Source organism: Saimiri boliviensis, chromosome 1 (genome assembly GCF_048565385.1).
Source record: "Saimiri boliviensis isolate mSaiBol1 chromosome 1, mSaiBol1.pri, whole genome shotgun sequence".
Lineage (NCBI taxonomy): Eukaryota > Metazoa > Chordata > Mammalia > Primates > Cebidae > Saimiri > Saimiri boliviensis.
The window spans coordinates 169,001,192-169,136,498 of NC_133449.1; the positions used below are offsets into that span (position 1 = coordinate 169,001,192).

Sequence of the window (135,307 nt, forward strand, 5' to 3'; positions counted from 1 at the left end):
TCTTAACCCAGATATTCCTTTACATTGATCTCAGGTCTTTGGAGAAACTCAACCAATCGTTAACCAGAAAATTTTAAAATCTACCTATAAACTAGAAGCCCCCCCACTGCCCCACTTTCAGTTGTCCCGCCTTTCGGTTGTCCCACAAACCAATTTCCCTCCTTCCCTCTCTCCCTCCCTCCCTCCCTCCCTCCAACGCTCTCTCCTTCCCTCCCTCTCTTCTTTTTTTTTAAGACGGAGTTTCACTCCTGTCGCCCAGGTTGGAGTGCAATGGCGCAATCTCGGCTCACTGAAACCTCCGCTTCGCTGGTTCAAGCGATTCTATTGCCTCAGGCTCCCGAGTAACTGGGATTACAGACACCCATCACCACGTCCGACTGATTTTTGGATTTTTAGTAGAGATGGAGTTTAATAGAGATGGCTGGCCAGGCTGGTCTCGAGCTCCTGACCTCAGTTGATCCACCCGCCTCGGCCTCCCAAAGCGCTGGAATTACAGACTTGATCCACCGTGCCCGGCCCATCCAATGTATTTCTTGAATTTGATTGAAGTCTCATGTCTCCCGAAAATACATAAAACAAAACTGTACCCCAACCACCTTGGGCACATGTTCTCAGGACCTCCCGAGAGCTGTGTCACGGGACATGGTCACTCATATTTGGATCGGAATAAGTCTCTTCAAATATTTTACAGAGTTTGACTCTTTTCGTTGACAATTCAATGACACTTCAAGCGTTTTTGGCAGCGCTCATCAATGGGATCCGCATTAATGATGAAATGGCACCGTGGCTCTTCCCGGAGCTAGGAGTTGTTTTGAACGTTCATCTAGTGCGTATTGTGGGTGGGGAAGTTGTGTTTGCTGAGTAGATTGTGACACTGCTGGCTTGGGGCGGTAGAGGTCAGGGATGAGTAACCTGTTTTCCTAAAATTGGTAAAACGAGAAATGAATCCGAGGCGGAGCGACGCCTCTAGCCCTCGCCCCGCCCACCGTCCCCACGCGGCGTCCGCTCGCCGAGCCCCGCCCTCACCAAGCGCCCACCCGGCTCCTCGCGCCCTCCCCTCGTGCTGCGGCTGCGCAGTCAGTGCCATCGTCTACGCTCCGCGGGGCGTAGTGCCTGCTGTTTCTTTGCGGCTTTCCTCCTCCGGCTCCACCATGTGGGGCCGACGGCAGGGCCGCCTTAGGCCCGTGGTCTGCGGGGTGGAGGAGCTAAGGCGCCGCCGGCGGGAGCGGGAGGCAGGTGTGGGCAGGCGAGGGAGCGCGGGGGATATGGCGGTCGGAGATAGGCTTGGAGCCGCGGGTTCTGGATCCTGGTAGTCCTTCCCAATCTCATCTGGCTTCTCCGCCCACAGTACTGCGGAAGGCGCGGAGGGAGCAGCAGCTGGTCAGCAAGAGGCTGCTGAGAGAAGACGCCCCGGAGGAAGCTGGAGAGGGATGTGTGTCTGCGATCCTCGGGGAAACCGAGGTGAGGGGGGCAAAGCGGGGTGCGCTGGAGTCCACGCCCGCTGGCGCTAGACTCCCGGGTCTACTTGAGGTCGGCCCCAAACCTGAACGCAATGCACTCTACACTTCTATTCCCCAGTGGGTCAAGCCAGAAACGGGAATCATCCTGTACAACTCTTTGACCCTAAACCCATCAATCCTAGTTGTTTACCTCCTGAAGAGTTTTGGAGTCTTTACATGCCTCACCGTTGCAGCTGCCACCATCACCTCTTCTCTGGATACTACTGCAGCCTCCTGAAAGGTTACCCGCGTCTATGCTTGTCAAGGACAATACGTCCTTTAAAAACGCCTTTAGAGACGAAAATCCTTCCTGTACCCTGCAGCCTCTTCCTACCTCCAGTTTTATCAGTTTTCTCATCCCAGCCACTGTCCCCTTTTCCGTTCCTGCAACGATTTCAGTTCCTGCAACAGTTCCTTGAGACTTTTTCGTGTCTTAAGGCCTTGGCATTTGCTATGTCTAACGTGGGTTTCTTTTGATATTCTATCTTAACAGCCTACTTGTTTCTTGTAGAATATTAATCATTATCTAATTGCTTGTTTATTGTTATTTCTCTAAACTTTAAATGCAGAAAAGCCTAGATTCTATGTTATTTGTTATCATTGAAAACCCAGTTGCCTGCACATTATCTGGCATATAGTTAAGTGCTCAGTATTGATTGAATGAGTGAATGAAAGGATTTATTCAAGCATTGGGTATCCCCCATATTTGATGTATTATGTTTACATACATAGTTTACCATACACGCTAAGTTGACATATATAGTTATCAACTTATTCCTAGGTCATACTATTCCATTGTGTGCTTACTTTATGCCAAGACACTGTGCTGGTCACTGAGGTACACAAGGATGAAAAGATAAGAGTCCCAGCTGGGCGTGGTGGCTCACGCCTGTAATCCCAGCAATTTGGGAGGCAGAGGTGGGCAGATCATCTGAGGTCGGGAGTTTCACACCAGCCTGACCACCATGGAAAAACCCTGCCTCTACTAAAAATACAAAATTAGCTGGGTGTGGTGTCGTATGCCTGTAATCCCAGCTACTCAGGAGGCTGAGGCAGGAGAATCGTTTAAACCCGGGGAGTGGAGGTTGCAGTGAGCCTGGATCATGCCACTGCACTCCAGCCTGGGCAGTAAGAGCGAAATTCTGTCTCAAAAAAAAAAGATAGAGTCCCTTTCTTTGAGGTGCTCACAGCCAGTGAAGAAGACAGATATCATAAGGAAAAGAAACATGGGGAACAAGAGAAACTTCCAAGTATCTCTCAAAAAGAGCTAACTTCTCAGAGGGAATGAGGAGCAGAAATCTGAAGAGTGGGAAGCTGGAGAGGGTATCCAGGCAGAAGGAATATCATGTGCAAAAGCTCAGAAGTGTTTTAAAAAATAAAAAAAAAGGCCGGGCGCGGTGGCTCACGCCTATAATCCCAGCACTTTGGGAGGCCGAGGCGGGTGGATCACAAGGTCAAGAGATCGAGACCATCCTGGTCAACATGGTGAAACCCCGTCTCTACTAAAAAATACAAAAAATTAGCTGGGCATGGTGGTGCGTGCCTGTAATCCCAGCTACTCAGGAGGCTGAGGCAGGAGAATTGCCTGAACCCAGGAGGCGGAGGTTGCGGTGAGCCGAGATCGCGCCATTGCACTCCAGCCTGGGTAACAAGAGTGAAACTCCGTCTCAAAAAAAATAAAAATAAAAATAAAAATAAAACAAACCCAGTTCGCGTTGTGTTAGTTGTTAAGAGTGTAGGCTGCAAGGAGAGAATGGCTGGAGGAGTAGTTTTCGCCAGGCTGAGAGGTTTAAATATCCTTAGATACTGTTATTCTCATTTTCAGGTGAGGAAACTTAGGTTCGGGTCCCATGTGGAGTAAGTGGCAGGGCTGGTATTCGAAGTCAGTTCTGATTCTCTGTCCACTCCACTGCAAGGTTGGTGCTTATTAGTCTCATTAGTGTGAATGACAAGTTCTGGAGGTGGTGTGATATTGTGAGGCTCACAGGTGAAGTGGACATTGAGAGACTTAAGACTTGCTTCCTGGCAACTGTGTGTTCTCCTTTCCCTGCTATGAGCTCCAGGTCCAGCAGCTCCTGCGGCAAGCCCAGCGGGGGACAGAGGAAAAGAGAGAGAGGGCTCTGGTCAGCCTTCGTCGAGGCTTGCAGCACCCTGAAACGCAGCAAACCTTCATCCGGTTAGTGTGGGTGGTGTGGGAGAGGTGGGAGCTGGGTCTCTGAGGGATGGACCACAAGCTAAACAGGGCTCTGGTACTCATTTGTGTAGGCTGGAGGGCAGCATGCGGACCCTGATTGGGCTCCTTACCAGCAACCAGGCCCTGCTGCAGCTGGAGGCGGCTCGGTGCTTGCATGAGCTCTCTCACTCAGAGCAGTCTACTGTTGCTGAGGCCTGCCTGCCAGCCACTTCCTACCTCCTCACCTACCTCTCCAGTCACAGCCCAGACTTCATAGTAAGCTCTGTGCCTTCCTATCTTGTTTTGGCTTAGATTTTAAAATTTGTGCTTTTGGGATCAGTTTGAGCTGGCAGGTGGGAGGAAGAAAACATGTTCACCCTGATGTCTACAGCCATGTCTATACCCATCATCTCCCCACCCTCTTGTGAGCCTCAAGGATAGCTGCTCCAGTGTCCCCATCACCTCCCCTCCCTCAGCCTGGCATGAAACAGGCCAAGCCCAGTGCTTTTGTTGCCTGTTCTCAGGAGCTGTGTCTGTATACACTGGGTAACCTGATTGTGGAGAGTGAGGCTGTGAGAAGGCAGCTCCTGCCACAAGGCATTGTTCCGGCCTTGGCTGCCTGCATCCAGGTGACTCCCTTCTTCCTCCCTGGGCAACCCTACCTTTGCTCCTCCCCATATGCTCCATCTCCTTTGGTTAGGTAGCTCTAGCCTCTGCCCTGTGCCTAGGGGCTGAGTCTCTGGAGACCTTATGACTCAGCTTTCAGTCAGATCCCTGTCTACTTCCAGTCCCCCCATGTGGCTGTGCTGGAAGCTCTCGGATTCGCCTTGTCCCAGCTTCTACAGGCTAAGGAAGCTCCAGAGAAGATCATCCCGTGAGTAAAACTGTCTTTAGATGTGCAGCCAGAGGTGACCCACTCATTACTATAGCTCCCGGATGCCTCAATGATTTCCAAAGCTGTTGCACTTATAAATTCATGTGTCTGGCTAGGAATGGTTGTAGGTTTGGACATTTTCCCACCTGGGAAGGGCTTTGGGTTTGGACACTTTCCCATCTGCTGTAAGGGTTTGGTAAAAGCCACTGGCATCTTCGTGGTTCCTACTCACAGCCCGGTTTCTGCCAGCAGCTCCATCTTGGCCTCCACCCTCCCTCAGCACATGCTACAGTTGTTGCAACCTGGCCCAAAGCTGAACCCTGGGGTCGCTGTGGAGTTTGCATGGTGCCTTCATTACATCATCTGCAGGTAACATAGGCCAGTTGGGAAGGTATCACGGATCTTTCCTGAGGCTGCTTCCATGACACTCAACTCTTTGAACTTGTATCTGGAATTGCTGTAGTGAGTTTTCATTCCTCCACTGTCCTCTCTCTTTTTGGAGCCTGGGAGACCCACAGACATCAGCTGTTTCTCTTTATTTTTTTTTTTGAGACAGAGTCTTGCTCAGTCTCTAGGCTGGAGTGCAGTGGCGCGATCTCGGCTTACTGCAACCTCCACCTCCTGAGTTCCAGCGATTCTTCCGCCTCAGCCTCCTGAGGAGCTGGGGCCACAGGCGCGTGCTACCACGCCTGGGTAATTTTTTTGTTGTTGTATTTTTAGTAGAGATGGGGTTTCACCGTGTTGGCCAGGATGGTCTCGATCTCTTGACTGTGATCTGCCCACCTCAGCCTCCCAGAGTGCTGGGGTTACAGGTGTGAGCCACCACACCCAGCCTGTTTCTCTTGTTAAAGATGGAATTGACTACATACATAATGACTGCTTGCTTCCTGTTGCCCAGCCAGGTTAGCAATTCCCTGCTTATTGCCCATGGGGCTCTGTCTACTCTGGGGTTGCTGCTGTTGGATTTGGCTGAGGCTGTCCAGAGAACTGAGGATGCAGGACTGGAGCTGGTAGGTGAGGAGAACAGGTGAAATTCTGGGAGATGTTTCCTCATACTCTGGAATGCAGGTACCTCTTCCTCCTTTCACCTGAGCCCCAATTTGTCTTTGCAGCTGGCATGCCCTGTGCTTCGATGTGTAAGCAACCTGCTAACTGAGACTGTCGGAGGGCAAATGCAGCTCAGAGATGAGCGTGTTGTGGCAGCCTTATTTATCCTTCTGCAGTTCTTTTTCCAGAAACAGCACAGTCTGCTTCCTGAGGGCCTCTGGCTCCTCAACAACCTCACTGGTACGCACCATCTCCCCAAGCCTGGACATTTGGATAATGGGGATATTTCCTCATGGCCTAGGATGAGGTGGGTAGGATTGGCAGGGGTGGTGGGTGAAAGCAGTTTTTTCACCCTGGTACTTCTCTTCCAGCAAACAGTCCTAGTTTCTGTACCTCCTTGCTCTCCCTGGATCTGATTGAGCCCCTCTTGCAGCTGTTGCCAGTATCTAATGTGGTGAGCGTAATGGTATGTAGTGGGGCCACTTGAATCCAAGATCTGGTAGTCAGATTGTATGGGAGAGCAGTCCTGAGCCCTCGGAAGTACCCTTAATTGAGAGCCAGCAGGTGGTGTGGTGTAGCCTCGGGGCCCAACCAGTCTAGGTGTGTGTCCCTTAAACTGGATTATTTATCCTTGGACAAATCAACTAACCACCTTAAACTTCAGTCTCCTCACTTATAATTAGGGACAAATTCTCATACTCCTACAACTGCCTCATAGTAGTTGAGAACATGCATGTAGAAGAGCTTGGTATGGTCCCTGGGCATGTGGTCAGCATGCCATACATTTCAGCTCTTACGATCTTTGCATTTCATTCTTTGTAGACTATATACATGTCTGTCTGCAGGTGCTCACAGTTCTGTGCAATGTTGCAGAGAAGGGTCCTGCTTACTGCCAGAGGCTGTGGCCAGGGCGCCTGCTTCCCGCCTTACTGCAGACACTATTCTTTTCTGACACTGAAGTAGTGGGCCAGAGTTTGGAGCTGCTGCATTTGCTGTTCCTGTATCAGCCAGAGGTATAGGTTTCTGACCCACATCCCCAATCACCCTGTTCTGAAGCCACACAGTGGCTCCCTTCCTGTCTAGTCCTAACTATGGTGGTTTCTCTGGGTCTGGCTGACCTAGATAGGTTCCACGTCAGAACCTTCATCCTCTTGTGGGGAATGCACCCTCTGACCCACATCCCCAATCACCCTGTTCTGAAGCCACACAGTGCCTCCCTTCCTGTCTAGTCCTAACTATGGTGGTTTCTCTGGGTCTGGCTGACCTAGATAGGTTCCACGTCAGAACCTTCATCCTCTTGTGGGGAATGCACCCTCTAAAATGGGCTGACCCATGAGGCTGTGGGAATTGAGTCTTAGGACACAGAGACCAAGGTGTGTTGAATTTTTTTTCTTCCTTGCTCCTAGGCTGTTCAGGTTTTCCTGCAGCAATCAGGGCTGCAGGCCCTGGAAAGGCATCAGGAGGAGGCCCAGCTCCAGGAACGTGTGTATGCTCTCCAGCAGACAGCTCTTCAAGGGTGATCTTCCTTCTCAGTGTTACTCATTCGCCTCTCTTAACCTCAAGCTTCTTTGTCCAGTAGAGCCTTTGGAGATTTAGGACCATATGAGGTCTCATGCACTCTACTCCAACACCTAAGCCAAGACCTTTGGGTCCCAGCTTCTCCTCTTTTGCTCAGCACTATCTAGGCAGGAGGACCAAAGGGGACTCTGTAGTCTACTTATTCTGGGGCCCCAGAATCCCTACCTCCCCCCTTTTATTTTTGCTCCAGCAGCTGGTAGCCTTTGATGAGACAGAATAAAGTTTTATTTTTATATTAAACTACTTTGCCTCAGTGGTTGCATAGTAAGGGATAGAGGGCAGATGAAGACAAGAACACCCTGAAAAAATACTTACAGCACAAGCTTTATATGGAATAGGAGAACACTTTTTTTTCACATTACACTAAGTCCATCAGAGCCCAGGCTCTGGAGCTGTTGCTCTTAATCCTCAGTGGAGGTTTCAGGCTTTACCACTTAGCACATTCTCCAGGGCTCTGGTTACCTCATCAGCACTCAAGTTGTTCAAAGAGATATTCTTCTCTTGGCCAAATGCTGAGGAGAGAGAGGGAGGTGTCTAAGTATCTATTCTGCACAGTGGAGGAGGCTACCAAAGTAAAATAAAAGGTCTTTATCTTACAATCTTGTTAAGATGGGAAGAGTACATTTGGTATGCCTAGAATTAATACAATGGGTCTCAAACACATCTAGAAGCCCAAGTAAATAGGATTTTGGCTGATTCTGGATAGCCACAATGGGTTGTTTCAGGGAAGCTTTAGGGGGCACTGTAGGCATTTATAGTTAACTACTGTGAGCAGTGTATTGCATGGGTCTAGCCTTGGCTGGGTGCCCATATGCTAGCTCACCTAATACCCAGCACAATATACTGAAGTTACTCGTGTCTATCTCCTCTTGTAGTCTACTGTCTTTTGGGAGGAGCTTTTTTTCCTCCTCCAGTTATTAATGCATGCCATACTACAAATGTCTACTGTGGGAACCAATCTGCTTAAGGTGGTCACTCTCCTCCACCTTCCCCCTGACGTTTCCAGGGCACCATATAGTTAAAAGCTGTGATTAAAATCCTGTTATTCAGTATGTATAAATATTTATTGCATACCTACAATGTGTTAGGCAACATGATAGGAAAATTTCATTCTGCAATATATTGGAATAGGGTAATATAAAAAGGAGCTAGAAGCAGTCAGGGAATGCCTTTTGGAAGCAGTAACATAAATGACCAGAATAATAACCGGAATAAGGAGCCAGCCATGCCAGTCTTAGAGAGGTAAGTGCATTCTAGAAAAGGGGAATAAATGGCTGGGCACGTTGGCTCATGCCTGTAATCCCAGCACTTTGGGAGGCTGAGGCGGGCGAATCACCTGAGGTTAGGAGTTTGAGACCAGCCTGACCAATGTGGTGAAACCCTGTCTTAAAAAATAAATGTAAAAATAAATAAGAAAAGAAAAGGGGAATAAATGTAAAGGCTCAATCCTGTTATATCCTAGCTGCACTACTTTAGACAGGTTCCACAAGGTTTTGATTCCATTTTTTTCCTAATTTCTACAATGAGAAAAGAAGAAGACGCTTCCTCACGACAAATGAAGATTAAATGAGGCTGAGCCTGGTGGCTCACACCTGTAATCCCAGCATTTTGGGAGGCGGAGGCAGGGGGATCACGAGGTCAGGAGACCATCCTGGCCAACATGGTGAAACCTCGTCTCTACTAAAAATACAAAAATTAACGGGGCCTGGTGGCCCGTGCCTGTAATCCCAGCTACTCGGGAGGCTAAGGCAGGAGAACAGCTTGAATCAGGGAGTTGGAGGTTGCAGTGAGTCGAGATCGTGCCACTGCATTCCAGCCTGACGACGGAGCGAGACTACGTCTCAAAAAAAAAAAAAAAAAAGAAAGATTAATGAGTTAGGCAGGGAAGCACTCAGCCCAGGGCCCAGTTCTAAGTGCTAAAAATTACTGAGATTCTCACACTATCTAGACTGACAATGGCTACACGTTATTTGAACGAAACTGTATTGACTAGCTTCTCTCCTATCAGAAACCCATTCTCAGCTACAAAAACGTCAGTTCTTGGTCCCTACGCAAGACTCGGTCAGCCTACATACTTACGTTGCCTGGGATACAAGGCATCATATAATCCTGATAATATAAATTTCTTCATGGCAACAAGATCAACAGCAAGGCTAAGTCGGAGTTCTAGTTTCTCCACGGGGTTCCGCACGACCTTGGGCGGTCCCTTCTCTTCTCAAACCCTTGTTCCCCTACTGTAGCCCCAGACCCCTGGTGTCTCGCACTCACCGTAGCGGGCCCAGAGTTTGGGCTGCACATCCGAGCACTCGCGGATTAGAATGGGTAGGTCGGGATTCGCCTTCTTCAGCTCCACATAGCGTTTCTCAATGAAGTCCCTGCAGGGCCGAAGAGCGCCGCGCGTGCTGTGGGAGCGCGCGGGCTTCCCCAATTTCAGGGAGGTCGAGGTCGTGACCCCGGCGTCCCCAAGCCCGCCCGCCTCACCACGCCGCGCCTCACCTGACGCCCTGGCTGCCGGGCGAGCGCTGACATAAGTGGATGCGAATCTCTCGCAGGGCCAGCTTTGCCCAGAGTCCTCGACTCGCTGCGGCCGCCGCCATCTTGGGCAATGCCGAAGTCCCCACTGCCAGGTCTTCCGGCCAAGTTCTCCGGTTGGACCAATCGTGGACTCTCCAGCCTAGGCCGAAGGCTGGATGACGTAGGGGCGGGGTAAAGCTTAGCCAATGATATACAAGTATTGTAGGACCGCTGGGAGACCAATTTCTTTGCGCGCAGGGTTGGTCGGAGGCAAAAACAGGAAGCGGAAAGGCTGAGAACGCAAAGCAGTATGGGTTGGTTCTCAAGTGCAGTGTGGGAAAGGGCTTGGCACTGCGGTGTTGCTGTTGGAGGCTCGATCGTTGGTGTCGTCGGAAGACCGCGAACAAAATGCCGGAGCGAGATAGTAAGGCTCACGCCATCCGCTATTTCTCATGGCACTCGGGGCACTTGGTGCATTATTGTAGCTTCTGAGCTTGAGCCGGCTGTGTTTGTATGTGTGACGTTTGAGCCTCACGAAGCCGTAGGGCCCCAAGTGAGGCCGGACAGCTCCAAACTCCGTAACCAAGCCTCGCTCCTACTCCAAGTGATGATGGGCGGCTTTTGTCTGTATTTCGCTTTCGCCAAATCCTGTGCCCGTACTTAATCCTGGGTTGCGCGTATAATTTCTTACGTAGTATTTTAGACGTGATCTTCAGGAAGTCTCTGATCGTGCAGCTTATGTTTAGGGTCCTCTGCTTTGTGCTCCCACACTTGTAGTTTCCCGTTTCAGCACTTACTACCTTGTGTTGTCACTGCCGCTGTTCTTTCTCTTGTTCTGTATATTGTTCACCACTATATCCCAGATTTTTGCACAGGATCTGGCACATGAGAGACTGATTAAATTAACCTCAATTATTTTTGTCAGGTGAGCCGTTCTCCAACCCTTTGGCCCCAGATGGCCACGATGTGGATGATCCTCACTCTTTCCACCAGTGAGTATTTTGTCGTAGGACCATGGAAATGAGCTGGGCAATGTATAGAGGAATGGTGGTGATGGTGAAAGAATTCTGAATGTCTTGTCATCATGGATGGTCAAAAATTATGCCTGCTGGCCCTTTATCTCTGTGAACCTTACCTGGATCAGGCCAAGTGCATAAGGGTATTAGAGAGGAAATTCTGGCAAGAATGGTGGTAAGTTTTTGTTTTGTTTTTAATATGTGTTATGTAATTACACGTTATATAGGAATTCTTTCTTCCAATAGAAAATAAAAACATAGGAAATAAGGGTAAAATCATCGTTGATAACATTATCAATTCCAGTTCATTTTTTTTCCTTTTTGGAGATAGAGTGTCACTCTGTCACCCAGGCTGGAGTGCAATGGCGCGATCTCAGCTCACTGCAACCTCCGCCTCCTGGGTTCAAGCGATTCTCCTGCCTCAGCCTCCCAAATAGCTGGGATTACAGGTGCATGTCACCGCGCCCGGCTAATTTTTGTAATTTTAGTAGAGACAGGGTTTCACCATCTTAGCCAGCTGGTCTCAAACTCCTGAGCTTGTGATCCACCCGCCTCGGCCTCTCAAAGTGCTGGGATTACAGGTGTGAGCCACCACGCTCAGCTTTCAGTTCATTTCTTAGAAGTAACCACAGTTTTTTTTTTTTTTTTTTTTTTTTTTTGAGACAGAGTTTCACTCTTGTTGCCCAGGCTGGAGTGGAGTGGTGTGATCTCAGCTCACTGCAACCTCTGCTTCCAAGCTTCAAGCAATTCTGTCTCAGCCTCCCAAGGAGCTGGGACTACAGGCGCTGGACACCACACCTGGCTAATTTTTTGTATTTTTAGTAGACACGGGGTTTCACCATGTTGGCCAGGTTGGTCTGGAACTCCTGACCTCCCAACTCAGCCTCCATAAAGTGGTGATCCACCCGACTTGGCCTCCCAAAGTGCTGGGATTATAGGTATGAGCTACTGCACCCAGCCTCTTTTTTGTTTTTTGATACAGTCTTGCTCTTTCGTGCCCAGGTTGGACTGCAATGTGCCATCTCGACTCACTGCAACCTCCACCTCCCAGTTTAAGCGATTCTCCTGCCTCAGCCTCCCAAGTAGCTGGGATTACAGGCACCTGCACCATGCCTGGCTTATTTTTTGTATTTTTAGTAGAGTTGGGGTTTCACCATATTGGTCAGGCTGGTCTCAAAATCCTGACCTCAGATGATCTACCCGCCTTCACCTCCCAGAGTGCTAGGATTACAGGCATGAGCCAATGTTCCTGGACCACAGTTGTCATTTTATGTGTATCTTTTCCTCCTGTTGTCCATGCTGGAATGCAATGGCACAATTTCTGTTCACTGCAACATGCACCTCCTGCGCTCAAGCAATTCTTCTGCCTCAGTTTCCTGAGTAGCTGGTATTCTACCAGGCGTCTACCACCACCCTTGGCTAATTTTTGGATTTTTAGTAGAGACGGGGTTTCACCATGTTGGCCAGCCCAGTCTCGAACTCCTGACCTCAAATGATCTGCCCTCCTTGGCTGCCCAAAGTGCTGGGATTGCAGGCGTGAGCCACCATTCCCGGCCCTCCTCCTTTTTTCAAAATGCATTTATACATATGCATGCATATCTAAGGAAAACACAACATTGCCTTGTGATTTAAAATATTTAAGTTAAATGATATTATGCTGTATATGTCATTTTTTCAACTTGCTGCTTTTTTTTTTCTGCCCGCCTTGGCCTCCCAAAGTGCTGGGATTACAGATGTGAGCCACTGTGCCCAGCTACAACTTGCTTCTTTTTAAACCCTGCTCAGTGTTTCTGAGATTGACAAGCATTCCCTCCTTTGGTAAACTTTAGTCAGTTTCCTCAGAGTCCTGTTTTTCAGCAGGACTTACCTTTGGCCTGCTGAGCACAGTTTTAGCAAACAAATCAACCCCTGCTGCACCTTCAAACCTAACCAAATTGTTCTTAGCAATTTTCTATAAATTCTCACTTGTCCCTGTTGTATTTGGAATTGAATTCAATCTCTCTACCCTATTACAACGGTCTTGATTCCTGTTTCAATAGTCTTTGATAAAGCTTTTCTTGGAAAGAAGAGGAACTTGATTAGACATTAAAGGTGGGAGAAGAGGAGCTGGATTGGATATCAAGAGTGGGAAAACTTTCTGTGAACTGACTTAGGATTTCTTTTTTTTTTTTTTTTGAGTTCTGGGGTACGCATGCAGAATATGCAGGTTCGTTACGTAGGTATATCTATCTGTGCCACGGTGGTCTGCTGCATCCATCACCCCATCATCTGTATTAGGTATTTCTTCCAAGGCTCCCCCACCCCTCAACCCTGACAGGCTCCCATGTGTGATGTTTCCCTCCCTGTGTCCATGTGTTCTCATTGTTCAACTCCCACTTATGAGTGAGAACATGAGGTGTTTGGTTTTCTGTTCTTGTGTTAATTTGCTGAGAATGATGGTTTCCAGCTTCATCCATGTTCCTGCAGAGGACATGAACTCATCCTTTTTTGTGGCTACATAGTATTCCATGTGCCACATTTTCTTTATCCAGTCTATCATTGATGGGCATTTGGGTTGGTTCCAAGTCTTTGCTATTGTGAACAGTGCCACAGTAAACATTTGTGTGAATAAAGACACAGTCGTTATTACCTGAGGTTAAGACCTCAATACCAGCTTGGCCAACATGGTGAAACCTCATCTCTACTGAAAATACAAAAATTAGCCGGGCATGGTGGCAAGCACCTGTAATCCCAGCTACTCGGGAGGCTGAGTCAGGAGAATCACTTGAACTTAGGAGGCAGAGGTTGCAGTGAGCCGAGATCATGCCACTCCAGCCTGGGTGACCGAACAACTCAGTCTCAGAAAAACAAAAACCAAAACCTGACGTCAGCAGGCCAAGGAAGAGCCCTAGTCAGTCTTTGTCAGTGTACCAATTAAAATAATCTCTTATACCATTAGTTCTGTCTTTCCCTCTTTGGAAAACACCGTTACAGTTTAGTTCATCTCCAGCTAATAAACACTTAGTTCTGTTTCAGGCTGATTAATTTCCTTTTTTTTTTTTTTTTTTTTTTTTTTGAGACGGAGTTTTGCTCTTGTTACCCAGGCTGGAGTGCAATGGTGCGATCTCGGCTCACCGCAACCTCCGCCTCCTGGGTTCAGGCAATTCTCCTGCCTCAGCCTCCTGAGTAGCTGGGATTACAGGCACGCACCACCATGCCCAGCTAATTTTTTGTATTTTTAGTAGAGACGGGGTTTCACCGTGTTGACCAGGATGGTCTCGATCTCCTGACCTCGTGATCCACCTGCCTCGGCCTCCCAAAGTGCTGGGATTACAGGCTTGAGCCACCGCGCCCAGCGATTAATTTCTTTTTTGAGACACAGTCTTGTTCTTTTTGCCTAGGCTGGAGTGCAATACCTCAACAGAGGGGGATTCTGTCTCAAAAAAAAAAAAAGTGGCATATTTTTGTTTTAATTTGTATTTCCCTGATTTCTGTTTAATTATGATTTTTACGTGTTTCTTTTTCATCTTTTTTTTGTTGTTGAAGGTTACAAATGTACTTTATTTCTTCAATAATGCCATATCTTAATGGGTACACAGTGCTTTAACTTGGCATTGACTATGAGACTTTTTTTTTTTTTTTTTTTTTTTTGAGACGGAGTTTCACTCTTGTTACCCAGGCTGGAGTGCAATGGCGCAATCTCGGCTCACCGCAACCTCCGCCTCCTGGGTTCAGGCAATTCTCCTGCCTCAGCCTCCTGAGTAGCTGGGATTACAGGCACGCGCCACCATGCCCAGCTAATTTTTTGTATTTTTAGTAGAGACGGGGTTTCACCATGTTGACCAGGCTGGTCTTGATCTCTTGACCTTGTGATCCACCCGCCTCGGCCTCCCAAAGTGCTGGGATTACAGGCTTGAGCCACCGCGCCCGGCCCTTGAGACGTTTTTTTTTTTTTTTTTTTTTTTTTGAGACAGAGTTTCGCTCTTGTTACCCAGGCTGGAGTGCAATGGCGCGATCTCGGCTCACCGCAACCTCTGCCTCCTGGGTTCAGGCAATTCTCCTGCCTCAGCCTCCTGAGTAGCTGGGATTACAGGCACACGCCACCATGCCCAGCTAATTTTTTGTATTTTTAGTAGAGACGGGGTTTCACCATGTTGACCAGGATGGTCTTGATCTCTCGACCTCGTGATTCACCCGCCTCGGCCTCCCAAAGTGCTGGGATTACAGGCTTGAGCCACCGCGCCCGGCCTCCTTGAGACGTTTTTTAAACAATGTATTATTATACCAGTTGGGATTATTACTGATCTCTCCATTCCTTTGGAATGACTCTGCCAACAGGAGAAAGGTTTCATTCTGTTCCGATTTGTGTTGCTACGTATGTCCATACAGCAATACAGAAAGTGGTTCTGCTAGCTAATACAGCATTACCATATTTGTCATGAAAATCAGGTGTATGTTTCTGGTGGCCCAGCCTTGCCACTGTTTGCTGAATGCTTCAGACTTGGAGATGACTTAGTGCTTGACCAAGGGAAACATCATGAAGGTGAAGATAGAATTGCAGCAATACAGCTGCTGTTTTGGTGTAAATTCACTTATCCTTTTTCATTTCTTATTGAGCCCTAATATTTAAAATCCTTGCTTTTTCTTCTAGATCAAAACTCACCAATGAAGACTTCAGGAAACTTCTCATGACCCCAAGGGCTGCACCTACCTCTGCACCACCTTCTAAGTCACGTCACCATGAGTAAGTCTTTGGATGATCCCACCTGTCTCCCGGCTTTTTTCTTGCTTCTTCCTTTTTCTTTCTACGAAAGTAGAATGACTTTTAATAGTCCCTCAGATATTTATGATGCTCTCTAAAGTTTGAGAACTGCTCACCTACAAATATTGGTGTGGCTGTCTACCTGATTGAAACTGTTATTTTGGTCAGTATTCTAGGTCTTTCTAAAAGCCATCAAGGACATTTCTTGGGGTGTCTGAGGCTGTGGTAATATTTTGCTATCAGTGAATTTCTTGTCTCTTTTAGGATGCCAAGGGAGTACAATGAGGATGAAGACCCAGCTGCACGAAGGAGGAAAAAGAAAAGGTGAAGGAAGGGTGAAGGGTTTTAGATTTTCAAGTGGGTAGTGTTTAGGGGAAAGAAGTAGGGGTTAATTATGAGGCTAGAAACTAAGGTTTTGTCTTGATGCTCTCTACGCTCTAGTCTCTTAATGGAGCAGAGTGATACTTAGACTGGCAATAAAGGGCTTTAGAATTGGCCTGTCTATATTTTAATCTCATCTTCTGTAGTTTCCTGGTGGATAACCTAGGCATTTAATTAGTCTCTCTAATTCATGGAAAGAATAGAGATAGGAGTAGTAACAGTAACTTTTACTAGGATGTCATGAGGATTGGCTGTGAAAGCACATGTAAGCATTTAGCACCAATCCCTGCATATGATAACCACCCAATAAATCTTGTCTGCTATCATCATTATTATCTCATCATCATTATTTATATGATACGAAAGATACTGGACCTGATACTTGGCTTTTCCTTTATTCTGAGGGTAGACCAGCAAAGAATATGTTCTTTTCAACTGAAATTTAGAAGGTGGTAAAAATTCAGATTTTCTGATTTTTGTGTGGAAACATAACTATAGAATTATATAGAGTTGGATGATATTTAAAAGTTCTGAAGTGACAGATGGAGTGGCCCAAGTTGGCATTGGAAAAGTATATCTATGAGCTGGAAGAAGTTGTAGTTCTGATTTTGAGTAACTATGAAGAAGTGGCCAGCAGTTCTATCAGGACAGACATGAGTTTTTCCCCATAGAGAGCAGGATGGAGATGTGGGGAAGCAAGCAGGAACAGTTCTGTTGACCTTGAGGTGGCAGCTGGTGAGCCTTACACATTCGCCTTTCTCTGGTCAGTTATTATGCCAAGCTACGCCAACAAGAAATTGAGAGAGAGAGAGAGCTAGCAGAGAAGTACCGGGATCGTGCCAAGGAACGGAGAGATGGAGTGAACAAAGATTATGAAGAAACTGAGCTTATCAGCACCACAGCTAACTACAGGGCTGTTGGCCCCACTGCTGAGGCGTGAGTACTGGGGGACCAGGACATGGTTCCCTCAGCATCCCAGAGTCATGCAAATACAATGTGAACTCTTCCTCTTCCTCTCCTGCTCTGGAGCCTACAATAAATTATTTCAGAGGTACTTGCCACCTACAGAGGACTGTTCTAATGTGGCCTGTTTCATTATACAGGGACAAATCGGCTGCAGAGAAGAGAAGACAGTTGATCCAGGAGTCCAAATTCTTGGGTGGTGACATGGAACACACCCATTTGGTGAAAGGCTTGGATTTTGCTCTGCTTCAAAAGGTGAGTCCTGGTGGTCAGTGGGGAGTAATACTATGGTGCTGAACGTTCTTGTATGGGTCCAGCAAGATGAAGAGGGGGGCTCTTCATCTTGACTCAGTAGAAGAAGGGCTAATGGTGGCCCCTCTATAAAGCTGATTGCTACTCATCTTTCAAGTAACAGGCCAAATTTTATTTCCTCGGAGAAGCCTTCCCTGATCACCTAGGTGTGGTTAAGTGCCTCCCTTCATCTCCCACTTTCTGTACCCTTGCATAGCCCTTCTGTTTCACTTTATACCACAGCAGTTATTGTACTTTGTTGAAATTGTTTAATTTGTCTATCTCATTTGCTATAAACTCCATTAGAGTAAGAATAATATCTGTCATGTTTCATGTTATATTCTTAGTTCATGGTACAGTATGGTGTAGTGGATGTTCAATAACTATATAAAGTGAATGAATGTCCTAACCCTGTTTGCTTTCGTATTAGGTACGAGCTGAGATTGCCAGCAAAGAGAAAGAGGAAGAGGAACTGATGGAAAAGCCCCAAAAAGAAACCAAGTAAGTAAATATTAGGGAAGGCTTAAGAGTTTAGAAAGGTGGGACCTAAAGTTGGAGCACATTTAGCAAAAACAAAACTTTTTTGTCTTTTCAGGAAAGATGAGGATCCTGAAAATAAAATTGAATTTAAAACACGTCTGGGTGAGTATAGTTTCTGTACTAGTGACTATGCATTCTAGGTGAATTGTAGGGAATTTAATGCTCTGGGAAGGGTATGCATTTCCTTTCCCCCAACCTCCTTTCCTCTTTCTTTCTTTCTTTTTCTTCTTCTTCTTCTTTTTTTTTTTTTGAGATAGTGCCTCACTTTATTGCCCAGGTTGGAATGCAGTGCTGTGATCATGGCTCACTGCAGCCTTGACCTCCTGGGCTCAGCCCCTTGTGTGGCTGACACCACAGGTGTGTGCTACCACACTCAGCTAGTTTTTAAAATTTTTGCAGAGATGGAGGTCTCTCTATGTTGCCCAGGCCAGTCTCAAACTCTTGGGCTCTAGTGATCCTCCTTTTTGTCTCCCAAAGAGCTGGGGTTCTTTCTTGCCCCCAAAACAACTAACTCCCATAAAATAATAAGACTCAGACAAGGACTTAATTATTTCATATGTCATTTATGTCTCCTCAGGTAGATTGAAAGCTTTTTCAGTTTGTGGCTTATGAAGTAAAATAAGTAACATGGTTAGTGATTAAAAGCTCAACATTTGGAGTCAGAGGGACCTGAGTTTAAACTCTGATGATGAAACCACACTAAGTGTGTGATTTTAGGCAACCGACTTTGCTTTCTGTTTGTTCATCTGTAAAAATTGGGTTAATGTTTACTTTATGAGTTTATTATAGGGATGAAGAAAAATGAAATATATAATATACCTGTCATATTGAGCAGGTAGTATAGCTCTTTTTTCCATCATGTTCAATATTACCTTAAACCTCATCTTTCTTCCTCACAGGACTTAATACAGGTGCACAGTGCCCTTAAAGAGGCAATGTAGAAGAGAGGACGGGAGCCCAGGCTTTGGAGTTACACTGCCTGGTTCCATTCTTTGCTCCATTACTTTAGTAGATACACGACTTTAGATAAATTACTTAAATCTCAGCTATTGTATTCTTGTATTCTTTTCAGTAAAAAGGATAATCGCACTTCACAGGGCTGTTGTAAATTTTTTTTTTTTTTTTGGAGACAGTCTTGCTCTGTCATCCAGGCTGGAATGCAATGGCCCAATCTTGGCTCACTGCAACCTCTGCTTACCCAGGCTCAAGCGATTCTCTTGTCTTAGCCTCCTGACTAGCTGGGATTACAGGCGCATACCACCATGCCTAAATAATTTTTGTGTTTTTAGTAGAGACGGGGTTTCACCATGTTGATCAGGCTGGTCCTGACCTCGTGATCTGCCCACCTCAGCTTCGCACAGTGCAGGATTACAGGCGTGAGCCACCATGCCTGGCCTGTTGTAAAGATTAAATGAAGCAAAGCATGCATAGCACTTGGCATGGTGGTTAGCACAGAGTAAGCACATCAGTGACAGTTGTTCTTACAGATCTTGACTACTTGCTGCTCTTCTCCTTATTGTAGGCCGCAATGTTTACCGAATGCTTTTCAAGAGCAAAGCATATGAGCGGAACGAGTTGTTCCTGCCGGGCCGCATGGCCTATGTGGTAGACTTGGATGATGAGTATGCTGACACGGATATCCCCACCACTCTTATCCGAAGCAAGGCTGATTGCCCTACCATGGAGGTGAGTGAATGGAGTCCTGAGAGCCCACCACGTGAGCCTCAAGCCTGGGAATCAGCCTGGCCTCTGCCCCATGTCCCTCATCCACCATGTCACTAAGTTCTATTCACTTTTACCTCCTAAATCTCAACTGAATCCATTCACTTTTCCACTTCACCAATAACATTCCAGTCTAAGCTATAATCTTTTGCTGGAACTATTAACTTACCATTTTTTTTGAGACAGAGTATCACTCTGTCACCCAGGATGGAGTGCAGTGGTGCTATCTCGGCTCACTACAACCTCCACCTCCTAGGTTCAAGTGATTCTCCTGCCTCAGCCTTCTAAGTAGCTGGGACTACAGGCATTCATCACCACACCTGGCTAATTTTTGTATTTTTAGTAGAGATTGGGTTTTACTGTGTTGACCAGGCTGTTCTTGAACTCCTGACCTCAAGTGATCCATCCGCCTCGACTTCCCATAGTGTTAGGATTACAGGCATGAGCCATATTCCAGGCCTCTGGGACTATTAAAAAGGCTTCTCATTGGTTTCTGCACTTTCACTCAGATTTGTTAGTGTCTTTTTATTGAGGTATTATTCACATGGCATATAATACATCCTTTAAAAAGAATTTTAAAATTTTTGTGAGTATACAGTAAGTATATATGTTTATGAAATACATGAGATGTTTTGATATAGGCATGTAATGCATCATAATCACATCAGGGAAAATGGGGTATCCATCCCTTTAAACATTTATCTTTTGTGTTACAAACAATCCATTTATACTCTTTCAGTTGTTTTAGGGTGTACAATTAAATTATTACTGCCTTGCTGGGTGCAGTAGCTCATGCCTGTAATCCAAGCACTTGGGGAGGCTGAGGCATGAAAATCACTTGAGGTTAGGAGTTCAAGACCAGCCACGGCAACATATTGAGACCCCATCTCAAAAAAAGAAAATTAGCCAGGTATGGTGGTATGTGCCTGTAGTCTCATGAATGAATGAATGAACGTGTACAATTCATTGCTCTTTAGTATATTCAGAGTAATGAAACCATCATCACAATCAATTTCAGAACATTTTTATCACCTCCGAAAGAAACCCCATAGTCTTTTATTTATTTATTTTTTTTTTGAGACGGAGTTTCGCTCTTGCTACCCAGGCTGGAGTGCAATGGCGCGATCTCGGCTCACCGCAACCTCCGCCTCCTGGGTTCAGGCAATTCTCCTGCCTCAGCCTCCTGAGTAGCTGGGATTACAGGCATGCACCACCATGCCCAGCTAATTTTTTGTATTTTTAGTAGAGACGGGGTTTCACCGTGTTGACCAGGATGGTCTCAATCTCCTGACCTCGTGATCCACCCGCCTCAGCCTCCCAAAGTGCTGGGATTACAGGCTTGAGCCACCGCGCCTGGCTAAAACCCCATAGTCCTTTTTTTTTTTTTTTTTTTTTTTTGAGACGGAGTTTCGCTGTTGTTACCCAGGCTGGAGTGCAATGGCGCGATCTCGGCTCACCGCAACCTCCGCCTCCTGAGTAGCTTGGATTACAGGCATATGCCACCATGCCCAGCTACTTTTTTTGTATTTTTAGTAGAGACGGGGTTTCACCATGTTGACCAGGATGGGCTCGATCTCTTGACCTTGTGATCCACCCGCCTCGGCCTCCCAGAGTGCTGGGATTACAGGCTTGAGCCACCGCGCCCGGCCAAACCCCATAGTCTTTAGCCATCACCATCCCATCTCATCTCTCCACCCCAACCGCCATTATAGTTTTTACATATAGCCAAGGTGATCTTTTTAAAATGTAAATTTTGCCTAGGTATGGTGGCTTATGCCTCTAATCCCAGCACTTTGGGAGGTTGAGGCGGATGGATCACTTGAGGTCAGGAGTTCAAGAACAGCCTGGCCAACATGGTAAAACCCAGTCTCTACTGAAAATACAAAAATTAGCCAGGTGTGATGATGAATGCCTGTAGTCCCAGCTACTTAGAAGGCTGAGGCTTGAAAATTGCTTGAACCCAGAAGGTGGAGGTTGCAGTGAGCTAAGATTATGTCACTGCATTCCAGCCTGGGTAACAGAATGAGACTCTGTCTCCAAATAAATAAATAAAATGTAAATTTTTGTCTCACTACAGTATTGGAGCTTAGTGGTATCTCATTCTTAGGATAAAGAGCAAAATCTTTACCATGGCCTTTGAGCCTCTGCAACAACTGGCCTTTTTAGAATGTTCTAGACTCCTGACTTGAATGTTCTTGATTCCCTTTTGACACAGACTTTTGTGCAGGCTGTTTTACCTCTGTGGAATATCCTTTCACAGCACTTTCTTTCCCTCCCTTTACCTACTGTATTGTAATTCAGTCTTTAGTTTGTTACATGAATGAATGAATAAATGAAGAGATTCCCGCTCAGTGATTTAACATTCTTGTTTCTTGGTATTTTCAGGCCCAGACTACACTGACCACAAATGACATTGTCATTAGCAAGCTCACCCAGATCCTTTCATACCTGAGGCAGGGAACCCGTAACAAGAAGCTTAAGAAGAAGGATAAAGGTATCTGGAGGGTTAGAGAAAGAAACCGTATGTATGGAGGGCATTTGGGGATAGCACCAAGGTCTCCTGGAACTTGTCTCCAGAATACTGAGAGGCTCCTGGGAAGCAGAGAAAAATGGGCGTACTGGAGCTTTGGCATGGATTCTGCTTGGTTCAGCAGTTACAGCCAGGTTCTGTCTCTTTAACCTACCTAAGAAGCAGTGTTCAGTTCTGAAGCATGAGGGACGGAAAGTGGGTAACTTACGTCTCATTTATTTCTTTATTTTTTAAGAGAGTTTCTGGTGAAAACCAGAAACCTAGACAAATTCTAAAAAAGCTCTAACGCTTGACCCACATTTTATTTTGTTTTATTTTATTTATTTTGAGACAAGTCTTGTTCTGTCGCCCAGGCTGGAGTGCATTGACATGGTCTTGGCACACTGCAACCTCTACCTCCTGGGTGTAAGCAATTCTCATGCCTCAGCCTCTCTAGTAGCTGGGATTACAGGCGCATGCCACCACACCTGTCTACTTTTGTACTTCTAGTAGAGACAGTGTTTCACCATGTTAGCCAGGCTGGTCTTGAACTCCTGACCTCAACTAATCGCCCACCTCAGCCTCCTGAAGTGCTGGGATTACAGGCATGAGCCACCACACCTGGCTTTGACCCACATTTTAAACAGAAGATGTTTAAAATGGCATTAAGAGCTGGAGAGGATAGTGAAGTTCAGTGGAAATTAACTGAGGATTATGTTTCTGACTCCTCTCTTGAAATTTCAGGGAAGCTGGAAGAGAAGAAACCTCCTGAGGCTGACATGAAGTATGTATCCTAGCCCTTGGTATCTGATCAGAGGGAGGGGTCTGTGCATTTCTTGTCTCTGGCATTTTGGGGAGGCCTTGAAATGAGATTCTGGAGAAATGGTCAGAGGAAAGTGAAGGTGTGTGAATGAATTTGGCTAGCTCGAGATCTCTTGTTTTCCAAGTATTTTTGAAGACATTGGGGATTATGTACCCTCCACAACCAAGACACCTCGGGACAAGGAGCGGGAGAGGTATCGGGAACGGGAGCGTGATCGGGAGAGAGACAGAGACCGTGACCGAGAGCGAGAGCGAGAACGAGATCGGGAACGAGAGCGAGAGCGGGACCGAGAGAGAGAAGAGGAAAAGAAGAGACACAGCTACTTTGAGAAGCCAAAAGTAGATGATGAGGTGAGACGTGGGCCCTTAGTACCAGGTGGTGGAGTTGCCCTCTCTGGAAATGAGGGCAAGGTTGGGTAAGGAATTGATTCAGACTTGTGGGAGGGATGAGTAGGAATCTCTCATGGTAACTCTAACCTCACTTTTTGTTTTCTTTCCAGCCCATGGATGTTGACAAAGGTGAGTTGTATCCACAGCATCTCACAGTTGCTTTAGCGGTCCTGCTTTCCCCTGGGCTGAGAGTCTGACTTAGAGCTCAGAGGTGGCAAAGGTGTGGGATTGGGGGACTTCCTGGTTCTGGGTTCTCAAAAGAAACATGTCTTGCTTTATGGAATAGATGGGATGAATCTGGAGTTCCCTACACCTTCCTGGGTCATGGAGGGCATATTTGCCCTTAGATGTAATTCCTGTGGCTCTGGGGTTCTGAGGTGGTAAGGTAGAGGTTGAGTGTACAATGTTCTGGATACCCTACCCTCATCTCAACCAGAGTAATGCATTATTAATTGGAGTTTGTTTAAAACTGTTAGACAAAAGGGTTCTATTGCCTTAAAAAATATTTTTATGGGGCGCTGTGGCTCACACCTGTAATCCCAGCACTTTGTAAGGCCAAGGCGGGCAGATCATCTGAGGTCAGGAGTTTGGACCAGCCTGACCAACATGGTGAAACCCCATCTGTACTAAAAACACAAAAAAATAAGTGGGAGTGGTGGCAAATGCCTGTACCCCAGCTCTTCAGGAGGCTGGGGCAGAAGAATCGCTTGAACCTGGGAGGGGAAGGTTGCAGTGAGCCGAGATTGTGCTACTGGACTTCAGCTTGGGCAACAAGAGCGAAATTCATCTCAAATAATAATCATAATAAAAACCTCACTTAAAAAAATATATGTATTTTAATGAAAGCCATAGGTTGGAAGTTTGTGGTGGGGAGGAGATTATGAGAGCCTCAGTTCAAGGTCTGAGCAGAGTTTTCTTTTCTCCTAGGACCTGGGTCTGCGAAGGAGTTGATCAAGTCCATCAACGAAAAGTTTGCTGGGTCTACTGGCTGGGAAGGCACAGAATCATATCCTTTATTTTAATATATTCCTGGGTTCCAGAGAACTGGTCCTTTTATTCCAACCTCATCTGCCTCTCCGCCCTCACCTACCTCCCCCACCACTCCTTCCCTTTTGTGCTGAATTTCGGGAGATGAAATCATCCCTTGTTCCTTCTCCAGAGCACCTGTCACAGCTCACAGCCCTCTCAAAATTTTCATGTTGGGACTTCTAGCCCTTGGCTTCTCATGGCCGAAGCTTTACAGCAATAGGTGGAATTATGTGTACTGTTTTCTTTAACATAGCATATGCTGAAGAAGCCAGAAGACAAAAAGCAGCTGGGAGATTTCTTTGGCATGTCCAACAGTTATGCAGAGTGCTACCCAGCCACGTATGTGAAACCTGGTTAAGGAAGGGAGGCTGGGATGATTGGGGAATAAATTGGGAGTGAAATGGAAATTTGATTTGCTGGGTCCCAGGGCTACTTTTTTGTTGTTGTTGAGACAGAGTGTCACTCTGTTGCCCAGGCTGGAGTGCAATGGCACAATCTTGGCTCACTGCAACCTCTATCTCCCAGGTTCAAGTGATTGTCCTGGCTTAGCCTCCTGAGTAGCTGAGATTAACAAGTGTGCACCACCACGCCAGGCTGATTTTTGTATTTTTAGTAGAGATGGGGTTTCACCATGTTGGTCAGGTTGGTCTCTATCTCTTGACCATGTGATCCGCCCACCTCGGCTCCCAAAGTGCTGGGATTACAGGCGTGAGCCACCCCGCCTGGCCTGGATGAACTATTTTAATAGGCTCTGAGTGGGAGGTCTGATGGGTGGTCACTCCTATGCAGATAGCCTCTTAGTTGGGTAGGTTTCCAGATGAAGCATAGGGTCAAGGTATGCAGCAGCTGTTTAACTCTTGCTTCTCTTTAGGATGGATGACATGGCTGTGGATAGTGATGAGGAAGTGGATTATAGCAAAATGGACCAGGTTTGTAGTTAGAATGATAGTGGGGGCCTTTGGGCAGTTATTATTATTATTATTATTATTTTACATATATCTCCTTCTCCATTCCTAAAAAATCTGTCTCATTTGCTAGGCCCCAACCTCCTTTAGCGGCAGCAGTAGAGACAGCAGTGTTAACCGTCATGAGCAGCTTAACTATTTCAGAGTCTCTGCACAAGATCAAATGACATAGGATCAAAAATCTATTTTTCATTTCCTACAGCAAAGTGCCAGGCTTTAATTCCCATGGCAGGCAGTAAGCAAACATCAATGCATAAGTAGAAGGGACAGAAAAAATTGCAGTCTTTGAAAAATAACTAAATATTATTCTAGCCAGGATTGAATTTTCCTCTTAAGTCTTAAACAAAATTAAAAAGAAAAAAAACCACTAATGCCACTAATAATGAAGAAATCTCTGTTCTTCCCCTGAGTTCATTGAAGTAGCATGGTTTAATCTTGGAGACTTGTTTAATCCTGCCTCTACCATTTAGTAGTTTTGTGAACTTGCCAAGTTCTTTTACTGTTTATGCCTCAGTTTCCTCATCAGGAAAATGTAGAAAACTATAGTTCCCTTTTCATAGATTTTTTAAAGTGAGAATTAAATGAGAGATGAATTTAGTTTACAGAATAATGCATGTCACATAGTAAGTATGTAATAAGCATTTATTATTATCAGGGTATGATATATGAATTGTGAAACCTGGAATTATGGGAGAGTCTGGCTTCAATCAAGGGCTGAAATTCCATTTCCACTGACATCTCTTCCTTCCCCATCCCCCCATTCTGTCCTGCAACAGGGTAACAAGAAGGGGCCCTTAGGCCGTTGGGACTTTGATACCCAGGAGGAATACAGCGAGTATATGAACAACAAGGAGGCTTTGCCCAAGTGAGTTGGTACTGATCATGGGCAGGGCATGAGGAGGGGTGTAGGGATTTAGTGGAATAGTGCACATAAGGTTAGAGGGTGTGGTCTGGCTGAGATATTCCCAACTAAGTTCTTTGCCCACAGGACTCTGGGAAAACCTTGCCACTGCTATGCAATCTCTGATGCATTCTTTCCCCAACTGTGCTTTTCTCAGGGCTGCATTCCAGTATGGTATCAAAATGTCTGAAGGGCGGAAAACCAGGCGCTTCAAGGAAACCAATGACAAAGCAGAGCTTGATCGTCAGTGGAAGAAGATTAGTGCAGTAAGTAGGATGGCCCCTTGGATGGGAGGGTTTCAGCTGGGAGAAGACATTGGCCTACAGATTGAGGAACAGGCAAGGGGCTGGAGTGCCATGGAAGTGAGAGGTCAGCCTTGGGCCTCAGGTGAGCTTAGATGGGCAGCTTGGTGCTAGACCATCCTGTTCTTTTTGCAGATCATTGAGAAGAGGAAGAAGATGGAAGCCGATGGGTGAGTGGCATTATTCTTCCTCTGTGGGACTGGTGGGAATTGCTTAGTGTATTGATCTTTTTTTTTTTTTTTTTTGAGACGGAGTTTCGCTCTTGTTACCCAGGCTGGAGTGCAATGGCGCGATCTCGGCTCACCGCAACCTCCGCCTCCTGGGTTCAGGCAATTCTCCTGCCTCAGCCTCCTGAGTAGCTGGGATTATAGGCACGCACCACCATGCCCAGCTAATTTTTTGTATTTTTAGTAGAGACGGGGTTTCACCATGTTGACCAGGTTGGTCTCGATCTCTTGACCTCGTGATCCACCCGCCTCGGCCTCCCAAAGTGCTGGGATTACAGGCTTGAGCCACCGCGCCCGGCTTTTTTTTTTTTTGAGATGGAATTTCACTCTTGTTACCCAGGCTGGAGTGCAGTGGTGTGATCTCAGCGCACTGCAACCTCTGCCTCCTGGGTTCAAGCAATTCTCGTACCTCAGCCTCCCAAGTAGCTGGGATTACAGGCATGCACCACCACATCTGGCTAATTTTATAATTTTAGCAAAGATGGGGTTTCTCCAAGTGGGTCAGGCTGGTCTCGAGCTTCTGACCCCAGGTGATGCACCTGCCTCAGCTTCTCAAAGTGCTGGGATTACAGGTGTGAGCCACCACACCCAGCCTAGTGTATTGATCTTATGCTGACCCATTTTTCCTTCCATTGCAGGGTTGAAGTCAAAAGACCAAAATACTAATCTCCAGTTACAACTAGAGACTTTCCACAAGGATATGCTCCCCACTGTTTTCTTTCTACAATTTCCAAAGGTTGCAAGATGTTTTTTTGTGGATGAATATAAAATTTTATTGTGTAATTACTTGGTTCCATTAAAATTGGTTAACCTGCTGTCTTCTCTATTCATCTCCCCTCCAGTGCCCCAAGCACCAAGAAAACTAATTCCACTGGTTGTGTAAAATCACATGCAGAAAGTTATCAGTCCTTTCCTCAACTGTGGTTCTAGACTCCTAGACAGTAAGAATGTGTTCTAGCCAGTGTGCCCAGTATAGAACAGAATAATTATCCTCACTGATGGGCAAGAGGTGGTAGAGGAATATAAGGATGATTGGTTTGAAATGCCAGACTCATTCAGGCTCATCTTGAGGCCCAGTCCCTGGACAGAGATTTCCTGGGGATTGCAGTCAGCCTGATGGGCTGCTAATCTGATCCCCAGGCTATGAAGGACTGCACTCTGGATGAAGGCATCTAATGAAAATCACTTATGGGTGGGAACCAAAACCTTTTATGAGTTTATGGCCTCCTATGAACTTTATTAATGCTGAGTACAAATAACTGCCTCCTTGGCTGAAGGTGTAACCTTAGGGAAGTGCTTTGGGTTTACAGCTGGTATAGTGTGGCCCTGCAGGTGTAGGAATTCCTATCCTAGACCCTTCATCAGCCTGAAACATTTGCCAAGGCCCAGGATAGGCCTGCCAGTCTTTGAATTCCCTGCCCTTTTCTTCCTTTCTGCTCATTACCAGCACTTTGGTCTGGTGCTCATCATTAGGGGTCACTACTGCTTACTGGCTGGATGCCAGGCTGCCACTGTCTACTCTGAGCCAAAGATTTGTGGCCTCACCAAATCAAGAAAGCTATAAAGTCACCTTAGCCGTTGCCTTGTCTTTGATTATATTCACCTTGGTACGACAGAGTTTTGTGAGGAAGCCAGCATTGTGCATGGCACTTAAGAGGCTGAAATTGGGCCTTGCTGCAATAGCACCTAGAATGGCTAATTTCAGACAAATGACGCCATGATTCCATGGATGTAGGCGGCAGTCCCAGTTAGTAAAAAAGGTCACAGAGACATGGCACAGATTAAGACATCTGAAGGCCGGGTGCGGTGGCTCACACCTGTAATCCCAGCACTTTGGGAGGCCGAGGTGGGTGGATCACGAGGTCAAGAGATTGAGACCATCCTGGTTAACATGGTGAAACCCCGTCTCTACTAAAAATACAAAAAATTTAGCTGGGCATGGTGGCGCATGCCTGCTAATCCCAGCTACTCAGGAGGCTGAGGCAGGAGAATTGCCTGAACCCAGGAGGTTGCGGTGAGCCGAGATCACGTCATTGCACTCCAGCCTGGGTAACAATAGCGAAACTCCATCTCAAGAAAAAAAAAAAAAAGGCCGGGCGCAGTGGCTCAAGCCTGTAATCCCAGCACTTTGGGAGGCCGAGGCGGGTGGATCACGAGGTCAAGAGATCGAGACCATCCTGGTCAACATGTGAAACCCCGTCTCTACTAAAAATACAAAAAAACTAGCTGGGCGTGGTGGCGCGTGCCTGTAATCCCAGCTACTTAGGAGGCTGAGGCAGGAGAATTGCCTGAGCCCAGGAGGCGGAGGTTGCGGTGAGCCGAGATCGCGCTATTGCACTCCAGCCTGGGTAACAAGAGCGAAACTCCGTCTCAAAAAAAAAAAAAAAAAAAAAAAAAAAAGATCTGGAGAGTCACTAAAAGCAAGACGTGGGAGACGTGGGGGTTGACTGTTGGTTTGAAATTCAGTTTCCGAGGCTAGGCTCAATGGTTCATGCCCACAGTCTCAGTGCTTTGAGGCCAAGGCAGGAGGGTCTCTTGAGGCCAGGAGTTTGTGAGCCTGTAGTTCCAGCTATGGATGAGGAATAAGCTGAAGAGTTAAAGGCTGTAGTGGGCTATGATCACACCGCCAAACTCCCCGCCTGGCTGACAGAGCGAGATGTTGATTTAAAAAGAGAAATTCAGGGGCTGGGCACGGTGGCTTATGTCTGTAATTCCAGCACTTTGGGAAGCCAAGGTGGATGGATCACCTGAGGTCAGGAGTTCCAGACCAGCTTGGCCAACATGGTGAAACCCCATGTCTACTAAAAATATAAAAAAACAAAACAAAACAACAAACCAGGTGTGGTGGCAGGCACCTGTAATCCCAGCTACTCAGGAGGCTGAGGTAGGACAATAGCTTGCACCTGGGAGGGGAAGGTTGTGGTGAGCCGAGATTGCACCATTGCACTCCAGCCTGGGCAACAAGAGCAAAACTCCATCCAAAAAAAAAAAAAAAAAGTTTCTTCAAGTACCACTAAACCTCATGAAAGTGACCACAAGGACCCTCCAGTTGACCACATAGTGAATAACAAAGACTCAACACCCACCACACAGCAACATTTCCAGTCACTCAGCGAATGTGGGCCATAGAGTCTCTCTGAGGTTTCAATCTCACTTCGACCTCTCTGTAAGGGTGTTGGCATCAGCATATAGGATGTCTTAGAAGGCTTAGTACCACAAAGATGTGAACAAGTTCTCTCTTCAGCTGTAGGAGCACCTGCTCTTAATCTACCTACCATCCCTACAATGGAGAAAGCTCCCATCTTTGCAGAGCCTTTGGTAACAGGGATGTCCAGATCGTCAGCCTGTCATGCCCATTTTCCTTTTTAGAAATTCCTGCCTGGCACAGTGGCCCACGCCTATAATCCTAGCATTTTGGGAGGCTGAGGCAGGAAGATTGAGCTCAGGAGTTAAAGGCTAGCCTGGGCAACATAGTGAGACTTCGTTTCTACAAAATATACTAAAATTAGCTGGGCGCGGTGCTGTGTGCTTGTAATCCCATCCACTTGGGAGGATTGCTTGAGCTGAGCAAGTCGAGGTTGCACTTAGAAGTGATCAGGCCACTGCACTCCAGCCTGGGCAACAGAGCAAGATCCTGTCTCAAAACAAGACAAAACAAAAAAGAAAAAAATTTCTTGGTAACTGAGCATTGTTTGTCCAGCCCACTGAGTTTCCGTAGACAAATTGTAGGAACTGGCACAGGAAACTGGACACAAAGATGTTAGGGGCGTGGACGGCAGCTGCTTGAGCTGCCTGCTGCCCGAGACTCCTGTTGTCACCGCGCAGCGTGGGCTTTTGCGGCTTCCTGACAGCCCTGGCTGTCGCTTCACTTGATCTTGGGTTTCACCAAGCCACGAAGGACTAGCATCCCTGTCTCCTATCCCAAGGGCATTAAGCTTGTCTGGATGGAGTAGGAGAGGAAAGAATTTACACGCCGTTCCCAACTTTACGTAACGTGACTAGGGAGGGAATTGACGGTCACGCAGTCTACCTAGCACAAACGGGGCCACAGCAGGACAGGGAAGTAGCAGATCTCGTGGGCGCGGTCTCTTCGCTCCGGCCCACCCACACCAGCTGTGGCACGTACCTCCCCAGTAAGAGAATTTCCCGACGATACTTCCGGCCCCGCCCACCAAGGCGGAAGTGGAGTCCCAGGCTACTCCTCCCGCGGTGTGGGTGTTTCCGGGGCTGACTGCCCTGCGGCGGCGTGGCTCGCTGTCTTTCCCAGCATGGACCTTACTTGTGAGGAGAGGCCCGCTGAGGAAGAGAGTGACGAGGAGGACCCCAACTCCATGGAAGCCCCGGCCCAGATCCGAGACACTCCGGAAGACATCGTGCTGGAAGCTCCTGCCAGCGGGCTGGCCTTCCATCCGGCCCGCGACCTCCTGGCCGCAGGGGACGTGGACGGGGACGTGTTCGTGTGAGTCGGGGCAGGGCCGGGGGCACTGGGTCTGCAAGCTCCCCGGGGATGGAGCTGGGAACAGGAGGGATGAGAGAAAGTTGCAGGGAGACAAATTTTATAAGATTCAGTGGGCCCAATTCATTCAGTAACATTCGGCTTTTATACCATACCAATCTGTTGAAAGAACTGGAATGTCTTGGCGGAGCCCAGAGACCATAGTAGGACAAAAAGCGCTTTAACACTTGTTATTTCCCACCAGGTTATTATTACTTTATTATTATTATTTTTTTTTCATATGGAGTCTCGCTCTGTCCCCCAGGCTGGAGTGCAGTGACACGATCTCGGCTCACTGCAGCCTCCGCCTCCCAGGTCCAAGCAGTTCTCTACCTCAGCCTCCGGAGTAGCTGGGAATACAGGCGCCCGCCACCACGCCTGGCTATTTTTTTTTTATTTTTAGTAGAGACGGGTTTTCACCATTTTGGCCGGGCTGGTCTTGAACTCCTGACCTCGTGGTCCACCCGCCTCGGCGTCCCACTGGATTATTATATTGAGCTCGAGACAGGCTCAGCAGGCCCCTTTAATTGATCTTTCAAACCACAAATCTTGGCTCACGCCTGTAATCGCAGCATTTTGGGAGGCTGAGGAGGGGCGGATCACCTGAGGTCGGAGCTGGAGACCAGCCAACGTGGTGAAACCCCGTCTCTACTAAAAATACGAAAATTAGCCGGATGTGGTATCCCAGATACATAGGAGCCTTAGGCAGGAGAATCTCTTCAACTTGGCGGGTGGAGTTTGCAGTGAGCCAATATCGCAGCCCTGCCCTCCAGTTTGGATGACAGAGTGAGACTCAAAAAGAACAGAACAACACAAATCCCAGCAGACACTCCCTTGATTAAAACCCTTCAATGGGCCGGGCGTGGTGGCTCAAACCTGTAATCCCAGCACTTTGGGAGGCCGAGGCGGGTGGATCACGAGGTCGAGAGATCGAGACCATCCTGGTCAACATGGTGAAACCCCGTCTCTACTAAAAATACAAAAAACTAGCTGGGCGTGTTGGCGCGTGCCTGTAATCCCAGCTACTTAGGAGGCTGAGGCAGGAGAATTGCCTGAGCCCAGGAGGCGGAGGTTGCGTGCGGTGAGCTGAGATCGTGCCATTGCACTCCAGCCTGGGTAACAAGAGCGAAACTCCGTCTCAAAACAAAACAAAACAAAACAAAAACCCTTCAATGGTCTGCTCTTAGGATTTAGTACACACTTCTAAATTTGGCTTTCAACACCTTGACCATCTGTGCTCATTCATCCATACCTTTTAAAAATACATCTTGAAACCTCATCTCCTTTGCATGTGCTATTCTGCCTGGAAAACTCCTTTCCCCTCACTCTTAACCTACTGTCTCTGAGTTCTCAGGATCGCTTCCCTCTTCCTCTATGCCCAGACTAAAATTGGTTACCTGTTAGATGCTGCCATGGCACCAGGTGCCATGGTACCTTTCTCTTACTAATGAATGGTTGGTGACCATACATCCATTTATGTAATTATTTGAATGCTGTCTCCTTCACTAACGTTTTTCAAATGTCTTTGACCTTGCCCCACAAATATCTTTTACATTATATATGATGCTTTCTGATACAATTTCTGATTTTATTCTATTATTGTGTGCATGTACACAAAATGCTGATTGTAGCTTACTAGTCAGTTATATGACTAGAATGTGAAAAACACTGTTGAGGATGTAATCTGTCATCGGTTTTGTTCTCTATTTTATCTCTCACCTCTAGTCTAGGGTAGGTGTTCAATACATGTTAGACTTTGAACAGAAGATACAGGTTAGCAGCAGTGGAAAAATGAAGATTTTGTGCTTATCAGATTTACTTAATGAATTTAAACCTCAACCTCTCATTAGCTGTCCTTGAGCATGTAAACTTCTCTGTTTTCATCTTTGAAAGGGGGAATTATACCTGCCTTGCAGCAGGTACAAGTTTTCAGTACAGCGCCTAAGCAGCTGTTGAACAAATGTAGGTTCCCTTCTACTACTATCCATATTTATGGTGCCAGGCACTTGGGCGTTGCACTAGACATCCACCATTCTTCACATTCCACACATCTTTGTTGCTTACCTTGTCTTAAAAAAGGTTCTGGAGGAAACTCTTGGTTCTCCCCTTCCTCATCCTCAGCCATGACCATTGTTAAGAGGGTCCTTTTCCCAGAGGATTAAATTCAAACTTCCTCTTGGCTCATACGGTCTCATGTCCACCCAGCCCATCTTTCCAGATTCAGTCATGCTACTCTTCTGCTACAAGGAACCCTCCTCCTTCCTTATCTCTGCTGCCTCCAGTGTCTGCTCCTTGCTCTTGGCCAGGTAAACTGCACTGTTACTCTTCTTGTATGATCCAATCCACATGTCACCACTTTAGCTTTCCAGGGCTCTCTTCTCCCTTCCCAAGTACTCAATCTGCGAATGTGTATTAAGCTACTTTTCATGTTAGGCACTGAGAAAATGAGCAGGCTCAGTTCTGGCCACCTGGAACTCACTGGCATTTTATCATGTATTCATTCTGCCCTTTTTAAGGGATCTGCTCTGAAGCAGGCACTGGGGGTATTCTGTAAACAGTATTTACCTCAAAGTTGCTTATAGGCTGGTGCCTCCCCCACACTCCATTTTGATCCAGCCTGGGTGTTTTTCAGCATGTACTCTCAACGTACTGTAATTAATTGTGTCTTTCTCTAGCACCTGCAGACCTGAAGTGCAAGAGCCTGCTCTACCTTACTAATTTTTACATTTCTAACTTCTGGGGCTGGTCTTGTCATTGATGTAACAAATATTTCCTCCACAGTGATCCAGATGCAATCTTTCTCCAGGCTGGGGCTTTCAAAGCCGATAAAGAGGGGTTGGGTGAGATCACAAAGACATCTTGAGCAAATATACCTTGAATTACTGTATATTGAAAAAAAAACAAGACCTAACATTTGAAACTCACTGAAAGTGGAAAAATGAGATGGTAAACTTTTGGGCTTGGAGGTGTAGAAGCAGGAACTCCTAGGTAGGTGGGAAGGCTGCTCTGTCTAGTTGGTCTCTGCACTCAGTGCAACCCAGGCTGGGTCTGGAGTCATTTACCCTCCTTCCCCTCTCCCCAGCTTTTCCTACTCTTGCCAAGAGGGAGAAACCAAGGAGCTCTGGTCATCAGGTCACCATCTGAAGGCCTGCCGAGCTGTGGCCTTCTCTCAAGATGGGCAGAGTGAGTACTGGGGAAGGCAACTAACAATGTGGAAGGGAGCAGTGAGCAGCACCATGACCTGGGCACCTTTTCCCCAGAGCTCGTTACTGTCTCCAAGGACAAAGCCATCCATGTTCTAGATGTGGAGCAGGGCCGACTGGAAAGGCGTGTTTCCAAGGCTCATGGGTAAGTAGAGCAGCCAGTTGTGTGTGTGTGCATGGAGGTGAAGGGAAAGGACCAGGAGGTCCCTATTGGGACAAAGATGCTCCAAGAAGTTCTGCATCTGTGTCTCTAGCGCCCCCATCAACAGTCTTCTGCTGGTGGATGAGAATGTTCTGGCCACTGGGGATGACATGGGTGTTATCCGTCTCTGGGACCAGCGGAAGGAGGGCCCCTTCATGGATATGAGGCAACATGAAGAGTACATCGCAGACATGGCTCTGGATCCAGCCAAGAAGCTGCTGCTGACAGCCAGGTACTACCTCAAAGCTGCCTCACCTCCCCTTCCTATGTGAAATGTCTTCCTCAAATGGACCTTTTGTCTAAGCCTATTGCTCTCTCTCTACAGTGGAGATGGCTGCCTTGGTGTCTTCAACATTAAGAGGCGTCGATTCGAGCTGCTCTCAGAGCCTCAGTCTGGGGATCTGACCTCTGTCACTCTCATGAAAGTACAGGCTGGGTATGGTGGGATGAAGGGGTATGTGCTGGGGGCTTAGTCTAAGGCAGCTTCCACATCATTTTCCCTATTTCCTTGCAGTGTGGGAAGAAGGTAGCTTGTGGCTCCAGTGAAGGTACCGTCTACCTCTTCAACTGGAATGGCTTTGGGGCCACAAGTGACCGCTTTGCCCTGAGAGCCGAATCCATTGACTGCATGGTTCCAGTCACCGAGAGTCTGCTGTGTACTGGCTCCACTGATGGAGTCATCAGGTTAGGGAGGCCTGGGACAGCCCTTAGGTCTCAGGAAGGGCAGACCCAGCTAGCCAGTACTTAACACTGTTCTTTCCTGCCCAGGGCTGTGAACATCCTACCAAACCGAGTGGTAGGCAGTGTGGGCCAGCATGCTGGGGAGCCTGTGGAGGAGCTGGCCCTTTCCCACTGTGGCTGCTTCCTGGCCAGTAGTGGCCATGACCAGCGCCTCAAGTTTTGGGACATGGCCCAGCTGCGAGCTGTGGTGGTGGATGACTACCGTCGGCGCAAGAAAAAGGGAGGACCACTGCGGGCCCTGAGCAGCAAGGCTTGGAGCACAGATGACTTCTTCGCAGGACTGAGGGAAGAGGCAGAAGACTTCATGGCTCAGGAAGAGAAGGAGGAGACTGGGGATGACAGTGACTGAGGGAATGAACCGATTCCTCACCAGGCAAGAGTCTTGCTTATTGGGCTGCATCCCCAGAGGATATAAATTATTTTTTAAAAATACAGGGTTTTGCTGTCATCCAGACTGGAGTGCACTGGCTCGATCATGGCTTACCATACAGCCTCAACATCCCCAAGCTCAGGTTGTCCTTCCACCTCAGCCTCTGGAGTAGCTGGTACTACAGGTGTATACCACCACACCAGGCTAATTTTTGTATTTGTTTTGGTAGAAACAGGAGTCTGTGTTGCCCAGGCTGGTCTTCAACTCCTGGACTCAAATGATCCACCTGCCTCTGCTTTCCAAAGTGCTGGGATTACAGGCATGAGTGCCACCACACCTGACCAAAAAAAAAAAATTTTTTTTTTTTTTTTGGAGACAACGTTTTGCTCTTGTTGCCTAGGCTGGAGTGCAATGGTGTGATCTCTGCTCACTGCAACCTCCGCCTCCTAGGTTCAAGCGATTTTCCTGCCTAAGCCTCCTTGAGTAGCTGGGATTACAGGCGCTTGCCACCATGGCCAGCTAATTATTGTATTTTTAGTAGAGACAGGGTTTTTCCATGCTGACCAGGCTGGTCTTGAACTCTTGACCCAGGTGATCTGCCTGCTTCCATCTCCCAAAGTGCTGGGATTACAGGTGTGAGCCACCGCACCTGGCTTGAATATGAGTTTATAATATCCTACGGTGCAACACAAGAAAGATGCATGCAAAGCACTGATGTGAGGAAGTACTTACCCTGTACCAGCTATTCACTCTGCCAGTATAAGACAAACTCTACACTGGGGCAAGACAGCACAGACACAAGCATATACTAACCAGGGGTTTAATATAAATACAACCAGCACAGAAAAACCCAAAACTACAAAAACCAAAACCAGAATGCCATGTGGTGGAGGCAAAGGGCAGAATTTCTGACCCTTTGGCTCAGCTGCCCCTACCCCCAAATAAAAACCAAGAAGAGGACAAATCAGGACAATATAGATTCATGCTAAACTGTGGGAGAGGGAAAAGGTATATGATAGGGTGGGTGTGGACAAGGAATGGCCATGTTAGATCACAGGGTCAGTTTGGACTTTGGACTGAGAGGAGAAAGGCAAGGTCCCTTGTCCCCAGGTGCCCTGTCCCAGCAGGGAGGCTAAAGGGCCTGCGCCTATGTCCCTCCCCACCTTTGGGGTCAGATAGTGGCCACCCAGGCCTGCTGGGTTGGGGCCTGACACAGGCTCTGCCTGCCCATTCAGGCTGCTTCTGGAGAGAGAAGGGAGTCACTGTCTAACCGTGGTACCTGCCTCAGCCCCAGCAGACCACAGGAGGCTGGCCCCGGACTCACTGAGTGCCCGCAGCAGCTGTGCAGACACAGCATCCTTGGCCACCTCATGCCCATTCTGCCCATCTAGGGTCAGCACAACCCAGATTAGGCCGCTGAAGGGTACTGGATGCCCAGGGATCACGACCTGGTACCAGAAGCGGTGCCAGCCAGCAGGCCCGGTGCCCAAACACTTGGTGAGGAACACAGGGCTCCCCAGCTTCATTCGTTGGCACAGCAACTGCAGGGTAGCTCGAGCCCCTTGGGACCCTAACTTGTCCCTTGCCAAGGCCAACTGGCTGCCCTCTGGCTGTGGGGACCGCAAGGAGGGACCCATAAGCTGCTGGCGGAGTCGCTGCTTCAGGTCTGGCTTGAGCCACTCCACAGCTACCGGCTCTCCGCAGAGGTGTGATTGCCCTGCAGGAAAAAAAGCCAAGGGCAGATCTAAACCCTGGGTCCAAGCCTCCAGGCTGTAAACCCTTTGGAGCAGCAACACAGGCCTGTAATTTGTAGCCTTCCCATTTCCTGGTAGTGTAACCAAGGGTAAGAAAAGAAGCCTTCAGGTTCCATTACTTGCAAAGGGAGTGTAACAACTGCTATATTAGCAGTTTCCTTGGAGGAGTACTAATTAATGCAGGATTTGTCTGACTCATAACCATCATAATGGCTAATCTTTATTGTGAAAACTTGCTGTAAGTCAGTGTGCTAAGTACCATATACCCATTAAGTTATTTAATTCTCACAAGTCTGAGAAAACAGGTTCTATAGTAGTAAAAGGCTCAGTTGGATTCCCTTGAGCAAATGGATTTAACAGTTTCCTCATAGCTGGAGGGTCCGGTGAATATTTTGCGGGGTGGGGGTGGGGGAATGTTGAAGATTAAGTCAGGAGATAATGCTCGGGAAGTCTTACAAACTTAAGTGGTGGTGGTAGCACCATTTTAAGTTTTATAAATCTAAGATCAAATAGTAAAAGGTTGCAAATTCTGGCATGCTTGACTCTAACTAACGTATTGTAACTAACAGCTATGCTCAGTATAAAGTGCCTGGCAGAACCGGTTTGGCCCCAACCAGCCTCCCCCCACCAGCAGCCTACCTTCCACCAGGGCCTTTTTGGCCATGGCAGCGGCCCGGTGTGAGCTGAATTTGAGCAAAGCGATCTGCCCGGGCGTCGGTCCAGGGCTGGGCAGCAGCCGCGCCTCCTGGAGGCCGGGCCCCAGCGGCTGCAGCGCGAGTAACAGCGCGCGGCGGGTCAGATTCGGCGGCAGGCCGTCCACGCTCAGCTCACACTTCTCGGTGCTGCGGCACACGAGCAGCGTGCAGGACGGCCGCAGCGGGTGGTTGTGCAGCGTGGCGATGGCGGCCTGAGCGCCGCGCCGCGAGCTGTAGCGGGCATAGGCGAAGCCGCGGTTCAGGCCGCTGAAGGTCATCATCAGGCGGAACTCGTAGAGGCGGCCCACGCGCTGGAACAGCGGGATAAGCTGGTGCTCGTACACGTCCTGGGGCAGCCGCCCGATGAATACCTCTGATCCGGCTGGCGGCGGGCTGCCCACCCAGCCTGTGGGAAGGGGGTATGCGAGGCCACCATCATGAGACACTCGAATTCTGAGCCGACGGACCCAGCGCGCGGGGGTGGAGGCAATGTGAACAAAGGTCTGTGAAATGGGTTTACACCCGTACACTGGGTGGTTGACATAATTACGTGACTCGGCTAAAGAGGGGGCCGGCACAGAGTAGGTACACGTTGAGACTGGCCCCCTCCCTCGACGGGGCGGGTGGACGTGGAGGCATAGTTCCTCCTTTGCTGGGGACATAAATCCGGGTAGTTCGCAGTTTCTGACAGTGAAGACTCGGCGCAACCCCTCCCCCAAAGGGGGCTGGTAGGGACAGTACAGGCTGGCCGGCTGGGACTATCGTACCTGGGGGTGGCCCGCCATACTTCCTCTGCCCGTTCACCTGCACCAGGCGGATGCCCGTCTCCCTGACCCACGCCTCCAGCGCCGCCTTGTTCTCTGGATTCACCCTCTCACACCACAGCTGAGAAGGAAAGGCAGGTTGGAATGGCGGATCGCCAAGCCCCCCCCCCCCACCTCTCCTGTGATACTGGGGTCCCTAAAGCCGACCCCTGCTCTGGCGGAGTTCGCCGACTCCCAAGTCACCAGCCGCTTACCTCACAATCCCGCTTGGACTGCATGGCTCTCCCGCAAGTCCCCTTGTACCCTCTTTAAAACTTCCTTCCCACCGGCCTCTGGAAGCTTCCCTACCCCTCCACCCCGCAAGCGCTCATTGGCTCTGGGCGCGACCCCGCCCAAGGTGGGTGGAGGTATTCACTGCACGTGCGCCGCGGGGCTTCGCTCAGACCCTCAGGTGAAAACTGCAAACACTAGCCGGAGAATACGTATGGGGGCTGCCTCCCGAAGAGGAGCTCCCAAGCGGAGTCGCAGGGTGGGCGCTGGAGGCAAGAACCTCAGGGTCGCACGTTTACTGTCTTTCTCCCTTTTCCACCCCTACTGTGGTCTGCCCCGAAAGGCGGAGCTAGGCATCAGTGACACAAGCAGGCTCCATGGTTGAGGCATGAGGCATTTTATTTGACCTTTGGCGACTGGTTGTAGGGAGGTATCTGTTTCATCTGGTGTGGGGCTCTGCAGATGAGACCATCTCAGGCTGGGTTCTTGTAGCCCAGGAACACAGACTGGATTAAGCTCCCAGGGCTTTGTAAGAAAAAGGTGTAGTACCTGGCCATTTTTGCCAGTAATCAATAAAATAACCATCATAAAAATTAAAGTCTCTGTTCTGACCCACTTCAGGTCTTGCTGAAATGGAAAAGTGCAAAGCAGCTGAAGTACATATGCAGTTTGTCTTAGCCTCAAATAGTGCCAGTCCCACTTCCTTTCCTCTGATAGTTTGCTCAGTTCAGCAGATGCAGAGGGGCTGGCCTGTTCTCCTTTTGATTTCCTCCACAAGGTCTTCTCTTCGGATGTCCACCTAGCCAGGATGGGAAAAGAAGGTGGTATAAGCAATTTCCATTCCTCTGCTCCCTAAGAACCAACAGTTTCCTCTAACCCTCTAGGCATCAGGGTTGTCTCAGCCCAGAGCAGGAACCTAATTAACCTCAGGCTAGAGGGTACTTCCTGGGGGCGCCAAGAACACATAGGGTGTACCCAGGGATGGAGATCTCACCCTACTAAGACTACAGTAACAGGTTAAAATCTCAAGTCCTTTATGAGTTGGTACTAATGTGAATGCCAGGCTTTGCTCAGGTCTTGAATGGGCATGGGCCTGCCAAAATGGCATACATTCTGTCCCTTAGCTTTCCTGTCTGCCTCTCTCACCTCTTCCCTGCTAGTCACTGAACGGAGCTTGATGACGCCATCTTTGAGTTCCTGCTCGCCGATTATAGCCACCAGTGGGATGCCTGCCTCCTCACAGTACTGTAACTGGTTCAGTAGTTTTGGGTTCTTCTTGTACAGCAGCTCAGCCTGCAGGGAACAAAAGCAGAAGAGGAAGACTGGCTTCTGCTGTCCTCAGGGACGCCCTCCTGGGTGTCCAAGCTGGCACCTTGTTCTTAGCTCCACCTCAAGAAGTTATGGCAGGATCCATTATGGGTGCGCTTTTATTCAATTTGTGCCCGGCACACTCAAGTTTGCTGCCACCCTGGGGCTTGCCTCCCATACCTTGATCCCAGCATCCCACAGTTCTGAGACAAGCTTTAGTCTCTCTTCTAGCAGCTTCTTCTGTGCAGATGCCACAAGCACCTGTGTCTCCGTGGTCCGCACCTTCTCCTCCAAAGCCTGGGGAAGGGGCAGATAAGAGTCAGAGCTGGGGCCGGGCGCGGTGGCTCAAGCCTGTAATCCCAGCACTTTGGGAGGCCGAGGCGGGTGGATCACGAGGTCAAGAGATCGAGACCATTCTGGTCAATATGGTGAAACCCCGTTTCTACTAAAAATACAAAAAAGTAGCTGGGCGTGGTGGCACATGCCTGTAATCCGAGCTACTCAGGAGGCTGAGGCAGGAGAATTGCCTGAACCCAGGAGGCAGAGGTTGCGGTGAGCCGAGATTGTGCCACTGCACTCCAGCCTGGGTAACAAGAGAGAAACTCTGTCTCAAAAAAAAAAAAAAAAAAAGAGTCAGAGCTGGGCTAACCCCTTCAAGGAGCAAAACAAAGCAGGCTCTAGTCAGGATTTTGAGACCAGGCCCAACTCAGCTCTACCAGGACAGGGGCCCTGTCTTCTAATCTAGCATTTGGGCATAAGGTAGCTTTTAGAAGATATAAGGACTGAATTGACTGACTTGTACATAGGACGTATCAGAACAAATAACCTAGGGCAAGGGTAAAGGTAACTTCTTTCTTTCTTTCTTTTTTGAGACAGAGTTTCACTCTTGTTACCCAGGCTGGAGTGCAATGTGGCCATCTCGGCTCACCGCAACCTCCGCCTCCTGGGTTCAGGCAATTCTCCTGCCTCAGCCTCCTGAGTAGCTGGGATTATAGGCACGCGCCACCATGCCCAGCTAATTTTTTTGTATTTTTAGTAGAGACGGGGTTTCACGATGTTGACTAGGATGGTCTCGATCTCTTGACCTTGTGATCCACCCGCCTCGGCCTCCCAAAGTGCTGGGATTACAGGCTTGAGCCACCGCACCCGGCCTAACTTCTTTCTTTTTTTTGAGACGAAGTTTCGCTCTGTCACCAGGCTGAAGTGCAATGCTGCAATCCTGGCTCACTGCAATCTCAGCCTCCTGGGTTCAAGAGATTCTCCTGCCTCAGCCTCCCGAGTAGCTGGGACTACAAGTGCTCGCCATCACGCCCAGCTAAGTATTGTATTTTTAGTAGAGATGGGGTTTCACCAGGTTGGCCAGAGAGGTCTCGATCTGTTGACCTTGTGATCCACCTACCTCAGCCTCCCAAAGTGCTGGGATTACAGGTGTCAGCCACAGCATGAAGCCCCACGCAACCCCCAACTCTTTTTTTTTTTTTTTCGAGACAGGGTCTCTGACGCCCAGGCAGGAATACAGTGGCATGATCACTGAAGCTCCGACCTCCCGAGCTCAAGTGATCCTCCCACCTCAGCCTCCCAAATACAGGCACACACCACCATGCTCAGCGAATTAAAAAAAAAAATTTTTTTTTTCTTTTTTTAATCTGTAGAGACAGGGTCTCCATGTTGCCCCGCTGGTCCCATGTAGTACCTTAAGGTTCCACCAAAGCATTCACACAGAAGTACTACTATGAGCCTACCCCAGGTAATTAGATCACCCTGGGCAGTTCTAGTCCCTACTTACTATCTACCCATTTATGACACTATGCCTCTCACATTTCAGTTACAGGACACAGGTGGGGGTGTGTATGGGTGAGGGGAAAGGAGAATGCTGCTGCTGCTGCTGCCCCTTGTCTTTTTCGGGACAACTATTTTCATAGTTTATAAAACATAAGATGCCTAAAGGAAGAATGATCTCAATTAGGAAACAGGGGTAGTTTCCACCCTAGAGAAAAGGCAAAGGACTGTGGGGAGGTTGCCAGAGCATTTCCCAGAGGATGAAATGCAACCAGCCACTTAAGATCAGCAGCAACCAAGTGGGGCTTGGGGCCGCAAGAGGCTTCCTTGGTGTTATTCTACGTGCTAGACAGTCAAGGTAGCCATCTGAGGGGTACCAGGGCCTCAGGCACATGCTTCCCATTTAGAGACAATGTTATAGTGTAGTTAGTGGCAAGACTTTGGAGTCAGGCTGCCTGGATTCAAATTCTGACTATCACTTACAAGTTTCAGGCCTTAAGCAAATTGATTGATCTATAATGCTTCAGTTTTCTCATCTGGAAAATGCAATTAATAAGAGTAGCTACTCTCAGAGGGCTGTGGTAAGAACTGTATTTTGATAATGCATGAAAAGCACCAAGCACAGTGCCTGGCATGAGGCAGTAAAATGTTAAGTATTCTGTATCATGAGGACAATCTAGGTCTTGGATACACCAGCCCAAATTTGTGACAGCCCTGAAGGAAGTAGGGACCTAGGGCAGAAGATTTAGTGGAGAAATATTGTGGATTAAAGATCCATAAAACTGGCCTATAATGGGGTGGGAATCTGTGAAAAAGAGCAATAATCTTTTCTCCATTTCTGTGAGATGCTCCCTACCCAAAGCAGCACCACTTGCTCCCTTGGAGATCAGATAGCTTGGGTGCCACCACTGCTCAGACTGTCTTCTACCCACCCACAAGGACCTACCTCCAGTCTCTGTTCCACGATGGAGAAAATCCGCTCCACCCCAATGCTGAGTCCCACACATGGCACCTTGCGTCCTTTGGGGTCAAACATGCCCACTAGCCCATCATAGCGCCCTCCAGCAGCCACACTGCCCACACCCAGGGGCTCTTCCCCTGCCTGGACTGGGGTCTGTAGCAGCACTGCCTCATAGATCACTCCAGTGTAGTAATCCAGCCCTCGAGCAAGGCTCAGGTCAAAGGATATCTGTGGAGATAAGAACATGGTCAGTGCCAGATTAAGATCAGGGACCTGAAGCCCCAGAGCTCAGAAGGGATCCCGTCTCCAACTTGACTCACTTTGTCATCAATGCCAAATAGGGTCAGGTACTCAAAGAGCAGCTTCAGGTCTCTCAGGCCCTCCAAGGCCTGCTTGTTTTGGGATAGTTTAGGATCCTGGAGCAGCTGTTCCACCAGGGATACCCCACCTGGGGAGAGAGACTTGTGAGTGAGGCTGACAAGGAAACAAAAAAGGTAAGGGGTGACGGTGGGGGGGAGGGGGGCTGACTTTCTTGCCTGAACTCCAGTTGCCTGTGCATGTGTGTGTACATACATACACATACACACACACACTTGCTCCCCTACATACCCAGAAGAGTTTCAACTTTAGGACTGAGGGCAGTGGGATGGCTGCTGGGGAAGCTTGGTTCTGTTCCTCACCGTGCTGCTGGACATAGTCCCCAATACGGTCAGCCACCTCGGGTGCGAGGCCCTTCTCTCCTACCATCTCATTCTTCACTTCTTCCCAGGACACCTAGGCAGACAGACATCAGTCAGGGACCCCTGGGCAGCTTCTGCACCATACAGCAAGTACGTACAGTCCTCAGGAAACAGTCTTGGAGCAGTAGCTGCCCATCAGCCTACATGCTGGGGCTAACCTTTCTCTGGTGGGTATAGAGTCATGCACCTCTCTCTCAATCTTGTTTTCCATTTCCCAAGGCAGGGTGGGATCTGAAAAAAGAAGTCAAGTACTTGGGTTGTTACCTTGTCCAGCTTGTCTACTGAGGAGCAGATGGTACGGAACTTGCTGTCAGGAACACCACAGATGGCAAACATCCCATCTAGGATGCGCCGATCATTTACCTACAGGGAACCAACACATAGTGAGGGGGGAATCTCTTTTCTTACATGACTGGCAATAGTCACGGTCACTTGGGCTACTGGTCCCTCTGCACAAGGATCTTTTCTTGTGAGAGGCCAGGCCCAACTTTGCCCTCCCATCCTTGTCATCTCTGACCTTGACGAGGAAGTCGCCTATCTGAAGTGAACTCAGTATCTCGCACATGATCTTCAGGCACTCTGCATCAGGGATCATGGGATCAAAGTTTCCAGCAATGTCAAAATCCTACAGGGAGAGGGGTAGCCAGCGGTCTTCAGGGATTCACCTTTCTGAAGTGGGGGACTGCAGGAGCTCTGCTTTCTAGGAAGGCCTGGTTGTACTCAAGCATAGACTTTCTTTTTCATTTTCTGATCATCAGCCCAGAGGTAAACCCCAGCATCCTTGGGCTTCTCACTATTTTTGGTTTCCTTTCCATCTACTGGGTTATTCCTTCATTTTCTACTTCACCATCTTCTTCTTAACTCCTCCTACTGGATGGGGTAATTATATGACTTTATTGCTTAGCCATTTTCCCTATTCATCCAGAAGCCTTGGCATCAGTCTGGATGATTTGATATATCAAAGTTAATTTCCTTATCTTCTGCTGTGATCCTATCACTGTGGTTTAAAATAAAGAGGACTGGACCAAGGGTTCTAGTCCTGACTTTGCCTTTCTTATCCCTCTGATCTCTTCATCTACTGGGTATCAAGTTTACTCCTATGTAAAATGGAGACACTTTATTCTCCTTCCCTCCCCACCCCACAGGGACATTGTGAAATCTGCATGAAAACACCATAGAAATCTAAGAGCATTATCTGGTCATCCAGTTTGCTCAGGATACCAGGAGTACTCAATAGATTCTGCTGGCTTGAGAGAGCCCCAAGTAACACAGCTCCCCCCACGGTTTCCCAGCACTCACACACTGGTAGAATTCCCGGTATCGGCCGCGGGTCATGGCTGGGTTATCCCGCCGATATACCTTTGCTATATGGTAGCGTTTAATGTTGTTCAGTTTATTCATTGCCAAATACCGAGCAAAAGGAACCTGATGACAAAGAGTTAAGGAGAAAGCCCCTCCTATCAATGTCTGGAAGCTGATTATCATCACCAACAGAAGCTGAGGTTTAACTCCTCCCTGTATGGGTAAAACTGCCACCCATAAGATTAACAGCACTAATGAACATCAGAAAGAATCAACTGTGCTACTACATGGGACAGCTAAAGGCTCAAAAAAGATTAAGGCACCTTTCTCTTTGGTAGTGTTGACTGGACTTTTCTGAGCAGGGCAAGGGGCTAGGCAGGTTGGCCACAGACCAGATGAAGGCCCCCCATTTGGGATTTCTAGGCAGATGATTCTCTGCATAGCTTGGAGACAAAGGAAATGTGTTGCTGGTCCATTAAGGAGAATTTTTTCCACTGGCCAGGGCAGGGCAGAGGTATTCTGGAGCCAGGGGAAAACTGTAGAGTTGGAACTGGGCCCTGACATCAAGCTTATGTCTCACTCAGGATTCAGAAGATTTCTGCTTTTTTTGTTTTTTGTTTTTTTTGAGACGGAGTTTCGCTCATTACCCAGGCTGGAGTGCAATGGTGCGATCTCGGCACACCGCAACCTCTGCCTCCTGGGTTCAGGCAATTCTCCCGCCTCAGCCTCCTGAGTAGCTGGGATTGCAGGCATGCGCCACCATGCCCAGCTAATTTTTTGTATTTTTAGTAGCGATGGGGTTTCACCATGTTGACCAGGATGGTTTCGATCTCTTGACCTCGTGATCCACCCACCTCAGCCTCCCAAAGTGCTGGGATTACAGGCGTGAGCCACCGCGCCCGGCCCAGGATTCAGAAGATTTCTAAGGGTGCGTATGCTCTGTTTAGCCAAAGTCCTACTCCCGGTTTAGAGAAATAATTCCCCTAATTGCCAAAGGCTTTGTATTTGATCCTACCTATGTCTGCGTATTCTTAACCTGAGCCCAGTGAGTGCCAATCCATCCAAAGTCTCAAGAGCCCAAGTTTGGAAAGATACAGTGAGGTCATAGCGAAGGGACAGCAGCTCTCCACCCTGGTCTTTCAGGTCATAGATAAGCTTGGAGTCTTCCCCATACTTTCCCGTCAGTGTTTCCTGGAGAAAACACAAGTAAATTTGGTCATAATAATAAATATAACAATTTAAAAGGAAGCTCTGAAAATAAAAATGACTGATTCCAACTTGTCTGCATTTCCCTCTGCTCTTTATCCCAGTTATCACTAAAAGGAAACACCAATTTTTTTTTTTCTATTTTGATTTTGTAACTGAGCTGAAGTTTTTGTTGTTTTTTTATTTTTATTTTTTTTAAATCTTACAAAACTTTCTTTCTTCACACTCAACTTCTCAGCATGAAGTTTTTTTGTTGTTGTTGTTTTGTTCTTTGAGATAGAGTCTCATTCTGTTGTCAGACTGGAGTGATCTCGGCTCACTGCAACCTTCATCTCCTGGTTCAAGCGATTCACCTGCTTCAGCCTCCCAAGTAGCTGGGACTACAGGTGCATGCTATCATGCCCAGCTAATTTTTGTATTTTTAATATAGATGGGGTTTCACTATGTTGGTCAGGATGGTCTCGATCTCTTGACGTTGTGATCTGCCCGCCTCAGCCTCCCGAAGTGTTGGGATTACATTTGTGAGCCTCTGTGCCTAGCCTGAAGTATTTTTTTTTTTTTTTTCAATGTAATTCACTTTATTTTTCTTGTATAAAAACCCTATGTTGTAGCCACAGCTGGAGCTTGGGTCCTCTGCACGGAGACTCTGGTGTGGGTCTTGACGAGGTGGTCCGTGAATTCCTGATAGGGAGACTTGGTGAATACAGTCTCCTTCCAGAGATCAGGGGTCAGGTAGCTGTAAGTCTTAGAGATGGCATCAAACGTAGCCTTGGCGAAGTTGCCCAAGGTGGCAGTGCAACCCCTAGCTGAGGTGTAGCAGTCATCAATACCAGCCATCATGAGCAGCTTCTTGGGCACAGGTGCTGAGACGATGCCAGTGCCCCTGGGCGCGGGGATGAGGCGCACCAGCACAGAACCACAGCGGCCTGTCACCTTGCAAGGGACGGTGTGGGGCTTGCCGATCTTGTTCCCCCAGTAGCCTCTGCGCACAGGGACAATGGAGAGCTTGGCCAGGATGATGGCCCCACGGATGGCAGTGGCCACCTCCTTGGAACACTTAACACCCAGACCGACGTGACCATTATAGTCCCCAATAGCAACAAACGCCTTGAACCTGGTGCGCTGGCCAGCACGGGTCTGCTTCTGCACCGGCATAATCTTCAAAACCTCATCCTTGAGAGAGGCCCCCAGGAAAAAGTCAATGATCTCAGATTCCTTAATGGGCAGAGAGAAGAGATAGATCTCTTCCAGAGATTTGATCTTCATGTCTTTGACCAGGCGGCCCAACTTGGTGACAGGCATCCACTCCTTATCCTCGGCTTTGCCTCCACGAGCGCCGCGGCCTCGGCCCCGGCCCCGTCCCCGGCCGCGACCCCGGCCCCGGATACCACTGCCGAAACCTCCGCGGAAGCCACCGCGGTTCCCCATCCCAGGGCCCCCGGGGCCTCCGGGCCCCCCCGCTGCACCGGCGTCATCCGCCATTTGGTGTTACGTCGAAGAAGCAGCTAGCCTGAAGTATTTTTAAAAGATACATAAATTCATTTACAAGAAGCTCTGTACTTACTTCCTCCCTAATGTTATACTGTTAGATGTTTAGGTTATTCTAACTAAAAAAATTTTTTTAGGCTAGGCATGGTGGCTCATGCCTTTGGAAGGGCCTAGCGCTTTGGAAGGGTGAGGCGGATGGATCACCTGAGGTCAGGATTTTGTAACCAGCCTGGCCGACATGGTGAAACCCCGTCTCTACTAAAAATACAAAAAGTAGCCGAGTGAGGTGGTAGGCATCTGTAATCCCAGCTATTCAGAGGCTTAGGCTGAAGAATTGCTTGAACCTGGGAGGTAGAGGTTGCAGTGAGCAGAGATCACACCATTGCACTCCAGCCTGGGTAACAAGAGCGAAATTCCATCTTAAAAAAAAAAACACTTCCCCATAACATTTCAATATCTGATATTTAGGTATATAGCTCTTTCTTTTTAAAAATATTTTTCTTGATGATAAACTACTAGGAGTGGGTAAACTACTAGGAGACCAAAAAACATGTTTTTATGATGCCTGAGATTCGAATAATGTCAAAAGTAAAAATTGAATAATGTCTTAAGGGCATTATAGCAGTCCTTGCCTTGTGATGTCTATAACAGGTAACAGCATATTTCACTTACCAGATTGGCAAAGATTAAAAAGCCTGAAACTTCCCAGTGTATAGTATCAGAAACAGTCACACACTAATGTTACAGGCTGAATTGTGTCCCCCTGGCCCCACTCTTCCCCAATTCATTTGTTTAAGTCCTAACCTCCAGTAACCTCTGAACAGGACTACATTTGTGATAGGGTCTTTAAACAGATGATTAAGCTAATATGAGGTCTCCAAGTTGGGCTTTAATCCAATCTGTTGTAAGAAGAGAAAATTTAGACCGGGACAGAGGGAAGATGATGTAAAAACAAAGGGAGGCTGGGTGCAGTGGCTTATACCTGTAATCCCAGCACTTTGGGAGGCTGAGGTGGGCAGATCACTTGAGGCCAGGAGTTCAAGACCAGCCCAGCTAACATAGGGAAACCCTGTCTCTACTGAAAATAGAAAAATTGGGCCAGGTGTGGTGGCTCACACCTGTAATCCCAGCACTTTGGGAGCCTGAAGCAGGTGGATCACCTGAGGTTGGAGTTTGAGACCAGCCTGACCAACATGCAGAAACTCTGTCTCTACTAAAAATACAAAAAAAAAAAAAAAAAAAAAAAAAAAAGGCCAGGCATGGTGGTGCATGCCTATAATCACAGCTACTCAGGAAGCTGAGACAGAAGAATCACTTCAACGTGGGAGGAGGAGGTTGCAGTGAGCCGAGATCACACCATTGCACTCCAGCCAGGGCAACCAGAGTAAAACTCCATCCCAAAAATAAATAAGTAAACACAAAAATTAGCCAGGCATGGTGGTGCATGCCTGTAATCCCAGCTGCTTAGGAGGCTGAGGCAGGAGAATTGTTCGAACCTGGGAGGTGGAGGTTGCAGTGAGATGAGATTATGCCACTGCAGGCAACAGAGTGAGACACTGTCTCAATAAAAGAAAAAAAAAAAAAGACAAAGGGAGACGATGGCCATCTACAGCCATGGAGAGAGGCCTGGAATAGATCCTTCCCTTATGGCTCTCAGAAGGAACTAGGCCTGCCAACATGTTATGTCAACTTTCAGCCTCTGGAACTGTGAGAAAATAAATTTCTGTGGTTTAGGCTACCCAGTTTGTGGTACTTTGTTATGGTAGCCCTAGCAAACTAATACAGTAGGTAAAAAATAAATAAATATGTACAGTTAAATATCAATAAAAAGAGACAGGTACTACTACATTGATGAAGGAAACAACAGATAATTTCAGATAGTTTTATAGCCTAAAGGCAATAAACCAGCTTATTGTGATAGAGAAGACCTACTATAAAGAAGTTAGTTGGAGAAGATTACTTGAATAGTGGCATGTTAGCTGAGCTCTGAAATTAAAATCTGGCTGGCTGGATGTGGTGGCTCACACCTATAATGACACCACTTTGGGCACCTGAAGTAAGAGGACCACTTGAGGCCTGGGGTTCGCAAACAGCCTGGGCAACACAGCAAGACATCTGTCTCTATTTTTACTTATTTTTTTGAAAAAAGGAATTAAAATCTGCAGTCTCTAGTATAATCTGAAATAAATCATGCAAAGAGCTAAGGAAAGGGAGTTCAGGAAAAGGGAAGAGCAAGAACAAAGGCCCGGAAGTACAAACACATTGAGTATGTTCCAAGAATAAGAAGAAGACCAGAATAGCATAGTTGGTCAGAGGAAAAATTATAGGGTCCCGGTCCCGTGAGTCCCTCTCTGCTGGTGTGGAGATGAGAAACTGGGAAAATAAAAGACACAAGACACCAAGAAAGAGAAAAGAGTTTGGGCCCAGGCATCACTGTCAACCAATGCTCAGAGTCCGGCAGTGGCCCTAAGTGCCTGGATGCTCTGACTTTTATTGAGTATGAAGCAGGGGAAAGGGTAGGTAGGATGAGGTAATGGTGGTAAGTGATAGGGTCAGGTAAATCACGTGTCTTGGAGACAGGGGCCCAAGACTTTGAAGAAGCTGAGGCAAGGAGAAAACCTAAGGTGTCAGCACTTTTTTCATGCTTGTCAAGAATTAACAAGGTCACTAAGATTTATGTTACTATTACTCATTCTTATCTTCTAAGAAAAAGAGGAACCAGGTGCAGAAGCAGAACTTGAAAGTAGACATGGAATGTGACCACTGAAGCACAGCACCACACAGAGACAATTAAGTCCCTAGATGTCTGTGGGCCTCCCTGACAGCCATCAAGCCTACCACAAGAGCTTAGAAGAGCACAGTTTTCTCCTCACTCCCTCGAGGAAAGAGACATCTCAGCCATCTTGGACGTCTCCTTCCCTAGCTGGCTAAACAGCGGGCACTTTTACAGCACTGATACTGTCACACAGCCAAGGCGTCCTCCAGTAGCCCTTAAGAGGGTGTGACAGAGGACTTAGCGCATCTTGCCTTAGGGTCACCTCTTTTCCAATGCCACTTCAGTCCTATGCTTCTTGACCTGAGACTTATTAGTAAGATTAAAGAGTATGATTATATAGATGTATATATTTATGATTATATATGAATAGCTTTGTGATTATTATAGATATAGGAATAACTATATAACTATATCTCTAATTTGTTTCTATGTTTATATGAGAACACGCTGAGGCTTCCGACTCTTGTCGTGGCTCTTGTGGGGTTTCCCCCCAACAAAAAAATAGCATGAGATGAGGAAGGAAAGGCAGTGGTCAGATCACCCAGGGCTCTGTAAACCTGAGTAAAGAGTTTTGGTTGTAGTATAAGTGCAGTGGGAATCACTGGGTTTGAAGCAGGTAGTAATGCAATCTGGGTTGGTTGGTTTGTTTTAGAGAGAGAGTTTTGCTACGTTGCCCAGAGTGGAGTATGGTGGCTATTCAGGTATCATCATAGTACACTACAGCCGTGAACTCCTGGGATCCAGTGATCTTTCTGCTTCAGCCTCCTGAGAAGCTGGAACTACAGGCTGCCCCGTTGCAATCTGGTTTTTAATAGCAAATAATTAGTAACAACCTCAGAGTTCATCAATAGGAGAGTGGTTGCATATTTATGTATGTATGGTTTACGTGAATAGAGAAAACATCCCAAATACAGACCATCCAATACAATGTAGATAGGAGCCAGAACAACTACCACTCCCAAGATAACAAAAGACAGGGCCTCTCCCTCCAAGCCAGTCTTGTCCCTGTTCTTATTGGAGAAAAGACTGATAAGTGTCCACAACAGGAGTGGACCCTTTGGGCCCTTACCCTGTTGTTGTCTTCTTTGTTATTCAAATGCCCACTCATCTACCACGTAGTTTCTTCTTGCCCATTCCTCACCTTTAGTTCAAATACAGGTGTGTCAATGACTTCTGCACCATGGCGCTTGAAGCAACGGATGATTACATCAAACACCTTCTCGCGAACTGCCATCTGCCGGGGACTGTAGTCTCTTGTGCCCTTGGAGATGAAATCAGTAAGAGAACCAGAAATGAGGTTTGAAAACCAAGAACAATGTATTTTGGAAATATAAAAGGATGACCTCAGTAATGAAAAAGCAAATCCTGCTCTAAACAGATTTTCCGACAGGCCACTGAATTTTAAAACAAGTACAAATAATTCCCTATTAATTCCCATACCCATTTGCTATCTGCGTTCCAAACTCTAGTCCCTTTTAAGCTTGAGTCTATTTTCTAAAATTCTTAGAACTTTTTTCTTTAAGCCGTTTTTCTAAAAACTCTGGGATAACAGAACATTTCCTGGCCTAATAACAAACACCTACCTGAGCCCGGGCACAGTGGCTCACGCTTGTAATCCCAGCACTTTGGGAGGCCAAGGTGGATGGATTGCCTGAGCTCAGGGGTTCGAGACCAGCCTGGCCCACATGGTGAAACTCCGTCTCTACTGAAAATACAGAAGTTACCCGGGTGTGGTAGCACACCCCTTGTAGTCCCAGTTATTGAGGAGGCTGATGCATGAGAATCCTTGAACCTGGAAGGCGGAGGTTGCAATGACCTAAGATTGTGCCATTGCACTCCAGCCCAGGCGACAGTGAGAGACTCTGTCTCATAAAAACAAACAAAAGGTGCCTGTAATCCCAGCTACTCAAGAGGCTAAAGGCAGGGAGAATCATTTGAACCTGGGAGGCAGAGGTTGCAGCGAGTTGAGATGTAGTTGTTGCACTTTCATAGTTAAAACTGTTTGTTCTCTAATTTGTTTCTGGTAACAAGCCTATGACATAGGCTAGGCAGATAAATTTTATAGATGAAGTACAGGGTGTTGAGAAATAAAGTCATTACTTAAGGTTATTCAGCATGTTTGTGGCAGTCAGGACTAGAACTGTGTTCTCCTTCCAAGTCAGAGATTCCAGTCTGGGCTTTTATACCCTACTCCAAAGTTTTTGGTTTCAAGACCTCTTGACACTCTTCTTACTATTTATTAAAGACCTCAAAGTGGATTATACTTATCAATATTTACTGTATTAGAATTAGAACTGCCAAAATTTAAAAATATTTGTTCATTTAACAAATAATGTGTCTAGCTGGGTATGGTGTCTCACGCCTGTAATCCTAGCACTTTGGGAGGCTGAGGTGGGTGGATCACCTGAGGTCAGAAGTTCAAAACCAGCCTGGCCATCATGGTGAAACCCCATCTTTAAACAAATAAACAAACAAACAAAAAACAAATAATGTGCCTATTACATGTTAACACAAATAACATTTTAGAAAAAGGTAACTTTGGGAGGCTGAGGCGGATGGATCACCTGAGGTCAAGAGTTCAAGACAGCCTGGCCAACATGGCAAAACCCTGTCTCTACTAAAAATACAAAAATTAGCCAGGTGTGGTGGTATGTGCCTGTAATCCCAGCCACTTGGGAGGCTACAGCAGGAGAAACGCTTGAACCCGGGAGGTGGAGGTTGCAGTGAGCTGAGATCGTACCACTGCACTCCAGCCTGGGCAAAAGAGGAAACTCTGTCTCAAAAAATAAATAAATAAATAAAAGAAAAGAAAAAGGTAACTGTTTTCCAAACAATTTAGTGAGAACAGTGGCATTGATTTACGTTTTTGCAAATCTTTACTGTCTGGCTGAATAGAAGACAGCAGGATTCTCATATGTGATTTTTGCATTTAATCTATCGTGATATGTTATGCTGACTGAAGTATATAAAGAAAACCTAATCTTACACAAATATGTAGTTGTAAAAAGAAGAGTTGTTTTTTTCCTTGAGATGAAGTCTTGCTCTGTTGCCAGGATGGAGTGCAGTGGCATGATCTCAGCTCACTGCAACCTCCGCCACCTGGGTTCAAGAATTCCCCTGCCTCAGCCTCCTGAGTAGCTGGGACTGCAGGTGCTCACCACCATGCCTGGTTAATTTTTTGTATTTTAGTACAGACAGGGTTTCACCATGTTGGCCAAGATGGTCTCGATCTCCAGACCTTGTGATCCGCCCACCTGAGTCTCCCAAAGTGCTGGGATTACAGGTGTGAGCCACTGCGCCAGCTCAAGTTTTCTAAAATTCTAACTTTCACCTGAATACTTAAATTTTATCACTGCCAACAAATACTGTCAGATGTTTTCCTTGAGGTGACAAGGCTCACTTTGTTCATTGTTGTCAAAATGTCTGCCAAATATTCAAGTTTTAAAAACCATTTGTCTTTCAGTTGTTAATTCAAATAAGAAAAGATGTTCTATGAAAAAAGTAGCTAGATCAGCTTGCAATTTGAACAATGGCATAAGCATTTTCCCAACTTTGGAGTGCGGAAGTGCTTTATATGTATTTCTCATTTTGTCACAGCAAATATTTAAAAAGAGGGTACTCAAGGGTCAAGATTCAACAAAAGTATAAGTTTTCAGCCAGGCATGGTGGCTCATGCCTGTAATCCTAGCACTTTGGGAGGCTGAGGTGGGTGGATTGCATGAGCTCAGGAGTTCGAGACCAGCCTGGGCAACACGGTGAAACATGTTGTATGTTTCTTATATGTTTTTTGTATTTTTGTAAAAGTACAAAAAAATTAGCTGGGCATGGTGGTACCCGCCTGTAATCCCAGATACTTGGGAGGCTGAGGCACAATAATTGCTTGAACCCAGGAAGTGGAGGCTGCAGTGAGTTGGGATCACGCCACTGTACTCCAGCCTCGGCAACAGTGAGAGTCTGTCTCCAATAAAAACCCCCCAAACAAACAAAAGAACAAATTTTTACTATTTTATCAATGACATTCTTAAGTAAAACTGAATTTTATTTATTTATTTACTCAGAGTGCATGGCAGTGAAGAACATACTATTAGTACAGTTTAGTGTCGCTGTCTTAATTTACGCTAAGACACCAGCAGTTCTACTCACCAGTGCTTTTGTGCCTTCAGTGCAAATGGTAACACAACGAAAAAGGCAGATGACATCTCAGAATTATTATAAAAATAGTTTTGACCATGAAGACCCCTTGAAAAAGTCTTGTCCCCACAGTATTGGGGGGTTTTCTTTTTGTTTCTTTTGTTTCTTTTCTTTTTTTAAAAAATGGGGTTTCACCATGTTGGCCAGGACGGTCTCGATCTCTTGACCTCGTGATCCACCCGCCTCGGCCTCCCAAAGTGCTGGGATTACAGATGTGAGCCACTGTGCCTGGCGTTTTCTATTGTTAATATGAATCTTACATCAAGAAATTCATATTAACTAAAATGCATATTAACTCTCTAGCATAATCTTACTTTAACACTATAGTATGGAAATTTTCAAAGACACAACATAGAGAATAGTATTTTGGGTCACCATTTATCCATTACCCAGCTTCAACAACCATTAACATCTGCTATTCTTCTTTCATTTAAAGCCTGACGTGTTTTTCTTAGTTTAAAATAAATCCCAGACATCATATCATTTCATCCATAAACACTTCAGTATAAATCTCTAACACATAAGGACGTTAAAAAACCCAACCAGCACTTTGGGAGGCTGAGGCAGGCGGATCATGAGGTCAAGAGATCGAAACCATCCTGGCCAACATGGTGAAACCTCGTCTCTACTAAAAATACAAAAAAATTAGCTGGGTGTGGTGGCGCGTGCCTGTAGTTCCAGCTACTTGGGAGGCTGAGGCAGGAGAAGTACTTGAACCCAGGAGGCGGAGGTTGCAGTGACCCGAGGTTGCACCACTGCACTCCAGTCGGCGCCTGGTGACAGAGTGAGACTGTCTAAAAAACAAAACAAAACAAAGAAAACCCCAAAAGACTCTATCTTTATTATAACCAACGAAACTAATAGCAACTCTTTAATATTATCTAATGCTAAGCCATGGTCAGTTTTCCCCAGTTGCTTCAATAATATCTTTTTATGGTCAATTTATCTGAATCAGCTTCAAAACGAAGTCTATGCGTTGTAATTAGCTGATATTTCTATTTAATCTACAATAGTTTCCTCCCCTACCCCACTTTTTTATTTAAAAAAAATCATTTATTAACTGAGGAAATTGGGTCATTTGTCCTAAAAATTTTTTTTTCACATTCTAGACTTGGTGAACAAGATGCTTGATGTGTCATTTAACATGTTCCTCCATCTCTAGTATTTCCTGTAAATTGATAGTTAGTCCAAAGATCTGATTAGATTCAAGTTCAATTTACTTGGCAAGAGTACTTCATAGGTGGTGCTGCGTACTTCTTATTGCATTACACCAGCAGGAACATCTGGTTGTCCTACTTTTAGTGATGTTGACACTGATCACTGGTGAGGACAGACTGATCCATCATAAATTCCACAATAAGCTTTTCATCTAATAGTTTGAATAATCACTGAGTTCGAATAGTTTGAATAATACCACTTTGGGATTTTACACTGTCTCTTTAACCTTCCAAAATGAGTTATATGTAGAAAGAAAAGGCTCAAGGAATTTAGGAGCCCAAAGAATTAATCTTAACACAAGGAAAACAGACCATCTCCCCTGTCCTTTGTAATTCAATTTCAAATACATTTATGAAATACAGTCATCCTTTAGTATCCAGAGGAGACTGGTTCCAGGCCCCATGTGGATACCAAAATCCATGGATGCTCAAGCCCCTGATATAAAATTATATGCACATCCTCCTGTATACTTTAGTCTCTAGTTTATTTATAATACCTTAGACGAGGCATCCCCAAACTATGGCCCACGGGCCGCATGCGGCCATTTATCCGGCCCCACGCCGCACTTCAGGAAGGGGCACCTCTTTTATTAGTGGTCAGTGAGAGGAGCACAGTATGTGTCGGCCCTCCAACGGTCTGAGGGACAGTGAACTGGCCCCGTGTAAAAAGTTTGGGGACGCCTGCCTTAGACAATGTAAATGCTATGTAAATAGTTGTTATACTGTACTTTTTATTTGAAATTTTTTACTGTTGTTTAAACGTTTTTTTCTTTTGGCTGGGCGCAGTGGCTCATGCCTGTAATCCTAGCACTTTGGGAGGCTGAGGTGGGTGGATCACTTGAGGTTGGGAGTACGAGACCAGCCTGACTAACATGGAGAAACCATGTCTCTACTAAAAATACAAAATTAGCTGGGTGTGGTGGTACATGCTTGTAATCCCAGCTACTTGAGAGGCTGAGGCAGGAGAATCACTTGAACCCGGGAGGCGGAGATTGTGGTGAGCCAAGATCATGCCATTGCACTCTAGCCTGGGCAAGAAGAGTGAAACTTCGTCTCAAAAAAAACCCATACCTTTTTCTTTTTTTTTTGTAAAGATAGTCTTGCTACATTGTTCAAGCTGGTCTCAAACTCCTGGGCTCAAGTGATCCTCCCTTCTCAGCCTTCCAAAGTGGTGGGATTGCAGGTGTGAGCCACCGCACTCAGCTAGATTTTTTTAAAATTGTTTCTTTCCCTCTGAATGGTTTTGATCCATGGTTGGTTGAATTTATGAATATGGGACGCTGGGATATGGAGGGCTGACTATACTATTTAGGCACCTAGACTCAGTATCAGGGTAAATAAACCACATAAATATACCACATAAAGTTGGTGCAATAACATAAATATGTATGAAGTGCCAAGAGAACCCAGATGAAGGGGTAAACAATTCTGTTTACAGAACTTACAGAAAGTGGAATTGAACTGGAAGATGAGCTAAGAATCTCCAATGTCGGCTGGGCGCGGTGGCTCACGCCTGTAATCCCAGCACTTTGGGAGGCCGAGGTGGGTGGATCACAAGGTCAGGAGATCGAGACCATCCTGGTCAACATGGTGAAACCCCATCTCTACCAAAAATACAAAAAATCAGCTGGGCATGGTGGCGCGTGCCTGTCATCCCAGCTACTCAGGAGGCTGAGGCAGGAGAATTGCCTGAACCCAGGAGGCGGAGGTTGCGGTGAGCCGAGATCGCGCCATTGCACTCCAGCCTGGGTAACAAGAGCGAAACTCTGTCTCAAAATAAATAAATAAATAAATAAATAAAATAAATAAAATTAAAAAAAAAGAATCTCCAATGTCATTCCACTCGACTCTCCTTTACCTAGTGCTAGTCATATAGGTCATCCTCTAGTTCCTCAAAACCACCAAAGTTCTTTCCTGCTTCAGGGTTTCCATACTCTACGTGGACCTATCTTTGTCATACTCTTTCTCTTGCTATCTCCTACTCATCCATTAGGTCAGTTAGTTTATCACTTCCTCAGTTAGCCTTTCTCAGATTCCCCAGTTCTCCCTTATTTTTCTCAGAGCAACCTTGTTAATTTCTTTATATCATTTTTCACAATATGTAATTACTTATCCATTGTGTGCAGGAGGATCACTTAAGGTCAGGAGGTCAAGACCAGCCTGACCAGTGTGATGAAACCCCATCTCTACTAAAAATACAAAAATGAGCTGGGCATGGTGTGGGCACCTGTAGTCTCAGCTACTCGGGAGGCTGAAGCAGGAGAATCTTGAACCCAGGAGGTGGAGGCTGCAGTGAGCCAAGATTGCGGGCACTGCACTCCAGCCTGGGTGACAGAGGATAATCCCCTTTCAAAAAAAAAAAAAAAAAAAAAAATCCATGTGTAGGATTATTTGTTCTAAGTCTCTCTCCTTCAGTAGAATGTAAGCTCCATGAGGGTAGGCTATATTGTCCTCCATGGTATATTAAGTGCTTTGTACAGTGCTAGAGACATAGTAAGCGGTAAATACATATTTAACGAATGAATAAAGGAGTAGCAGCAGCAGGCTGACTCCCCTGCTCACCCAGCTGTCCTACTTTCTGCCATTACTTTCCCACCCCAGAATGACTCAGGTACAGTCCAGTCCAGCCCAGTGCCCAGAGCAACTGTCCTCTCCTCTGCAGTATTTCAGATTCTCCTCAATGGCCTGGTTTAGGGAGGCAGAATTAGGGACGCTCTCAGTGGCTCCCTACAAGAATATTACCTTGGGGGTTTTGAGCACAAACTTCTGTTTGCTTTCATCAGGACCCAGCTGTGCCTTCAGTTTCAGCAGTTTTGCCACCTCCTCCTCGATCTGTGGAGAGAAACAAGGCGCTGGGCTATCCATCTGTCACTCTCCTCCCTCCCCCCGCCATTCTTTCAATATTCCTTCCTCATCAGAATCTCTCTGCTCAGGCCTAGCTTTGTGTCTCTTGGGACCCACCCCGGATGCCTCCCCACGCAGCCCACCCTCCTCCCTACAAGCCTGGTCCTTTCCCTCATATCCCTATCCTGTGTCCCGAACATCTTGGCTTTACATCCTCTCAGGCTTCGCCGAGGCCCTCTCCCCCTGCTGCTTGTCTCACCAGCTCGGCGCTGGCTTTCTGCTGCTTGAGGCCTCGCACGCGCTCTCCCTGAAGTTTCACCAGCTCCTCCAGTGCCGCACGCTCAGCCATCCCGTCTGCCCACTTGAGCCGACTGCTGCCTAAACCTGCCGTGGCGACCTCAGCCTCAGCAAGGATGACTTCCGGCTATCGAGTCGCTGGCTCGCATGCCTAGAGAGCCTCCGTCGAGCACAAAAATTATTTCCGTCTCTTACCGGAAGTGCCGAAGCTGGCTACTAAGGTAACTTGGGAGCCTCGGAGCTTAGCTTTCGTGACAGGTGAGGTGCGCGAACGCTCGAGTTCTCCCAGGTGCCCGGGTTTCGTCTTTGCAGTGCCCTGCACCCTTCCTGGAGTCCGTCCTGCCTTCTTCCCAGGCCTTTTGTTCCGGTCCGGGAAATCCGGAGTCCTGCCGCGCGATGCCCCAGCTCGGACTTCTTCCCAGGAGGGCCTGGGCTGCGCTGCTCAGCCAGCTTCTGCGACCGCCCTGCGCTTCGTGCACCTGCGCGGCCAGTTGCCACAGCCAGGTGAGCGAGACAGAATTATCTCTGGTCTGTCCCAGCAGGGCCTCCAGATCTGAAAGCGTAGACTTGTGGCCTGTATTCCAGTAGCGTTGCAGTCGGTTTTTATCGAGTGCCTGCTATGTACTGACACCAAACTAAGAGATTTGGGTGACTGGTCATTTAATCCTTGGAGCAATCTTGAGAGATCGGAGATTTTATTTCCATTCTGCAGTTGAGGAAGCGGAGGCTGCAAGATTAAATGAATGACTTATACACGGATATGTAGGAAGGGAATATTTTAATTCATATCCACGTTCTTTTCCTTGAAACTCTTAGACTCAAACAGTAATATTTTTAAGCAAAATGTATGAATATTCCTAATAAATGAGATGACTAAAGACCACAAGTAGACTGAGTTCACCGTAGAATTTACCTCAAAAAGAATCTCAGGAAAACATTTCGGATTTCAGAGATTTTTGGATTTTGTAATTGCAGATAGGGGATTATGGACTTGCATTTGGACTTCTTTTGGGGCTGATAATCGCCATAATAAGGAACTACCACATCTTCTATTTTTGGAACGGCTGTCAGCTTTCTGGTTATGTCACTAAATTTTACCTTGCTTCAGAAAGACTCATGACCTCTTAGCAGATGCTTTGTGGTATCATGAACAGGTTTCAGGTCTTTTATTAATATTCAGTCACAGCATCTTACTAGTCTGAGTTTTTTAGTTCATTCTATAAATCTGTATCTTTTAATTCCACACGCTTGTTCTGTGTCCTTGAGCTAGTTCCTTTGTCTTAATGTTACAGTTTTCCTATCTCTAAACCTGATGACCAGTGCTGCCTTATTAAAAATTCTTATTTTTTGGCCGGGCTCAGTGGCTCACGCCTGTAATCCCAGCACGTTGGGAGGCTGAGGTGGGTGGATCACCTGAGGTCAGGAGTTTGAGACCAGTCTGACTAATATGGTGAAACCCTCTCTCTACTAAAAATACAAAAATTAGCTTGGCGTGGTGGTGAGTCCCAGCTACTTAGGAGGCTGAGGCACGAGAATTGTTTGAGCCTGGGAGGCAAAGGTTGCAGTGAGCTGAGATCATGCCACTGCACACCAGCCTGGATGACAGAGCGAGACTCTGTCTCAAAAAAAAAAAAAAAAGCCATATACAGTGAGGAAACTTGTGTGGTGAAGACCTGACCTCATATATATTGCATGTGTAATTGTAGATACAACATGGGTTCTTTAGGGTGGGACTAAGATTGGGATAGATGAAATGGTGCTCTGGCTTCCTGTTGCTCAGGGTGAAGAGCCTTTGCAGGTTGGTGGTCAACAGGGTCAGTGATGCCACAGGTCTGGCCTTTGTCCAGAGGAGCCACATCTTTCATTCTTCTGCCAGGTTGCAGAGGCAGTGTTAACATCTCAACTGAAAGTACATCAAGAGAAGCCAAATTTTATTATCAAGACCCCAAAGGTAATACTTTTTGTCTACCCTATCCCATTAGAGTACCTTGGAGGACTGACTTCTGCCTTGCATGTCTCTCTGACCCCTTTTAATGTCCATTAAAGTAAATTTTAAAAATATATACCATTCTTGAGGTGGGGCTCAGAGTCATTTGAACTCAATAGATTTTAGCTCCAGACCTGACATTATATAATAGGTATAGTTTAACTCCTTGTCTGAAATAGACTTATTTTTTGTTTTTGTTTTCACTATTGCTGCTTTCTGTTTCCAGGGTACCAGGGATCTCAGTCCTCAGCAGATGGTTGTGAGGGAGAAAATTCTTGATTTGGTTGTCAGCTGCTTTAAACGTCATGGAGCAAAGGGGATGGATACCCCGGCATTCGAGCTGAAGGTAAGAGAAGAAAAAGTATGTACAACCTCACTCACTTCTTCGCTGGCCTTCAGTGACCCAAAGGGCTTCTCATCTGTGTTTTGGAGTCATCCTTTGAACTGTGGCTCATTCTGTTTGACCCCTACAGGAAATGCTCACTGAGAAGTATGGAGAAGGCTCTGGGCTCATGTATGATCTGAAGGATCAAGGTGGAGAGCTGTTGTCCCTCCGTTATGACCTTACTGTATCCTTTTGAGTACTGGAGCCTAACCTATCTCTTTCCAAATCCAGAGGTCTTTCTTTGGCAAAAGTGCAGAAAGTGACTTTGGGATCTTAGAGATCCACTGGCGTAGCCTTTACTTCTAGTTTCTCCCAGAAGGCAGTTCTGTTAGGGGAGCTTGGCCAGGCCATATAAATCCCAATGTGTACTCTACCTAATAGTATATGAGAAATAACTGGTTGGGAACTACTGCTTTAAAGCTAAACTAAAAAACTTTTGTTAGTGTTTGTATTTAATGTACTACTGTAAAGTATGCAAAAACAGGCCAGGCTCCCATAACAGAACTGTCATTTAACTCTAATGAGTATCATAATCCTTTGAGGGAGCTTGCAGAAGCACAGATATTTGGCCCCAGTCCCAGAGATTCTTAGCTTTATGTAGCTGGAATGGGGCTCAATTATGTGTATTTAAAAAAATTTTTTTTTGGCTGGGTATGGTGGCTCATGCCTGTAATCTTTGGGCGTGATTACTTCAGGAGGCCGAGGTAGGTGGATCACCTGAGGTCAGGAGTTGAAGACCAGCCTGGTCAACATGGTGAAACCCCATGTTAACTCAGCTCCTGCTGCGCTCTGGGGCTGTCAGGGTCCTGAGTCTAGTTTGGGACTGGCTGTAGCATTGTCCCCACAGATCTCCTTTGACCTAAAAAATGAGCAGGGCATGGTGGTGAGCACCTATAATCCCAGCTACTTGGGAGGCTAAGGCAGGAGAATCACTTGAACCCAGGAAGTGGAGGTTGCAGTGAGCCAAGATCATACCATTGCACTCCAGCCTGGGTGACAGGAGTGAAACCTGGTCTCAAAAAAAAAAAAAAAAAAAAAAAGTTTTTTTTGTGTGTGTATGGAGATGGGGTCTTTGTTGCCCAGGCTGATCGTAAACTCTTTGCTTCAAGTGACCCTCCCACCTTGGCCTCCTAAAGTGCTGGGGTTACAGGTGTGAGCCACTGCATCTGGCCAACAATCTGCATTTTAAACAAGCATTGTGGGTAATTAAGATGCATGTGGTCCTTTCCCTGTACTTTCAGAAACAGTAGCTTAGAAGTTGTTAGGCAAATCCAAGTTCTGAAGCTTGACTATTTGGAGATGATTGGGAGTTGACCTGAATGGGCGAAATGACCCAGACCTGAAGTTAGTTCTTAGTTCACTTCTATCTCTGCTTCTCTTGTTTTCTGCTGAATTTTTCATTTTGCTAGGTGAGATTTCTTCATTTGACATTATTCAATATATATTGAATGCCAAGCACTGCTAGGACTTGGGGATAGTGGAAACAAGGAAAGATCCTTGTTCTCACCCTAGCAGATGAGATCCAGTTGATAGAGTCCCAGTCCTCTCTAATGTCTGTATTCTGAGCCTAACCTTTGGATGCAGTATCCCTCTTCCTTAACCCATTTATGTGAGGTTCCCTTTGCTCGTTATCTGGCCATGAATAAGGTGAAGAAGATGAAACGTTACCATGTTGGAAAAGTGTGGCGGCGAGAGAGCCCAACTATAGTCCAAGGCCGCTACAGGGAGTTCTGCCAGTGTGTAAGTGACCTGATGGGAGCAGCAAAGTTTGATAGTTCTAGGGACCACAACCTTGAAATTAGCTGGATAATGGAAGTTTTTCCTTTTTCTTTGCTGTAGGATTTTGACATTGCTGGTCAGTTTGACCCTATGATCCCTGATGCAGAGTGTTTGAAGATCATGTGTGAAATCTTAAATGGATTGCAGTTGGGAGACTTTCTCATTAAGGTGAGGCCAGGGCTGGGAACTGTGGGAGAAGTCTGGATTTGGCCTGATACTGTTTATGCAAGTCCCAAACTTGGGTGACTCCAACCCTTAAGCCTGCAACTCTAGGACTTTTTTAGTAAAGCTATTGTATTTCCTATATGTCTGTACTCTTCCTGTGAAATTTCCATCCTTTTTATATGTCAGGAAAGTAGGTACTGCCATTGTTTTAAATGAAAGGGCATTGACAAGCACCTGGGTTATTTACATTGAGTTTACAGGTAAATGACCGGCGGATTGTGGATGGAATGTTTGCTGTCTGTGGTGTTCCTGAAAGCAAGTTCCGTACCATCTGCTCCTCCATAGATAAACTAGACAAGGTAACAAAGAAGACGTGCTTCAGTAGACCCTCTCTAGCTTCTGCCTTGCCCTCAAATCTATACCACTAGTGAAAAATAAGGAGATAGTGGCTGGAAATGGACTATTTTGGGGAGGAAGATAAAGAGACATATTTTGAAGAAAAATCTGAGTCATGCTGTACATTGGGGATTGTGACTGAATTTCTTAAGCTGTCTCTGACTTTGCTGAGTATACAGTTAGCTACTTGTGATGTATATACTGAGTGAAAGTGAGTTGTCCTTTTCCAGTTTGAGAAAAAAAGATCTGGGGTTTGGCTAATGTTTGGGTGTTTATGCAGATGGCTTGGAAAGATGTGAGACATGAGATGGTGGCAAAGAAAGGCCTGGCTCCTGAGGTGGCTGATCGAATTGGGGACTACGTCCAATGTCATGGTAAGAACCAGGGTTTTCAGAGCTGTGATAGAACCAGGCTGAGGGTGACATGTGCTCAAATTCTACCTCTGAAACAACTCCTTTCTGTAGATAGCTAAGTTGAAGTGCCTGACCTGAATTTAATTTCTCTTTTACTTATTGTAACAACTTTGTGTCTTCAGATAGCAAAGGAGGAGGATTTTGTCATGTGAGACTGGGATCTTTTTTTTTTTTTTTTTTTTAAAGAAAATGAAGACTAGCTAGAGCACATCAGGGATGATTTTGAATGAAACACATCTGGGTGAACAGCAGAGACCTTATTTCTCTCCAGGTGGAGTATCCCTGGTAGAGCAAATGTTACAGGATCCCAGACTATCGCAGAACAAGCAGGCCCTCGAGGGTCTGGGAGACCTGAAGCTGCTATTTGAATACCTGACTTTATTTGGAATTGCTGAGAAGGTAAGCTGAGTTGCAAATGGACCTCCTACTGAGCTCTGGGGCTCTCAGGGTCCCGAGTCTAGTTTGGAACTCACTGTAGCCTTGTCCCCACAGATCTCCTTTGACCTAAGCCTGGCTCGGGGCCTGGACTACTATACAGGAGTGATCTATGAAGCAGTGCTGCTGCACACCCCGACTCAGGCTGGGGAGGAGCCCCTGAGTGTGGGCAGTGTGGCTGCTGGTGGGCGCTATGATGGGCTGGTGGGCATGTTTGACCCCAAGGGCCACAAGGTGCCATGTGTGGGACTCAGCATTGGGGTTGAGCGAATCTTCAACATTGTGGAGCAGAGGATGAAGGTAGGTCCTACGTAGGTATGAGGTGGGGCTGGAGGCCTAAAAACTCTTCCAGTTTCTGGAGGTGCAGTTGGAGTGGTTTTCTAATGATTCTTTTTTTTTTTTTTGAGACAGAGTTTCGCTCTTGTTACCCAGGCTGGAGTGCAATGGCGCGATCTCGGCTCACCGCAACCTCCGCCTCCTGGGTTCAGGCAATTCTCCTGCCTCAGCCTCCTGAGTAGCTGGGATTACAGGCACATGCCACCATGCCCAGCTAATTTTTTGTATTTTTAGTAGAGACGGGGTTTCACCATGTTGACCAGGATGGTCTCGATTTCTCGACCTCGTGATCCACCCGCCTCGGCCTCCCAAAGTGCTGGGATTACAGGCTTGAGCCACCGCGCCCAGCCTTTTTGTCTTGATTTTTGGAATTGCTGGTGGAGAGGAGGTTTTTATTAGTTTTACTTTCTTCTCTTTTTTTTTTTTTTTTTTTTTGAGAAGAGTCTTGCTGTGTCACACAGGCTGGAGTGCAGTGGTGCAATCTCAGTGCACTGCAACTTCTGCCTCCCGGGTTCAAGCAATTCTGCCTCATCCTCCCAAGTACTGGGATTACAGGCATGTGGCACCATAGTTAGCTAATTTTTTTTTTTTTGGCATTTTCAGTAGAGACGGAGTTTCACCATATTGGCCAGGCTGGTCTCAAACTCCTGACCTTGTGACCCGCCCACCTCGGCCTCCCACAGTGCTGGGATTACAGGCGTGAGCTGCCGCACCCGGCCACTTTCTTTTCTCTTATCAGATTTCTGGTGAGAAGGTACGGACTACAGAGACTCAAGTGTTAGTGGCCACACCACATAAGAACTTTCTCCAAGAACGGTTGAAGCTTATTGCAGAGCTTTGGGATGCTGGAATCAAGGTACGGTGAAGCTGATATCTCAGCCATCTGGGTATGTGTGGAATTTAGGAGCCAGGGCCATTTCTACCTTATGCCTAGTGTGGAACTCAAAACCTTTTTAGTCTACTAGCTACTAGAGTGTCTTTTTAGGGTGGGAGGACTAGCCATTTATCTCTGGGTTTCTTGGATACCCATGTTCCTGAGGTTTGTGTGCTGTGTTCACTTCTAAGTCCCTTACTCTGTCTTGATCCTTTTCAGGCAGAGATGCTATACAAGAACAACCCCAAACTGTTAACCCAGCTGCACTATTGTGAGAGCACGGGCATTCCACTGGTGGTCATTGTTGGTGAGCAAGAACTGAAAGAAGGGGTCGTCAAGATCCGTTCAGTGGCCAGCAGAGAGGAGGTTAGTGGGAGCAGTGGAAATAGAAGGGACAAAGTGTTTCTGCCTTTCCCAGATTCTGTAAGAAACATGTATCTTCTGGCTGAGAAATTATCTTCGTGGTTAATAGTGGTAGAGATGAACAAAGACCTACTCCAAATAACCATTGCAGCCTGTGAGTATTGGCTGGGTGGCCAGAAGAAAGGCAAATGAAATCCGAATGGGCATTTTGAGACTAATCAACATAATAGACATAGATCAGGTGTTTGAATCCCTTTAGTCTTGAGGGTATACATTCTCCAGGTCAGCCCACACTGCTCCTTACTGGTTGTATAAATAATGGGAGCAGATGCAGAGCAAAAAGAATCTTGAAAAACAGTGACTAAGGAGCTAATGTCACTTTCTAGTTTGTCACATGAGGATTCTCTTATGTTTCAGGTGGCCATTAAACGGGAGAATCTTGTGGCTGAAATTCAGAAGCGCCTGTCTGAGTCTTGATCTTCTGCTGCTCTTTGTCAAAAAGGTTTCCTCTAGAACTGAGTTCCTCTGGAACTGAGTGATGGACTCAACAACAACTGGCCAGGATGGGCCTCAAATACCTTCTGCCTCCATCTTTCCTGGGTAGAGAACTGTAGAAGATTCTGAGGACTCTTGGGCTAATGCGAGCAGCTATTCTGCATGGGTGCAGATGGCTGGTTGTGAAAGAGACATGCTTTAGCTGCAGAGGCAAATTTGAAGTGCCACTGAATGTTGTCAAGAGGTACTGAGATTGTTGCTGTGAGCGGGGCTCTGGGAGAGTCACCTCAGGCCGAGGATTCTGAACCATTGAGATCAGAAGCCAGATACTTAGCCTTCTGCTGTAGCTACGGAACCCGATTCTGGTGAATTTGTCCACAACCAGCCCTTGGCCTGTCTGGGGAGTTTTTGGAAGACAGCAAGGAGGGGCAGTGGCTGCTTATTTAAGCTTTGTTTGATGGCAGATGCTATCCTAAGGGCATGGCAGTACCCATGTTGATTTGACATTGCTCTAGCCCATCCATTGCTAACAATAGCAGGTTGGGGCTGTATGCTTAATAATCTTGAACACTGAACTAAATAGGTGACTTGACAAGGTGGAGATCTGATATTTTCAGATTTTGGAGACCATTTCCTGTGCCAGAATCACTGCTGTAATTTCCATGCCATGGAGGCTGTTCTAGAAGTGGTTGGATAACATGTTAAATAAAATATTAAGTGTAGTAGTTTGGGTAATTTATTATTGTTGTTAACAAGGGCTTGGTTTGCACAGAGCGTAGGAAATGCTTGAGCGTACACTGGAGAATTCTGTGAGCTAGGAGTAACCTCCTTGGGATGATGTTTCTATACTCAGTGATGAACAGCCACAGTTTCTCCCTCTTTCCTTCTGTCCCCTCAAGAGGTACTTTTATTGCTAAAAATCAGCGTACAGTGAGCCGGCATGCCAGAGCGCTTAGCTCTAGGGTTGTTGATGACTGGCCTTTCCAAATCCAATTATGCTGATTAAATTATGCCCTACTACAAAGTTCCCCAGATGATGGAAAAATGAGTGAACCAAAGTGTTAGCATTGCTTCAAGGAAAAGAGCCCAAGTGCAAATGCTTTTTATATGTGCGTTTGGAAGGGTGTCTCTGTTGCAAACGCTTCAGTGTAGTTTCCGGTCATTTCCCCAGTGCATGCACGTGAATGAGAGGCTATTCTATACACCCTTGGCGCTTCGGCCTTAAAAAAAGTTTAGAAACGCTTGGCAATGCACGCAAAGTTGCTAGACTAGATCAGAGACCACTGTTGCGAACCTCAAGTTTCCTCGTTTGTAAAATAGTTTAACTAAATCTTGACCTTTCAAAACTTGTTTTGAAAGCCAAGGCAAAAAGCGCTTGCAGGCGCCCTTACTTCCGTGTTGCTTCATACTCCTCTTGCGCCTGCGCTGTCTCCTTGGAGCAGAGGCGGGGCCAACAAGCTTGTTTTAGAAGCCATCCAGTCCTTAGCTCGTTTAGAACACGAGACTCCAAGCTTATTGGAGGACCATCTTGCCTTACGGCTCCAGGTCGCTTTTTACGGCATTTTCCGGCTTGCCATTCACTTTGCTGTGAAGATGGCGTCGGGCAGCGGGGTAGGTGTTGTGTCTGAGGAGGTTGTTTTGCGTGGTGGGGAATGGTTTATCAGAGCTGAATAGAGACAAACTCCTGCACCCGACTGGCTTCCCGACATCTCTTCGAGATCCCAAGGTCTAGGTTCAAGAACTCCCCAGTGTAGGCCTTAGCGAAGGGTCAGTGGAATTGTGGAGGTTTCTCGGGTTGGGGTCCTGAGGCTACCTCAGCCTTCTCGTGCGGTCCAGAGAGGCTTCGTTTTGGAAAGATCCTGGGGTCGCCTGCACTGCAAGGGCGCGGTTCCCTGTTTCTTTAGGGGTCCGGACACGATTGGCGACGAATCTTGACGTTTTTTTCCCCACAGACAAAAAACTTGGACTTTCGCCGAAAGTGGGACAAAGATGAGTACGAGAAACTCGCCGAGAAGAGGCTCACGGAAGAGAGAGAAAAGAAGGATGGTGGGTGCTAACTACATCAAAGGCTAAGGGTATCACGGAGGCGATGCGATGTTGGAGAGCGGGTGGGAGTTGAAATGCGCTGGCTTCCTACGCGGTGTAGTCTCTGGCAGAGCGTTGCTTCTCTGGGCCTAGGTTTCTACATTGACAAAATGAGAGCGAGGAGGTGGGCTGAAGTAAGTAGTTTTGAGATGCTCTTCAGCTCTGTTTTACTCTGTTTCCTTGCCTACCCTTTGCTCGGCTCGTTTAATGCTTTCCTGAAGTACAGAGAGAATAGAATCCTTAGTAGTGACAGAGAAGTTAAATGGAGTATTTTGCTGCAGTGCATTACCGCTATCAGTAACCCCCCTCTTTCCCTTGAAATTTCTTAAGGGAGAGAACATTCCTGACCCAGTCAAGTCCCTCCCATATAGTCAGGAAAGCCGGGGTGCTTTCCAGGGTCTGTGATTGTTTCAGCTAGTGCTTAGTAGTCCTGTGTCTCTGTGCCGCGTACATCAGGGAGTTGGTGCTTCTCTCCTGGTTAAGAGATTGCATTAAGAAATGCCTTGTCATTTGTTTCAAACGTATACATTCTTCTTTCCCTTTACCTCTAGGCTGCCTTGCGCACACCAACCCTTTTAGTTTTTATGTAACATGTATAATAAATAGTGCTTGACATGTAACAGACATTTTCTAAATGTTGATTCCCTTTTATAAATTTGCCCAGCTCTCAGGTTCCTTTCTGTTATGCCTAGGGTATCTGCCTGAAAGCATTCTTGAATGTCCTTGCTCTTCTTTTGAAAAAGTTGCTTTTAGTAACAATTCAGAACTTCTCTCTCACAATTCAGTTAATCAATGAATGTAAAACATACTGCTTTTAGATTTGCTGGCTTTAAAGTGCAGAAAAGCTTTAGAGAGTTGGGGATTGCTTATCATTTTTTCCTGTGTTGAGATTCTTCCCAGCTGCTACTTTAAGTGTCTGTTGTGTCCTTTCTCTCAGGAATCATTTTGAAATGAGAGTAGATCTGATTTGGGGCTTCATGCATTTCTTTCCCCCCCTTTCTGGTTGAGGAACTATAATATTGAAGGGACTTCCTTCCTCATATGTTTCAGGAAAACCAGTGCAGCCTGTCAAGCGAGAGCTTCTACGGCATAGGGACTACAAGGTGGACTTGGAATCCAAACTTGGGAAGACAATTGTTATTACCAAGACCACACCTCAATCTGAGATGGGAGGGTGAGTTGCTTATCATTTTCCTCTGCAGCCAAGAATGCATCTAATAAGCCACCTACTTTGGTTTTAGGAAGTATTGAGGAAGGTCCTTGGCCCCAGGATTACATCCTTCTTGCCTGTAATTCCATCTTTATATTTGTTTTTCTGTATCTCCTGAGGTCTCAAGTTGATATGATAGTGTCTCTAGGAGTGGTCACTCAGTGGGCTTCTTCATATTATTAGCATTGGCTGGGCGCAGTGGCTCATACCTGTAATCCCAGCACTTTGGGAGGCCAAGGCGGGAGGATTGCTTGAGCCCAGGAATTCAAGACCAGCCTGGGCAACACAGTGAGATCCTGTCTCAATCAAAAAAAACAAACAAACAAAAATCATACTATTAGCACTGGAATTACTACTTAATGTATTTTTTAAATTCATTGCCATTATATTTGATATCAATTTGGATTTACTATTAGTATTTTAAAAGGTATTATTTTTTCTGTCAGAGGAAGAAATGAAGGGACTACTGAGGAGATTTCTAGAGGAGCAATTAGGTGGAGCTAGAATAGAGTTTAGGAGTTGTTAATGGTGAAGAAGTAGGGTTTGAGGTTCCAGACTAGCTGCAAAGCCTGTAGTTGTTATGGATTGCCTGGTTGTACACCTTCTTCCAAGACTGTAAGCTATAGGAAGAAGGGTCCCACAAGAGCTGGTCACCCTTTTGCCCACAACTGCTTCTCTGTCCAGTTAGGTTTTCTGGCAGGAGAGCAACACAGCAATGAGTGACGCTTCTCTGAGCTGCCTAGTAAACCCACTCTTGTCATTCCTGTCAGTATTAGCTTTCTATTGTTATGTAAATTAACAAATTGACCCAAGGCTTAGCAGCATAAACAGCTCACAGTTTCTTTGGGTAAGGAAACCCGGAGTGGCTTACCTAGATGGTTCTGGCTCAGGATCTTTTCATGAAGCTGCAATCAAGGAGTTACCAGGGTAGGTCAGCATTCATCTGAGTCTTAAATGGGGCTGGAGGATCTGCTTCCAAGCTCTCTCACATACCTGTGGTTTGGAAGGCTTAAGGTCTTTGCCCCGTAGATGTTTCTGTAAGGCTGCTCACACCAAACCAACTGGCTTCCCTGGAGCAAGTAATCCATACAAAGACAGAAGGCATGGTTTTTTTTTAAGTAAACTAATTTTGGAAGAGATCACTTTTGACATATTCTGTTGGCCTCACAGACCAACCCTGGTACAAATTGGAAAGAGACTACACTACTAGAGTAGGAATACCAAGAGGGTGGGGCTCATTCTGGGGCTCTCTTGGAGGATGACTGCTATACTCTCTCGAGAGCTAAGGCTTTATAGAAATGAAGGCGTAACACTTTCAAAAAGAAGTTTACCTAAAAATTTGAGTTTTTTGGTTGAAAATGATAAGATCCTTAAAACCATATTTGACCCAGTTCCTGTTTCTTCCTGTTAGATATTATTGCAATGTCTGTGACTGTGTGGTGAAGGACTCCATCAACTTTCTGGATCACATTAATGGAAAGAAACGTAAGGCTTGGAGGTAGTTTGTGACTAGGGCTGTAATTGGGTTTTGGAGGTGTGGTGGAAGGGAAGGGTAGTTTCTTTTTTTTCCTTTTTTTCACCAATCAAAAGAGGGCTGGAGTAGGAAAGGTAGTTCCTGTTGGGCTCTTTTTTGATACCCTTAGGACTCTCCACTTTCAGCACAGGCTGTCTTTTACTTCATTATGTAATATTTTTAGAAGCCACGAGGTAAGAGACCTCATTCTGGAGGCCATGAGGCTTTCAACATCACCCAAACCATGTGCTGCTCCTAGGTCCAGCCAGCCAAGGGAATTTCTTTTAGCCATAATTATTTTTGCTGTGTGTTTTATGAGACGTCATATGAGAAGATGTCAGAGAAGTCAGGAAAATGCTTTTTGAGGGGCTGAAGATGTTGTAATGAGTTTGCCTTCTTCACCGTTGACCCCACCCAGATCAGAGAAACCTGGGCATGTCTATGCGTGTGGAACGTTCCACCCTGGATCAGGTGAAGAAACGTTTTGAGGTCAACAAGAAGAAGATGGAAGAAAAGCAGAAGGATTATGATTTTGAGGAAAGGATGAAGGAGCTCAGAGAAGAGGTAAGGCTCTCCTGTCCTTCCCTTTTCCTCCAGATTTCAGATTTATGTTATGAATCAATGGGAGACCCTGTCCTGATCCCACTCCCACCCCCAGAGTTGTATCTCCTGAGTTTTATATATTAGCAGGAACATTTGTTGCCTTTGTTTAGGATTCTCATGATCTGAAGGCAATGGCTCTGAAACTACTTTTTTCTTCTGGACTCTCTGGGCCTTATTTTATTTTTTTGGTACAGATATTTCTCTACTTACGATGGGGTTACCTACTGATAAACCCCATCATCAAGTTAAGAATATCAGAAGTCAAAAATGTATAATACACCTAACCTACCATAGGTTAGCCTAGCCTACCTTAATGTACTCAGAATATATTAGCCTACAATTGGGCCAAATGTCAACACAAAGTCTATTCTATAATAAAGTATTCATCTCATTAGTTTATTAAATACTGTACTGAAAGTGAAAAACAATGGTTGTATGGATACTTGAAGTACAGTTTCAAATGCACGTCAGTTTCTCTCCATTGTAAAATTGAAAAATCTTGTCAGATCATCAGATCAAGTTGAGGAATGTCTCATCATCTGTATTCTTTGATTTAAGTTTTTTAAAGATTTACCTTTTTTTTTTTTTTTTTTTTTTTTGAGATGGAGTTTCACTCTTGTTACCCAGGCTGGAGTGCAATGGCGCCATCTCGGCTCACCGCAACCTCCGCGTCCCGGGTTCAGGCAATTCTCCTGCCTCAGCCTCCCGAGTAGATGGGACTACAGGCACGCGCCACCATGCCCAGCTAATTTTTTTTTTTGGTATTTTTAGTAGAGACGAGGTTTCACCATGTTGACCAGGATGGTCTCGATCTCTTGACCTCGTGATCCACCTGCCTCGGCCTCCCAAAGTGCCGGGATTACAGGCTTGAGCCACCGCACCCGGCCAAGATTTAACTTTTTTAGAGCAATTTAGGTTTACAACAAAATGGAAAGGGAGGTATAAAGATTTCCCATGTACAAATTGCCCCCTACAACATGCATAGCCTCCCCTATACTTTTTTTTTTTTTACTACAAGAGGAATTAACTAAATGTACCTAGTCCTAAAGAGGCCCATGGAATCAGTCTGACTGGGTCAGAATTATGTTTCTTTCACTTACTGAATTTGGGCAAGTTATATAACTTCTCTGTGCCTCCATAACCCCAAATTAGAGATCTTAGTATAGTATACATGAAGTACAACAGTTTCTGGCCTGTACTGCATGCCTCAGAATGTTAGTTGCTGTTATATGGTGTTGCTGTCATAACCCTCTTAGGAACTAGAAATGAAATAGGGTCAGATGCAGTGTCTCACGCCTGTAATCCCAGCACTTTGGGAGGCCAATGTGGGTGGATCACTTGAGCCCAGGAGTTCAAGACCAGCCTCAACAAAATGGTGGGACCCTGTCTCTAAAAATACAAAAATTAGCCAGTACAGTGTGGCACATGCCTGTAGTCCCAGCTGCTTGGGGCTGAGGTGGGAGGATTGGTTGAGCCCAGGAGGTGGAGGTTGCAGTGAGCCAAGATTATGCCACTGCCCTTCAGCCTAGGCGACAGAGTAAGACTCTGTCTCAAAAAAAAAAAAAAAAAAAAAAAAAAGAAAAGAAAAGAAAAGAAAAAAAAGTGGGCCGGGCGCGGTGGCTCAAGCCTGTAATCCCAGCACTTTGGGAGGCCGAGGCGGGTAGATCACGAGGTCAAGAGATCGAGACCATCCTGGTCAACATGGTGAAACCCCGTCTCTACTAAAAACACAAAAAAAATTAGCTGGGCATGGTGGCACGTGCCTGTAATCCCAGCCACTCAGGAGGCTGAGGCAGGAGAATTCCCTGAGCCCAGGAGGCAGAGGTTGCGGTGAGCCGAGATCGCGCCATTGCACTCCAGCCTGGGTAACAAGAGCGAAACTCCGTCTCAAAAAAAAAAAAAAAAAAAAAAGAAAAGAAAAAAAAGTGAACTGGAGTGCAGGATTGAGAGCTTCCCTCTAGGGACTAAAACTTCTTTTTCTTATCCCTCACAGTTTTTACTGTGGTTTTTACTCTGTCCTTGAGATTTTACTTAACTACTTGCTAACGATAAAAAGGAATCTTGAAGCTCATGTTTTTTTCAACAACATTTGGCTGAGGAGTCTAAACTGATTCTGAGTGACTTTTCCCTCCAGGAGGAAAAGGCCAAAGCATACAAGAAAGAGAAACAGAAGGAGAAGAAAAGGAGGGCTGAGGAGGACTTGACATTTGAGGAGGATGATGAGATGGCAGCTGTGATGGGCTTCTCTGGCTTTGGTTCCACCAAGAAGAGTTACTGAGGCTTTCTATGCTTGGCCTAACTTTGGCCTATGCTGGACCTAACTTTGTGTGTGTGTTTGTAGTTGGGGGTAATTTCTTTTTGGGTAATGGGGAAAGTCCTTAAGAGTGTCAATGGGGAGGGACAGAAGTTGGGGCTCATGGTTTCCTCTACATTGGGAGAGGACACAGATTGCAGAGGTAATGCTGTGGCATGTTCCTTCAGCCTCAGTATATCACTGGAGTTATAGGACCCCTGCCCACCTGAGTTCCCAATAAAGAAAAACCTCCCTTTCTGAGGCTGCTTTCCCAAAACTCCCCCTGCATCTTGATCTCTCCATCTATCCAATCTCTTGTCTGAGCATCCCACCTTTATCCTGTGTTCTGCCTTTGTTCTAATTTTAACTCATGTTCAGCCTGCAACAGAAGCATTCTCTAGGTCCCAGTTTCCCGTTGATTGCATATCCTTGACCAGCCCTTTTTCCCATCCCGCCGTATGGTTCTCTAGCCACCTGTGCATGCATGTGTATTTCTGCCTGGTTCTATGATGTGCGTGGATGTGTGTGCATGAATCTGTCACATAGAGGGGGCCTGAGCTGGAATCTCAGAGCATTGCTGCCCTGGGACCTAACATCCTTGGCTTCCTCAGAGCATGTAACAGGAAATTAAATGGGATGAGTGTTTGGTGTGGTTTGTGTCTGGTGAGTTTTTTAACATTCAGGTATAGATGGTTTCAGCTTCTCTTGTTTCATTTTCCTGAGGATTTCTGTTTTTGTCTTCCTTGTGAGCAGGCTTTTCGAAGAACCTGTTTGATACAAAGAAGAAAATGAAAAAACAAAAAAAATCCCAAAACCTTACTATGGGAACCATCGGGTCCTAGAAGCTGTTCAACATGTATAATAAATGGCACTGACTGGGCCTGTTTCACATTTGGTGGGAACATTTCATCATCTTGCCTGTGAATATTTGTTTTTCTTTCTCATGCTGAAGATTTCAATATAGAGTGTTTTCTCCATTTAAATTTTTTTTTTTTTTTTTTTTTTTTTTTTTTTTTTTTTATGAGTTACGTTTTTCTCTATTACAGGATCTATACCCAGAGGAGTCTGAACCAAAACTATTCCTATAATTTCCTTTGATCTTTTGTTTTTGGAGCAGCAGAGCTCAGGGTTCAACTTAGTGCTTTTCTTTTCTTTTCTTTTCTTTTCTTTTCTTTTCTTTTCTTGAGGCAGTCTTACTTTGTCACCCAGTTGAGTGCAGTGGCACAATCTTGGCTCACTGCAACCTCCGCCTCCTGGGTTCAAGTGATTCTCCTGCCTCAGCCTCCTGAGTAGCTGGGGCTACAGGCGCCCACCACCGGCTAATTTTTCTATTTTCAGTAGAGACGGTGTTTCACCATGTTGGCCAGGCTGGTCTCAAACCCTTGACCTCAGGTAATTCACCTGCCTCAGTCTCCCAAAGTGCTGGGATTACAGGCATGAGCCACTGCACCCGGCCGTTAGTGTTCTTACTATCTGCTAGACACAGGATTAATCTTCGCACTGTTGACATTTTTTGCCAGATGATTATTTGTTGTAGGGACCAATGCTGTACATTGCAGGATGTTTAGGATTTTGATTTAGGATTAACTTCATTCCTGGTCTCCACCAACTAGATGTTAGTAGCACCCTCGCACAATTGTGACAACTAAAAATGTCTGTGCTCCTGAGAAAGACAAAATCCCTTCCCACCCACACTGATAACCACTGAGACAAGCTACCTGTCTTTTTCTTATCTAATCTTGGTCTAACTTGGGAATTAGATGGCAGAGACTGGTTAACAAACTCTCAAAACTTGATGTTCACTGGGTCAAGAACTGTGCCAAGTCCAGGGGATGGAGAGGAAAAAAAGTAGTCATACATACATGAAGAATTATAGTCACATTAATTTCAAGCAGATGAAACCTGTAACTTCTTTTGCTGGTTCTATACTATGAAAAAATGGATTTATTTGGGTTAACAAGGCTGCCACCAAATAGCTGGTTTTCTTTCTCTGCCCCATTAAGCTCCTCACCTTTCTGTAGTATCTGAACCACTGTGGGTTCCACAAAGCACCATACACCTCCCTTTGGGCTTTTGTACAAAACTCCCTTACTGTAATGCCTAATTAATTTCTGATCCTGAATCTTGCCATTGGGAACACCGTAAAGGTATTTTCACCTATGGGTTCAAGGCCTGGCTCAAAGTTTTAGATACTGTAAGTATTTGTTGGTCAACTGGGGGCAGATTGGTAGCTGCTTTTCTTGGCAGGATTATGTGCACCTCAGGTCCCTTGGGTGACAGTCTGCTTGTTGACTAGGTCTTTTGTTACCCTTTTAGTGAGTTCCTTCCATGTGTCACTTTTTTTTTTTTTTTTTTTTGAGAGTGTCACTTTGAGGCCGGGCGCAGTGGCTCAAGCCTGTAATCCCAGCACTTTGGGAGGCCGAGGCGAGTGGATCAGGAGGTCAAGAGATCGAGACCATCCTGGTCAACATGGTGAAACCCCGTCTCTACTAAAAATACAAAAAATTAGCTGGGCGTGGTGGTGCGTGCCTGTAATCGCAGCTACTCAGGAGGCTGAGGCAGGAGAATTGCCTGAACCCAGGAGGCGGAGGTTGCGGTGAGCCACGATCGCGCCATTGCACTCCAGCCTGGGTAACAAGTGAAGCTCCGTCTCAAAAAAGAAAAAGAAGAGAGTGTCACTCTGTCACTCAGGCTGGAGTGCAGTGGCACGATCTCGGCTCACTGCAACCTCTGCCTCCCTGGTTCATGTGATTCTCCTACCTCAGCCTCCTGAGTAGCTGGGATTATGGGCACACCGCTATGCCCGGCTAATTTTTTTTTTTTCTTTTTTGAGACGGAGTTTCGCTCTTGTTACCCAGGCTGGAGTGCAGTGGCGCGATCTCGGCTCACCGCAACCTCCACCTCCTGGGTTCAGGCAATTCTCCTGCCTCAGCCTCCTGAGTAGCTGAGATTACAGGCATGCACCACCATGCCCAGCTAATTTTTGTGTTTTTAGTAGAGACGGGGTTTCACCATGTTGACCAGGATGGTCTCGATCTCTTGACCTCATGATCCACCCGCCTCAGCCTCCCAAAGTGCTGGGATTACAGGCTTGAGCCACCGTGCCCGGCCCCGTCTAATTTTTTTTGTATTTTTAGTAGAGACGGGGTTTCACCATGTTGACCAGGATGGTCTCGATCTCTTGACCTCATGATCCACCTGCCTCGGCCTCCCAAAGTGCTGGGATTACAGGCTTGAGCCACCGTGCCCGGCCCCGTCTAATTTTTTTTGTATTTTTAGTAGAGACGGGGTTTCACCATGTTGACCAGGATGGTCTCGATCTCTTGACCTCATGATCCACCTGCCTCGGCCTCCCAAAGTGCTGGGATTACAGGCTTGAGCCACCGTGCCCGGCCCCGTCTAATTTTTTTTGTATTTTTAGTAGAGATGGGGTTTCCCCATGTTGGCAAAGTTGGTCCCAAACTCCTGGCCTCAAGTGATGAGCCTGCCTTGGCATCCCAAAGTGCTGAGATTACAGATGTGAGCCATGGTGCCCAGCCTCATTCTTCAGGAAACCATGTAGCTCAATTTAGGTTCAAAGGACGATCTCTCCCTTTTTGGTACAGTGGGATCTTACCTCCGGTCACATCTAAAAAGCCATTCTGAATATCAGAATCTTTATCTTGGGACTGGCAAGTGGTTTGAGTCTCAAAGGGAACCTAAGTCATAAAGTGTTTGGAGGTGCTCAAGGTGGCGCCTTGGGAAAGGAAATGTAATGGAAATTCAGGAGCCCACAGCAATCTCAGATAACTCAGAAATCTCAAAGAGGAGCTTCTTTCAGGTCTTTTTAAACCAATGGAAATGTTGCATTCTGGTTGAGGAATATCCATTTGACCAGTGCTTAAGAAGTGAACATGGTAGAGGCACTGATACTATCTTCCGGGGCAATGAATCAAACTACCAGATGTCATGGAATTTATATTCTGGTGTAATTGCCCTTCAAAGTACCTGGGGAACAAAAAATGATCCTTATGACTTAAGATGGTCTTGTGGCTTCAGGCACCCTCAAGGCCTCTTGCATTTCTCCCGTAACTGTCTCCAAATATGTGTGCAGATTCTTTAATTCAGCATATATTGTAACAACATACTGTTGTATATGTACATATGTGTACCAGGATGTGTATTACTGCAGCGTTATGATAGCGAATCTTAAAACTAGTGCATTTATACTTGACTATAGTGCAGCTGTTACAATACAAGTGAATTAGGTTTATATGCAGTGACCAGAAGGATCTCCAAGACATGCCGTTAAGGAAATAATATCCAACAACCAGATTCCCAGCAATCCCAAGAAAAACCTTATGTTTTGTGTACAGTTACATATACAGATTGAGGAAAGGGACAGGAAGGGTATACATTGAAATATAAATAGTGGTTAACTGCAGACAAGTAGGAATTTTGGGAGGAAAGGTTAGTTGTTTACAGTGTACATAAAAGGAATAGATATTCCAGTGGTATTAAAAATGGAAATAATTGTTAGGCCAGGCATAGAGGCACACACGGGTAATCCTAGCACTTTGAGTGGTTGAGGTGGGAGGATCTCTTGAGGACAGTTCTAAGTCAACCTGGGCAACATAGCAAGACCCCGTCTCTACAAGAAAACAAACAAACAAAAAAAACCCCAGAGAGCCACGGTGGCTCAGGCCTGTTGTCCTGGCGCTTGAGGAGGTGAGGCCTAGGCGTTCGGGGCCAGCCTGGGCAACAAAACCTCTCATCCATTTAAAAAAAAAAAAGTTGGACACGGTGGCTCACGCCTGTAATCTCAGCCTTTTGGGAGACCCAAGTGAGTGGATCTCGAGGTCAGGAGTTCAAGACCAGCCTGGCCAACATGGTGAAATACGTACAGAAATTAGCCAGATGTGGTGGCACATGCGTGTAGTCCCAGCTACTTGGAAGGCTGAGACACGAGAATCGCTTGAACCCGGGAGGCGGAGGTTGCTGGGAGCCGAGGTTGTGCCACTGCAATCCAGCCTGCGTGACAGAGTGGAGACTCTGTCTCAAAAAACAAAGAAAAAGAATTTTTTTGGTCGGATATGGTGGCTCACATCTGTAATCCCAGCCCTTTGGGAGGCCGAGCTGGGCAGGTCACGAGGTGAAGAGATAAGAGATCTCCATCCTGGCCAACATGGTGAAACCCCGTTTCCACTAAAAATACAAAAATGATCTGGGCGTGGTGGCACATGCCTGTAGTCCTAGCTACTCGGGAGGCTGACGCAGGAGAATCGCTTTAACCCGGGAGGCAGGGGTTGCAGTGAGCTGAGATTGTGCCAATGCACTCCAGCCTGGCAAAAAAAAAAATTAGTTGGGTATGGTGGCCTGTGCCTGTAGTCCTAGCTACTCTGGAGGCTAAGAGGAGCGTACGGTTTGAGCCTCCTTGGGGCCATTGCACCCCAGCCTGGGTGATAAAGGGAGATTCTGTCCCTAAAAAAAAATTTTTAAAGTAACAGGAAGTTTCACCTGGGGAGGGGTTGTAAGGTTTATTTAGTTTCTCAGCGAAGTTCTCAGATAAGATCTGAAATACAATTTACAGCTTGTAAAGACTCCACTCCCCTGACCCAAGCACTCATTGTAAACGTTGATTTGATCACAAAGTGATCCTGCGTGGCTGCTTTGGGAGCGCAGAGGCTGGAGACGAAGGAGGTGGGGGCGTGTCGAGATTTGTGGACCAGGTGACTGCTGAGAAGAGAATAAGCTGGAGACACCACCGCGAAAGAGCTCTCCTGGGGTTAGGGGAAGGCTGAATCCTTGTCACTGCTGTGTGTCCCCAGACGGACACGCTCCAATTGTCTGGAGGTGGGGGGCGGTTCGGACAGTCCTGGACGCTGAGTCATGCTAAACGCCCTTGTTTTGACACACTCTCTGTGACGTAGGTCTTTCTCACCAGTCAAGAAAATAAAATCCGGAGGCAGCCTCCGGGCCGGCTTTAGCTCAGCGGTTACTTCGACAATTCTTTCCTTGCTGGAAAATGAAACCACTCTCCGTGGTTCGAGACCCGCGGGCGCTCTCCGGTCCTTTTACTGCTGAAGTTCAGCTCCCTTTCCATGATAAAAGGAACCAGGTGGCTCCTTGGAGAAATAGCTGATTTTAGTACTGGGCAAGAAATACAGAGATGGACGTGGAGCATCTCCTAGTGCTAGAAAGTAAGGAAGTGCTTGAAAACCAAAACCAACCAAACTCTTAACTTTTTAAGTTTTTTTCCAGTGTTCAGTAATGTTCATGTGTGTGTTCTGTTACCTGGATATTTGTATCTTCTCTTCCTTTATACCTGAGGCCAGAGGATTTTTTCTTTCAAATCCAATGGATATTCTAAGATACACATCAGACTTTGATCGTTCCATATAAATGTTCCTAGGTTTCCTTTCGATATGTAGACCCAAGATTTCTTGTTTACAGTTTTGAAGATTTATACTGCATATAAACCTAATTCACTTGTATTGTAACAGCTGCACATTATTTAGTCTTCCATTATTTTAGTCTTCCGAGACGGCAATATATGTTGGATATTGGCTTCTATACTCCTTTCTCTCTGATCCTTTGAATTACTTTCCTGATTTTATTTTGATTTTATTGGCTGTTTTAATACCGTTCCTCAATACCAGTTATTTATTTTCAGTAAAAGCTTTTCCTCTTTGAACATCTTATAATTTAGTTTTCTCTTCTGAGATTTTTGTTTCTTTCATATCTCCTGCTTTTTTACAAACTGTTTTCTTACTGTTTTTGTTCTTTGTCCATTTCTGTTCTGAGTTATTTTTCTGATTTATGACATTTTTTTCATGTTACCAAATGATTAAGGTTATCTAATATAGGTTGAAATATTGTCTTTCAGTTTTCCAGTTTCATAGTTAGTTGTAAAAAAATTTTTGTTTTTGCTGGACGAGGTGGCTCACGCCTGTAATCCCAGCACTTTGGGAGGCCGAGGCAGGCAGATCATGAGGTCAAGAGTTTGAGACTAGCCTGGCCAACATGGTGAAACCCTAGCTCTGCTAAAGATACAAAAATTAGCTGGGCAGGTGGTGGGCGCCTATAGTCTCAGCTACTCAGGAGGCTGAGACCGAAGAATCACTTGAACCCAGAAGGCAGAGGTTGCAGTGAGCCAAGATCGCACCACTGACTCCAGCATGGGCAAGAGAGGGAGAGACTCCATCTAAAAAAAAAATTGATTTTTACTTAAAATTTTTCTATATAATATGTCTGCAATTTTCTGTGCATTTTGAAATGTCTTATTTTCCAGTTTCAGCAATTGGAAATCAGCCAGTAGTGTGGGTGACTTACCAGCTTTTTTACTTGAAAAGTCCCCTCCAGGGCCGGGCGCGGTGGCTCAAGCCTGTAATCCCAGCACTTTGGGAGGCTGAGGCGGGTGGATCACGAGGTCGAGAGCTCGAGACCATCCTGGTCAACATGGTGAAACCCCGTCTCTACTAAAAATACAAAAAATTAGCTGGGCATGGTGGCGCTTGCCTGTAATCCCAGCTACTCAGGAGGCTGAGGCAGGAGAATTGCTTGAACCCAGAAGGCAGAGGTTGCGGTGAGCCGAGATCGCGCCATTGCACTCCAGCCTGGGTAACAAGACCGAAACTCCGTCTCAAAAAAAAAAAAAAAAAAAAAGAAAAGTGCCCTCTTAGCCGGGCGCGGTGGCTCAAACCTGTAATCCCAGCACTTTGGGAGGCCGAGGCGGGTGGATCACAAGGTCGAGAGATCGAGACCAACCTGGTCAACATGGTGAAACCCCATCTCTACTAAAAATACAAAAAATTAGCTGGGCATGGTGGCGCTTGCCTGTAATCCCAGCTACTCAGGAGGCTGAGGCAGGAGAATTGCTTGAACCCAGGAGGCAGAGGTTGCGGTGAGCCGAGATCGCGCCATTGCACTCCAGCCTGGGTAACAAGAGCGAAACTCTGTCTCAAAAAAAAAAAAAAAAAAAAAAAGTGCCCTCTTTTATTTTTGGCGGGGGATAGAGTTTTGCTCTTTTGCCCAGGCTGGAGTGCAATGGTGCAATCTCAGCTCATTGCAACCTCCGCGTCTCCAGTTCAAGCAGTTCTCCTGCTGCAGCCTCCCCAGTAGCTGGGATTACAGGCATGTGCTGCCATGCCCAGATTAAGTTTACATTTTTAGTAGGGGCCTTAGTTTTCACCCTTTTGGCCAGGCTGGTCTCAAACTCTTTACCTCAGGTGATCCACTCATCTTGGCCTTCCAAAGTGCTTGGATTACAGGCATTAGCCACTGCCTGGCTGGAATGCCCTCTCTTCTTGGTAGAATAAAATGCATGTTCCCCCCTTTCTTGGAGAGTGGAGCACAGGCTGATATCTTGTGATTTTGTGATTCTCTCTTATTTCTGTGGGACTGTTAATTTTCTCTTTCTTTTTGAGACAGGATCTGTCTCTGTCTCCCAGGCTGGACTACAGTGGTGCCATCTTGGCTCACTGCAACCTCTGCCTCCTGGGCTCAAGCAATCCTCCTGCCTCAGCCTCCTCCTGAGTAGCTGGGACCACAGGTATGCGCTACCTCACCCAGCTAAATTTTTTATTTTATTTTACTCTTTTGTTTTTGTAGAGATGGGAGTCTCACCATGTTGCCCAGGCTGGTCTTGAGTTCCTGAGCTTAGGATATACACCCTTCTTGGCCTTCCATAGTGTTGGGTTTACAGGAGTGAGCCACTTGCCCAGCCTGGGACTCTTACTCACTGCTTGCTTCCTTTCTCTTCACCATCAGCCCTTAAGTCGCCTCTTTCCTCCTGCCTTTGCTCTTGCCTTTGCAACACTGCCATTTCCAGTGTCAAACAATTTCACCCCCTTTTAAAATATGTTTCAGTCCTTTCATCTACCAGACATTTTGTCAGTGTTTCTCCACTCAAGATGGGACTCCCTTTTTCTGGTGGTGGTTTAGTCTTTCTGTGCGGTCTGGGCTTCTCTTCTAGAACCTGGCTCTATAACTGGATCTGCTGGTTTTGGATGTATATACCATTTTATATAAAATGGGGTTTATAGCTGGGCACGGTGGCTTAAGCCTGTAATCCCAGCACTTTGGGAGGCCGAGGCGGGTGGATCATGAGGTCAAGAGATCGAGACTGTCCTGGTCAACATGGTGAAACCCCATCTCTACTAAAAATACTAAAAATTAGCTGGGCATGGTGGCATGTGCCTGTAATCCCAGCTACTCAGGAGGCTGAGGCAGGAGAATTGCCTGAACCCGAAGGCGGAGGTTGCGGTGAGCCGAGATCGCGCCATTGCACTCCAGCCTGGGTAACAAGAGCGAAACTCCGTCTCAAATAAATAAATAAATAAATAAACAAACAAACAATATGCAAAAACCGGATTCCCTGCAAGCCAAGAAAAACCTTATGTTTTGTGTAGAGTTACGTATGCAGATTGAGGAAAGGGACTGGAAGGGTATACATTGAAGTATAAATAGTGGTTAATTGGAGTCAAGTAGGAATTTTGGGAAGAAAGGTTAGCTGTTTACTGCGTACCTAAAAGGAATAGATATTCCAGTGGTATTAAAAATGGAAATAGGCTGGGCGCGGTGACTCACGCCTGTAATCCCAGAACTTTGGGAAGTCGAGGTGGGCGGATCATGAGGTCAAGATATCGAGACCATGCTGGCCAACATGGTGAAACCCTGTCTCTACTACAAATACAAAAATTAGCTGGTCATGGTGGCACGCACCTGTAGTCCCAGCTACTCAGGAGGCTGAGGAAGGAGAATGAGTTGAACCCAGGAGGCAGAGGTTGCAGTGAGCCAAGATTGTACCACTGCACTCCAGCCTGGCAACAGAACGAGACCCTGTCTCAAAAAAAAAAAAAAAAAAGGAAATAATTTCTAGGCCAGGCACGGAGGCTCACATGGGTAATCTTAGCACTTTGAGTGTGGCCCAGGTGGAAGGATCTCTTGAGGCCAGCTCCAGGTCAACCTGGGCAACAAAGCAACATCCAGTCTCTACAAGAAAAAAAAAAAAAAAAAAGGCGTGGTATGGTGGCCGAAGCCTGTAATCCCAGCCCTTTGGGCAGCCAAAACAAGTGGATCACTTGAGGTCAGGAGTTTGAGACCAGCCTGGCCAACATAGTGAAACCTCATCTCTACTAAAACGTACAAAAATTAGCCAGGTGTGGTGGCACATGCCTGTAGTCCCAGTTCTTGGGAGGCTGAGACATGAGAATTACTTGAAATTAGGAGGTGGAGGCTGCAGTGAGTGGAGGTGGTGCCGCTGCAACCCAGTTTTGGCGACAGAGTGGAGAATCCATCTCAAAAAAAAGGAAAAGAAAACAAGAAAAATTTAGTTGGGCGTATTGGCCCGTGCCTGTAGTCCTAGCTACTTGGCAGGCTAAGAGGGGCATATGGATTGAGCCTAGATGGGGCCATTTCCCTCCAGCCTGGGTGACAGAGAGAGATTCTGTCTCTAAAAAAATAAAAATAAAAAAAACGTAACAGGAAGTTTCACCTGAGGATTGGTTGTAAGGTTTATCTAGTTTAGCAGGGAAGTTCTAAGATAAGGTCTGAAATACAATTTACAGCTTGTAAAGACTCCACTCCCCTGACCAAGCACTAATTGTAAAAGTTGATTTGAGATGAAGGAGGTGGGGGCGTGTGAATACCTGTGGACCAGGTGACTGCTGAGAACGAGAGAGCCAGCCGGGAGCCACAACTGCCAAAGAGCTCTCCAGGGGTTAGGGAAAGGCTGAGTCCTTGTCATTGCTGTGTGTCCCCAGATGGACGCTCTCCAAATGCCTGGAGGTGGAGCGGGTTGAACAGTCCTGGACGCTGAGTCATGCTAAAGCACTCATGTGTTGACTCATTCTTTGTGACGTAGGTCTTTCTCACCAGTCAAGAAAATATAATCCTGAAGTAGCTTCCGGGCTGGCTTTGGCTCAGCGGTTACTTCGAGTACATTCTAACCACCTCTCTGGGTTGTTCGAGACCCGCGGGCGCTCTCCAGCCCTTTTACTGCTCAAGTTCAGCTCCCTTTCCAGGATAAAAAGAACCAGGGCTCCTTGGAGAAACGGCTGATTTTAGTACTGGGCAGGAAATACAGAGATGGATGCGGAGCATCTCCTAGATGTAAGGAAGTAAGGAAGGACTTAAAAACCAAAACTAACCAAACTCTTAACTTTTAAAGTTTTTTTCAGTGTTCAGTAATGTTCATGTGTTTGTTCTAACAGTTACCTGTATACGTGTATCTTCTCATCCTTTATGCCTGAGACTCAGATAATTTTTTTCTTTCAAATCTAATGGATGTTCTAAAATATACCTCAGACGTGATTATTCCATATAAACTTTCCTAGGTTTCCTCTCGATATGTAGACCCAAGTTTTCTTGTATTACAGTTTTGAAGATTACATCTGTTCCATTATTTTAGTCTTCAGAGATGGCAATGTATGTTGGATCTTGGCTTATATACCACTTTCTCTCTGATCCTTTGAATTGCTTTCTTGATTTTATTTTTATTTTATTGGCTGTTTTAATACCGTTCCTTAATACCAGTTACTATATTTTAAGTAAAAGTTATTCCTCTTTGGACTTCTTATAATTTAGTTTTATTTTCTGAGATTTTTTTCTATTTCTCCTCCTTTTTTGAAAACTGTTTTCTAACTGTTTTTGTTCTTTGTCCATTTCTGTTCGATTTTTGTGATTCTCGGTATTTTTTTTTATGTTGCCAAATGATCATTTAAGGTTATTTAATTTAGGTTGGAATATTGTGTTTTCATTTTTTGGTTTCATGGTGAGTTTTTTTTCTTTTTTTTTGAGATGGAGTTTCGCTCTTCTTGCCCAGGCTGGAGTGCAATGGCACGATCTTGGTTCACTGCAACCTCCACCTCCTGGGTTCAAGCGATTCTCTTGCCTCAGCCTCCTGAGGAGCTGGGATTACAGGCATGCACCACCATGAGCTAATTTTGTATTTTTAGTAGAGACGAGGTTTCTCCATGTTCGTCAGACTGGTCTCAAACTCCTGACCTCAGGTGATCCACTCATCTTGGACTTCCAAAGTGCTGGAATTATAGGCATGAGCCACCACACCCAGCCTCATGGTGAGTTTTTAAAAAATATAGATTTTTCGGCCGCATGCGGTGGCTCAAGCCTGTAATCCCAGCACTTTGGGAGGCCGAGGCGGGTGGATCACGAGGTCAAGAGATCGAGACCATCCTGGTCAACATGGTGAAACCCCGTCTCTACTAAAAATACAAAAAATTAGCTGGGCATGGTGGCGTGTGCCTGTAATCCCAGCTACTCAGGAGGCTGAGGCAGGAGAATTGCCTGAACCCAGGAGGCGGAGGTTGCTGTGAGCCGAGACCGCGCAATTGCACTCCAGCCTGGGTAATGAGTAAAACTGTGTCTCAAAAAAAAATATATATATATATATATTTTAAGTGAAAAATCTATCTATATATCTATATCTATATATATCTATATATATATACACGTGTATATATATAGATAGATTTTTCACTTAAAAAGTTTTAATATACGGCCAGGCGCGGTGGCTCAAGCCTGTAATCCTAGCACTTTGGGAGGCCGAGGCGGGTGGATCACAAGGTCAGGAGATCGAGACCATCCTGGTCAACAAGGTGAAACCCCGTCTCTACTAAAAATACAAAAAATTAGCTGGGCATGGTGGTGTGTGCCTGTAATCCCAGCTACTCGGGAGGCTGAGACAGGAGAATTGCCTGAACCCAGGAGGTGGAGGTTGTGGTGAGCCGAGATCGTGCCATTGCACTCCAGCCTGAGTAACAAGAGAGAAACTCCTTCTCCAAAAAAAAAAAAAAAAAAAAGTTTTAATATACTATGTCTGCAAATTTTCTATGCATTTTGAAATATTTTTTTTTCCAGTTTCAGCAACTGCAAACGAGGCAGGAGTTCGGGTGCCTTACCAACTTTCTTAGTTCAAGAGTGCCCTCTTTTGTTGATAGAACAAAATGCATTTTCTCCCTAATAGCCCTTTTTTAGAGTGGAGCACCGGCTGATGTCTTGTGATTTTTGTGATTCTCTTTTATTTCAGTGGGATTTTTAATTTTCTTTTTCTTTTTGATACAGGATCTGCCTCTGTCACCCAGGCTGGAATGCTGTGGCACCATCTTGGCTCATTGCAACCTCTGCCCCCGGGGCTCAAGCAGTCCTCCTACCTCAGCCTCCTCTGGAGTAGCTGGGACCACAGGTGTGTGCTACCTAGCCTGGCTACATTTTTAAATTAAATTAAATTAAATTATATTTTATTTTAGTCTTGTAGAGATAGGGGTCTCACCATGTTGCCCAGGCTGGTCTTGAGTTCCTGAGCTTAGGATATACACCCTTCTTGGCATTCCATAGTGTTGGGTTTACAGGAGTGAGCCACTTGCCCAGCCTGGGACTCTTACTTACTGCTTGCTTCCTTTCTCTTCACCATCAGCCCTTAAGTCGCCTCTTTCCTCCTGCCTTTGCTCTTGCCTTTGCAACACTGCCATTTCCAGTGTCAAACAATTTCACCCCCTTTTAAAATATGTTTCAATCCTTTCATCTACCAGATCTCAGACATATTGTCAGTATTTCTCCACTCAAGATGGGACTCCCTTTTTCTGGTGATGGTTTAGTCTTTCTGTGCAGTCTTGGCTTCTCTTCTAGAGCCTGGCTCTGTAACTGGATCTGCTGTTTTTGGATGTATATACCATTTTATATAAAATGGGGTTTATAATTTTCTCTGCCTGTAAATTATGTTGTAGTCATAGATGGTTTTGTTTGTTTTTAGGATGTATGGAGAGATTCAAATTTAGGTGACTGTCATTATTCTATAGGAATCTGGAAGTCGGATCATTTGTTTTTGTTTTCCATACAGAATTCTAATTGTGGTAAAATACACAGAGCATTAAATTTGGCATTTTAACCAATTTAAAGTGTTCAGTTCAGTGGTGGTAGGTACAGTCACATTGTTATGCAATCATCACCACTCTCCATCTCCAGAACTCTTCATCCTTCAAAACTGAAACTCTATACCCATTAACTAATCTCTACCTCCCTCTATCCCTAATCCCTGGCCATCGCTATTCTGCTTTTTGTCTCTATAAATTTGACTACACTAGATATCTCATAGAAGCGGAATCATACAGCATTTGTCTTTTTGTAACTAATTTATCTCACTTAGCACAATGTTCTTAAGATTCATCCATGTTGTATCATGTACCATGATTTCATTCCTTTTTAAAGAGGACCAATAATATTCTATCGTATGTTCATACTACAATGGAATATTATTAAAATGGAATGTTTTGTTTAGCCATATTCTATCGATGGATATTTGGGTTGTGTTGAACTTTTGGCTATTATGAACAATGCTGCTGCTATGAACATAAGTGTACAAATATTTGTTTGAGTTTCTGCTTTCAATTCCTTTGGGTATATACCCAGAAGTGGAATTGCTGGATTTCGTGGTAATTCTATTTTTTTTTTTTTTTTTTTTGAGACGGAGTTTCGCTCTTATTACCCAGGCTGGAGTGCAATGGCGCGATCTCGGCTCACCGCAACCTCCGCCTCCTGGGTTCAGGCAATTCTCCTGCCTCAGCCTCCCGAGTAGCTGGGATTACAGGCACGTGCCACCATGCCCAGCTAATTTTTTGTATTTTTCGTAGAGACGGGGTTTCACCATGTTGACCAGGATGGTCTCGATCTCTTGGCCTCGTGATCCACCCGCCTTGGCCTCCCAAAGTGCTAGGATTACAGGCTTGAGCCACCGAGCCCGGCGGTAATTCTATTTTTAATTATTTGAGTAACTGCCATGCTGTTTTCCGTAGCAGCTATATCATTTTACATTCCCACCAATAGTGCATAAGAGTTTCACTTTCTCCACATCTACACTAACACTTATTCTGTGTGTGTGTGTGTGTGTGTGTGAAGGGTGTGAGGTGGTATCTGCTGTGGCACCTCATTTTAATCTTACTTAATCATTAGTGTATTTGAAATTGTAAATTTGCCTTTAAGTAGTTATATTACACATATTATGTCATGTAGTGTTTTATTCAGTTTTAAGTTTTGTTTTTTTTTTTTTGAGAGGGAGTTTCGCTCTTGTTACCCAGGCTGGAGTGCAATGACACGATCTCGGCTCACCGCAACCTCCGCCTCCTGGGTTCAGGCAATTCTCCTGCCTCAGCCTCCTGAGTAGCTGGGATTACAGGCACACGCCACCATGCCCAGCTAATTTTTTGTATTTTTTAGTAGAGACGGGGTTTCACCATGTTGACCAGGATGGTCTCGATCTCTTGACCTCGTGATCCACCCACCTTGGCCTCCCAAAGTGTTGGGATTACAGGCATGAGCCACCGCGCCTGGCCTAGTTATTCATTTTAATACTGATGGGTATTTATAGGTTTTTTAGTTTTGGATCATTGTTCATAATAACTGAATCTCAGGAGAAAACATAGGTATTCACGTCTTATATATATATTCTGCTTCACTTCAGCATATATTTCTCCAGGGTACATACCTAGGAGTTGATCTGCTAAGTATTTAGTGGACTCATGTCTTCAGTTTTACTAGTTTGCTCAGTAGTTTTCCTAAGTATTTCTACCAACTTACACATCTACCAGCAGTGTATCACGTCCCCAGTACTTGGTATTGGGGTCCACCATGGCGCCCACCGCCATGGTATTGTACAACTTTAAAAGTTTTTGCCAATTGTATGTCTGTAACGTGATACCTCATTGTGTTTTCATGAAAAAGACAAAGTATTCATTTTAAGTGTATGGAATAAATTCACATAATTTATTTTCTTATTTAACCTTGAGTGCTGAATAGTGTGCATCTTTTTAAAATAATTTTTTAGATAAAACAGCATATTTTCAAAAAAGCACCCAAACTACAAATTTAAAGCTCTATGAATTAATACAAAGTGAACAAAACCATGAAATCACCACGTCTATAAATAGGACTATTTGATAAAGCCCTCCTACAGCCTCCTTTAGCCACTTCCCTCACACTTGTCCTCAAAGGAAAGCCTTAAGGTGACTTCTAATATTATGATTGTTTTGTTTTTCAACTTTATATTAATGGAATAATAAATGACTGATTTTCTCATTCCTCATTATGTTCCATCCAAGTACTAACCAGGCCTAACCCTACTTAACTTCTGAGATCAGATGAGACTGGGTGCATTCAGGGTGGTATGGCTATAGACCCTTATTATGTTTCTAGACTGATCTGTTTTGTTGTGTGTAGCAGTTGCTTATTTGCATTGTTGTATGGAAGTTAAGTCAAAAGACTTAATACTTTTGGAAGTGGAAATACTTTGGAAAGCAATTTGGGCTCCTCAATATAGTATAGCTTATGAGAGCCACTACAGTGCTTAGCAAGAGGTTTGGAATATACAAAATGTTTATTATACTTTTTTTTTTTTTTTTGAGACAGGGTTTTGCTCTTGTTGCCCAGGCTGGAGTGCAGTGGCACCATCTTGGCTCCGTGTAACCTCTGTCTCCTGGGTTTGAGCGATTCTCTTTCCTCAGCCTCCTGAGTAACTGGGATTACAGGCGCCCACCACCATGCCTGGCTAATTTTTTGTAGTTTTAGTAGAGATGGGGTTTCATCTTTTTGGCCGGGCTGGTCTCAAACTTCTGATCTCAAGTGATCCACCTGCCTTGGCCTCCCAAAATGCAGGGATTATAGGCATGAACCATTGTACCTGGCCTATACTTCTTATATTTGCAGGCAAATATATTTTTACATTTAACAAATTGCTTCTTGATTTTTGCTTGAGTTTCCCTAAATATAACCCCTTTGTTGTACTTATGTATGGTTCTATATTGGTGAATCAAGTCATTTACATTGGTGAATGAGAAATTGCATATTTCATGAATGCATGGAATAGTTTATGGCATTTATTCAAAATATTACACATACTTCTGCTTCCAGGAAAATGAAGTAAATCTAATATTCCCTATTCATCCTGCTAAAGTAAAATTAAAACCCCAAACCATTATATATAAAACAAATGTAGTACTATGAAAGGCAGAAAAAGGCAGACCATCTAGAGACCTCAAGACTCAAGGTACAACAGTCCTAAGTTTTTGATGCTTTTTTTTCCTTTTTTTTTCCTTTTGTATCCCAGACTTGGAACTGATGAAACTGGCAATCGGGAAATGCCAATGGATGCAGATTTTAAAAGCCCCAGCAAAAGTCTGCTTTCTCTATTCAAAGGACCAGGATCAGGAAGGGACAGCTTAGCAAGACATAAAATTCTTAGGCAATAACTGTTCTACTCCAGCCAAACAACACACACACACACACACACACACACACACACACACACACACACACATTCTCTCCAAGTATGGCCCCACTCACTTCTGAAAAGGCTGAGTAAGAGCCTAGACTTCCACCACTGAGTGGCTCTAACAGGTTACCCCAGGACCCCACCGAGGTGGTGTTAAAGAAGCCCAAATAGGGGACAAGATTTTTATCCATGCTGACCAGTAATGAAGTTCCCCTTTCCTCCCTGTGAAGTAAAAATTAAGCCCATAGGTCCCCAGGCAAGATGAAATGGACCCCTTGTGGAGAAAGAGACCCCAGAATACTTTAAAAACTGGATTCTATGGCTTTGGCAAGGTAGGAGATCGGTCACGCCTCAACATTCACCTACCTCATTAACTGCCTCCAGACTTTCTTTCCTACAATTAAACGCTTGGGACTACAGGCTTGTGCCACCATGCTAGGCTAATTTTTTAAAGTTTTTTGTAGAGATGCAGTCTCACTATATTGCCCAGGCTGGTCTCAAAATCTTGGGCTTAAGCAATTCTCCCACCTTGGCCTCCCAAAGCACTGGAATTACAGGCATGAGCTACTGCACCAAGCTAGAAAACGGAATTTTAAAAAGATTAAGATTTTTATGTCCACGTAGCTCTCTGTATTACTTTTAAAGTCTTTTGATTGTCACTTTGGTTAAATTAATATTATTTTACAATGACCCGTGGTCCTGTTTTGATCAAATATTTTGAGTCTTTTAACATCTTTGACAAACATCCTCAAAATCAATCCTAAATTTAGTCTTTTGACTTAGAATTAACTTTGAGATTTTCTAACTGGGCCCCTAAAAAGTTTCAACAGACATATCTTTCATCTTATAGACATATTTTAAATGATTAGGCTTATTTGGTAAGTTATATAAAAACATTGTCAAATAATAAGCAATACTAGATCTTCTTTTAGTTACATTTATGACGTGTTGTTGGTATAAATATTTCAAAATTTACATAAATTCAGAAAAATCTAATGTGTTATCACTCATAATTTTCATTATTATCTTAAAATACTACACATAATATAAATAACTAAATGTTTTTATCAGTTGAGAACTTTCGTTAGATTTTAACCATGGCCATTCTAACTTTTTGTCATCTACAGTTACTGTTTTGAATTTTTCTCTAAAACCATTTGCAATAAGCTATAATCCAAATTGCTTTTTATGGAAAAGACTTTAACAAATTTGAATACAAATTTCTCAATTGGAATAACAAAGTTATTCCCTCTGAGGAAGATTGGATCTCAGCACCAGCATCTGACACCAGACTTAAACCGACTGCGCTCCACCTCATGACAGCTGAGGTGAACTGCTTGCCCAAGATGCTCGACCAGGCCTGCATTTTTTAACACACTCACTTTTGACTTACGACAAATTACCATTGCCATTGCCTCAAGTACCTGCATTATTGACTGATTACCCCGTGCTGGGAATATTATGTATTTTAGAAATCCTGTGTTGCACTAAAATGCTAAAGTAACTCTCATATTCCACTTTCAGATACTTCTAAAATTTCTCATCCACTTCCAAGTTCAAAATCCCTTTCCCAGAGCCTATAATCCTCACTCTAGAAAACATAGTCAATCAAATACTCCTTGTTTTTCAAATACTCTGTTACCTTAGAGAATCAAGCTCCTTGTTAGTCAAATACTCCGTTATCTTAAAGAATACCCCCAGACTCTAGAGAGTGACCCTCAGCAATTTGTATGGAATTTATGATTTCTCCCTTAGTTAAATTTTTTTTTTTTTTTGAGACGGAGTTTCGCTCTTGTTACCCAGGCTGGAGTGCAATGGCACGATCTCGGCTCACCGCAACCTCCGCCTCCTGGGTTCAGGCAATTCTCCTGTCTCAGCCTCCTGAGTAGCTGGGATTACAGGCACGCGCCACCATGCCCAGCTAATTTTTTGTATTTTTAGTAGAGACGGGGTTTCACCCTGTTGACCAGGATGGTCTCGATCTCTCGACCTCGTGATCCACCCGCCTCGGCCTCCCAAAGTGCTGGGATTACAGGCTTGAGCCACCGCACCCGGCCTAATTTTTTTTTATAACTAAAATGGCCACCTCTGTTTCACTCTCCCCAATTTTAGTTTTATTCACCACTTCTTTTACCAAACTGACTCCTTAACCCTTATCCTTTTGAGGTCATCCTCTCCTTAGATTCTGAGACTCGCACCCTTGGTATTATACATAACATACACTGAATACCCAAAGAAAAAATATCAAACACTGACAACAGCTCCTGTTTGTTAGATATCATGCCTCTGCAGGCTTCTAGAAGGCTTGCAACAAAACCAGTCCATGGCTCACACACATAATAGATACCTTGTTCATAAATGAAGGTATAAATGAGCATACCCTTGGAGGTATAACTTGTGTCCTTAGAGGATATACTTTCAAATATAGAATTGAGTCAAATCCCCCAGTTCAAGAACAGGCATACAGATTCATAAACAGCTGATAAGTTGACGAACTTTGCCTTCTAGGTCATTATGTAGCCCCCTTTTCCATCCAACTCAGTCATAAAGAAAATCTTGCTTTCAAATAAGCTAAAAGAGAGCTACCAAGAGGTTATCAGGATATGTGGTAGCATAGTCTTTGTATAATTTTCCTCAGCTATGGAGTATATACTAACAGAGATATGATTAAAAAAATGCGCCAGCCATCATAGGACAAATTGCTGAAAATACTGCAATAAGTATTGTGACACAACAAAAGTCCTTACATTCTCACACTCAAGTGGTTTTAGACAACCAAATTGTACCAGCTTTTCTCATTGCTAAATAAGGGCGAATTTGCATGATAGCCCACACCACTTGCTGTACTAATATCAATATTATAGGAGATATAACAACCCCTGTAGGTAAGATCGCCCAACAGGCTACCAGGTTACAGGAGGCACAAACCACAGATCCCCTTAATGATGTTTTCAGCTGACTCGCTGCAGGGTTAGAAATTACTTCCAATCCATCTTACAAACCCTTGTCATTATTATATCACTACCTTGTTCCTATTTTTGATCATCAAAGTACTCATAAGATCTATAACCAACTACTTCAAGTCTGTAGCTAAAACCAAAGTTATGGTAGCACAATACATAGAAATGACAGGCAACACAGACATAAACTTACCTTCCTAACTTTTCTGTTGTTATTATTTTTCTAGTCTCAAAGGTTCAGAGGGGCTTAATAGCTGCCTGCCTCCTTTGCCTGGCCTAAAATATTCAATTGGTTGTAAGTCTCCTAGCCACATGAGTCCCACTGAGAGACCAGAGAGACCTGGGGCAGGTATCCACACCACCCTGGGAACAATGTGGGACAAGGCAAAAAGTTTGGCCATCAGTGCTGGCTATAGCAGATTTAAGCCTAAAGCCAGAAAGTGTGAAATAAAAATAAAGTCCATAAGCCCCCAGGTGAAACAAAATGAACTTCTTATGGCAAAAGAGACCTCAGAAAACTTTGAAAACTGGATTCTATGGCTTTGGAAAGGGAAGAGGTCAGTCACACCTCAACACTCCCCTACCTCGTTAACTGCCTTAAGACTTTCTTTCCTACAATTAAACAGAAACGAGTTCCTAAAAAACTGTTTGGAAAACTTTTCCCTCAGCCTCAAGAGACCTCTTGATGTCGTGGCTGACCTCCCCTCTTTTATCGTGGTTTCACCATGACTACTGACCAGCCTTACTAAACATTCCATCCTGATACTGACCATCGACCACAGACAGATTGCAGCTAGTCCGCAGAGGCTATGCACAAGATACCTTTGTGTTATGTTTCACTTTCTTATATAAAGAGCCAAGTTCCACTTCACTTTTATAGTAAATCTCCATCCCAAAATGAACGTGGAACATATGTAACATATATGTTTATTCTCTCTGCATGCATTAGGGTTCTCTCAAAATATTCATAGATTCTCCTGTAAACTACTGAATATGTACATATAGCTCATCTTGTAGGGAATAAATCCCAGCTTCTCTCTTTCTTTTGTCTCTGAAGCAGATGCTTTTGGTTTTGGCTGGATGTTTCATTTTTCAACCTGCAGATTGTAAACTTTTATAGTAAATAAAACTCTCTTTTTTCTTCTTCTTTAAATCTCATGATCTTTCGTTAACAGTTCCCTTCCCACCAGTGGAGATTATAGGAGAAGACTGGACTTAGACGTCCACCCGGTGGTAATGTGGCCATCCTCACTGTGGTGTCAGGGGATCCAGAACTTCAGTGCTCACCCAGCAAGAACAATGAGCTCCCTTCTTCAGGTGGCAATGGAGGCTCTGTGGGGAACCTGGACTTCTGTCTGTACCTGGCGGTAATTAGGTGACATCTCCTTCTTTGTTCCCCGTTCTCCTGCCTGAATAGTATCAGAGATATCCAAATAAAACAGGATCAGAGTAGCAGAATATAATATGAACATATCTAGTCTCCTGGGATTACAGGCACACACCACCACTCCCAGCTAACTTTTGCATCAGTAGAGACAAGGTGTTACTATGTTTGTCAGGCTGGTGAATATGTTTCTTGATCATATTCATCCTTTTTAGAATGATGGTGGCTTCTCAGAGGTACCATTGGGATCACCTTCAAGTTCTGCAGAATATTAGACTTTTTTTTTTTTGAGACAGTCTTGCTCTGTTGTCCAGGCTGGAGTGCAGTGGTGTGATCTTGGTTCACTGCAAACTCTGCCTGGAGGGTTCAACTGATTCTCCTGCCTCAGCCTCCCTAGTAGCTGGGATTACAGGTGTGGGCCGTCATGCCGAGCTAATTTACATATTTTTAGTAGAAATGGGTTTCACCATGTTGGCCAGGTTGGTCTGGAACTCTTGACCTCAAGTGAGCCACCCACCTTGGTCCCCCAAAGTGCTGGGATTACAGGGGTGAGCCACTGCACCCAGCCCAGAACAATCAACTTTCAGCCTGATTCTTTTTTTTTTTTTTTTGAGACGGAGTTTCGCTCTTGTTACCCAGGCTGGAGTGCAATGGTGCGATCTCGGCTCACTGCAACCTCCGCCTCCTGGGTTCAGGCAATTCTCCTGCCTCAGCCTCCTGAGTAGCTGGGATTACAGGCATGTGCCACCATGCCCAGCTAATTTTTTGTATTTTTAGTAGAGACAGGGTTTCACCATGTTGACCAGGATAGTCTCGATCTCTTGACCTCGTGATCCACCCGCCTCGGCCTCCTAAAGTGCTGGGTTTACAGGTGTGAGCCACCACACCCGGCCTTTCAGCCTGATTCTTAAGCATGGGCTTTCATGATCACGTTTGTCATTATAAAATAATTCGTGATTGCTCACTTACTGCTGATTTAATATTTTTAAATTTTAAAATCTATTTTATTTTTTAAAATTTTACTTCTGACACAGGAGATGTAATTAATATTTATTTTTATAATGAAGCTTCAGGTTTTCTTTTCTTATAAGTGACCTTTCATGAATATGGACTTCTGTATTCAGAAGATTTGCTATTCTTATTACCTACTAGTTTTTCTTTTTTTTTTTCTTTTTTAAAATTTTTCTTTAGGTACAAACTGTATCTGGCATTTCTCCCCATGTTATCCCTCCCTATCCTCCTCTTCCCTCACCACCCCCTTCTGTCTCTCCCCTACCTCTGCCAACTGCCCCCAGTGTGTGATGCTCCTCTCCCTGAGTCCATGTGTTCTCATTGTTCGACACCCACCTATGAGTGAGAACATGCGGTGTTTGGCTTTCTGTTCTTGTGTCAGTTTGCTGAGAATGATGGTTTCCAGATTCATCCAAGTCCCACCAAAGGACATGAACTCATCGTTTTTTATGGCTGCCTAGTATTCCATGGTGTATGTGTACCACATTTTCTTTGTCCAGTCTATCATTGATGGGCATGTGGGTTGGTTCCAGGTCTTTGCTATTGTACACAGGGCTGCAATGAGCATACATGAGCATGTGTCTTTATAGTAGAACAATTTATAGTTCTTTGGGTATATACCCAGTTATGGGATTGCTGAGTCAAATGGAATTTCTATTTCTAGATCCGTGAGAAATTGCCACACTGTCTTCCACAATGATTGAACTAATTTACACTCCCACCAACTGTGTAAGAGTGTTCCTATTTCTCCACATCCTCTCTAGCATCTACAACAGATGTATGATGCTCCCCTCCCTAAGTCCACGTGTTATCATTGTTCAACACCCACCTATGAGTGAGAACATGCGGTGTTTGGCTTTCTGTTCTTGTGTCAGTTTGCTGAGAATGATGGTTTTTTAATAATCGCCATTTTATCTGGCATGAGGTAGTATCTCAATGCGGTTTTGATTTGCATTTCTCTAATGACCAATGATGATGAGCATTTTTTCATATGTTTGTTGGCCTCATATATGTCTTCTTTTGAAAGGTTTCTGTTTATATCCTTTGCCCACTTTTGAATGGGGTTGTTTGTTTTTTTCTTGTATATTGTTTTAGTTCTTTGTAGATTCTGGATATTAGCCCTTTGTCAGATGGGTAGATTGCAAAAATTTTTTCCCATTCTGTTGGTTGCTGATTTGCTCTAATGATGGTTTCTTTTGCTGTATAGAAGCTCTGAATTTTAATTAGATCCCATTTGTCTATCTTGGCTTTTATTGTCATTGCTTTTGGTGTTTTAGTCATGAAGTCCTTGCCTACACCTATGTCCTGGATGGTTTTGCCTATGTTTTCTTCTAGTGTTTTTATGGTGTTAGGTTTTATGTTTAAATCTTTAATCCATCTGGAGTTAATTTTATTGTAAGGTGACAGGAAGGGGGTCCAGTCTCTGGTTTCTGCACATTGCTAGCCAGTTTCCCCAACACCATTTATTAAACATGGAGTCCTTTCCCCATTGCTTGTTTTTGTCGGTTTTGTCAAAGATCAGATGGTTGTAGATGCGTGGTGTTGCTTCTGGGGCCTCTGATCTGTTCCACTGGTCTATGTCTCTGCTTTGGTACCAGTACCATGCTGTTTTGATTACTGTCACCTTGTAGTATAGTTTGAAGTCCAGCAGTGTGATGCTTCCAGCTTTGTTCTTTTTGCTTAGGATTGTCTTGTCTATGCGGGCTCTCTTGTGATTCCATATGAAGTTTAAAGTGTTTTTTTTTTTTTTTTTTTTTTTCCAGTTCTGTGAAGAAGGTCATTGGTAGTTTGATGGGGATAGCATTGAATCTATAGATTACTTTGGGCAATATGGCCATTTTCATGATATTAATTCTTCCTAACCATGAGCATGGAATGTTTTTCCGTCTGTTTGTGTCCTTTCTTATTTCGTTGAGCAGTGGTTTGCAGTTCTCCTTTAAGAGGTCCTTTACATCCTTTGTTAGTTGTATTCCTAGGTATTTTATTCTCTTTGTAGCAATTGTGAATCAAGTTCGCTCTTGATTTGGCTCTCTGTCTGTTATTGACATATAGGAATGCCTGTGATTTCTGCACATTGATTTTGTATCCCGAGACTTTGCTGAAATTGCTTATCAGTTTGAGAAGATTTTGGGCTGAGACGATGGGGTCTTCTAGATATACAATCATGTCATCTGCAAATAGAGACAGTTTGACTTCCTCCTTTCCTTATTGAATACCTTTTATTTCTTCTTCTTGCCTGATCGTTCTGGCTAGAACTTCCAATACTATATTGAATAGGAGTGGTGAGAGAGAGCATCCTTGTCTAGTGCCTGATTTCAAAAGGAATTCTTCCAGCTTTTGCCCATTCAGTATGATATTGGCTGTCGGTTTGTCATATACAGCTTTTATCATTTTATGATTACATTCCGTCAGTACCTAGTTTATTGAGAGTTTTAGCATGAAGAGCTGGTGAATTTTGTTGAAGGCTTTCTCTACATCTATTGAGATAATCGTGGTTTTTTTCTTTGGTTCCGTTTATGTGACGGATTACATTTGTGGATTTGCGTATGTTGAACCAGCCTTGCATCCTCAGAATGAAGCCAACTTGATCGTGATGGATAAGATTCTTGATGTGCTGTTTCAATCTCTTTGCCAGTATTTTATAACCAGGAACAAATGGATAAATTTCTAGACACTTGTACTCTACCTAGACTAAACCCGGAGAAAGTTGAAACCCTGAAGAGACCAATAACAAGGGCTGAAGTAGAGGCAGCAATCAATAGCCTACCAACCAAAAAAAGTCCAGGTCCAGACAGGTTCACAGCCATATTCTACCAGACATACAAAGAGGAGCTGGTTCCATTCCTTCTGAAACTGTATCAAACATTACAGAAGAAGGGAATCCTCCCTAACTTATTTTATAAGACCAACATCATCCTGATACCAAAAGCAGGCAGAGATTCAACTGAAAAAGAGAACTTCAGGCCAATATCCATGATGAATATCAAAGCAAAAATCTTCAATAAAATACCTACTAGTTTTTCTGTAATTTTTTTCTGGATATTATGATGTTTATAATCATATCAATTCCAAATAAAGAGAGTTTTACATTGTATGTTCTCACTCATAAGTGAGAGCTAAGCTATGAGGATGCAAAGGCATAAGAATGATACAATATACTTTGGGGACTTGGGGATATAGGGTGGGAAGTGGGTGAGGGATAAAAGACTAAAAATTGGGTTCAGTGTATACTGCTTGGTTGATGGGTGCACCAAAATCTTACAAATCACCACTAAAGAACTTACTCATGTAACCGAATACCACCTGTTCCCCCAAATCCTATGGAAATAATCTCCTTATACCTTTCCCACCTCTTTTTCTACCCATGGATAATGACATGTGAATGCCTTAAACTTTTATATCTTTTTGCTTTTTTGAGACAGAGTTTCATTCTTGTTGCCCAGGCTGGAGTGCAATGGTGCGATCTTGGTTCACTGCAACCTCTGTCTCCCAGTTTCAAGCAATTCTCCTGCCTCAGCCTCCTGAGTAGCTGGGATTACAGGCATGCATCACCATGCCCATCTAATTTTTTGTATTTTTTTAAAAGTAGAAACAGGTGTTCTCCATGTCAGTCAGGCTGGTCTCAAACTCCCGACCTCAGGTGGTCTGCCCCCCTCAGCTTCACAATGTGTTGGATTACAGGCATGAGCCACTGTGTCCAGCCACCTTTATATCTTTCTCTTGTTGTATACACTGGTTAGGACCTTTGGAACAGTGATGACAGTGATGATTAAAAGTGATGATAGCATGCCTGTAATCCCAGCACTTTGGGAGGCCGAGGTGGACAGATCACTAGATCAGGAATTTGAAACCAGCCTTGCCAGCATGGTGAAAACCCGTCTCTACTAAAAATACAAAAATTAGCCAGGCATGGTGTCAGGTGCCTGTAATCCCAGCTACTCAGGAAGCTGAGGCAGGAGAATCACTTGAATCTGGGAGGCAGAGGTTGCAGTGAGCTGAGACCGGACCATTGCACTTGAGCTTGGGCGACAGAGCAAGACTCCGTCTCAAAAAAAAAAAAAAAAAAAAAGTAATAATAGCAGACATTCCTGTCTTGTTCTGGATTTCAAAGGGAAAGCTTTCATCATTTCTCTTCTTATTAATTAGGATAGTTTGTGTATGATTGAAATAATTTACGTTTTCTTTTTTTGAGACAGAACCTTGCTCTGTCAATCCAGGCTGGAATGCAGTGGTGTGAATCATGTCTCATTGCAGCTTCAACCTCCTGGGCTCAAGTGATCCTCCTGCGTCAACCTCTCCAGTATCTGGGACCACAGACACATACCTCTATGCCTGCTAATTGTTTATTTTTAGTTGAGATGAGGTCTCACTGTGTTGCATGGGCTGATCTCAAATTCCTGGGCTTAAGCCATCTTCCTACCTCAGCCTCCCAGAGCGTTGGGATTACAGGCGTGAGCCACTGTGCCTGGCCCTAACAATTTTTTGTTAGATGAATATTCATGTTAACATTGTTATGCCTTTGCAAGTATTATTCCCAGCAGAAGCCAGAAGAAAGAATCTTTTCTTTTATGTTTCCTGAAGTTAATGATTGACTGACTTTTTTTCATGTGCTTAGTTTTCTTTGTACCTCTTGTTAATTCTTTGCACGTTCTTCGATAACTCTTAATACAGTTTTCTATGTGGTATGTCATTTCAGGTAATCAGAAAAAGTATTAGTACAAAAGAGCTATGAGATACCGGAGTGTGCCGTGTGCAGTGGCTCACGCCTGTCATCCCAGCACTTTGGGAAGCCGAGGTGGACGAATCATGAGGTCAGGAGTTCGAGGCCAGCCTGGCCAACATGGTGAAACCCTGTCTCTACTGAAAATACAAAAATTAGCCGAGTGTGGTGGCGCATGCCTGTAACACCAGCTACTCAGCAGGCTGAGGCAGAAGAATGGCTTGAACTCAGGTGCAGAGGCTGCAGTGAGCTAAGATAGTGCCATTGCACTCTAACCTGGATGACGGAGCAAGACTCTGTCTAGCGCAAAAAAACAAAAACAAAAACCCAAAGTGTTTAGGCCCAGATCCAGAGAGGGGTAATGGTTGTGGGTTATTACCTAGTAACCAGGTAACAATGAAGCCCTGGTAGCTTTAAAGACCCAAGGCTGGCATTTGGCAGTTTGTGAGGATTTCATGGGTCTGACTGATGTACTGGTTGTGAAAGTTGATTTGAGCTAAAATGACCCCTTTTCTCTCATCTGGGAAGTACTGAGGCTGTTCCAAGCCTTGTGGCAGGTAACTACTGAATGGGAGGAGGGAGAGTGAGCCTAGACACAGCTGGGGGGCAGTTCTTTAGGGAAGGGAATACATGGGTTTCTCTCAGTGGCGTGCATCCTCGGATGGGCGCTACCCAGGTTTGAGTGTTCTGGTCTGGAAGTTGTGGGTAGAAGGAAACTCCAAACTCAGTATCATTCCTGAACCATTCAGGCCTAGGCTGACCCCACTGCCCAGAGTATACCAACTCATGACACATGTCTGTCGAGGAACTCCAAATTTAATCTACTTTCGGCATTATCTCAGTGATGTATTTACATGCTTCTTCCTGTCTGTGTTTTGGGGGCAGGTTTGATGTCCATGGACCCTCTTTAGTCCTCCATGTATGTCCCCACCAAGCTTATCTTTTCCTTGGAGATGGGAGAGAGCCCTTTTCCAAGGAGGGGTCTAAAAAGGCTTGGTTTCCTGAGAAAACTGGGCTGGGTCAGGAGCTGGAGAGGTTTAAGGTTGGGACAGAAACTCTGGAAGTCAGCCTTGGTGAGAGCCTTTTGAGACCTAACTCCATGAGTAAATCTGCTCTTCACCAAGTTTCCAGATTCCCACAGTTCCTCTAAGCTAGGTGTCCCCAAACTACGGCCCGGCCCGCGGGCCGCATACGGCCCCCTGAGGCCATTTATCCGGCCCCCCACTGCACTTCAGGAAAGGGCACCTCTTTCATTGGTGGTCAGTGAGAGGAGCACAATATGTGGCGGCCCTCCAACGGTCTGAGGGACAGTGAACTGGCCCCCTGTGTAAAAAGTTTGGGGACGCCTGCTCTAAGCAGCTTCTCACTACCATCATCTCTCCCACATGTGAACCCAAATCCCTGACAAGTTGAGAAGGTTTGAAGAAGAAACTATTTTGAGGCTGGGCGTGGTGGCTCACGCCTGTAATCCAAGCACTTTGGAGGCCAAGGTGGGCGGATCACCTGAGGTCGGGAGTTCAAGACCAGCCTGACCAACATGGTGAAACCCGGTCTTAAATTAAAAAAAAAAAAAAAAGAAGAAGAAACTATTTTAAAACACAACTTCAAGGAAAAATAAGAACCCATTCTCAGGCAAATCCTGGCACCTTTGATTAGTAAAGAAACAGCAGTCTTTATTTGATTCAGACATTTTATTACTTACATAGACACAAAAGGAAATGAGCAGAATTTCCAGTTCCCCTACAGGACAGCACCAATACTAAAGGGGATGGCAACATTAGTAATGAGACACCCTGTTGCTGAGGAGCTGAGTTCATCTGCAGCTGAGCAGTTTATGGCTTGCAGTTCTGCCCTAAGAAAGATGAGGCAGAATGCCTCATATCTCACCAGAACCTGGGAAGTGATAAGAACTGCCTCATGACAGTCTCCCAAGAAGATAAAGAGGTGAGTTGAAAATAGCCTTGTGGTAGTTCCTCATAAGCCACCTATATTCACATGTTCCCCAAGGATCATAGAATGTTCTGCTAAGACTTTGATTAATTACGGTTAAGCCTTGTCTGTGTAGCCTATGTGAACACATATAAGGTTGGCAGGTCAACATGGCACAGCCATGCCCCTACACCCATATACAGAAAAGAGCAAATGAACCAGCCTGAAAAAGCAAAAAAAGGGAAAAGAGAATAATAATTGCCATAATAAGTAAAAGGATAACATGCAAGAGCTTTCCCTCCTTTTTTAAAGATAGTGTCTTACTCTGTTGCCCAGATCAGAGTGCAGTGGCACAATCACAGCTCACTGCAGCCTCAACTTCCCAGACCCAAGCCATCCTCCCATCTCAGCCTCACGAGTAGCTGGGAGTAGAGGCACATGCCACCATACCTGGCTAATTTTTATAAAGTTTTTGTAGAGAAGGGATCTCACCATGTTGCCCAGGTTAGTCTCAAACTCCTGAGCTCAAGCAGTCCTCTCGCCATGGCTTTCCAAAGTGTTGTGATTACAGGCATGAGCTGCCCTGTCTGGCTAAGAGTTTCCCTTTTGCCCAGGAATTTGAGCTATGCTGAAAACACAAAGGAGTAATTCTTTTTTTCTTTTTTTTGAAGTGGAGTTTCTCTGTTGTTACCCAGGCTGGAGTGCAATGGCACCGATCTCGGCTCACTGCAACCTCCGCCTCCTGGGTTCAGGCAATTCTCCTGCCTCAGCCTCCTGAGTAGCTGGGATTACAGGCACGCACCACCATGCCCAGCTAATTTTTTGTATTTTTAATAGAGACGGGGTTTCACCATGTTGACCAGTATGGTCTCGATCTCTTGACCTTATGATCCACCCACCTCGGCCTCCCAAAGTGCTGGGATTACAGGCGTGAGCTACCGTGCATGGCCCGCAAAGGAGTAATTCTAAAAGTAGCTTCCACCTGACTGCCAAGAGTTGCTGGCCAAGCCAGCTTTCTGATAACCAATCACGATATCACCCCCTTACTTTCCCCCAACCCCCAGTTTGTATAAAGAAGGTACTGGGGAAAGGGAGAGTTGTCAGAATCCTTGATATTGGGTTGGGGGAAGGTTGTCATAGTGTGAGACCTTTCCTTTTGTCTAGGGAGCCATGTGATGAGAGAGAATTCAGTAGATCTCTTTGGAGAATGTGAGTGCTTGCAAGAAATGAAGAATGACATTCGTTACTTCATTGGGCATTTGGACTCGTACATATATACATATATAAATACATATATATAATATATAAATAATATTTTTTCAAGTCAGAAACCAATTATAGATCATGCATTGCTTTTGGTTGTCATGTCTCTCTAGTCTCCAATCTCACTGATCTTCTTTTCCTTTTTGGACAGCCAGTTTTTAAATAACTTTTAAAAGTAAAAGTTGTGGTAAAATCCATAATGTAAAATTTACCATCTTAACCATTTTTAAGTGTATAGTTCAGTAATGTTAGGTACATTCACATTGTTGGGAAACCACTCTTCAGGGCTATCTTCATCTTGCAGAACTGAAACTCTATGCCCATTAAACAACAGCTTCCCATTTTCCCCTCCCTCCAGCTCCTAACAATCACCATTTGATTTTCTGTCTCTATCAATCTGACTGCTCTAGGGACCTCATATCAGTGGAATCATGCAGTATTTGTCATTTTGTAGTTGGTTTATTTGACTTAGCATAAAGTTCTCAAGGTTAATCCATGTTGTAGCATGTGTCAGAATTTCCTTCTTTTTTAAGGCTGAGTAATATTCCACTATATGTATATACCGCATTTTGTCTGTGTGGGCTTTGGATTGCTTTTACTCTTGGCTATTGCGAATAATGCTGCTATGAAGATGGGTGAACAAATATCTCTTTGAGAGCCTGCTTTCAATTCTTTTGGGCATATATCCAGAAGTGGAAATACTAGATCATATGGTAATTCTGCTTTTAATTTTCTGAGCAACTGCCTTACTGTCTTCCATAGAGGCTGCACCATTTTACATTCTTATTAACAGTGCACAAAGATTCCAATTTCTGCGCACGCTTTCTAACACTTATTTTCTCTCTTTCTGGTGTGAGATGATATTCATGTGGTTTTGATGTGCATTTTTCTAATGATAAATGATGCTGGGTATGTTTTTTAAGTGAAAGCAAGTTTACTAAGAAAGTAAAGGAATAAAGAATGGCTATTTCATAGGTAGAGCAGCCCTGAGGGCTGCTGATTGCCTATCTTTATGGCTATTTCTTGATTATATACTAAAGAAGGGGTGGATTCTTCATGGGTTTTCTGGAAAAGGGGTGGGCAATTTCTGGAACTGAGGGTTTCTCCCCCTTTTAGACTTCCTGATGTTGCCATGGCATTTGTAAACAGTCGTGGCACTGGTGGGAGTGTCTTTTAGCATGCTAATGTATTATAATTAGTATATAATGAGCAGTGAGAATGACCAAATGTCACTTTCCTCGCCATCTTGGTTTTGGTGGAATTTGGCTGGCTTTTTTACCACATGGTGTTTTATTAGTAAGGTCTTTGTGACCTGTATCTTTGTGACCTCCTATCTCATCCTATGACTTAGAATGTGACTGGGAATGCAGCCCAGTAGGTCTTAGTCCTATTTTACCCAGCCTGCATTCAAGATGGAGTTGCTCTGATTCAAAGGCCTTTGACAGACTTCCTCTCTCCCTTTTATTTATTTATTTATTTATTTATTTATTTATTTATTTATTTTTGAGACAGAGTTTTGCTCTTGTTGCCCAGGCTAGAGTGCAATGGCATGATCTTGGCTCACTGAAACCTCTGCCTCCCAGGTTCAAGGGATTCTCCTGCCTCAGCCTCCTAAGTAGCTGAGATTACAGGCATGTGCCACCATGCCCAGCTAATTTTGTATCTTTAGTAAAGGCAGAGTTTCACCATATTGGTTAGGCTGGTCTCGAACGCCTGACCTCAAGTGACCCACCGGCTTTGACCTCCCAAAGTGTTGGGATTACAGGCATGAACCACCTTGCCTGGCCTCTCCTTCCCTTTTATAAGAAAACGTTTAATCCTAAGGGTTGCAGTAGGATGAAGATCCATGTTTTGTAACTTTTTCAGGCTGAATAGGGGCAATGATATTCCTGCCTAATTATTAGGGTCTCTTGTATTCAGGGTAGAGGGCAGCTCAATAGAAAGCATCAGTATGTCAATCGCCATTTGTAACTCTGAGTTCTGACAAAAGGTGATATCTGGAAGATTAATAAGTGTTTAATTTGAGAAAACATTGAGTAGGCATTTCTAAACAAAGAGTACAATACTGATATATTCCACAACAGTAAAGCAAAATAAGCAAAGTTATCTCAAGTAAACTAAATAAGAAGACTTTACATGAGCTGGGCAACTGTTGGAGCTGAGCTAATAAGGAGTCACTAGCTGATTTCAATACATGCCCAGAATTAGAATATTGATCCAGATTTTTATATGACCCATCCTTCTTGTTTCTCCTGAGTATCAGCCAGACATCACTGGTTGGTTTACAGGAATAAGCAGTCTAAATTGCAGACAAAAACCTCAAAAACAACTGATGAGACTAAAATCTGATAAAAGGTCTACCATAGTTCCTGAACCATAATTTTTCTGTCTCCAGTCTCCCATTTTTACTAAAGACAAATCATGGTAAGACTGATTTGCTTTATTACACTTGGCCTGATTATTTGTATAAAGTGCAGCAAGAATAATTATTTGTAACATAGTCTTCTTTTAATTGGTTTTGATGGAACCCTTTTCCATAAGGAGTCTCATATAAGACTTTTTTTTTTTTTTTTTTTTTTTTTTTTGGAGACAGAGTCTCACTCTGTTGCCCAGGCTGGAGTGGAATGGCATAGTCTTGGCTCACTGCAACCTCCACCTTCCAGGTTCAAATGATTCTTCTGCCTCAGCCTCCCAAGTATTACACGTGCATGCCACCATACCTGGCTAATTTTTTGTATCTTTAGTAGAGAAGGGGTTTCACCATGTTGGCCAGGCTGGTCTTGAACTCGTGACATTGTGATCCACCTGTCTTTGCCTCCCAAAGTGCTGGGATTATAGGTGTGAGCCACCATGCCCAACCTAAGATTTTTTAGAAGTTGAGCCCAGCCATGGGTTTGTAATTCCTCTCCTCTTGAGGTTCCAAGATAACTTGGGGCTGTCAGAAAGTGGCATTCTTTACTTTCCACAGATTGGGAAACTTGTACAGGAACTGTGTAGACAAGGTATAAGGCTGGCTTTCCCAAGGAGGTTTTCGTGGCTTTAAGTCAAATTTGATTCCTTAAAGGAAGGCACACAATTACAGTCAAAGCTTTGGTAGGTTGGGAGCAGTGGCTCATGCCTGTAATCCCAGCACTTGGGAGACTGAGGCAGCCAAATCACTTGAGGTCAGGAGTTTGAGACTAGCCTGGCTAATATGGTGAAACCCCATCTCTACTAAAAATACAAAAATTAGATGGGTGTGGTGGTGGGTGCTTATAATCCCAGCTACTCAGGAGGCTGAGGCAGGAGAATTGCTTGACCACAGGAGGTGGAGGTTGCAGTGAACTGAGATCACACCACTGCACTCCAGCCTGGGCAACAGAGTGACACTCCATCTCAAAAAAAAAAAAAGCTTTGGAAAAATAGCCAGTTTCTCTAATTGTGTCCTGTTGCAAAAGAAAACAGATTCTTACTGCACTTATGCAAATAACTATCATGCTGCAAGTTAAGAATACTCACAATTAGTTTCCAAATTCTGGAGAAATCAGGTGGATATGTTCCAAATTTTGTTCACAGAAGTATACTTTACTTAATTGTTAAAAACTGTAAACAGCTTAAAAGAAAAGTTTTATTGACTTCCATGTCAGCCAACTGGTGCTACAGTCCGTTTCCTTTGGGCTGGGAAGTCTTCTCAGTTTCATTTCTTCATGGTTTGCTGGGAAGATGTTACCAGAAGGGGGTCCCTATCCAGACCCCCAAGAGAGGGTTCTTTGACTTCACACAAGAAAGAATTTGAGGTGAATCCATAAAGTGAAAGCAAGTTTATTAAGAAAGTAAAGGAATAAACAATGGCTACTACATAGGCAGAGAAGCCTGATATTGAATATCTTTATATGTTTGTTAACCATTTACATATCCTCTTTAGATAAATGTTCATGTTATAGTTGGAGTATTTATTTATTTATTTTGATGTTCAATTTTAGGAGTTCTTTGTGTATTCTGGATATTAACCCCTTATCAGATATATGACTTACAATTATTTTCTCCCATTTCATAGGTAGACCTTTTACTCTGTTGACTGTGTCCTCTGATGCAGTTTATGCATCAGATTAAAGTTTGATGTAGTCCCATTGCCTGTTTCTGCTTTTGTTGCCTGTGCTTTTAGTGTCATATCCAAGAAATCATTGGCAAATTCAATGCCATGAAGGCTTCCCACTGTGTTTTCTTCTAGCACTTTTATAGATTTAGGTCTTATATTTAAGTCTTTAATCCATTTCGAATTAACTTTTGTATGTGGTGTAAGGATTCAACTTCATTCTTTTGCATGTGTATATCCAGTTTTCCTAGCACCATTTGTTGAAGAGACTGTCCTTTTCCAGTTATGTGGTCTTGGCATCCTTATCAAAGATCATTTGAACATAATCTTTTGGGGTTCTCTATTTTATTCTTTGTGTGTGTGTGTGTGTGTGTGTGTGTGTGTGTGTGTGTTTTGAGACAGAGTCTCACTCTGTCATCCAGGCTGGAGTGCAGTGGAAAAATCTTAGCTCACTGCAACTGCTGCCTCCCAGGTTCAAGTGATTTTCCTTTCTCAGCCTCCTGAGTAGCTGGGACTACAGGCATTTGCCACCACATCCAGCTAATTTTTGTGGTTTTAGTAGAGATGGGGTTTCACCATGTTGCCCAGGCTGGTCTCAAACTCTTGGACTCAAGTGATCTGCCCACCTCAGCCTCCTAAAGTGTTGGGATTACAGGCATGAGTCAACTTATCCGGGCTCCCTATTTTATTCTGTTGATCTTTATGTCTGTCTTGCCAGTACCACACTATTTTGCTTACTATAGCTTTGTAATATGTTTTGAAATCGGGAAGTGTGAGACCTCCAACTTTGTTCTTCTTTTCCAAGATTATTTTGGCTATGAGTCCCTTGAGATTTCATGTGAAATTTAGAATGTATTTTTTGTTTCTGCAAAAAAAATGCAATTAGATTTTGATAGGGATTGCGTTGAATCTGTAGATCACTTTAGGTAGTATTGACATTTTAACTACACATGTTAGTTCTTTCAGTTCATGAATGCAAGATGTCTTTCCATTTAGTGTATCTTTTAAAACTTATTATAGCAATGTTTTGTAGTTTTCAGTGTTCAAGTCTTTTGTCTGCTTGGTTAAGTTTATTCCTAAGTATTTTATTCTTTTTTGATTATACTGTAAATGGAATTTAAAATATTTCCTTTTCAGACTTTTCATTCTTAGTGTACAGAAATGCAGCTGATTTTTACGTGTTAATTTCACATCCTGCAACAATACTGAATTTCTTTTTTTGTAGAGTCTTCAGTTTTCTTTTTATAAGATCATGTCATCTTAGAACAGAGATAATTTTACTTTTTCCTTTCCAATTTGGATGCCTTTTTACTTTCTTTCTTTCTTTCTTTCTTTCTTTCTTTTTTTTTTTTGACTAAATGGTCTGGCTAGAATTTCCAGACCTATGTTAAATACTATATGTTAAATATTATGTAAATAAATAAACATTTAACACAGATGTGGCAAAAGTGGGCATTCTTGTCTTATTCCTGATATTAGAGGAAAATATTTTCATCTTTCATCATTGAGTATGATGTTTGCTATGAGATCTTCATATATGGCTTTTATTATATTGAGGTAGTTTCCTTCTATTTCAAGTTTGTTGAGTATTTTTATTATGAAAGCATGTTAAAATGTGTTATATACCTTATATGCATCAACTGAGCTGATCATGTGATTTTTTTCCCCTTCATTCTGTTAATGTGGTGTGTTACATTGATTTATTTTTATATGTTGAAATATCCTTGCATCCCAGAATTAACCAAACTTGGTCATGGTATATAATACTTTTAATATGCTACTGCATTCAGTTTGGTAGTATTTCGCTGAGGATTTTTACATCAATGTTTGTAAGGGTTATTAGTTTGTATATTTTATTTCTTGTAATGTTCTTGTCTGGCTTTGGTGTCAAAATAATGCAGGCTTCATAGAATGAGTTTGGAAGTGTTTTGTCCTTTACAATTCTTCTTCTTTTTTTTCTTTTTTTTTGAGACGGAGTTTCACTCTTGTTACCCAGGCTGGAGTGCAATGGCGCGATCTCGGCTCACCACAATCTCCGCCTCCTGGGTTCAGGCAATTCTCCTGCCTCAGCCTCCTGAGTAGCTGGGATTACAGGCACGTGCCACCACGCCCAGCTAATTTTTTGTATTTTTAGTAGAGACGGGGTTTCACCATGTTGACCAGGATGGTCTGAAACTCTCGACCTCGTGATCCACCCGCCTCGGCCTCCCAAAGTGCTGAGATTACAAGCTTGAGCCACCGCGCCCGGCCCCTTTACAATTCTTTGTAAGCATTTGAGCAGTATTGTGTTTTCTCTCTCTCTCTCTCTCTCTGTTTTTTTTTTTTTTTTTTTTTTTTTTGAGACAGAGTCTTGCTCTGTTGCCCAGGCTGGAGTGCAGTGGCTCAATCTCAACTTACTGCAACCTTTGCCTCCCGGGTTCAAGATATTCTCCTGCCTGAGCCTCCCAAGTAGCTGGGATTATAGGCATGTACCACCACACCTGGCTAATTATCATATTTTTAATAGAGACAGGATTTCACCATGTTGACCAAGTGCTGGTCTTGAACTCATGTCCTCAAGTGATCTGCCCACTGCGCCCGGCACAGATTTCTCTTATAATCATTTTAATTTTTGTGATATTGAAGCTCCCTTGCCCCTCAGGCGTATGAAGACAGAGTGAAAAGATGCCTCTTTATGAACCAAGAAGTTGGCTCTCCCTAGACACTGAATTTGTATTTGTATCTGATCTTAATTACTTACATTATCTCTTTTTATTTCTCAGTCTAGCTAAGGTTTGTCCTTTTTTTATGAGGTGAAGTCCTACTGTGTTGCCCAGGCTGGAGTGCAGTGGCACAATCTCTGCTTACTGCAACTCCTGCCTTCTGGGTTCAGGTGATTCTCCTGCCTCAGCCTCCTGAATAGCTGGGATTACAGGTGCCCACCACCATGCCTGGCGAAGTTTGTATTTTTAGTAGAGATGGGGTTTCACTATGCTGACCAGGCTGGTCATGAACTCCTGATCTCAGGCAGTCTATCCGCCTTGGCCTCCCAAAGTGCTGGGATTACAGGTATGAGCCACCATGCCTGGCAGGTTTGTTCATTTTTTTTTTTTTTTTTTTAGCTTTTTCAGAAAACCAACTTATATTCTTTATTTTATTTATCTTTGCGCTAATCTTTATTATTGTCTTTCTTCTGGTAGCCTAGGGTTTATTATCTTTTGTTTCTTGATCCTCCCACCTCAGCCTCCCAATGTAGCTAGGACTATAAGCACACGCTATCATGTTGGGCTAAATTTTAAATTTTTCTGTAGCGATGGGAGGGGGTCTCACTATGTTGCCCAGGCTGGTCTTGAACCCCTGGCCTTAAGTGTTCCTCCACCTTGGCCTCCCAAAGTGCTGGAATTACAAGCATGAACCACCATGTCTAGCTGGTTTTATTTTTATTTTTCTCCAGATATTTTTTAATTTTATTTTTGATTTCTTTGATCAATTGGTTATTTAAGAATATGTTGTCTTTTCTTGTTTTCCTTCTGCTATTGATATCTAGTTTCATTCCATTGTGATCAGAAACTGTATCTTGTATGAATTCAGTGTTTCAAAATTTGCTTAGGCTTGTTTTGTGGCCTAACATATGGTCTGTCCTGGAGAACAATCTGTGTGCACTTGAGAAAAATGATATTTTACTGTTACTGGGTGGAGTGTTTTGTATAAGTTTGTTATGTCCACTTTCTTTATAGTATTGCTCAGGTCCTCTATTTCCTTATTGATCTTTTATCTGGTTTTTCTATATATTATTGAAAATAAGAGTATTGATGCCTGACAAAGACAAGGGAATTAAAAAGTTAAAATAAAAATAAAGAAAATAGGGGCCGGGCGCGGTGGCTCATGCCTGTAATCCCAACACTTTGGGAGGCCGAGGCGGGTGGATCACGAGGTCAAGAGATTGAGACCATACTGGTCAACATGGTGAAACCCCATCTCTACTAAAAAAAAAATAAAAAATAAAAACTGGGCATGGTTGTGCATGCCTGTAATCCAGCTATTCAGGAGGCTGAGGCAGGAGAACTGCCTGAACCCAGGAGGCGGAGGTTGCAGTGAGCCGAGATCACACCATTGCACTCCAGCCTGGGTAACAAGAGCGAAACTCCATCTCTCACACACACACACACACACACACACACACACAAAATACAAAAATTAGCCGGGTGTGGCAGTGGACGCCTGTAATCCCAGCTGCTCGGAAGGCTGAGACAGGAGATTCGCTTGAACCCAGGAGGGGGAGGTTGCAGTGAACCGAGAGCTTGCCATTGCACTCCAGCCTGGGTGACAAGAGTGAAACTCTGTCTCAAAAAAAAAAAAAAAAAAGAAAAAAAAGAAAAGAAAAAAACATACTACTTGAAGTCAAAAGATACATATACTTGAAGTCAAATACATGTAAAACAATGTCAACATTACTATCAATAACAATACTAACAATAAGCCTAGTATGTAAAGTTCAAGATTTCTTTGAAGCTCATTTTGGCTTAGAATGTCTTCCTTAGGATGTAGAGTCACTTTGCTTGTTCAAAAGCTACTTGAATGAATTTTCCACCACTCTGTGGTTATACTATAAATTTGTTATACTGTTAGGTGTATGTATTTCTTTTTATATTCACTTTAGGGTATCTGTTTTTTTGAGATGGGATCCCACTTTGTCTCACGGGTTGAGGTGCAGTGGCACAATCTCACTGCCTCCCAGGCTTAAATGATCCTCCAACTTCAGTTTCCTGCGCAGCTGGGACCACAGGCAAGTGTCACCATGCCCAGCTAATTTTCTGTATTTATAGTAGAGATGAAGTTTCACCATGTTGCCCAGTCTGATCTCATACTGGTCTCAAATTCCTGGGTTCAGCTGATCCACCCACCTCGGCCTCCCGAAGTGCTGGTATTGCAGGTGTGAGCCACCACACATGGCCTCACTTTAAGGTATGTTTTAATTTGTTTTTAAAATTTGTTGATTCCATATGGTTCAAAGTCAAACCTATATTTAAAAAATTAAACACAGAGAAGTCTCATTACCATTCCTGTTCCTTCATTCCATTACACCTCCCTATTCTTAAATTTTCATTGGAAAAACATTTATGCCTCCCGTTTGTTTTTGCCAAATTAAGCAAATCACTCTCTCTGTGACACACACATACTTATTTTCTCTTTTCATCTTACGCAAAAATAGCATACCTCGTATACTGTTTATTACCTTGCTTTTATTCCTAAATATTGATATATTCTGGACATTTCTTTATATTGTTTATAGAGACCTTTCTCATTTAACAATTATATTGTACACTATGTTGACACTGTTCAGCAAATTCATCATATTTCATTCAGTCTCAGCTGATTACCATTGCGTTGTTTTCTAGTTATTTTATTATAAATGTCACAATAAATAACTTTGTGTATATAATGTTATATTTGTGAAGGTATATATTTAAATTCTTAAAGATGGAAATGCTAGTTCCAAAGACAAATGCATAATCATTCTTTGAAGATATTGCTATATTCCCTCCATTGTGGTTCTACCATGTTTTTCACTCCTACAAACTATATGAGAATGCCTGTTTTTCCATAACCTTATTAACAGAACCTATTGTCAGTTTTTTTTTTAATGTTTGTCCATGTGATTGATGAAAAATGGTATCTCAGTGTGGTTTTAATTTGTATTCTTGTTATGGATGAAATTAAGCAAGTTATGTTTAAAGGCCTTTTAAATTTTTATTTTATACATTTACAGTACTGTACTGTATTTATAGTACTGTACTGTATTTATCAATACCATAAATTTACATCATCTGTTTTTTTTAACTTATATTTTAAGCCCAGGGGTACAATGTAGGTTTGTTATATAGGTAAACTTGTGTCACAGGGGTTTATTGTACAGATTATTTCGTTACCCAGGTATTTTTTTTTTTTTTTTTTTTTTGAGGATACAGAAGACATTTATTAAAAGTCCAGGTACAGACTGGCCAACCTGCCTCTACAGCCAACACAGGGCTACAGAGAAGGGAAGAGTTGGTTATAAAACGGTTTTAATCGGTTCTCTCCGCATCGCGAGCCATCGGGACAGCAATGGAATGTGCGTGGGGTCCCTGCCGCTCCGCGGTCAATACTGAGCCTGGAATTGCCGCTAGCAAAATATACATCTGTGTCTCCATAAAAATTCGCGTCGCTGCCCCTCGTGTTTCACAACAGGTATAAAAAATTATAAATATTTACACCCTCGTTACACTCTCCTTTACGGAAAGGGGATCCCAGGAGCACCCAGGACAGGCCGCGCAGAGGCGGGGGAAGAGCACAGCTAAGTCGAGACCAGCGCCTGCCCTCCGGGTCCCAGCATGAGACAGGCAAAAAACAGAAATGAGACTTTGGTCCAAAATTTGAAGGAAATAAACCCTGAAGAAGTTTGAGAGCAAGTTTTTTTCAGGCTGGAGTGCAATGACGCGATCTCGGCTCACCTCCGCCTCCTGGGTTCAGGCAATTCTCCTGCCTCAGCCTCCTGAGTACCTGGGATTACAGGCACGCGCCACCATGCCCAGCTGATTTTTTGTATTTTAGTAGAGATGTCACCATGTTGACTTGGATGGTCTCGATCTCTTGACCTCGTGATCCACCCGCCTCGGCCTCCCAAAGTGCTGGGATTACAGGCTTGAGCCACCGCGCCCGGCTGGAAGTTTGAGAGCAAGTTTTCTAAGCGATTGCACGTGAAGCCGTGGTGTAAGGCAAGGGGAGGCTATGCCAGAGGTGGCGACGCGCCCGCCCCTTCCCGGAAGCTCGGGGCTGAGATCGGACCAGGGCTTCCTGTGCCTGACCCGCCGGGCGGCCCCGCCTGCTCTCTGGAAACTGGGTTCCGCCTGTGACTTAATGACAAGCAGTAAAACGAAACAGCATACAAGGTAATACCACGACAAAGTTTAGATTACACTCATACCATTGTATCATCTTGCTATAAAAAGTTACTTAAAACTATTTCTTTTGCGTATAAGTAAAAAAAAAAAAAGATTAGAATATTTGGTCAACTGGAAATATTGCTAGTCACAGACGTCTGCAACTGCAAAGTATATAATACAGAGATTATGACGAACAGCTCCGCAGCTGAAAGCAGCAGCGGGCACCCTGGGCCAGCGCCGGGGGGCAGAGGGGAAGGTCCTGGGGGCAGGGTGGGCGGGCAAAATCACATCACTTGATTAGAGGGCGGGGGTTGGGTGTAGCAGGCCGTGGCTGCCACACCTCAGGCACATGATCCTGCAGGAGCCTGCTGGGTCCCCTGCCTTTCTCTGAAGTGTGACCCCTGCCCCTGGGGTCCCCAGGACACCAGGGTGGGAAGGCAGGTTTTTTAAGGCACAAGGAAGCCGAGTCGTGGTTGGGGCGCCCACCCGTAGGCCCCATGCCCGAGAGGCCCCAGCAAGGCACGGCTCCGGGTGTGGAGGAGGGCCGGGAGCTCCCACTGCCACAGTCACCAAGAGCCTGAGCTGTCACCCGTCACCGCAAGGTTAGCAAGGTGAACTAGATTTAATTTTTTAAAAAACAGGTAAAATGATTTCTGTTTACAAAAGTAAAATCCCTGGTATGTTAAAGTCACTTCAGCTGCTTTTTAAAGTGGCTTTTCTCTGGAATGATGGAAGTTGTTGCCAGGGGGCCCGGCCGTGAGGGGCTCGTGCCCCTAGATGGTGGACTTGGAGAAGGAGACCTGCAGGCGGTGGCTCTCCCCGAGGTCGTGGTTGTGCAGATCAATGAGGGCCTGGACCGCCTACTCCATGGAGCCCATCTGGATCAGCTCCATCTTGCGGTCCTTTTGGAAGAACTTGAATCCTTTGACGATGCCCTCATTGCTGGAGAAGAGGACCTTGAGATCTTCCTCGGACACTGAGGGTGGGATGTTTGAGAGGTGCAGGGTGGCCGAGGGTGGGAATATGTTAAGGGTTCTTGGAGCCTGGTTTCTTCAAGCGGTGCAGGGGCGAGTTGCCATAGTCCTTGGTCAGGCCCTGGTCCTCCTGGCCCTCTCCAGGAAGCTGCACGTTCTGGTGCTTCGAGAGTGTGATGCAGATGGGCTTCCCGTGCAGCTTGTGCTGGTTGGCTCATGGCAAGCTGGGCCTGGTTGTCGTCCGCCATCTGCACCAGGGCATTCTCCTTATTGAACAGGATCTTTACGCGCTGCACATCGCCGTAGATGCCAAAAAGAATAAAGAGGCTTTGGAGTGTGACTTTCTCTGGGTTGAGGTTGCTGACTAGCAACACAGAATTTCCTGCCTCAACCAGGCCTGGAATGGCTATCCGGCCTGCCGCCGCTGCCGAGTGGATGGCCAGGGGCGCCAGGGCTCCGTGGACGTTGGGAACAGAGAGGCCAAAGGCCGTGGCCATGGTGTGGTCCAGTGAGGGCTGGCTGTCCCCAGAGGGCAGGTCTGGGCGGGTGTAGTCACGGCTCTTGTCATTGTTGTACTTGACGTTGAGGCTGGTGAGCTTGGAGAAGTCAATGTGCAGCGTGCAGCAGGCGTTGTAGATGTTCTGCCCGTCCAGAGACAGCTTGGCGTGCTGGGCGCTCACGGGGTCCGCGTACTGCTGCAGGGCCTGGAACTGGTTGTTCTTGGCGAAGGTGATGATCTTCAACACCATGCCGAACTTGGAGAAAATCTGGTGCAGCACGTCCAGTGTCACCGGGTAGAAGAGGTTCTCCATGATGATCCTCAGCACGGGGCTCTGCCCGGCCATCACCAGCCTTGTGTTCACAGCCGCCGCCGAGGCAGCCAAAGTCAGGTTCCCCGACTGGACCGAGTTCACGGCCTGCAGGGCCGCCTGGGCGCGTGCCTGGTTGGGAGAGCTGTCCGTCTTCAGCTCCTTGTGGTTGGAGAACTGGATGTAGATGGGCTGGCCGCACAGCACGGGTGTCACGGAGGTGTAGTAGTTCACCATGGTGTTGGCAACCTCCTCCGTGTTCATCTCGATGAAAGCCTGGTTTTTCCCCTTCAACATCAGGAGATTGGTGACCTTCCCAAAGGGCAGCCCCAGGGAGATGACCTCCCCTTCTGTGACGTCGATGGGGAGCTTCTGAATGTGGATCACTCTGGAGGGGACACCGGCACTTTTGCTATCGCCTTTGAACTTCTCGCTGTCATTTCCATTTGCTGCAGACGCTGATTTGCTGCTCATGATAAACAGTCTGTTGGTGACACAAGTAGAGAAAAGCTCGTCAGATTCCCCGCTTTGTACCAACTGCTGTATCTGGGACAATGCCTCCCTGGCACACAGAGCAGACCCGCGGGGGATGGAGTGGAGGCGCCGGAATACTACCCAGGTATTAAACCTAGTACCTATTGGTTAACTTTTCACGATCCTCTCCCTCCTCCCATAAATCTCGGTGTCTTTTGTTCCCCTCTATGTGTCCATGTGTTCTCATCATTTAGCTCCCACTTAAAAGTAAGAACATGGAGTATTTGATTCTCTGTTCCTGCATAAATTTGCTAAGGACAATGGCTTCCAGCTCCATCCATGTTCCTGCAAAAATGTGATTTTATTGTTTTTATGGCTACATAGTGTTCCATGGTGTATATGTACTACACTTTCTTTATCCAGTCTACCACTGATGAGCATTTAGATTGATTCCATGTCTTTGCTATTGTGAGTAGTTCTGCAGAAAACATGCATGTGTCTTTATGATAGAATAATTTATATTCCTTTGGGCATATACTCAGTAATGGGATTGCTGGGTGGAATGGTAGTCCTGTTTTTAGCTCTTTGAGGAATCACCACACTATTTTCCACAATGGTTGAACTAATTTACACTTCTACCAACAGTGTGAAAATGTTCCTTCTTCTCTGTAATCTTACCAGCATCTGTTATTTTTTGACTTTTTTTTTTTTTTTTTTTTTTTTTTGAGAAAAGGTCTCACTCTGTCCCCCATGCTGGAGTGCAGTGGCATGATTACAGCTCACTGCAGCCTCGACTTCCTGAGCTCAAGTTATCCTCCTGCCTCAGCCTTCTGAGTAGCTGGGACTATAGGTGGGTGCCACCACACTGGCTAATTTTTGTATTTTTTTGTAGAGATGTAGTCTTGCCATGTTGTCCAGGCTGGTCTCAAACTCCTGGGCTCAGGTCATCCTCTTTGGCTTCCCAAAGTGCTAGGATTATAGGCATGAGCCACTAAGCCCAACCAATTGTGGATTTTTTTTTTTTTCCTTTTTTGAGACAGATTTTTGTTCTTGCCCAGACTGCAGTGCAATGTCATGATCTTGGCTCATGTCAATCTCTGCCTCCTGGGTTCAAGTGATTCTCTTGCCTCAGCCTCCCAAGTTGCTGGGATTACAGGCATGTGCCACCATGCCCAGCTAATTTTGTTTTGTTTTTTTTTTTTTGAGACTGAGTTCCACTCTTGTTACCCAGGCTGGAGTGCAATGGCATGATCTCGGCTCACCGCAACCTCCGCCTCCTGGGTTCAGGCAATTCTCCTGCCTCAGCCTCCTGAGTAGCTGGGATTACAGGCACGCACCACCATGCCCAGCTAATTTTTTGTATTTTTAGTAGAGACGGGGTGTCACCATGTTGACCAGGATGGTCTCGATTTCTTGACCTCGTGATCCACCTGCCTCGGCCTCCCAAAGTGCTGGGATTACAGGCTTGAGCCACCGCACCCGGCCCTAATTTTGTATTTTTAATAGAGATGTATTTTCTTCCTTCCTTCCTTCCTTCCTTCCTTCCTTCCTTCCTTCCTTCCTTCCTCTCTCTCTCCCTTCCCTTCCCTTCCCTCTCCCTTCTCTTTCCCTTCCCTCTCCCTTCCCTTCTCATTCCTTCCCTTCTTCTGAGTCTGTTGCCAGGCTGGAATGCAGTGGCATGATCTCGGCTCACTGTAATCTCTGCTTCCTGGGTTCAAGAGATTCTCCTGCCTCAGCCTCCCAAGTAGCTGGGACTACAGGTACATGCCACCATGCCTAGCTTTTTAAAATTTTTAGTAGAGATGGGGTTTCACCATGTTGGCCATGTGGTCTAGATCTCTTGACCTGAGTCTTCATTTCTAATTTTATTGCACTGTGGTTGGTATAAAAGAATGGTTGGTGGCCGGGCGCGGTGGCTCAAGCCTGTAATCCCAGCACTTTGGGAGGCCGAGGCGGGTGGATCACGAGGTCAAGAGATCGAGACCATCCTGGTCAACATGGTGAAACCCCGTCTCTACTAAAAATACAAAAAATTAGCTGGGCATGGTGGCGTGTGCCTGTAATCCCAGCTACTCAGGAGGCTGAGGCAGGAGAATTGCCTGAACCCAGGAGGTGGAGGTTGCGGTGAGCCGAGATCGCACCATTGCACTCCAGCCTGGGTAACAAGAGCGAAACTCCATCTTAAAAAAAAAAAAAAAAAAAAAAAGAATGGTTGGTATAATGTCAGTTCTTTAACATTTGCTGAGGATTGTTTTACGTCCAATTGTGTGGTTGATTTTAGAGTATGTGCCATGTGACAATGAGAAGAATGTATATTCTGTTGTTTTTGGTTGAAGAGTTCCACAGATATTGATCAGGCCTATTTGATCCAGTGCTGAGTTCAGGTCCTGAATAATTCTGTTAATTTTCTGACTTGATGATTAGTCCAATACTGTCAGTGGGGAGTTGAAGTCTCTCATTATTATTGTGTGGGAGTCTGAGTCTCTTCGAAGGTCCCTAAAAACTTGCTTTATGAATCTGGGTGCTCCTGTGTTGGGTGCAGGTATATATATGGGTAGGTCTTCTTGTTGAATTGAACCTTTTACCAAAATATAATGCTTTTCTTTGTCTTTTTTGGTCTTTGTTGGTTTAAAGCCTATTTTGTCTGAAATTAGGATTGTAACCGCTGCTTTTATCTGAGTTCCATTTGCTTGGTAGATTTTCCTCCCTCCCTTTATTTTGAGTCTATGGGTGTTATTGTGTGTGAAACGGTCAGTTGAAGAGAGCATACCAATAGGTATGGCTGTTTTATCCAGCTTGCCACTCTGTGCCTTTTAATTGGGGAATTTAGCCCATTTATATTCAAGATTATTATTGATATGTGTGAATTTGATCCTGTCATCATATTAGCTGGTTATTGTAGATACTCGTTTGTGTGGTTGCTTTACAATGTTACTGGCCTGTGTACCTGAGTGTGTTTTTGTAGTGGTTGGTAATGGTCTTTCTTTTCCATATTTAGTGCTTTCTTCAGGAACTATTGTAAGGCAGGTCTGGTGGTAACAAATTCCCTCAGCATTTTCTTGCGTGTAAAGGATCTAATTTATCTTTCACTTATGAAGCTTAGTTTGGCTGGGTATGATATTCTTGGTTGAAATGTCTTTAAGAATGTTGAATATTGGCTCCCAATCTCTTCTGGCTTATAGGGTCTCTGCTAAGAGGTCCACTGTTAGTCTTATGAGCTTCCCTTTGTAGGTGACCTGGCCTTTTTCTGTAACTGAATTTAACATTTTTTTCTTTCATTTAAACCTTGGGGAATATGATGATTGTGTATTTTGGGGATTATTTTCTTTTTTTTTTTTTTGAGACAGAGTCTCACTCTGTCGCCAGGTGCCAGGCTAGAGTGCAGTGGCACAATCTCGGCTCACTGCAACCTCCACCTCCCACATTCAAGCAATTCTCCTGCCTTAGCCTCCCGAGTAGCTGGGACTACAAGTGCATGCCACCACGCCCAGCTAATTTTTTTTTTTTTTGTATTTTTAGTAGAGATGGGGTTTCACCATGTTGGCCAGAATGGTCTTGATCTTTTGACCTCATGATCCGCCTACCTCGGCCTCCCAAAGTGCTGGGATTACAGGCTTGAGCCACCGTGCCCTGCCTGTCTTCTTATGAATTGTCTTATTGGGGTTCTCTTGTTTCCTGAATTTGAATGTTGACCTCTCTAGTGAGGTTGGGAAAGTTTTCATGGATGATATCCTGAAATATGTTTTCCAAGTTGGTTCCGTTCTCCCTATCTCTTTCAGGGACACCAATATGTCATAGCTTTGGTTTCTTTACACAATCCCATATTTCTTGGAGGTCTTATTCATTACTTTTCATTCTTTTTTTCTTGATTATTGTCTGACTGTTTTATTTCAGAAAGCCAGTCTTTAAGCTCTGACTTTCTTTCCTCAGCTTGGCCTATTTTGCTATTAATACTTGCAATTGCATTATGAAATTCTAGGCCCGGGATGATGCCTCATGCCTGTAATCCCAGCACTTTGGAGGCTGAGGTGGGTGGATCATAAGGTCAGGAGTTCAAGACCAGCCTGGCCAACATGGTAAAGCCCTGTCTCCTCTAAAAATACAAAAAAATTAGCTGGGCATGGTGGTGGGTGCCTATAATCTCAGCTACTCAGGAGGCTGAGGCAGGAGAATTGCTGGAACCTGGGAGGTGGAGGTTGCAGTGAGCTGAGATTGTACCACTCCAACCTGGGTGACAGAGCAAGATTCTGCCTCCAGAAAAAAAAATAAAAAAAGAAATGCTTATAGTGTGTTTTTCAGCTCTGTCATGTTGGTTATGTTCTTTTCTATACTGGCTATTTTGTATGGCAGCTTCTGCATTGTTTTATTGCGATTCTTAGCTTCTTTGGATTGTTTCAATGTAGTCCTGCATCTTGATTATCTTCATTCCTATCCATATTCTGAATTCTGTTTCCATCATTTCAGTCATTTCGGCCTCTTTCAGAACGCTTGCTGGAGAGCTAGTGCAGTCGTTTGGAGGAATAAAGGCATTCTCACTTTTTGGGTTGTCAGTTCTTATACTGGTTCTTTCCCATCTTTGTGGGCTGTTTCTTCAATCTTTGAAATTGTGGTCCTTTAGATTTTTTTTTTCTTTATCCTGTTTGATGACCTTAAGGGCTTGATTGTGGTATAATGTGGGTTCTATTGACTGGCTTTGTTTCTGGAAGATTTCAGGGGGCCAAGGTGCAGCTCACAACTCCTGGACTATGTGCTCTACCTCTGGGGGACCAATATTGGGCCCCAACTTTGTTTTCTGGTTCCTTGAGGTTAGGAATCCACTGCACTGGGTGGACTGAGGTGCTCCTGCATCTTTGGTTTCAGCATTCCTGTGGGTGGTGACGGGCAAAGCATTTCATAGGGTCATAGCAGTGGAGTCCATCCTCATTTGCATGTGCCAGAAGCAGCATGGCAGGTTACATACTTATTGGTTGTAGCCGGGTGCTCATGGGTGTTCAGGCATTCATAGCAGCAGCAGAGAAGCATGGTTCAGGGGTTGAGGGTCCCTGCTGGTGACTGACCATGTGTGTGCTTGTGCTGGTGGTGGTTTTAGCATGGGGGCAAGGTGCTGATAGGTGCAAGACTGTGTGTACCCTCTGCGAATTTTCATGTAGGTGTAGGTTGCCACTTAGGGCAGTGGAGGGTCCACTGTTCTCTGTGCCTAGTTTCACTCTGGTGACAATGTTGGCGCTGGGGCAGGGTGCTGGTCAGGGCTGGGTTGCACTCCGGCTGCAATGGAAGTATGGTGGAGGAGGGGTGGAGTGGGGTGCATTTACCACAGCAGCAGTGGCAGGTCAAGATGCATGTGTACATACATACTGGCAGGACAGGGAAGGCAAGATCCACCCATGCACATATGCACCAGCAATGTAGGGGTGGTTGTGGGTCTGGAAGGAGCTGCAGTGAGAGGAGGTAGTGGGAGGGCTGGTGCAATCCGCCAGCACAGGAGCTATGATGCAGCACTTCCAGAGCACCAGGGCAAGCAGGTGCAGCCAGGCTGGGGCCCTGGGAGAGGTCAGCAAACCAAGGGGTGCTCACATCAGACTGACCTCATTTGGTGGGCAAGACTGCCCTGCAGAGTTTATGTCCAACAGTTCCCTTAGGGCTAAAGTCTCTTACGGGAGCAAATCAAGCCTAGGGTGATGGGCATCCCTGATTATGCTTCACTACAGACATTACCACATAAAACCTTCTGGACTCTGCACCAATTGGAATGCTTCCCCTACCACTTCTCTAAGTAGCTGTCCCTGCCAACTCAAGTGTCCATGGTGGTTGAGGGGTCTCCTCCTGCCAGGATTCCAGAGGCATGTTGTGAAGGCAGGTTGCTCCTTTCCAGTTCAACTCACTCCTTCCCCTGGAGTAACTGGGAGCCTTTTTTTGGTTTTGATATCAGAGTAATGCTGGCCTCGTAGAATGAGTTTGAATGTATTCTCTCCTCTTTAGTATTTTAAAATATTTTGAGAATAATAGGTATTAGTCTTCTTTAAATGTTGGTAGAATTCAGTAATGAAACCACCAGGTCTTGGACTTTTCTTTGATGGGAGACTTTTTATTACTGATTCAATGTCCTTACTCATTATTGATCTCTTCAAATTTTCTATATCTTCATTATTCAATATTAGTAGGTTGTATGTGTCCAGGAATTTCTCTGTTTCTTCTAGGTTATTCCATTTGTTGGCATATAATTGTTTGTAATAATCTCTTATGATCCTTTTTATTTCTGTGGTACCAGTTATAATGTCTCCTTTTTCATCATTGATTTTGTTTGTCTTCTCTCTTTTTTCTTTAGGTAGTTTAGCTAACCATTGGTTGATTTTATTTTTTCTCAAAACACCAACTCTTAATTTTAGTGCTCTTTTGTATTTTTTTTTCAAATCTCTATTTCATTTATTTATATGCTGATTGTTTTTTTAGATGGGATCTCACTCTGTCACCCAGGCTGGAATGCAGTGGTGATGTTGGCTCACTGCAACGTCCACCTCCCAGGCTCAAGAGATCCTCCCACCTCAGCTTCCAGAGTAGATGAAACCACAGGCTTCTGCCACCATGCCTGGCTTTTTTTTTTCATTTTTGGAAGAGATGGTGCTTTACTATGTTGACCAGGCTGATCTTGAACTCCTGTGCTCAAGTGATCCATACACCTCAGCTTCCCAAAGTGCTGGGATTACAGGCATGAGCTACCACATCTCACCTATATTCTGACCTTTATTACTTCCTTCTCCTAATTTTAGATTTAGTTTGTTCTTGTATTTCTAGTTCTTTGAGGTATGATGTTAGATTCTTTATTTGAGATCTTTCTATTTTTGGATGTTGGTGTTTATTGCTATAGATTTTTCTCTAAGAACTGCTTTTGCTGTATTCCATAAGTTTCAGTGCATTGTGTTTCCATTTCTATTTGTCCAAAAGGGATATTTAAATTTCTTTCTTGATTCATTGGTTTTTCAGGAGTGTATTTAATTTCTATGAATGTATAAAGTTTCTGAAATTCCTTTTCTGTTATTGATTTTTAGTTTTATATCATTGTGGTCAGAAGAAACACTTGATATGTTTTCAATCTTAAATTTGTCAAGGCTTGTTTTGTGACCTAACATATTATCTAGTCTGTTTAATATTTTATGTGCAGTTGAAAAGAATATGTATTCTGTAGCCGTTGGATGGAATGTTCTGTAAATGTCTGCTTGGTCCATTTAATCTACGGTCCAGTTTAAATCTGAGTTTCTTTGTTGATTTTCTGTCTGGATGACCTGTCCATTGCTGAAAATGGGTGGCAAATTCCCCTACTATCATTGTATTGCAGTCTAGTTCTCCCTTTAGATCTATTAATATATTTGCTTTATACATTTAGGTGTTTTAATATTGCATGCTTTTGTATTTACAATTGTTACATACTCTTGACACTTTATTATTATATGATAACTTTCATTGTCTCTTTTTAGAGGTTTATTTTTTTATTTTTTTTTTATTTTTATTTTTTTTGAGACGGAGTTTTGCTCTTGTTACCCAGGCTGGAGTGCAATGGCACGATCTCGGCTCACTGCAACCTCCGCCTCCTGGGTTCAAGCAATTCTCCTGCCTCAGCCTCCTGAGTAGCTGGGATTACAGGCACGTGCCACCATGCCCAGCTAATGTTTTGTATTTTTAGTAGAGACGGGGTTTCACCATGTTGACCAGGATGGTCTCGATCTCTAGACCTCGTGATCCACCCGCCTCGGCCTCTCAAAGTGCTGGGATTACAGACGTGAGCCACTGCGCCTGGCCTCTTTTTAGAGTTTTTGACTTAAAGTCTATTTTATTTGATATAAATATAGCTACTCTTGCTCTCTTACAGTTTCCATTTGCATAGAAATTCTTTTTTTTGGAGATAGAGTCTTGCTCTGTCACCCAGGCTGAAGTGCAGTGGCACTATCTCAGCTTATTGCAACCTCCATCTCCCTGGTTCAAGTGATTCTCCTGGCTTAGCCTCCCATGTAGCTAGGATTATAGGCATGCACCACCATGCTCAGCTAATTTTTGTATTTTTGTTAGAGATGGGGTTTTGCCATGTTGGCCAGGCTGGGATTGAACTCCTGGCCTCGAGTGATCCACCTACCTTGGCCCCACAAACTGCTGGGATTACAGGCGTGAGCCACCATGCCTGGCTGCATGGAAATTCTTCTTTCATCTCTTTTAGTCTGTGTTTGTCGTTAAAAGGGAGCAAGTTTCTTGTAAACAGCATATAGTTGGGTGTTTCATTTTATCAATTTAGCCACTCTATCAATTTTAACTGGATGGCTTAATTTAATCCATTTTCAGTCAAAGTTAATTATTGATAGGTAAGAATGTACCACTACTGTTTTGTTGATTATTTTCTAGTTGTGCTGTAGATCTTTTTTCTTTTCTTCCTCTCTACTGTCTTTCCTGTGGTTACGTGATTTTCTCTAGTAGTGTGTTTTGTTTCCCTGATTTTTATTTTTAGTGTATCTATTACAGGTTTTTTCTTTGTGCCTACCATGAGGCTTACAAAAAAAACCCCAACTTATATTATTTTAAGCTGATAACAACTTACTTTTTTTTTTTTTTTTTGGAGACAGAGTCTCAATCTGTCACCCAGGCTGGAGTGCAGTGGCATGATCTTGGCTTACGGCAACCTCTGCCTCCTGGGTTCAAGCAATTCTCATGTCTCAGCCTCCCAAGTAGCTGGGATTACAGGCACTTGCCACAACACCTGACTAATTTTTCTATTTTTAGTAGAGATAGGGTTTCACCCTGTTGGCCAGGCTGGTCTCAAAATCCTGACCTCAGGTGATCCGCCTGCCTCAGCCTCCCAAAGTGCTGGGATTACGGGTGTGAGCCACCGTACTTGGACAAAGACTTACTTTGATAGTGAAAATACCTCTACTGTTTAACTTACTTTCCCCTCACATTTTGAATTTTCAATGCCCTAATTTACATCATTGTATATTACATATTACAAATTATTGCATTTTACAATAATATTACAAGTTATTGTAGTTTTCATTATTGTTAGTAGTTTTGTCTCTTAACCTTCAGACTAAAAATATAAACAATAGTTTTGTCTTTTAACCTTCAGACTAAAAATATAAATGATTTACACACCACCAATAAAGTATTAGTGGGTGCTCCAAGGCCAGGATAACCCTGTCTGGTGTAGCCCTGGCTGGAATTGCTGTAGGCTAGTTTCTTTGGTGTAGTGCCTCTCTTGGGTGGAATGCGGATCAGCCACCAAGATCTGAGTGCTAGTAACTGTGAGCCCCACCCATATTCTGTGTTTCTAACTGAATCTAGGTGGTCGAGTCCTGCTATTACTCCTGTTCTTTTCTGTGGGACAAGACGATACTTCCACTCTTACCTGTGGGACAAGACAGGTGTGAACCTCCTGTGAGAGGTTCCAAATGGTAGAGAAGCTGAATATCTCTCTTGAATTAACTTTTCCCACTGTAGAAACCATGGGTCCAGTGGAATTCCCTGAGTAGTACTGTGCAGGTTTGGGTGAGGAATGTTAGTCAAACAGAATTACTACTCTTACTGTTTGATCATGGCTTTTCTTGGTTCCTGAGTCCAGCGAAGTGTGTCAGCCTCATTCCTGAGTTCTGTGATGTTTAGGATGGTATTTTTATCTGTTGACAGTTGCTAGTTGGATTTTGGTGGCAATGGAAAGAATGAAGCTGGAGAACTCCTAGTTTTCCTTCTTGCTGCTGTCATTCTTCTTGGCAGCTCAGCTCTTAAAGCATGCGATATGGTGTTTAGGGTGAGATTTACATACCTTTAACAGTGATTTCAGGAGTTTATACACAACTTTATGAAGTTACTCCTCTGATCCATTTATGTCTCCATGGCTCCTTGGGGCTTCTACTTCTGGTCATTCAGTCTGAAAACAGAGGCTTCAGCTTTCCCTCTCTGCCACAAACTTCTTATGACTGTGTCTGAATTTAGGATCAAGTAGAAGGAAGACAGAAAAATTTTTTAAAAAGCAACAGGGATCTGCTTCATGCTCTTGGGAACACAGATTCTCTGATCAGAGAGAAGAATTTCACTTCCTCAAAGTTTTATGCACCTGCCTACTACCTGGAGAATGGGTCAGGAAAGAAGGGTAAAAAGAAGAAAAAGAAGAAAAAAAGGATATCTCCACTATCTCTGAGCTCTAGTACTTACCTTTCAGATTCCCAGACCAGAAATGAAAAGTTCTATTGGAACTCTTTTTGTCTGCGACTGGTGTGGACTTCTGGGATTCAGGATGGCTTTGAGTTCAAACTAGGCAATTTTGAGGAGAAAAATGATAAATTTCTTGCTGGTTTAGAGAAACTTCAATTTTTGGACTCCTTCCCAAATCTTGCTGCTACCATTAACTTTTCAGGCATGCTGCTTCATGTATTCTGTCTGGCATTTTTAGTTGTACTCGGTAGGACAAACAGGGTGAAATGTCATTACTCCATCCTCCCTGGAATCAGAACTTCCCTTAGTTTTTATGTCAATAGGTTTCATAAGAATCTGCCTCTTTCAACAAAACCAGTATAGAATTGGACAAATAATTTGTGCAATAAGACCACACTGGAAGTGTCATTTGAGAACGGATTTAATTTCATTAAGTATGAAAATATCATGATTAAGAAAGATGAGTTGTATTTTACATGTAGAGCCAATGTCTAAGAAACCCATCTATGAATCTAATCTGGTTTCTGTTATTTTGGTCTTACAAATTCTAGCCTTACAGGGAATAAAAATGTTACTTATTGGATGGCTAGGAACTTTACTTAATTTTGGAGATCTAGAGGAAAAACAAATTTATTCAAAATTGCTGGTCCTTAAAATAATCTGACTGAGATGAACATATTCGTTTTCGTTTTCTAGAATTAGATTAAATGAGGAAGTGCGAGTAATAACATCTCTGAAAGATAGAGGTTACACATGCAATCTTCCTTACATAATCTTCAGACAGAAGTTAATTCTGTGGACATAGTAGTTGCTTAGAACTGTATGGTTCTAGATTTATTTACCATACAATAAGAAGGCTTATGTGTGTTAGTGAGTAATCTTTGCTTTATCTATAAATCCAGTCAAACCACCACCACAAGAAAACCAACAAAAAATCCTTGCAACAAGGTGGCCTTTTAATGATGAAAAATAATATTTTGGAATGATTTATAATCACATGGAAGGACAATAAGAAAAAATAATGAAAACATGGAAACAAAGCAAAAAAGATAACTACATGACCTTTAAAAATAATTTTAGAGTATTTCCTATAAGCGTCTCTGATAATCATTTGATTCTTAACAGGAATATAAATTAGTTTTGCACAGCTGATTAGGGCTCAGACTTTTTTCAGTTCTGCAAAACTTATATTTGCATGATTATTTCTTATCTGTCAAATAGAGCAGTTAGCCACCAAAGTTTTGTTGTCCTGGTGAACAATAATCAGAACAGGCTTGATCATTTTGCTGATTCCATTATTAATAAAGTAAGTAAAACTTTGGTCAGCTTATTATACATTGGTGAGAATATATTTTAACATTTTGAGAATCACACTTTGACAAAATGTTGCCAATTAACATCCTTATATTTATAATTCCTTTCTGTACCTCAATGATAATTTATTTTTGGATACAACTTGAATAAAACTGATGGTCCTTAGAGTATTGCATCTGTACTTAATTTGATAAAATAGCTCCAGAGGGTCTTCAGTTGGTCTTTAGAATGGCTGCATCAGACTACACTCTCAAAAACAAAGCATGAGGGTCCTTTTCCCACATTTGAAATTACTAGCTTTTGTGTTTTTGACATTCTGATAGGTGTAAAGTATTATCTACATTAATTTTAATTTTTATTTCTGTGATCATGAAGAAGTATGAACATCTTTCCTTTTGGCTTTCCATTTCTTCTTCGTCTTCTTCCTCTTTTTTTTCTTTTAAGACAGAGTCTCGCTCTATTGCCCAGGCTGGAGATCAATGGTGTATGGCGCACTGCAACCTCTGCCTTCTGGGTTCAAGTAATTCTTGTGCCTCAGCCTCCAGAGTAGCTGGGATTACAGGTGCCCACCACCACGCCTGGATAATTTTTGTATTTTTAGTAGAGGTGAGGTTTCACCATGTTGACCAGGCTAGTCTCAAACTTCTGTCCTCAAGTGACCCACCCACCTTGGCCTGCCAAAGTACTGAGACTATGGCATGAGCCATTATGCCCAGCCTAGTCTCATTATTTTAAACGGTATTTGTATGCTGATAATTCTCAAATTTATAACTCCAGCCCATATATTTCTCCTGAACTCCAGACTCATATGTCCAACTGCATATTAGACATTTCCACTTGATACACATCTATAACTTATTATATATGAATTGCACTCTTGATTTTTCTCCCACAAACTTGCTTCTCTTACAATCCTTTCCATTTGTATTGATGGCAATTCTTTTATATTAGTTGCTGAAGCAGTAAACCATTGAGTTATTCTTGGTTCACCTTGCAAATCTCAGGCCGAAACTAATATTTAAATTTTGTTATAAGTTGTCTAGTCAATATATATGTATTGAACAGCTTTTGTGTACTCAGAACTCTTATAGGGAAGGTATGTATCACTGAACAAAATGGACAAAAAGCCTAACCATTGAAGAACTTATATTATGAAGAGATGTGACAGTAAGCAAGAAAATAATGAGAAAATTACATTTATTAAGGTGAAGATAAAATGTGCTTTGGCATAAAGACTGAGTAAAACAAATTAAGAGAATCAGAAATCTGTGGGAGATGGGAAGAATATGTCACAATATTAAAGAGCTAGTATGGGCCGGGCGCGGTGGCTCAAGCCTGTAATCCCAGCACTTTGGGAGGCCGAGGCGGGTGGATCACGAGGTCAAGAGATCGAGACCATCCTGGTCAACACGGTGAAACCCCGTCTCTACTAAAAATACTAAAAATTAGCTGAGCATGGTGGCGTGTGCCTGTAATCCCAGCTACTCAGGAGGCTGAGGCAGGAGAATTGCCCGAACCCAGGAGGCGGAGGTTGCGGTGAGCCGAGATCGCGCCATTGCACTCCAGCCTGGGTAACAAGAGCGAAACTCCGTCTCAAATAAAAAAAATAAAAAAATAAAAAAATAAAGAGCTAGTATGGCCGGGCGCGGTGGCTCAAGCCTGTAATCCCAGCACTTTGGGAGGCCGAGGCGGGTGGATCACGAGGTTGAGAGATCGAGACCATCCTGGTCAACATGGTGAAACCTCGTCTCTACTAAAAATACAAAAAATTAGCTGGGCATGGTGGCACGTGCCTGTAATCCCAGCTACTCAGGAGGCTGAGGCAGGAGAATTGCCTGAACCCAGGAGGCGGAGGTTGCGGTGAGCCGAGATCGCGCCATTGCACTCCAGCCTGGGTAACAAGAGCGAAACTCCGTCTCAAAAAAAAAAAAAAAAAAAAAGAGCTAGTATATAGAATAATCAGGATGGACTTCACTGAGAAATTATATCTAACTTGAAGAATGTGAGGAGTTAGCTAAGCTGTTTCCTTGCGGTAAAACATTGAAGGCAGAGGGAAAAACTAGGGCAAATGTCCTAAGGAAGAATGCTTGGTGTTTTAAAGGAGTAGCAGAGACATCAGTATGTTGGATCAGAGAGATAATAATTATTAGAAGGAAATGAAGTCAGAGTGGTAATAAAAGAAACAGATAATTTGGTTTTTGTTTGTCACTGTAAGTCTTTGCTTTCCTGAGGGAAATAGGAGGCTAGAACTAGTCTTTCTGGCACAGGAGTGATGTGGCCAAAGGATTACTCTGACTGTCATATAGAAATATGATGCAGGAGGAAAGGGTAAAAGCAGGATACAATAAAGGGCTATTTCAGTAACCTCAGTAAAAAGTTACGATGATTTTGACCAGGGTGGCAGCAGTGGGGAAAATAAAATAATCAGATTCTGAATATTTTTTCAAATGTTGAACAATGTCAAACCTACGGAAAACTTACAAAAATGGGAAAATGAACATTTATATAGTTGGTGAACTTAGGCTACCATTTACCACATTCTTTCTCTCTCTCACTATGTATATTCATTTAGAGATAAATGGAATAGATCTGTATCTATTTATATTGGTCTGTAGACACACACACACACACACACACACACACACACACACACAGAAAGACTGTTTATGTGATAAAACGTTAGTTGTTAAATGCTTTTTACAATGTTAAAAGAATTTTACAACTATTAAGTCCTTTTTCTTTGTATTGAAATACTTCAGCATGCAACTCTCAAGAGTAAGAATATACTCCTCAAAATGGCAGCATGATGATTAAATTAAAATACTTAATCATCTTATAATTTGACTATCTAATATGTTGCCCATATTAAAATTTCACAAATTTTCCAAATAATATATTTTATGGAATTTTTTTTCTGACCCAGAATCAAACATTACACTTAGTTCCTATGTCTGTTTAGTTGTATTTAATCTGAAATTGTTCTTAGCCTTTCTTTACCTTTGATGATATTAATAAATTTTAAAGGGCACAAAAAACAATAGTTTTAAAGAATGATCCTGAGTTTTAGCTTGTCTGATTATTTCCTTATAATTGTGGCAGTATGTCACATTGGAAGATACATAATGTCAGTTTGTCTCATTACTGGTGATGTAATTTGGTTAGTGTTGTGTTCACCGTTTCTCAGCTGCAAAGATACCATTTTTTCCTTGTAATTAATAACTGATTTGTGGAGAGATACACTGAAATTCATCACAAACAAACTTTTATGTCAATGTTTTGTGTTCACTAAGTTTCTCAACTGCAACAATACCATTTGTTTCCTTGTAATTAATAACTAATTTGTGGGGAGAGACATTGAACCTCATCACCAACAAACTTTTACCCCAATATTTTAGTATTTGTGGATGATTCTTGTCTGAATCAATTATTCCTATGATGGTTAAAAAACAGTGACTTTTAAATGGTAATTTATTCTACATGTATTAGTTGACATTCTTTCGTAAAAAAGTTCCCATTTCCCCCACCCTTGTTTAAGCCATATTTATATCTATTCATATTAGTTTATTCATTAGTATCCATTATTAGTCATTAATATCAAGGATTCTGTTTAATACATTTTGTTATAATGTATTTCTGTCAGCGTTCATTGTAGTATTAAAATTGTCTTGTATTTTTCCAGTGGGAGATCCTTCACATGTATCCTGTTTTGTTTTTACAAGCATTCTCATAATTTTTGAGCAGTTTCTTACTTTCTGAAGAAAAAAGATATTAGTTTCATCTTGCACTTTTGTCACAACTCTCCTGAGGTGAGTAATTTCTCCAAAAAGCCCTGTTTCCCTTTAGTGAGAAGTGGTATTTATAATTTATATGTATTATTAATATACAGCCTTAGTGCCTAGCACATAAGAAGTGCTTAATACATACTCTTGACTAAATAATTATAATGAGATTTATATACATGTTTTTGCCTTATGTTTGAAGTTTCATTTTAAAAGTCCTTTCTCGCCCCTGTGTTTCAAAGTTGTCAACTGCTGTTTCCTTCTATCAACATATCAACATTATTGCTTTACCTCCACATTGTGTTTAATCTACTTGGAGTCCACCTTCGATTATGATGGTGTATACGCACACATAGCGCACAGACACACACACACACACACACACATCATATATATATATATATATAATTACCATCAAATGAATATATGTATATGTGCCTTTGTATGTATCTTTTTATACATCTTTCCACTTCATTTATGATGCTGACATGAAATTTATTGATCTTTATGCTTCTTTCAAAGTTTTAGATTATCTATCATCTTAAAAATACCACTGGAGGTCGAACATGATGGCCCATGCCTGTAATCCCAGCACCTTGGGAAGCCAAGTGGATCACCCGAGGTCAGGAGTTTGAGACCAGCCTGGCCAACATGGTGAAACTCCATCTCTACTTAAAAATACAAAAATTAGCTGGGTATGGTGGTGGGCATGTTTAATCCCAGCTACAGGAGGCTGAGGCAGGAGAATTGCTTGAATCCAGAAGGTGGAGGTTGCAGTGGGTCAAGATCACGCCATTGCACTCCAGCATGGGCAACAAGAGTGAAACTCTGTCTCAAAAAAAAAAAAAAAAAAAAAAAACCACTGGAATTTTTATGTCAATGATGTTTAATTATGGATTAATTTGGAGTGATTGTATTTCATATTAATTAATGGCATCCAAATTGATGCTATTAGAATGGCACATAGATGTGTCTCTATTTATTCAGAATCTTCTCTCTACTGTAAAAGCATATTGTATCTTTCCTTATTGAGATCTTGTGTACTCTTAGTTAATTCATAAATGCTTTATAGCTTTTGTTTGGAGTTGGGGCCTTGCTCTGTTGTACAGGCTGGAGTGAGGTGGTATAATCATAACTCACTGTAACCTTAAACTTCTGGGCTTAAGTGATCCTCCTGCCTCAGCCTCCCAAGTAGCTAGAACAATAGACATGTGCCACTATGCCTGGATAAGTTTTAAAATTTTTAGTTGAGATGGGGTCTCACTATGTTGTCTAGGCTGGTCTTAAACTCCTGAGTTCAAGCAATCCTCCTGTCTGGGTTTCCCAAAGTGCCAACATTATAGGCATTAGCCACCATTCCCAGCCATCTTTATAGCTTTCTTAATGTTGTGCATGGTATGCTAGTTTTTATTTATATTTTCTGTTATTGATAATATAGTAAAATATTATTGTTAAAATTTCTCTTGAATTACTATCAGAAGAAATAGCATCTTTGCTGATATTTCTGATTAGTTCTGAGTTTATCTATGACTTATTTTTGTTTTTCTATGTAGATTATTGTATCAATAATAAATAACGAATGAGTTTTATCTCTGCCTTTTTCAACTTCTTTCTCTCTTCCTTCCTTCCTTTCTGCCTTTCTTTTTCTCTTTCTTTCTTTTTTTTTCCTTTCCTTCCTTCCTCCCTCCCTCCCTCCCTCCCTCCCTCCCTCCCTTCCTTCCTTCCTCCCTCCCTCCCCCCTCCCTCCTTTCTTCTTCTCTCTCTTTCTTTCTTTCTTTCTTTCTTCAGGGTTTTACTCTGTTATCCAGGCTGGAGTGCAGTAGTGCAATCCTGGGTCACTTCAGCC

General features: G+C 44.5%; 9 protein-coding genes, 1 non-coding gene and 2 pseudogenes across 18 annotated transcripts; 5 read left to right on the forward strand and 7 right to left on the reverse strand.

Annotated features, from left to right (window-relative positions):
- Nucleotides 1–1,028: 1,028 nt before the first annotated feature.
- On the forward strand, nt 1,029–7,411 carry TMCO6 (transmembrane and coiled-coil domains 6). 7 transcript variants are annotated; one of them, XM_074380468.1, is made up of 13 exons: nt 1,140–1,232; nt 1,349–1,461; nt 1,579–3,415; nt 3,563–3,675; nt 3,765–3,948; nt 4,197–4,301; nt 4,461–4,546; nt 4,796–4,915; nt 5,445–5,556; nt 5,659–5,833; nt 5,965–6,059; nt 6,439–6,606; nt 7,000–7,411. In XM_074380468.1, exons 3-13 carry the CDS (start codon nt 3,350–3,352, stop codon nt 7,111–7,113), a joined length of 1,338 nt encoding a protein of 445 aa, XP_074236569.1. In that variant the 5' UTR covers nt 1,140–1,232; nt 1,349–1,461; nt 1,579–3,349; the 3' UTR covers nt 7,114–7,411. The 7 variants fall into 7 exon arrangements, with proteins under 7 accessions (XP_010342748.1, XP_010342752.1, XP_010342751.1 ...); XM_010344446.3 differs by lacking the exon at nt 1,579–3,415 and having other exon boundaries at nt 1,029–1,236; nt 3,557–3,675; XM_010344448.3 differs by lacking the exon at nt 1,579–3,415 and having other exon boundaries at nt 1,030–1,236; nt 3,557–3,675; nt 4,799–4,915.
- Nucleotides 7,412–7,479: 68 nt separating this feature from the next.
- NDUFA2 (NADH:ubiquinone oxidoreductase subunit A2) lies at nt 7,480–9,937 on the reverse strand. 2 transcript variants are annotated; one of them, XM_010344444.3, is made up of 3 exons: nt 9,668–9,937; nt 9,440–9,573; nt 7,480–7,683 (listed from the first exon to the last, which is right to left on the reverse strand). In XM_010344444.3, exons 1-3 carry the CDS (start codon nt 9,766–9,768, stop codon nt 7,592–7,594), a joined length of 327 nt encoding a protein of 108 aa, XP_010342746.2. In that variant the 5' UTR covers nt 9,769–9,937; the 3' UTR covers nt 7,480–7,591. The 2 variants fall into 2 exon arrangements, with proteins under 2 accessions (XP_010342746.2, XP_003933940.2); XM_003933891.4 differs by having other exon boundaries at nt 9,440–9,546; nt 9,668–9,927.
- A 50-nt stretch (nt 9,938–9,987) lies between these two features.
- IK (IK cytokine) lies at nt 9,988–27,299 on the forward strand. Its single transcript, XM_010344445.3, has 20 exons — nt 9,988–10,109; nt 10,611–10,677; nt 15,332–15,424; nt 15,707–15,766; nt 16,592–16,759; nt 16,927–17,041; nt 17,508–17,578; nt 17,673–17,719; nt 19,140–19,303; nt 21,725–21,833; nt 22,593–22,632; nt 22,796–23,021; nt 23,171–23,189; nt 23,988–24,066; nt 24,348–24,428; nt 24,961–25,018; nt 25,831–25,919; nt 26,113–26,221; nt 26,393–26,427; nt 27,123–27,299. Exons 1-20 carry the CDS (start codon nt 10,094–10,096, stop codon nt 27,148–27,150), a joined length of 1,674 nt encoding a protein of 557 aa, XP_010342747.1. The 5' UTR covers nt 9,988–10,093; the 3' UTR covers nt 27,151–27,299.
- Nucleotides 14,978–15,268, reverse strand: LOC141580227 (cytochrome c oxidase subunit 7B, mitochondrial pseudogene; annotated as a pseudogene).
- LOC120365723 (U7 small nuclear RNA) lies at nt 22,102–22,160 on the reverse strand. Its single transcript, XR_005580594.1, has one exon. It is a non-coding gene; the product is annotated as a U7 small nuclear RNA (small nuclear RNA).
- Nucleotides 27,300–30,647: 3,348 nt separating the features above from the next.
- On the forward strand, nt 30,648–35,573 carry WDR55 (WD repeat domain 55). Its single transcript, XM_010344443.3, has 7 exons — nt 30,648–30,943; nt 34,062–34,162; nt 34,240–34,327; nt 34,437–34,616; nt 34,710–34,809; nt 34,899–35,068; nt 35,153–35,573. The coding sequence occupies exons 1-7, from the start codon at nt 30,753–30,755 to the stop codon at nt 35,472–35,474; spliced, it is 1,152 nt and encodes a 383-aa protein (XP_010342745.1). The 5' UTR covers nt 30,648–30,752; the 3' UTR covers nt 35,475–35,573.
- A 691-nt stretch (nt 35,574–36,264) lies between these two features.
- Nucleotides 36,265–39,265, reverse strand: DND1 (DND microRNA-mediated repression inhibitor 1). Of its 2 annotated transcripts, XM_003933887.4 has the most exons (4): nt 38,963–39,265; nt 38,712–38,829; nt 37,889–38,350; nt 36,265–37,212 (listed from the first exon to the last, which is right to left on the reverse strand). In XM_003933887.4, the coding sequence occupies exons 1-4, from the start codon at nt 38,984–38,986 to the stop codon at nt 36,755–36,757; spliced, it is 1,062 nt and encodes a 353-aa protein (XP_003933936.1). In that variant the 5' UTR covers nt 38,987–39,265; the 3' UTR covers nt 36,265–36,754. The 2 variants fall into 2 exon arrangements, with proteins under 2 accessions (XP_003933936.1, XP_010342744.1); XM_010344442.3 differs by having other exon boundaries at nt 37,889–39,265.
- Nucleotides 39,266–39,359: 94 nt separating this feature from the next.
- On the reverse strand, nt 39,360–59,235 carry HARS1 (histidyl-tRNA synthetase 1). Its single transcript, XM_003933880.4, has 13 exons — nt 59,050–59,235; nt 58,689–58,778; nt 51,680–51,799; nt 46,164–46,259; nt 45,066–45,191; nt 44,284–44,391; nt 44,031–44,129; nt 43,707–43,800; nt 43,347–43,474; nt 43,012–43,254; nt 40,467–40,583; nt 40,125–40,271; nt 39,360–39,777 (listed from the first exon to the last, which is right to left on the reverse strand). Exons 1-13 carry the CDS (start codon nt 59,137–59,139, stop codon nt 39,706–39,708), a joined length of 1,530 nt encoding a protein of 509 aa, XP_003933929.1. The 5' UTR covers nt 59,140–59,235; the 3' UTR covers nt 39,360–39,705.
- LOC120366898 (small ribosomal subunit protein uS5) lies at nt 46,823–47,792 on the reverse strand. The gene has a single exon (XM_039476873.2). The coding sequence runs from the start codon at nt 47,754–47,756 to the stop codon at nt 46,875–46,877; it is 882 nt and encodes a 293-aa protein (XP_039332807.1). The 5' UTR covers nt 47,757–47,792; the 3' UTR covers nt 46,823–46,874.
- A 57-nt stretch (nt 59,236–59,292) lies between the features above and the next one.
- HARS2 (histidyl-tRNA synthetase 2, mitochondrial) lies at nt 59,293–66,820 on the forward strand. Its single transcript, XM_074380491.1, has 14 exons — nt 59,293–59,308; nt 59,442–59,591; nt 60,964–61,038; nt 61,301–61,420; nt 61,548–61,643; nt 63,074–63,199; nt 63,299–63,406; nt 63,664–63,762; nt 64,080–64,173; nt 64,484–64,611; nt 64,705–64,947; nt 65,723–65,839; nt 66,077–66,223; nt 66,638–66,820. Exons 2-14 carry the CDS (start codon nt 59,484–59,486, stop codon nt 66,695–66,697), a joined length of 1,521 nt encoding a protein of 506 aa, XP_074236592.1. The 5' UTR covers nt 59,293–59,308; nt 59,442–59,483; the 3' UTR covers nt 66,698–66,820.
- Nucleotides 66,821–68,241: 1,421 nt separating this feature from the next.
- Nucleotides 68,242–75,308, forward strand: ZMAT2 (zinc finger matrin-type 2). The gene is made up of 6 exons (XM_003933890.4): nt 68,242–68,326; nt 68,668–68,761; nt 69,851–69,974; nt 71,422–71,495; nt 71,942–72,087; nt 74,261–75,308. The coding sequence occupies exons 1-6, from the start codon at nt 68,309–68,311 to the stop codon at nt 74,402–74,404; spliced, it is 600 nt and encodes a 199-aa protein (XP_003933939.1). The 5' UTR covers nt 68,242–68,308; the 3' UTR covers nt 74,405–75,308.
- A 41,388-nt stretch (nt 75,309–116,696) lies between these two features.
- LOC101054001 (polypyrimidine tract-binding protein 1-like) lies at nt 116,697–118,300 on the reverse strand (annotated as a pseudogene).
- Between the last annotated feature and the right edge of the window lie 17,007 nt (nt 118,301–135,307).

What these genes read in the sequence shown, in the direction of transcription:
- NDUFA2 (XM_010344444.3), bottom strand. Translation starts at nt 9,768, where the DNA reads ATGGCGGCGGCCGCAGCGAGTCGAGGACTCTGGGCAAAGCTGGCCCTG. An exon ending in CCCGGCAGCCAGGGCGTCAG is followed by an intron (nt 9,574 to 9,667) that starts GTGAGGCGCGGC and finishes GCGCTCCCACAG; the next exon opens with CACGCGCGGCGCTCTTCGGC. An exon ending in CAAACTCTGGGCCCGCTACG is followed by an intron (nt 7,684 to 9,439) that starts GTGAGTGCGAGA and finishes CTCTCTCCTCAG; the next exon opens with CATTTGGCCAAGAGAAGAAT.
- DND1 (XM_010344442.3), bottom strand. Translation starts at nt 38,606, where the DNA reads ATGTCCCCAGCAAAGGAGGAACTATGCCTCCACGTCCACCCGCCCCGT. An exon ending in CAAAAAGGCCCTGGTGGAAG is followed by an intron (nt 37,213 to 37,888) that starts GTAGGCTGCTGG and finishes TTTTTCCTGCAG; the next exon opens with GGCAATCACACCTCTGCGGA.
- HARS1 (XM_003933880.4), bottom strand. Translation starts at nt 59,139, where the DNA reads ATGGCTGAGCGTGCGGCACTGGAGGAGCTGGTGAAACTTCAGGGAGAG. An exon ending in CCCTTCGCTATGACCTCACT is followed by an intron (nt 45,192 to 46,163) that starts GTATCTTTCCAA and finishes CTTTGTCATCAG; the next exon opens with GTTCCTTTTGCTCGGTATTT. An exon ending in TAGGCGACTTCCTCGTCAAG is followed by an intron (nt 44,130 to 44,283) that starts GTCAGAGATGAC and finishes GGTTCCCTGTAG; the next exon opens with GTAAATGATCGGCGCATCCT.
- HARS2 (XM_074380491.1), top strand. Translation starts at nt 59,484, where the DNA reads ATGCCCCAGCTCGGACTTCTTCCCAGGAGGGCCTGGGCTGCGCTGCTC. An exon ending in CCCTCCGTTATGACCTTACT is followed by an intron (nt 61,644 to 63,073) that starts GTATCCTTTTGA and finishes CATTTATGTGAG; the next exon opens with GTTCCCTTTGCTCGTTATCT. An exon ending in TGGGAGACTTTCTCATTAAG is followed by an intron (nt 63,407 to 63,663) that starts GTGAGGCCAGGG and finishes TTGAGTTTACAG; the next exon opens with GTAAATGACCGGCGGATTGT.
- TMCO6 (XM_010344446.3), top strand. Translation starts at nt 1,152, where the DNA reads ATGTGGGGCCGACGGCAGGGCCGCCTTAGGCCCGTGGTCTGCGGGGTG. An exon ending in CGATCCTCGGGGAAACCGAG is followed by an intron (nt 1,462 to 3,556) that starts GTGAGGGGGGCA and finishes CCCTGCTATGAG; the next exon opens with CTCCAGGTCCAGCAGCTCCT. An exon ending in TGTTCCTGTATCAGCCAGAG is followed by an intron (nt 6,607 to 6,999) that starts GTATAGGTTTCT and finishes CCTTGCTCCTAG; the next exon opens with GCTGTTCAGGTTTTCCTGCA.
- LOC120366898 (XM_039476873.2), bottom strand. Translation starts at nt 47,756, where the DNA reads ATGGCGGATGACGCCGGTGCAGCGGGGGGGCCCGGAGGCCCCGGGGGC.
- ZMAT2 (XM_003933890.4), top strand. An exon ending in CCTCAATCTGAGATGGGAGG is followed by an intron (nt 69,975 to 71,421) that starts GTGAGTTGCTTA and finishes TCTTCCTGTTAG; the next exon opens with ATATTATTGCAATGTCTGTG. An exon ending in TGAAGGAGCTCAGAGAAGAG is followed by an intron (nt 72,088 to 74,260) that starts GTAAGGCTCTCC and finishes TTTTCCCTCCAG; the next exon opens with GAGGAAAAGGCCAAAGCATA.
- IK (XM_010344445.3), top strand. An exon ending in GTTGGCCCCACTGCTGAGGC is followed by an intron (nt 16,760 to 16,926) that starts GTGAGTACTGGG and finishes TTCATTATACAG; the next exon opens with GGACAAATCGGCTGCAGAGA. An exon ending in AAGCCCCAAAAAGAAACCAA is followed by an intron (nt 17,579 to 17,672) that starts GTAAGTAAATAT and finishes TTGTCTTTTCAG; the next exon opens with GAAAGATGAGGATCCTGAAA.
- WDR55 (XM_010344443.3), top strand. Translation starts at nt 30,753, where the DNA reads ATGGACCTTACTTGTGAGGAGAGGCCCGCTGAGGAAGAGAGTGACGAG. An exon ending in AAGCTGCTGCTGACAGCCAG is followed by an intron (nt 34,617 to 34,709) that starts GTACTACCTCAA and finishes CTCTCTCTACAG; the next exon opens with TGGAGATGGCTGCCTTGGTG. An exon ending in CCTCTGTCACTCTCATGAAA is followed by an intron (nt 34,810 to 34,898) that starts GTACAGGCTGGG and finishes ATTTCCTTGCAG; the next exon opens with TGTGGGAAGAAGGTAGCTTG.